Source organism: Patella vulgata, chromosome 2 (assembly GCF_932274485.2).
Source record: "Patella vulgata chromosome 2, xgPatVulg1.2, whole genome shotgun sequence".
NCBI classification, from domain to species: Eukaryota; Metazoa; Mollusca; class Gastropoda; family Patellidae; genus Patella; species Patella vulgata.
The window spans coordinates 24,650,302-24,778,683 of NC_065880.2; the positions used below are offsets into that span (position 1 = coordinate 24,650,302).

The 128,382-nt window shown below is 34.2% G+C and overlaps 3 protein-coding genes and 2 long non-coding RNA genes across 5 annotated transcripts in view; 2 read left to right on the forward strand and 3 right to left on the reverse strand.

The window, feature by feature from the left end:
- LOC126811827 (26S proteasome non-ATPase regulatory subunit 12) overlaps positions 1 to 3,256 on the reverse strand; it is a 9,646-nt gene extending 6,390 nt beyond the window's left edge. Inside the window, exons 1-4 of the mRNA XM_050537756.2 lie at positions 3,100 to 3,256; positions 1,199 to 1,258; positions 503 to 631; positions 79 to 186 (exon numbers count right to left, since the gene is read on the reverse strand). Coding sequence (XP_050393713.1) covers positions 79 to 186; positions 503 to 631; positions 1,199 to 1,258; positions 3,100 to 3,195 — 393 coding nt within the window. The 5' untranslated portion in view covers positions 3,196 to 3,256. The remainder of the gene's footprint in view (positions 1 to 78; positions 187 to 502; positions 632 to 1,198; positions 1,259 to 3,099) is intronic.
- A 2,795-nt stretch (positions 3,257 to 6,051) lies between these two features.
- Positions 6,052 to 37,129, forward strand: LOC126811829 (cytoplasmic phosphatidylinositol transfer protein 1). The gene is made up of 10 exons (XM_050537758.2): positions 6,052 to 6,208; positions 10,213 to 10,361; positions 11,300 to 11,388; positions 12,264 to 12,271; positions 13,686 to 13,757; positions 20,589 to 20,687; positions 20,881 to 20,940; positions 27,592 to 27,687; positions 28,376 to 28,439; positions 29,126 to 37,129. Exons 1-10 carry the CDS (start codon positions 6,161 to 6,163, stop codon positions 29,224 to 29,226), a joined length of 786 nt encoding a protein of 261 aa, XP_050393715.2. The 5' UTR covers positions 6,052 to 6,160; the 3' UTR covers positions 29,227 to 37,129.
- A 1,400-nt stretch (positions 37,130 to 38,529) lies between these two features.
- Positions 38,530 to 84,122, reverse strand: LOC126811823 (cholesterol transporter ABCA5). Its single transcript, XM_050537748.2, has 33 exons — positions 83,815 to 84,122; positions 80,943 to 81,073; positions 80,371 to 80,758; positions 79,475 to 79,596; positions 78,774 to 79,000; positions 76,525 to 76,882; positions 75,792 to 75,939; positions 75,387 to 75,573; positions 74,659 to 74,723; positions 72,788 to 72,921; positions 71,789 to 71,941; positions 70,970 to 71,089; positions 70,440 to 70,578; positions 69,319 to 69,409; positions 68,235 to 68,374; positions 67,749 to 67,865; positions 67,063 to 67,259; positions 66,144 to 66,336; positions 64,588 to 64,727; positions 63,227 to 63,466; positions 62,697 to 62,828; positions 61,318 to 61,470; positions 59,620 to 59,760; positions 58,735 to 58,824; positions 58,341 to 58,547; positions 55,764 to 55,994; positions 54,432 to 54,604; positions 53,782 to 53,857; positions 47,500 to 47,594; positions 47,162 to 47,281; positions 46,008 to 46,240; positions 45,680 to 45,735; positions 38,530 to 43,936 (listed from the first exon to the last, which is right to left on the reverse strand). Exons 1-33 carry the CDS (start codon positions 83,858 to 83,860, stop codon positions 43,841 to 43,843), a joined length of 5,139 nt encoding a protein of 1,712 aa, XP_050393705.1. The 5' UTR covers positions 83,861 to 84,122; the 3' UTR covers positions 38,530 to 43,840.
- A 7,703-nt stretch (positions 84,123 to 91,825) lies between these two features.
- LOC130010718 (uncharacterized) lies at positions 91,826 to 96,587 on the reverse strand. Its single transcript, XR_008786007.1, has 5 exons — positions 96,501 to 96,587; positions 96,154 to 96,357; positions 95,758 to 95,830; positions 93,458 to 93,720; positions 91,826 to 92,669 (listed from the first exon to the last, which is right to left on the reverse strand). It is a non-coding gene; the product is annotated as an uncharacterized LOC130010718 (long non-coding RNA).
- Positions 96,588 to 109,478: 12,891 nt separating this feature from the next.
- On the forward strand, positions 109,479 to 111,388 carry LOC130010719 (uncharacterized). The gene is made up of 3 exons (XR_008786008.1): positions 109,479 to 109,575; positions 110,266 to 110,329; positions 111,016 to 111,388. It is a non-coding gene; the product is annotated as an uncharacterized LOC130010719 (long non-coding RNA).
- Positions 111,389 to 128,382: the final 16,994 nt, after the last annotated feature.

The window sequence follows — 128,382 nt, forward strand, 5'->3', positions numbered from 1 at the left end:
CAATGGGATCAAACATAGGACCCCAAGATTAGTACATTAGCGTTACCCGCCGAGTGAATAAAAACAAAGGACACTTACTTTTCCAGCCGTAACAGTCCTCAATGTATCAATCACCTTCAATTTAATATCCAGATTAGGTGTTTTCTCTACATAAGTACATGCTTCTTGGATCATTTTTGTGACCGACTAAAAGTATAAAAGTATGGCAATTTTGGTATATATGGACACCCATTCAGTAATACCAAAAAATGTTTTCAATCTACTGCAAAGAATTTGTTGGACTACAGAGTTAAATACAGTGTTTAAATCTAAGAGGGCTAACAAAATTTGATGACAGATTTGATCTTCCAAGAGAACAGTTTCAGTACTTTGTAAACAGAATATGAAAGTTTATGAAGATTATTAGTGTTGACCTATGATACGCAATAGTAACATACATTAAAAACATACAGTTGGTACATCTAGTGGAATTCATGTAGTTAAAAGGTTCATTACAACTTACTTGTTTAATTTGTCCTCTCTTTTTTGTAAGCAAAACAATGTTTTCATTTAAAGCTTCCCAGTTCTTGGCCTCAAAACATAGTTTTATAATAGCAACCAAAATTCGACCAGTTGAATGTGTATCAGAACTCTGAAAAAAATATTTCAAAAATTTACTTCTTTCTGGATTTGTTTTAGTACATGTATATGCCACTGTTAAATATTGCTGATATCTAATTGGTATCTTGCACTTACCTACGCAAGGAAATACAATTACATGTAAAATTGCTGTTTTTACATGTATTCTCTCACATAAACTTCAAATAAAATGAAATGAAATGAAATGAAATGGGGTTTAACGTCCTACTGTTTGCTCCTAACCTGGGCTAATGAAGACGGGCATACGCCATACAGTGTGCTATGAGGGAAATTTTGCCCGGGCAGCGGCGCTACGGCCTACTCTTACATCGAATTCCAACTGCCAAGGGATCTTTTACGTGCATGCCAATGTGTACACGGGACCTCGGTTTTTTGTCCCATCACTCCCATCCGAACGACTAGTCAGCTGTGCTTGTCAGGCCCTCCGTCCTGCATCACTGACAAGGGGAAACCACGTCGGAAAAAAACTTCAAATAAGCTACCATAACATAACTTTATTATATAAGAGAAGTAAAATATATTAAACTGAGAAAAATCTCCTAAAATAAATTATACTTACTGTTCTGGTCTGTTTCTCTAATGATAACAGCGTATCTATGGCATCAGACAGCTTCCCTTGCTAAAATAAAATTATTGAAGGAAATAATGTCTCTGAATCTGATTATTTTGGTGATAATTAGCGTACTATAACATAAAACAGAAAATGTATCTGCCATAAAATTAATCATGAGAGCTTTCCTAATTAAAAGCTCTATTCCATCCTTGGCGATGTATTTTATCGTTTTGAGAAAGATTACAGTTGATTTGTATTTAATGTATTAATCCAAATTAAATGATATAAAACTGTGTGATAGGTTTACCGGTGGAAAACAAAGGATTCCAATCGGTTACACATGCATTCTTCAATCGAAAATGGCGGAAGGCGAAAAATGTGTATCATCTGAAGGACCCACATGATCATGTGTCACACTAGCTACAAGAACTTGGCCAAAAACGTTGAGATATACTGATGTGCTTGTTTTTAGCTACTATTGGATGCCTTTAGTTTCACCAGGCAAACTTAATTTCTGTATTAATGCATGTAACATCTTAAAAATAAGTTCGTTATATGCAATTAGGACTTGTTAAACATACTCAACCCAATGTAGTGATACAACTTTCGTTTATCTTTAAACAGTTTCTAACAGAATTGACAAGGCTATTCTTGTGACCTATAAAGGTTATCCTACTGTACTTTTCGCAAATTTTGATTGGCCGTTGTACATGACATATTATTAGCCCCGTCTGCATGGCGTAAAGATGTCAAATTTGAAATGCTGGGAAAAGCCAACTATTATCACTCCGTTTTAAAAGAGATGATTTGTATCTGTGTCAGCAGGTAAGATTATATGTTTAATTGTAGTTGGATGTGGCAGAAATGTTATAAATAACAAGAATCAATCATTGTTTTGAAGAAAAAATTGACAGTCTTGATGTTTGAAGCCCAATGTGATTCGCACTGGGGTTTTGCCAGGTAAAACTATACAGTACCATCTCATATCTTGCAACAAGGAGGGTTGAGAGATGAGGGATCTTATCTAGTAGTGTCACACAGTTCCTGTTTGTTTCAGACACTGGTCCTACCCCAGCATATATATAATATATTGATGTAATATGAATGTATACAAACTGATTTACATTCAATTTTTATATACTTGCGTATTATGTCATCACCCTAAGGCCTTTCCGTCGGTTGGTAGGTCCGTCTGCGTCAACAATTTGCTTATTTCAATTTGTGAATGCATTATGAATCATAGACATGATAGAGGCTACAGTTTTTGGCAGATTCTTTTAAAATTTGGTGTGAAGCATTGTGGTCATGAGAAGACGAACTCTATTGATATTCAGCATTTCGTGACTTTGTTTGCATAATTCTTCTGGTTTGTTCTTAACATGTCATGTAGCTTTATTGTTTTGACTATCCGCTGTAATCACTGATAGGATAAGGATAGGTGGGTGATGATGTAGTTCAGCTCTGGGCACTGAAAAGTTTTCGACAAGGAGTCAATTGGCCTGTTCTCGAACATACAGGGCAAGTGCAATGAGAGCATACGTTTAGGTCAGAGCTGAACCAGTGATGATTATGTTATTACTATTTATTAGTTCAATCATTCTGTCAATTGAAGTAGCCCCCTTTACGGTTTACTCTCATCAGTATTTTTTGTTTGTAGTGTAGTCTATAAATATTTTTTTCTCGGCAACCACTTAACAGATTTATATTTTCAAATCTATTAGCAATTGGAAGGCATTATGGTCTTGAAATCAACATAGTATAGCATCGAGAATGACAATGACATTGCTGAAATGAAACTTTTCGGTGTTGTGTACCGGCATAGGCTTGGGGATTACCACACTCTTGGGAATATAACAAATTGAGGGCTTTAAGGCTTTCGGAAAATAAAAATACATGGATGTGTGTACCTTTGCAAGCTTTTCACATTTAGGTAATTTCTCATCTACAGTGGAACTGTAATCCACTTCCATTTTTTGGAGTTTTCCATCGCCTCCGTCCGACATCTTGATGCTTTAATTCACGAAACTTCTCGCTGCCTACGAGATTTCCCAGGTCATAGTACTGATTACCCAGACTCTTCAATATTTTTCAGAAGATCCGAACTGCTCCTCGTAGATATCTGCACACGACATCTGATCATCCGATAATGTATTCTCAACATTAAATCTGGCTTCTTTGGCTACCTTGATCAAGAAGAGTGAACCCGGTTCTCACTAATAAGGAGGCGTCGGGGGGGGGGGGGCGCTAACAAGAAAAGTGTGCTTAGTCGTTCGGATGGGACACCAAATCTGTGGTCCACGCGTCAGACACATGACATGATGAAGCATAGGCATGAGTTGGAATTGAAGAAGAATAGACGAAAATACAAAATTTGTAAATTCGCATTACACACGCTATGACCATAATGAAAGTCACAAAATGACCAAAGTATTTTGTAGACTAGACGCTACATAATATTAAAATGAATGAAATTATCAAGTAATAATATACTGGTTTGAGTGAATTATGAATATTTTACCGGTAATTTTGTTAATGACATTGCAACACAATGGGCTCATTCCAATGTTGAAAATGGAAGACACATGTGATGTTTATTGTCCACAGGCCAACAATACTTGGTTTCTTGGACCAACAAAATATCCTCGGTAAGAGTGGATATTCTGAAATATTGGGCTTTTTACGTCAAGGATAATTCTCCAATTATTAGTACGTATCACACGATTTTTAAAGCCCCCACCCACACACCACCCACCCCACCCTTTCAAGAGTATAGATCGGATTCCTGGGTTTACGTTCCTGCAAATTTCTAAAAATTAATAACAAAAAAACAGATATAGTATTCCATAGAATTATGTCTTTGTATTTCTAAAAATTAGAAACGTCTGACAATATCTGTATTACGGCCAGTGTTTGATATTGTCCTTACAAACTGGGTCATTGATCCTTTAATTGTTTTGATGGAAGTTATAGCTATAATTGAGGTCTCTGTTATTTTTCCTGTCTGCTTCAAGTCTCTAAAACCGTAACACATTAGATTATGTTACAATATAACGTTATGTTATCAGACAATGATTATACGCCCACCCGCAGCACATTGAATGGTGGCCTTTAAGTTGTCAGGGGCAATAACTGGGAGAATGGGACAATATAAATGTGGGCCATTAACAAAAATAATTAATATTAAATATTATAAGTTAACCGGTTAACATTTATGCTATATTGTATGTCCACCACCGCTTGTGCAGCGAGCGAGAGAGAGGTTGGACTTGTGCAACGAATAAGGGTAGAGTTCGGGTAAGCCTTATAATGGAGGATTGGTATTTAAAAGACAATATTGGTGTCAGTCATTATAAAATATGTGATAGAACTGGTTAAATTCATTCCAAATATTATTTTAACACAGAGATCATTGCTACGGGAGATGTGTAACAAGCACGTGAAGAAACGGGAAGTGACTCCAAACATGACAAACACGAGTTATCCTTCTATATATATCTGATTGAAGTAACGAGCGTAACAGACAGACGATCGAATTTCATTTCACTGATAATTCAGTTGAAGTTGAAAAGTTATTATATGGGATGGTGGGAGGGTATCTCACAATTCAAAAATAGAATTGGCTGTCACTAGTATAACGGAAACGGAGAAAAATAGAAAAAACCGGTGCATTCACCCGTTTTATTCATTCTGTTCTTAATACAAACATGGTAATGCACGGACATTTTTCTAATTTGTTCGTTATCTTTTATCTAATGACAGCCAATTCTTTTTTTGAATTGTCAGATATCCTCTCACCGTCTCATATAATAACTTTTCATCTTCAACTGAATTATCAGTGAAATGAAATTCGATCGCGTGTCTGTTATCGCTCGTTACTTCATTCAGTTATGTAGTAGGATAACTCGTTTGTCATGTTTGTCGCCACTTCCCGTTTCTTCACGTGCTTGTTACACATCTCCCGTAGCATTGATCTCTGTGTTAAAATTATATTTGGAATGTATTTAAACAGTTCTATCATTCTTCAAATATATTGGACATCGAAAATACTCGACGAAACCTATAAAACCTATGAAGGAGCTTCTAATTTGTACTCCCAGTGATATGTAAGTGAAAAGCAATTTCAGATGAGAGCCCATACCTTGGTAGGCTATAGTTCTGGTTCGTATAGAATATACGTACTGTTCATTTCCCCCCGCGTGTCACAGTTCAAGTTGATTTCAAACACAATCTGATTAAAATACCGATCTAAATTTAGTTTCGTTTTTTTTATACATTCAATGGGCTACACTACATTAAGATCTGACAAGTTGTATCCGAAGGTCGTGTCAGGGGTCGTACGAGCGGCTTTTGACCCAATGACGTCAGACATTGATAATCAGCGTTGAAGCCTACAGTTCCGTGCATAACACGCCACGACGTCGCCATAACAGACGGCCGTTTCATTAGCTTATCCCTCACTTCAACAAAAACGCCGGTAATATAACAACTCTTCCAGGTCCTAGTGTAGTAAAGAAAAGTAAAACGAAATTTTGAACCATAAAAACGAAACGAAATAGGATCTGTGTTTTAATCAGGGTTGTTTCAAACATTCACTTCAAAAAATTAAAGATAAAAATTAACAATGAAATTAAAACCCAACCAAAATAAAAAATATTCGATTAGGACGTCGATGGTTAGTTCATGATAAAATATGTTGTGGGGCTCTACCCATGACCTTTATATTTCCAGGCAATTTTATGCATTCTCCGACTTGCGTTCTCGTAGCTATTTATAAATCGATTACTATTTTTAACTGTGTATCGCGAAGTCTTTTAAGTACAGTTCGCAGCGCCACCTATGGGATTTTTGATACACTAAACATATGTATACATCAATGTCATCTTGATCTATCAAATTTTCAAGTGATTGCTGTCAGCTAATTTAGATGGGAATATAACATCAACGAATAGTCAACATAAAGTTTCTAGTATGCTCATAAAAGAATACCGAATATGTATGCCACTGTCAGTTGACGAGGTAAATATAAAACCCAGCATTTTTCATCTAAAACCCAATTGTATATTGTTATTATTGATTTACGGTTTCTTTTTCTTTCCCCTGTCTTGTAGATAAATTTAGGTTTTTCGGTATATGCAATATAGTTTATACCAATGACTATGATGTCAGTTAGTCCAATCATGTTTTAAGCTTTTATAAACTATATCCATTTTCATGGATTTTTTATAGATAAACCTACTTATCTTGATCTAATTAATATTTTGATTTGTTATGTAAAGAGAAAGGTGTGGACTAGGCTAGCCCAAGACATGGTTATAGATTCAATTAATGGATTGGTTATCTATATTCGAAGGACCATTAAGCTGTTGTCAGTGTGCCATATCATTGTTTGTAAATCATTTTAACACAAGGAAATAAACCAATCTCCAGAATGTATGATCTGTCATAGCTTTCTACAGGAAATTATCAACAGTCAACACTCCGCATTTTATGAATAAATTAAACATGTCTTCTTACTATTATTGACATTGTTATACAGCTTGAATTTTTAAATTTTATAAAAAATAGAGTTCACTGATGCTTGAAACTAAAGCAATCAACATTATTTATTTAGATGATTTATACTCCTGATTTAGAATTTCAGCTCAGCTTAATAATGTTGTAAACAATTTTTATTTTGCATAAGCGTTGGTGCATAGCAGTTTAGTTTAATAGCGACCAAATTAATTTTAAAGCACTTGTCTGGTACAGGTACTTGTATGCAAAAGGCATAGTTGATATTAAGATGTTAATATATGCATGTAGGTAGGCCTACTTCCACGATTAATTTAGTTTCGTGTGGAATGTGTTTGGATTTTTGATAATAACATGAGTTGAACTACTAAGGGTTTTAATTGAATAGTTCTTGTGCCCAATTGAAAGTATAGGCCTTCATGTACATCAAAGAATTTTGTGTTGGGATGGGTGTGTGGAGAAGAGAACAGTATTTTTTAAAGGAAATATCTTCATGTAAAAATTAAGGGTCACATGCTTAAAAAGATACCTTTCCTTGTGCAAACTGTTTGATTTGATGATATATTTGGCCTAAAAACATATTCAAACTAATTAATCCATCAAAGTTTTGCTTCAAATCCTTCTCAAAACATTGTATTCATGGGGAAATACCTTATTAAAAAAGTAGTCATGTTTATGACACGTGACTTGGCTGTCGCTGTACTTAGCAATGAATGTGAACTGCGAAGCCAGAGGAGAATTCATTGCATATTAAAGACGATGTTTTCTCTAATCACTGTCCATTTATCATAAATATCGAAGCTTAATTATCCACTGCCCACGTCTTTTTCCATGGTTATTATCTCAGAAACTGTTGTACGTTTAAATCTCTTACTTTTTTCTAGTCTACTCACCATCACGTTTATAAAAAATCAAGCACTCTCTGACACTGAGAGATCAGACAATCTTTGCGTGCAACCTTTGACATCACTTGAGCAAACAGCCCTTAATCGTCAGACTGCCAATTAGTGACACCCTCTCATTTTTGTCCTGTGCGTGCTCCATGGGTGCTTTTCAAGGAATCCAATCCAGTATTTTTCTAGAAAGTTTGGGTATCTCCACTTTCCATATACCAAAATTGCCATACCATCCGATAGATACTTTTGTGGGAAAGTATTTTTAACTCATTGAGATGAGAGCTTCAACTTTTCACCACTGCAGTGTTCTATCATCCAGCTCAATGAGATGGGTAGATCAGCTGCATTTGGCATGGTCGCAGTAAGATTAAGAAGGATTAATCTGATAATAAAATGCTTCATTATTCACTCTTCTTATATGATTACTGAGGGGGTGGGGCGCTAGAGAACACTGTATTTTGCCATAGAGCATGTTGCCGCTCTTGAAAGCTCTGTATATCAATGAGTATTCTATTTTCATCAGCCAGTCATATTTTAGCCATAATAAAGCAATCATATTTCATAGCAAAATTAAGTCCTTCATATCAATACAGGTAGTTCACGTTTTAATCTGGACACCGGATTCAGAGAAAATATGTCAGATGCCAAAAGTAGCACATCAAAAATAATAAGATTGTAATCAGATTGAAAAATTTATTATGAATGATTTTCAGTTACATGAAATGTTTATAATGAAATTAATGCACATATATACTAAGATAGAGCTTTTTTATGTCAGCTTTTAAATTCCATGTCACGGATAATATGCTTGTCAATAAATGACAACATCATTCATTTTTCCATTAACTTTATCGATCAATCATGTCCTTATAAAGATACCTATTATATGTACCATTTGATTAGCTTCTAGCGTACTCATACTGGCACACCCATGAATTATTAATTAAGCTTACGTGTGACCATATGCTTAGTTTGTTATAATTGACTCTTTTGTAAGTATTTATGGCACACACACATACATTACGCAGATCTCTGATGTTGGACTAATGAAGTCGTTTGTTGTATTGATAATGTTTATCTTACTACTGGGTGTACAAAATACCTGTTTTTACGGTTACCAGAACAACCCTATATTGTTATTCAACTCTTACTTATTTCTTTCAATTCCCAGGCCTTATAACTCAATCCTGGTGTGATTTTCTATATAGACGAGTTCCAACACTGAAATTTCGGTATTATTTTCAAATACTGTAGGCCTACTCAGTTATTACAGTAAGCTTGAAATACTTGGAATAATACAAACCCCACGATAAATGATATAAAAAATTGGAAAGATTTTCAGACCAACTGACCCTATTATTTATGCCCAAGTAGCATAAACACAGGTATATTTATTTTCGGCCTTATATTAAATTGTCATTTGATATTTTCTAAATGCAAGAATGAACACCTGCCTAACCTCATACATGTAATTTTGCCTGATTCTTCAATTTTTTCTCAATTCTAAAGAATAATCTGCACTTAAAAGAAATGATTGAAACAAAGAAATTTACATAATTAGTTCCAATAATTACAAAGTTGAACTCGGTTTCTCTTCTATTTTTAATTTCGCCAACGAAATTAATTTGATGAAAGAACAAATAATTTTGTGTAAGCTTGCATACTTTATTAGATCTATGGCCTTTCTGCCAATGGGAAACTTAATCATAGTAATAATTTTTTGTAATTAAGTTTTTCCATTTTATATCCTCTTCAAAACCATTCTTTATTTTACAATGTTTACATATTATTTGTAAGATGTTGACATCTTAAGGACCCCTGGTCATGTTTTATTTATTTAAAAGTATGTTGTTTCTTAGATTTGTATGTGAGCATTAATCAGCTTAATACATTTACATACCGATGCTGATGACAGAGGGCTAATACAGACATTTTTCTTATTAGAATTTAACAAGGTGATGCTATCTTGATTTTGATGTTCATGGATAGAAACAAGTTATTCTTTCATATTAAAAATGCCATTTACAACTCCTGTAGTGACTGACATTTTAGCAGATTTCAGGCTTGTCTATATTTGCTTTTAGTTTGTGCCTTTAAGAACCAATCCTTTTATTGTTGTTATCGTTAGGCCTCAATCAAAAAATGTAGTCTGTAATTCTCTTCAACAATCTATTGTTCAATTTCTCTTACAAACTCTTTAAGTGATGTATAAATCTGTTTTTCTTCTGCTTTTAAAAACTAGGCCCATTGAAAAATATGTCTGTTGGTGAAACTAAAAGTAATCACATGATTAGAAGGGATTGCACTATTAATTTGAGTAATTAATAGAAATGTCATTAATTTGCAGAGGTGATGTTTCAATATATTTTGATATTGCATCGCATGATATTAATTATATTTAAAAAAATGAAACAAGCTTTGTAGAAAATATATGATTTAATTTTAGTGTTCTTTCTGAAGGACTTCATGCTTAAGGGTCTAATTATTTAGGAACAATTTTAGAATCAGTTCACCTTGTCGGATCTCTAACCTTTTTTAACTGCATCATAGCTAATATGAGAGATTGACAGATTTTTGTATACTTGTAGTCAAGAAACGCTCTTTTTTTTTCAGTATAAAATTGGCCAGTTGTATATGGTAGCGAAACACAGCAGTGAACAAAGTCAGAAAGGAGAGGGGGTGGAGGTGGTGAGAAATGAAGCATGTGAACATGAACAGCATGGAAAAGGACAATATACAGAAAAACGGGTTCACTTATCTAGGTGAGTTATTTGGTCTTTCTTTGATGCTAGGTTAAAACAAATATGGTCATAAAGTTAGAGATTCGAATTAAAATCTGGAAAGTTATATTCCTGATCCATTTTGGGGGTATTAAACAGTGCTGATACCCAAACTATAGAGAATGTATCTATTTGTTTGGATGGTATGAATAATCCAAGTTACTTATGTAGATTGGAGTTAATGGAATAAGTAACAATCATGCTTCTGGTCTATTTTGGTACACCAGTGATTGTACTGATATATCATGTTAGTTTAGTTGTTATGTTAATATATCCGGTGAAATAAAACTTAGTTAACCTTTCTTCCTTTAAAAAAAAACCCTATCTACATGTAATATCATTAGATGGCCAATAAACATCATTCAAATGATGAACTGTGAACAATGAAATGAAAATTTCAGTATTTGTACTTTCACACCCAGTTGTTACGTAGACCATATTTGAACTAGAAACAGACAGGAGAATTGTTATTTAAACACTGGAGAAGATACCTGCTCACGAGAATAAATTAAATACATGTGGGCGCTATATTTAATCTGATAAAGAGATGGGAGTTAGAAGCCCTTCATTGAAGACTAGATAAAATCTGAAATCCGATAAATGTGAATAAATATTAAAGATAGCCACACAAAGCTTGGAAATATGCCCACACAACAGCTGTCTCAAAAAAATGATAGGCATAGACAGAAGCTTATCCGAATGAAAAACTTTGGTGTTGACCCAAAAAATTATCTGATCTTTATTCTGTTCACAAGCTGGAAAATCCCCTTAAAAAGTGTAGCTTCTATTGACAAGCCAATCGTTGACTGACTTATGGACTGACAGACATGGGTGATCACATAATATGGCCACACTGAAATATGGGCCTATAAAAATTAAATGGTACTATAATTCTTGGGGTTTTTTTTTCGTTTTTTTAGTCGATTGCCTACATGGCTTCAGTCTTTCATTCCGAAAATATTTTATGTAACAGAAAAAGCATGGAACTACTATCCCTACACAATAACAGGTAAATATTATTGTATTTTAAAGATATATTTCCTCAATTTTATAAATATATATGTTTCAAGATTATTCATGGAAATATTTTTAATAATCTACAAATTTTAGCATAGCCACATACCGTTTATGTATATCACTTGTAAGAATAAGAAATGATGAGCGCTGGTGTAACCTAGGAATGTGTAAAAAATGCATGGATTCACTGAAATTTCAGCAATTGGCCTTGATCCTTGATGATCTGTAATGATTAATGTATTAAATTTATTGTGAGGTTATCAGAGAATTGGAGTCAATGATTTAATTGTTCCTGTTTATTACAAATTAGTTTGAATATTTGACCCAATTATGCTTTAGAGAACAAATCTTTAAGAAAAATTAATATGAATCTGATGTAGACCGAAATTACTGCTAGCAGATTCAAGCTACATTATAGGCCATTCACAAAATAAATCTTGTTTCCTGTAAAAAACCCAATCTGGCTTGAATCTATTATTATAATTATATTACTAGACACTAGTGTTTGATGTGCTGTGGATTTAACGCTTTATAAAGTCACATTATTATTTTGTTTAAGTGTTTTGTTGGTGGTGGCTTGTTCTTCTTTTTTTGTGTCATGTTTTCATATACAACCACCTATACAATTGCATACGTCAAACAAAGATATATATTTTGTGAATGCTTTATTTACATTTACATGTAGTTAGAAACCACAAGATTAAAAATCCCCAAAACATCTGCATTTGCTACATGTATGAATAATCAATTAAATGATATAAATAATGTGACTTTCTAATTTACACAATAAGAATTTTTCAAGTGATTTTTCTATGACTTATTTTTTTCATTTTTTTTTTTTTCATTCATCTTGGGATTGTTCTAAAGAATATACAGTAAGTACTTGTTTTCTATATACATACTTCAGTTCAGTGTTGTTCAACACACACACGTACAATGTACGTTTATATTTCAAGAAAATTTAAGTTTGTATAAGTCGTCTTGAATGTTTAAAGTAATAACATCATGTATGTGTAAAGGAGTCACTGTGACTCGTTGACTATGGTGCTGACTCGTAACTATTGTCGATCCTAATGTTGACTGAGTAAAATACTCAGGATGGTACCAAAAAAACCCTGAGCTCCCATGTATACCATGAGTACCATGTGCATGTTAAAGATCCACTGCCAGTTGGAAATAGAAATAAGAGTAGGTTATATCACCACTGTCATAACATTTCATATGTCCATCTTCATTAGTTCAGTTGGTGCACCACATTTCTTGTCATTTCTGATATACTGATGTCTGGAATTACACATTGTACAATATTTATAAATAATAGCCTTGATCAAAATATTTATTATCAAGTTAAAGATACATTCCCGGGTACAAACTGGGTAATTTGATGATATATTTGGACTAAAAACACATTCCAACTAATTAATTTATCATAATTTTGCTTAAAATCCTTCTCAAAACATTGCAATTGTCAGGGAATACCTGGCTATAAAAAATCGATCAAAAGAGGTCATGTTTGTGTCACGTGACACAACGGGTGTGAAGTCGGAGGAGAATTCATTGCACCACATTTCTTGTCATTTCTGATATACTGATGTCTGGAATTACACATTGTACAATATTTATAAATAATAGCCTTGATCAAAATATTTATTATCAAGTTAAAGATACATTCCCGGGTACAAACTGGGTAATTTGATGATATATTTGGACTAAAAACACATTCCAACTAATTAATTTATCATAATTTTGCTTAAAATCCTTCTCAAAACATTGCAATTGTCAGGGAATACCTGGCTATAAAAAATCGATCAAAAGAGGTCATGTTTGTGTCACGTGACACAACGGGTGTGAAGTCGGAGGAGAATTCATTGCATACACAAGACGATGTTGCCTTTATCGCTGACTATTACAAATATCGAAGCCTAATTAAATTGTTGGATTATCCACTGCCGTCGCCTTTTCCCGTGATTTTTATCTCAGAAAGTGTTGTACGTCTAACTCTTCATAAAATTTATCAACATGTACATCCAGCGCTCAATCTCCGCGTGCAACCTTCGACGCCACGTGTGCAGACACACCTAATCGTCGAGCTGTCGATTAGGGAAACCCGTACATTTTTGTCCTGTATAAGCTCCATGAGTGTTTTTCAAGGAATCCAGTATTTTTCTAGTAAGATTGGATATTTCTACTTTCCATATATACCAAAATTGACTTTTATTGGAAATAACCACCCGATAAATACTTTTCTGGGAACGTAGCTTTAACACTGCATATTTTGTTTATTTTCAGTGTTCCTTTATACCAAAATTCAGTGTGTGTATTGAAACTAGGTATGAAGATAACAATGGCTCTTCTGACAATGTGAGTTAACTTTTTAAAACTAATTTTTTTTGAAGTTCAATTTAGATCACAAATGAAAAATAACCAAGTTGATTAAAAAAGCTATGGGCAGTTGTATGATAATTGCTTTTGACAGAATATTAGTCCAGTTTCAATGTTTTTAGGAACAGAATTGCAGCTGTAATATCACTAGGGACCGGGTATTATTCAGATTTGATGAAAAAAGGAAAGAAACTGAGCTTGCCATCTAGAATCTAATACTCGTATTCAGTTAATAGATTGCCATCTAGAAAGTGTTAACTGCCGTCGTCAAGATTCATCAAAAAACGTCCAGTTTGTGCTACGTGTAGTTTAAGAAACACTGTTTAGTTTTGACATAGGTCGTCTAGTTTATGAAACTAATATCAAAACTAAACTAAATAGTCATAAACTAGACAACCAATGTCAAAACTAAACAGTGTTTCTTAAACTACATGGTAGCAGAAACTGGGCATTTTTTGATGAATCTTGATGGCATTTAATACTTTCTGGATGGCAATCTATTGGATACATGTATTAGATTCTACATGGTAAGCTCAGTTTCTTTCCTTTTTTCATCAAATGTGAATGATACCCGGTCCCTAGTGTATATTGACCTGTATTGATGTAACAAACATGATTTAATAATATGATCATTTACAGTGTATGTTAAATAGCATTATTTAACGCCCACTTCCACCATATTGATATCGTCGCCGACAACCATAAATTATTACATGATGATAATATATTATAGGCTTACTTATCATTGAATATACACTTAATAGACTATTAGGCCACAGTTAATTAATTGTTTGTTTATCATGACCACCTGCGTGTCTTGTCATCCATAATAATTACATTCTTCTATAATGATTTGGTCAAATTGACATGTAGTGGGGACACAAATTTATCCTATAAATTATAAAGGATTGCCTTCCAACATGAAAAATGACAATAAACAATTGATTAATACAGCCTTACAGATGTTAATTATTTGCCATTAACTGTACCTGTTAATTATTCAGAAAGCAGATGTTCTTTTAGAATATATACATTAAGGTAATTGATATATGAGGACAGAAATCCGTTGTTGATGTGTTAGATATGAAATTGATATGATCTTTCCCTGAATAAGCAGATGTGTGGACATATTTATTGTGTAACTTCTTTGAGCAGCATTTAGCAATTGGTATACCCAATAAACACAATAACATATAATGGAACACAATCACTTTTAATTTAAAGCGATGTTTCATGAAAGGTCCTCTTAACGTTTAAGCGCCATTTCTTTGTGCGTCCTCTTATCATTAGTTTTATAACCTTGAGAGTAGGGTTCGGCGATCATGAAAGAAATATAGTGATAATTTATCATATATCACATTAAACAATATTATCGTGATAATTTAAATACATGTGTGTCTTAAGATGTCAAATTTTGAATACTTGGGCAGAAAATCATTGCTTAATGTCAAATTATTGTTGCTAACGTCGGTAAGATGCCATGATGGATATTTTACCCCGTACCAGCTGGCTGGTGTAATGCTATTTTTACAGATGAATTTAATTCTATCAATAGAATGTCATACAAGTTAGTCAAAATAAAATATTAATAACGATAACATGTAAACATAATTGGCAGGGTTCTAAAATCTGATTTCAAATATTTACAAAACAGTGACAGATGCGACTGGGGTAAATATTGTCCAACCTTGACTTTGCCAAACAAGTATTCCTATATTACGAGTCCTTGCATCAATCGTGACCTCTCGCATTACCATTTCGTCTTCGTACCATGCACTACAGCATCACTTGTCTTGAGAAGGTGATAATATAGCATATGTATTATCATCAATACTGGGACACGATAATTATCATATCACGATAATTTTGGTTGTCACGGTAAACCAGTTTTTTATAGACAAGTTCGATATGATAAAATCGCTGATGATTTTATCACGATAAACCTAGAAACCGGTATATCGCCCAACCCTACTTGAGAAGAAGCTCAGTGAAACATCACTTTAAATTAAGATAGTAATTGTGTTCCAGTTTATGTTATTTTTTCTATTTTTTGTTGTGTAATTAATGGACACACATTACATTAATTCAAAGAGAAGTTTATTTTATATCAGTGTTAAAACTATATTATGTCAATTATAGAAGAAAATGTCTATAATTAGAAGAATACCTGTAAAACTATATAACGTCAATATAGAAGAATATCTATAAGAATATCTGTACAACTATATAGTTAATATAGCAGAAAACCTGTAAAATCAATTAATAAATCTTCCTGAATAAGTAAAAGATAATATCTATATTATTAGCTTGTCAAGTTATCAGCATGATCTATGATATTTATTGAGCGCATCTGCTTTGTAACAAGTATAATTGAAGGTGAATAATTAAAGATGCCTTCCCACGTTAAAGCTGTGTGATTTGATATATTTGTACTAAAAACATATTCAAACTGATTGATCCATCAAATGTTGGCTTCAACTCACCCTCAAAACATTTCAATCGCAAGCAACTACCCCAAACAGCCTTATTTAGCGAAGTATTCATTTTCGGATTGTATTTTTTTTTACTCACTGTCCAGTTACCAAAGTATTCATTTTCGGATTGTATTTTTTATTACTCACTGTCCAGTTACCATAAATATTAAAGGCAAAGTAAATTCTGTGATTAGCCTCTGCCAACTTCTTTTTCCACCTTTAATTCCAGAGTACTATTATGTACGTTTATCTCTCACTGTTCTCACAAGTGTTAGCCATTCGATCAACAAAACCAAGCACACCCTATATCATTTTGAAAACATACCCTTACATTTTTGTCCTGTGGTTGTCCCATGTGTTGTAGTACCATGGGTCTTTTGTCAGACGTGGAAAGCGGACAAGCACTAAAATCTGTCGCCACATCCTACGTATGACCCATCCCATGCATTCTTTTTTTACTATATATCTTAATAGCCTCGTGATCATGTAGTATTTTCAATTGTCTTCTTTGACTGCCCTTTCACGTTGTGTGTTTTCTTCTTACTATCTCCGCCGTTAAGACGTTTATTTTCTCAGTAGTTAAGACATTTGTCTTACCAGGAATAACAATGCAACAGTTCAATTCTACATTTTATATAAAGCACTGAGTTACGTAGATTACAAGCATAAAAGATTACATTAGCATACTTAAAATTAAAATCTTTCTCTCAACCCCAACTCCTGTAAAAGTCTAACAAGCATGGCTAGACTCGGGAAACGGTTACATCATATGGTTGTCTAAGGAACCTTCTCTGAGAATTCAGAGGCAGTCTCTAGGAACTCAGATGGTATCTGTCTGGAACTCAATGATATCTGAACTTGCAGGATCTTTTTTCTAGAACCCATGTGGACATCAAGCACAGACCAGGCTATTCATGACCCTGAATCTGTGCAATTACTGATATGATTGGTTACTTAAGTCAAATGATGCAATTAGTAAATTCCCATGAAACCAGCTATGTTTACCAAATTATAACTCTTTTTATGTGTAAATCCAGTATTTTTCTAGTAAGATTAGTTGTTTCTACTTTCGATATAATACCAAATTTTCCATAATTTTATTGGAAATAATTATCCTATAAATACATTTGTGGAAATGCATCTTGAACAGGTGTAATTAGCAGTGAATAATTAACAGTAGTAATAATAATGTGGGCAGTTTCCTGTGGGCAAGAGTCATTCTCATAGCAATCAAAAGCACATTTCACATATTATACAAAAATAAAAATGTGACCTTATCCTTTGATGTTGGTATATTGTTATTTCAAATAATTGATGAAATATTGGACTTGTGTGACGATTTCGTTGAAGTACACGTGCGGGATAGTGTCTTTATTTTAAGTTGTTTAATGTTCTCGAGCAAGACATCGCATAATACAGGTATATTGAAACTAACATCTTCGTGCTTTATCAATATCTTACCTAATGTCTCGCTCTCGACCATTAAACCATACATACCCCTGTGTTTGGAAAATGGAAAATGAATAGATTAGCATCTTTGTGAAACATTTTGTGTTTTATTGTAAAATTGAACAGCAAAAACCCTGCAACAAACTATCAATTAGTTATTTGATCTAATTTAACTGTTCCAGTCATAAAACATGCATGAATTTGACTCTTCTTTTTCTAATTTTGTTTTCTATTGTACATTTGTTTAAAATGTTTACACTTTTGGAATTTATTGAATTTATTGTATTTGTTATAATACAAATTAGTTTTTGTTTAGCAGATGGTGTTTTTTAAAAATAACATTTTGCATTGCGAAACCACTTATTCTAAACACTGGTCACTGATTAAAATTAAATGATGTATGAACCAGTTGTCCCCAGTTTGCTACCCAACACTATAAACACATAGCTGAGCTTAACCAGAACTACGGTTGTCTCTGTAAATTGTGAGTTTGTTTCAGTGAGACTAACAGGTAGTTAAAATAACATGATTGTCAATAAACATTACCAATGTACATTACCGAAATGCCTGACTATTTCCCTAACCATTTTTATGGCTATTTTGATAGCTGGCAGGCATGAGAGTATGAATGATAGGTCACTGCTTTTGTTAGTCAGGAATTTTTTTGACAATTTCCACAAATAATCCTCTTACAAAAGCTATCCATTATATAAGCCTACATTGATCGAAGGCTTAATTATTCATCTTTACTCATATATAGATGAATCTCTGATCTTTCTATGACTTATAGATGGAAGTTGTGTCGATATTGCATTGTTTTGCGAAAAAATTGTATAATGTAAACTACATGTGGTTTATAAATGGATTCTGTGTGATACCTATCAACAAAGTTCATTCTGACGGGGGTCTACTTTTTCTGACTCTGCCCTTATTATGGACAGCGTTCTTTTAAACATTAAGAGCCTCTATTAAGGAACCAACTGCCAGAAAATAACAGAAATGCCAAAACTTCCTTTAAAAACTCACATTTTTGCCAGCTTTGACTGCATTTTTGAAGACTTATTTGTTATTTTTGTGTTCTGTATATGAGATCTCATGGTTTTTGTGATCAAAAAAGCTTTTGAAAGATGATCCTTACTGAATTAGCTTTATTTGTCTCTACTCAGATCACCGTACATAGTAACACTCAAACGTTAGATTTTATTTACAGATCAACTGAAAGAATTTGGTTAAAAAATAATTTAATTAGTTGTGTAAGCGTAGGACCCTTTGTTGACAATCATTTAGCAGATGACACTTTAGTTTGGCTCAGGCAGACCCTTGATAATTTACCTACCAGTATTTCCATTATTCATGAGTCTCTCTAATGATAAGGCTGGGTTTGGTTCAATAAAACTAATGAATGACATTTCAAACAAACATCAATTTTGCTCTCTTTGGTGTTTCAGGTCGAAAACTAATTGAGTGGAGCTAGATAGTATGATGACAATGTACTAGTTAGTTTTCAAGTAGAATATTAATTTAAGTAAAATATTCTGACCAAACACTAGTTTCTGTATTAGACAGACGATATTGTGATAACAAAGATTCAAAGAATATTTTTAGTTGGGTAATCTCTTGACTTTGATGTAAGCAGATACATGTGAAAAACTAACCAGTGAGCAGATATTCTGCCGTGTATCTGTTATCACTCATCACATCAGTCAGTTATATAGAGGGATTACTCGTGTTGTCCTTTGGCGTTCGTCACTTCCGATTAATGAAACCTGTATTACTCAGCTATCGTAGCAATGATCTCTGTGTTAAAATTATATTTGGAATGTGTTTAACCAGCTCTATCACATATGTGATAATGACTGGCACCAAAATTGTCCTTTAAGTTACTCTTTTCAAGGGAGTGTTGTCGTTCCTCTTCTTGTATCTAATTGAAAATAATATAAAGTTTGAATTAGCTTTTAACCGAGAACTTGATCATTTGTTTTTGAGAATAAAATCATAAAACAACATAATTTACAGGGTTTTTTTACTATGAAAATTACAAAAAAATTTCACATCATTATGACCAACCTCTTAACTCTGCCTCAAAATCATAAATATTTATGCACCAAAACTTCTCAGAAAATATGAATTCAAACTCTCTTCTTTAATTCTAGACTAAAAACTACCATGCAAAAAGGGTGGGGGGGGGAGGGAGAGAGAGAGACTATAGACCACAGCGTAAACCATATGTAAATAATTGGATGTAATTTATCTCCATTTCTTTCTTTGTAAACATAAACCGTCTTACCCTGCAAAAACAAAGTTACAGTCTTCATAAAGAGCTAATATGTTGTTGGTCCGTCTGTATCTTCGCGGGGGGGGGGGGGGGGGTGTTGGATGGCTGAATAGTTAGCTAGCGGTGTGCGCGTTGTATCATAAGGTCTGTCATTGAGTCAACTGGTGTTGTTTCCATTCCCAGGTTGTATGTGACAAGGAGTAGGGTCGCCTGTCCAACCTCGTGGGTTTTCTCCGGTTTCCTCCCACTGCTAAAGATCAGGCAAATTATTGAAATAAAATTGAACCATATGTTAGTCCCGAAATGACCTAGCTGGTTTATGTCGAGTGGACATTAAACTCTCTCTCTCTCTCTCTCTCTCTCTCTCTCTCCCCCCACCCCCCAGTTCTTCTAAACACTCTTTTCTAAATCTTGCTGGAATTGGTCTGCCAGTAGTCTTACAAAAACAGGTGTTTTGGAAATGCAGTTATTGCTCCTTATGAATTGTATCCTAATTTTGTGATGTTTTGCACCTCTTTATATACAAATCTGTTGGCAGATGTATAATCTTTGCCTGTCAACACTAAGTTCTAGTATTAATATGAATTTTTGAATGATTCAAATGTGTTTCAGTGTTTGAGTATGTCGGTAGAAAGTCTTGCACAAAGAACAGTTGATATAGTGGATATTGTTAATGATCCTGTTCCTGAAAAACATTTTAAGGAAGAAGAGGTATACATATTTCATTAGAAGAAAGTTTTCTGATATAGATCATTTTAAGATTGTTTGGCAAAAGCTTTTTTTTTGTCACTTTTTAATCCAATTGAATTCAAGCAGGGATGTTATCTACATGTACTATCATTTTTATTTTTGTTTAGTTAATTCGGCTTTAACACATGTCTAAAATCTTTTCTCTTTTTTGTAGGATCTGTCCAAATTCAAATCAAAGAAAACTTCCAGGGGACCGTTTGACAAAAAATGGATGGTAAGTTTTTAAAAATTATTTTATGTAAGGATGTGAAGTTATTTTGTACTGATAAAATATTCATTTTGAGTTGTTAGATGTCCTAGTGCCCTAATGTGCACTTTCGATCATTTTCGTGCATTTTCACCTTTGCTTTCATAGAATTTTACCCATTGGCTCGATCAAGCAGATTTTTATACGCCCACATTTTCCTGTGTATGTATATTATGTTGTCACCCATGCCCATCTGTCTGTTCACAATTGTCTGTGGATAATCTAGAGATCACAATTGTTATCCGATTTTGATGAAACTTAAAATATATGTTTATGTCCGACATATCTGGAATAGGTTTGATTGTAAATATCTGATTGTACAAAGTTTGTCCGATTTAGATGAAGCTTAAAATATATGATCAATAATTTAGGACAATTTGGTGTGACTTAATCGCTAAAAATGATATTTTGTTGCCTGACGGTCGACCATATTGAAAATGGCGCTATCTTTGATTTTTAAATAGCTAATTAGTCTCGGACACCCAGAACCTCCAAGTCTTCAATGTTTGGAGGGTCTGGGTCAGTTGTCCACATTTGACAAAAGTTTACTGGATAATCAACCACATAAAAAAAAACAACTCCCAGTTACACATTCCCCAAGGAGTATTTGGGTCAGTTTTACATTTGAAGGATTTCCCTGTTTTTAATGCAGTTAGCTGCTGTAATATAACATGTGCAATGTAGCTCATAAGGCCTTTACCTATGCAAGTCATGGGTTTCCTCCGAGTACTCCTGTTTCCTCCAACTTCTAAGGATCACTGCATGAAAGCAAATTATTGGAGTAAAACTATACCTTATGTTATTCCCGAATTGATCTAGTTATTGTTGAGTGGATGTTAAACACAATTTCTCTCCCTCTCTCATATACATTGTTATGTATTTCTTAGGCATTTCGATATCATCAGCATATACACTGACAAATTCAAAGCTTTATAAACAACATTAGACATACAAACATATTTAACAGAAATAGAATATCAATTCAAATAGATATTAAAATAAATATTGAATTTTAGTGTACAGATGTGCCATAATTGGCTTGCATTTTAATGATTCTGGATTTAAACCAGTGTTCTTAATCAGCTGTTTTTTGTCGGCTTTAGCCGATTGATGTTTAACCTAGCCGATTGGTAAACCAATGAACCGGCCACTATGGTATCATTAATCAATCTACTATCGGCTAAATTACATCGGGTTAATTATTACATGTTAATTAAGAAGTCAATCAACTTGCTTGTCAGCTACAACAACAGCCATACCTTTTTAAAAAAAAATTCTAGGGACTGCCGAATTCATATTGTTTCAATTAAAAAAAAGGAATGTCATGTAGAAAAACAAATATCTGCTTCTAATATGGTAAATTTCATGAAAATTAAGGCATAAATTAGATTTTTTGGCTGAAAATTATGAAAGAAATTCAAAACTTTTACTGTAGAAATTATCAGAACAGCCCAAACTTTTAGAAGTGTGACTAAAAAATTGATTCTAGGCTCTTGGTTGACATCTTATTATATCAGACTAGTAATTCTCTCCCGATTGCTATAGACACACTACAAATCATGGGGACCGAGATAAGGGAAGTAATTATCCTAGTCTAGTCCTGGTATTAGGAACCAACTCTTTTATTCCTGAATCATGATATACAATATTTTACTATTTACTATGAGTTTTGTTAGAATCTGATGGAAACCTTAAGGACAGTGTTGATTTTTTAGTAATTAATAATCTTTGAAGTTTGAAATTTAAAAATTTTTTTACTGATCTACATTAGCAAGAAAAAAATATACATATGAAAATGTTAGATATCTTATAGGATTATGCCTGTACCCAATATCCAAATTTTCACCAAAATGATCTGTCCAAAGTGTACAAATATACCGTACAATGTACATGTAGTTAAATAGTTAACAGTGCCATTTCAAAAACCTGATGAGATTGTTCATTGGTGATTGACACAAGACATTGCCTAAGGAGAAGAATTCATTTGTTAGATTTACTCTGTAAACTAATCAGAAACCAATTTTGAATATCTGCTTGTTATATAGAGTTTCTGTTGCTATGGCTGAATAATCCTCGATTTTAGATGGTATATTGTTTAAAACAAAAAAAAGATTTTGCTTATAGAAAGTAGGATTGACTCCTACATACAAAGCTTTAACTCACTTGAAATAAAGTGGTCAACAGCATCAAAGAATTCTTTTTTTTTTCTGCCAAAAAATGGAGACTTACAAAAATGGCATGTATTATATGTGGTAGACTAGAACACAACACTACTGCTATTTTTAAATCATTTTATCTCATTATTATATAATAATTACATGTACTCCTAATCTATGGAATTTATGACAATGTCAATGATTTTCTTTCTTAAATTAGAAATAATCTAGAACAAATTATTGCTTAATTATGGTGTCGATTGTCATTGGAATATATTTTTAAATACTCAATGTTAGCCTCCATGACAATATATAGCTATTTCTGTACTGCTGTTTAATCCTATTTGCTTCACATTAAGCTATTGATCATTGGTCAACTAAAATATGTACCATATTGATTAATTTCACTGAGATGGAGTCAAAATTAAATTGGGCTTGAAGGCCAATACCAAAGGCGGAAATTTCATGGCTTTCCAAAGTAAAGATAACGAATGATTTACTGTTATTACTTGCGGTATCAGTTGTGATTAACTATTGTTACTACTAGCTTGTATTTGTCAAATCCTGGTTTGTTAGTCCTGCTCAGTGTAAGACTACAGTACTTAATTATCTTACCAATTGGAGGACAAATAAATCCAAACTTAAAACAGACATAAATAATGAGATGTATTAAATCATGTTGAAAAATATATCATTCCCATCTACATTTCAACATTAGATCAATAACAATAGCATAAATTGTTGTCAAGGAGCTGTTCTTTTAAACAGCTTCTTCTCTTATTCTGACTCTACGTTTAGTTAAAGTCTAGAATTTCTCTTTAAATTGAAAACATTCAGCAACTAATTACAGCAATACCAGGTTGAATAACACCACATGATGAATTCCTTGTTATATTGTCATTAATCTTATGTATTAAACATACATTATGTAGGAGCTAAATCTGCCTATTGCAGGTCTTATTTTAGGCCAGAAATGTTTTCTAAATTATTAATTAGACATTAATTAACTTATCCAGGCCATAATCAACTCTCGATGGCATTGGATTTATCCGATATTAAATAGATTAGAACAGTTCAGCCATATTTTGATTTAAGCTAAAAATGGAGGAGCGAGACTTAGCTTCGAACAACCAGTACAGTGGTTGAAATTATTGCACACCTCTTGTCAAACCTTCAAAGGGTAATATCTTCGCTCGCAATAGAGTAATTTGAATGAAATTTTCAAATTATTCATTTTACATTATCTATTTTCGAACTATTATAGCAAGAATGGCTAGCTCTTTATCTAAATCTTGCATAATGTATCTTTAGATAATTATTTATTAATAAAAACCTTGGCATTCTGTAATACACGTTAATTACAGAGTTTAAGACCATACACAGTTGAAAATACTTTTATTAGAAAACATTTTAGTCGAGAAATTATCCAATTCGATCATTCTAAGCTATAAATGGTTATATAAAGCTTTTTTTTTTTTTCTATTGATTTCACACTGCCACCTTTAAGAAATTTTAACAAACTAAGTAATAATAAGAATGCTATCATTTTCATAAAAGCCAGCATATACTTGAGGAAGTTTATTTTTTATACTAGGATGTGCTTGCTCTACATGATAACAGGCTTTTCATTAGATCTATCTTGGTAAAAGGATATTTGATAATGACGGAACTGTTGTAATAACATGCATGGTGTGATTAGATAGTTCTTTCCTTTATTATATTAATGAAGATATATTTATTATTAAAAACTAACATATGATAATGGTAACCTGACTGAAGGCAAATATAATATTGAAAATGTAGATAATTATAGTGCTATTAGGGGGATTTGATTATAATTCAGGCAATTAGCACTGAAAAATAATCTCTAGAACTTGATGTAGGGAGAGATTAAATCAAATTGACTGTTTCATATTAGACATCAAATAATGTCATGAACTCAGTAATGTTTTAAAGAAATATTTTGTTTTTTTGTCTCTTGAAGGGATATGAAAGTTGGACTTTTAAATATATAGATTAATATTTCAGAGTTTATCAAAATCAGAAAAACAAACACTGATGTTGTGAAAATGTCATTTGATAAAATTACGGTCATTTATTTAATGACAAAATTGCCATGAAGTGACGTTATAAGTGAAAATCCAAAATTAATGAAAAATATGAAAAACATTATTAGCCATCAAATAATGTCATGAGCTCAGTAATGTTTTGAAAATATCATTTTGTCCCTTGAAGGGATACAAACGTTTAAAACCTTTTTGATGTAGATTATTATATTATTATAGATTATAATATACTATTCAAAAAAAGTAGGGGATATTTGATTTTTAAGTGTTATTAAAGTCACCTAATGAAACTGACGAAGAAACAAATGACAAAATGAAATGAAGTTCACATTCATCGATTTATTCCAAATGATCGTTAGACTAAGTAAGGCACAGACTGACCATTATAAGGGTAAAATGATACCCGGGGTCATACAGCAAAGTTACCACAGCATCACAACCAAGTCAGTAACGGGTAAATCCTCCTCTGTTTGCCAAACAAGCATTGATCCGACGTGGCATACTCCTAATGAGACGGCTAAGGTCATTTTGGTCCAGATTGTCCCATTCCTGTTGCAACGCAGCAGCAAGTTCTTGGACATTGGCAGGACGTTGTTGATGTTGACGTAACCTCTGTCCAAGCATGTCCCAGACATGCTCGATGGGAGAGAGGTCGGGACTCAGTGCTGGCCAAGGTAATGTGGTGATGTTCTGTTGTTGGAGGTAACCTGTAACGATCCTGGCCCTGTGACATCTTGCGTTGTCATCCTGGAAGATGAAACGGCGGCCATGACGTCGTGCGAACGGCACAACATGGACTGCCAAGATGTTGTCCCGGTAGTACTGGCCTGTAACACGCCCTGCAACAACATGTAAAGCTGTTCTTCCAGCAACAGTGATGCCTCCCCACACCATAACAGAACCACCCCCAAATCGATCATGTCTGATGACGTTAACGTCTTGGAAGCGCTCGTTTCGACGACGCCACACCCTCCTACGTCTGTCCAAAAAATCAACAGTGAACCTTGACTCATCTGAAAACATCACATTGCTCCAGCGTCGATTATCCCAGTGTTGACGATCCCTACACCAACGACGTCTTGCCTGAATGTGATGATCTCTCAAACAAGGGATCACGCGAGGACGTCGGGCGCGAAGGTGACCCCTATGCAGTCGATTCCGAATCGTCTGGCCACTCACTCTCACACCAGTGTCTGTTTGAAGACGAGCGCTGATCTGATTTGCTGTGATGACACGATTTCTCAAGGCCAAGGTACGGATAAATCGCTCCTGGGCTTGAGTTGTCGCCCTTGGTCGACCTGAGCGTGGTCTGTCCTGTACAGATTGTGTATCACGGTATCTGGACCATAGCCTGCTTATGACAGACTGAGAAACATTCATCGTCCACGCCACAACCGCCTGTGTTGTGCCGATCTGTAGCATGCCAAGGGCACGTAACCTTTCATTTTGGGTAAGCCGACGCATATCAAAATTTGTTTTCTGTTCACTAAAACAATTAAACTGATCTTTCCACCCTGGAATTCAATGCCACAATGACTGTAACATTCAAAGTCAGAGTCGTGCAAATCTTGGGTTGGACCCCCATGATGATCCCAAGCATCACCTGCATTCCATGCGGTAGCTATTGGTGCGTTTGGGCGTCACATGTAACTGGAAATGTTTCTTCTGTTAGGTTCTATAGTGACTTTTTTCGTAGTCATTTGCATATTTTAGTATTATGCCCCCAAAATCAAATATCCCCTACTTTTTTTGAATAGTATAGTATGCCAACATCAAAGGGTGATCACATCTGTACTTTAATACTAGTTGTATATAAAGTTACAACAAGCCAGATATTTTAAATATATCTCAAAACTCCAAAATATATATTATTTTATAATAAAGACTGGTGTTATTATGTAATATGTAAGCACATTGAGTATAAAAGTCCCTTCACAAAGTAAGGTCTAGGTGTTTCACTTTATTCATCTAACACACATCAGTTTGAACCCAATAGAAACCAACGTGAACTTTAAATGGCCCAATCTAGACACGTTCAAGTTAGACTATATGTCACATTTGATGTAGATCTAACCATTTTAACTTGTGATTTATGGTGTAACAAACCATCAAGAAAACTGAAAGTAGGTCATGATTATATTTTCAATAACGAGGAGACTATTTGATATATGATATTGATAATTTGATATTACCCCCCTTGAAACTAATGGGTGATATGTTTCTAGTGTAGATATGTTTGATTGATTTCTGTACACTATTTATCATTCTGTTCAATAGTTCATCAAATTACTGTAGCCTTAAATCAAACTGTTATTATGAATGGTGTGGAATATTTATGTGGGTATATAGTTTCTGTCTTACAAACTCATATTATATGTTTTTCTTTTCTTTAACAGGAGGCAACTGAACCAATAATGTGCTCATATAAACTGGTGAAAGTAAAATTTGAAGTTTGGGGTCTGCAGACAAAAGTTGAATCCTTTACGCAAAAGGTGAGAACTATGCTAATAGTATTTTGTTCGGCATTAAAGCAGTTGTCTGAAACGTGGATTTAAAGATATTTTTATTCAAGCATAATTAGGGTGTCTGTTTGTTCAACTCATAAAACCAAATTTATGTCTGAAAGTATGAGATATACAAATATTTTGACCAGCAAAAAAAATATCCAATATCCTTATCAACATTATCTTAGCAGTTGTCTGAAATCTGGATATAGAAATATGTTCATTCAAGCATAATTAGGTTGTCTGTCTGTTCGTCCTACAAAATCTATTTTTGTGTGAAAGTATGAGATATAATGACCAGCAAAAATAAAATTATAAAATTCAGTTGAATGATAAGCCCACAATAAATTATACAAGTTAAATATTAAAGAAAGTAAACCGCTATATGTAAGATGGCAACAATATGTCTTATATCTTTCCTGAAAAAATGGTTCATCTGATTGACTATAATATTTGGGGTTTTAATTTGTAACAAGGCCAAACCAATAACTTTCAATTCTTCAGGGCCTTAATAAATAAATAGCTATTTGAATCACTAGAAAGTTATTTAGTTTAAAATTTGGGACTAAAAGCTTTATAATACGTTGTATAGTGGAACCAAGTACTTTTGGTTTTTAAATTAGTCTTTTTCCCGAAGAACAGAAAGTCAAATTGATTAATTTTACGTATATTTCAGTCTATTAGAGATATCTTACTCTTGGGACACAAACAAGCTTTTGCATGGATTGATGAATGGATTGGTAATTATATATATATTTTTTTTGATTAAAAAGATTACATTGCAGTTCAGGTCTTAAAACTTGATTAGCCCAGTTGGTGCAGAAAGTAATATTTTGAACTCAAAATGTGAATTAATGCTAAAAATGTGAAAATTACTAGGATCACAACAATGGGGTTGTTGACTTGTTGTCGAACCAAAATGGCAGAGCTGTTTGTTATAACCTGTGACACAGAGCCCATTACTGACAGACCCATCTGGGAAAGTTTGAAAATCGATAAAGAAAACCCGGCAAATTTGCACAGTGCTATGAATCAAGAATTGTAAATGACTCATGGCTGCATTAATTATATAGCACAACTACATCTTACCTGCACATTTTGGGGGCCATTATTGGTTCATAGAGTATAGTGCATGCATATTAACCAATAGATCCCAGGTTGGATCCCTCTGTTGGCCAACAAACCTCTTCCTGATTTTCCAGCCCGGTTTCCTCAATAGTGAAAGATGGAAGATCTGGCTGCCAGCATGTCAAAATCTGACATGTTGAAGAAATTGAAATAACAGTAGACCATAGCACCACTGTTCGAGGAAACATTTGCCTGGTAGCACACTGCATGGCATGTGCTCATCTTCATTAGTTTGGTTGGGGCTAAAAAATATTATGTTTAAACTCCATTTCATTGATCTTATTGAATTACTTTTCAGGAATGACAGAAGAAGATGTTAGAGAGTATGAAAAACAGATGCAGGAAGAGACAAATAAACGGGTCTTAGGCTCACGCTCAGGTTCAACATCATCACATTAAACTAAGTGATATACTCTCTCTCTATTTGACACACTGTCTCCACCTACAATCAAAAACTCAAATATAATAACTCAATCTTCCTTACGTTAGAATGACTAAACCTCTTTGATTTGGTCAAAAATAAATTTTTTAATTTCATAAGATTTGATGGTGATTTTTTTTATTCGGAATGGCAATCTGTCTTCATTGAAAATTTTACATCAAAAGATAAAGTCAGCTTTTATTTTAAGACAGAAAACAGATTTTATGTTGGAATGTCAACATATAAGTCAAAAATGAGTAAATAGTCTAACTTTCCCTTTTTTTTTTGCTAACTAATTGTAATAGGACATCAGATCAACAGAACAAACTTTATTTTATACTAAATCAAAGAGTTTTAACTATTTAAAACTTTTAAACATAAACCATTAAAGCATTTATCATGATTGTTAAGAATAGTTTTTAAAAACTTTTTGTCCAAATACATTTTCAGAGAATAACATATTTTTGAAGATTGTTACATTACAATTGTGATAATGAAATTTGGCCATCGAGAGAAACGTTGTTTCACAATTTGTTGAATTGTTTCAAAGGCATTTAAACTATTTTAGATGGTTTTTTTTATTCTTTAATGGTTGACCATCTTGTCATCTGACATAACACAAACTTTTAATCTTCAATGACTCCAATTTTATTTGCATTTGATGACATTAAGGTACACATATATGTATTTGTTAGTCCGTATTCTGTGTATCACAACCTCTAAAGATCAGAAAGTAGCACCATTTCTTAACATAAATGTACGTCAGCATTATGTGTAGTGTGTAGAGAATTGTCAATTTTAGAGATTTTGCTGTTGCAATGTTTTGAATAGTTTTAGATAAGTAATTTTTTTTTCCTATAAAAGGTATGTAGAAAGTTGATTCTTCTGAAAGAGACTTAATGTAATTCAACATTTCATTGTTTGAAAGACATTTTCAAAAATTAAGTGTTGATTAATACAGATCTCAGGCCTAAAAATTGGACGGTTTCTGCTGCAAGAATCGACTAGGATTCTCCTTCAACAGTTTAAAAGCATCAGAGACATCCTTAAGATTACTAGTAAAATTTTGTTTTATATTATAATAACTAGGCTTATTCGCTAAGTATTGCAATAATTTAATGTCTAACAGTAACAAAAATGATTTTGCATTTTTGAAACCTTGGCATATTTGAATCTTAAATTTTTAGGCCAGGGATATTGAGGGATCAAAAATGAAAATGATGGTAATGTTTTATGTGATATTTATCATGGTATCAATCACATCAACATCAGACTTGATTGTTTTGAAAATTGGCCTCAAGGTATGTCTTTGATATTGAGAGTTACTACTTGTTAAAATTTTGAATTGTAATATTGTTATTAGAATCTTGTTAGGGTCTTGTTTTGGTTACATTATCAGAAACTTTCCCAACATTTGCAAACTTCATGGCACATTCCTTCCTTGTTGACAAGTAATGAGATGATTGTAAATATATAATTATTGTGATAATAGTATTATAACACTCAGTGTTCATCATACAGTATACTGTGGTCTAGCTTACACTCTGGTCTAGCTTACACTGTGTTCCAATTTTACTCCGAAGTCTAATTTTACTCCGAAGTCTAATTTGACTGTGAAGTTTAATTTGACTGTGAAGTCTAATTTTACACTGAAGTCTGATTTGACTCTGAAGTCTAATTTGGTGCCGAAGTCTAGCTAAATAATCAGATCTCTTTGTGTTTCATCATTGAAAAGGATCTAAATGACCAACAAACGTAATTTTGTTTCAAAAATCTGTTTAAAAAAAAAAAGAATCAACGTCCAATATCTTTATCCAGATCAGATTCCTTGTATTGAGGTTAAACAAGAACACAGTCAGACCACTGACCTAACTCTGAAATGCAGTGTAAACCTGCCGAAGATAAAAATAGTCCCAACATGAACAAATTATCTTATTATAGTTGGTAATGAAAAGTTCAAGTTTTATATTATATAATATTTGACTTTAAGGATGATATGTTCAAAAAAATAAAACCTTTCTTTTTTTGTTAAATAGAAAAAAATATTCAGATAGAACTTCAAAATATCTTGGGAATACTGAAAATATATTGTGATTAATCTTAAAGTGTTTCTTAAGTAAGTGAAAAAGCTAAGGTGATTGGAATTCCACGTCTTCATTAACTTAACATATTTTAGTCTTATGAACAATACATTTTTAATTTTTTAGTTTGTAATACCTGTTCTGTCCTAGGCCCCTGTTTAGTAGTAGATGAGAGGGAAAATTCACTACATTTCTCCACTTTCTCAGTAGTGATGTTGGGTGGCAGAAGGATCTATGGCGTGCACTTTAGATCATAACGTCTCTGAGTCATGTGACATGGTTGCGATTCTCAGGTTGTACATGAGAAGCAGTAGCGTCGCAGGCCAGACCTCATGTTTTTTCGTTGGGTACTCTTGTTTCCTTCCACTGCTACAGATTCCTACTCGCAACCGAATTATTGAAATGTCCTATCAAATAAAGATTTTGAGAGGGATGAATTTTGCTCCAAAGGGGAGCAGGAGAATAGGAGGAAAGAGATTCTGACAAAAATTTATCCAGGGGCCCTGAGCAGGAGAGGAGGGCCAAAGAGATTCTGACAAAAATTTATCCAGGGGCCCTGAGCAGATCCGATATTTCAGACTATTCTTGTTATATTGATGTTTTAGGAGTCAGTGATATCAATGTTCTATCAATGTTTTTGTATATTTGAATGTTGTCTGTGATAAGGTTTATAAATATGTTAATAATGAGTAGTTGTCATGATCTACAAATAATGAAAACAATAAAAAAAAACCATTCATTGAAAATATTATGTTGAATATCAGACACTTCTACCAATTAATCTATCTTACATTTACCCTTAATTGAAATATTCTTATGCTAGACCCAAAACCCTTTATATCTATATACCATGATCTATTTATTATAGGTATATATCCTGACAATTGAGAGTCTAAATACGTAACCATTCATTGAAAAATATATTCAAACTCTTTTTTTTCCAGTCGTAAGAAATATAGTTTTCAGGTTGCAATCGATGACATAATTAATGTTGAGGGAATATATATCTTTAATACATTCTTTACTTTTTAGATCCCCCCATATAAAAAATAAAATACAAAAAAAATATATATCTCCCTGTCCTGATTTGTTATTAGAAATGTTATTCACGAGATGAATATTTTGTGGTATATATATATATGTATGTATAGTTGTCTTTTTGAATCAATTGTACCAACATGTCAATAAATAGGCCATAAACTAGCTCAATTAAATGGTAGATCTATTTTGTAAACTTATGTGTTTAATATATAAGTAATAAGTACAGGAGGGATGTATAGATGGAATGTTGTGACAAGATATTTGACAACGATTCTGATGATTGACAATGATTGATGTGCGTCCATGCAAGTGACAATAGTATAATAAATATATGGTTGTTATCCTCTGTATTGTCAAGTATTATAATCATGTTATATTATTAAATGTCGTACATAGAAAAGTGTTAATATACCTTTATCCACTGGCAAGTTGTGAGAAAATGAATATAAGGGCATAGTAGTGGCGTGCGGAGGTATGTTTGTGCTTTGTTGCGACGTTAAATTCTGCAACTCCCTTAGTTAAACGGGGAAAGAATCTGTGAGCAAAAATATAACAGGGCAATGTTTATTGCTCCCTGGCGAAATGTCAAATTTTGCACCTCCCTTCTCGAATTTAGTCCGGTGAAGGACAAATTTATCAAGGTAGCCAATATGAATTTTGGACTTCCTGTGGGCTGTGCCCGAAGTTGTCACCTACCCTATCTCTACTCCTCTGTACGCTACTGGTTTATAGGGTTGTATTTTAATATTTTGTTGAGGTTATACAACTTGCAAGTGGAAGAAGGTGGTGTTATATTTTTAAATCTTTTATTCTAGAATATATTATCTCGTATATATATTATTGTTGTTTTTTTTAAATTTGTGTCAAGTGTTTTGTGTAGAGAAATGTATGTAATGTCTATATATTCTGATAGAAAATAATTATGACATGTATTTTTCTTGCCATACATTATTATGCCATGCATATTGCTAGCACTAACAGCATGTAATATATATTTATAGCTTATGTATCATTAGTCATGCTTAAAGAGGCAATGGGCCAATCACAGGAGATTTGACCTAAAAAATTTATCAGTGAGCTTCAGATAATTACGTTCGAAAAATTTATCAGAGCTTCAGATGATTACATTCAGTAAATTTATCAGAGCTTCAGATGATTACATTCGAAAAAATTTATCAGAGCTTCACATAATTACAGTCTGAAAAATTTATCAGAGCTTCAAATTTGAGTTATTGACGAAATCTCATTGCCTCTAAATAAAATCGTTATTAAATTATTTGTATTGCTACTTATTTATACATGTATTTTAAAAGTCCCATGAACTCACTCATAAAAATGAGGAGTGCATTTTGTCCGAATTTAAATAACTTGGTACCACAGGTGCTTTTAAAAGTGAGTTTTCATATGTGTTATTTGCCCCTGAAATGGATTATCTCCCATATATGAATATAAAGATAAAAGACTTGAGGCATAATATTAAAGTCAACTGTATGTTAATTTGAAAGAGGTTTTCCATTTTACAAGCACCTGTGCTTACCAGTAATTTATAATACCCCAAATTTTCATTCATATCATTTTAAACATGAATTAAGAGGGAAGTACAGATCTTTAATTAACAAAATAAGCTGGAAATAGAATTATGTATGAAAATTGCAAAACTATTATTGAGTAAACATTAGATAACTACACCTCTTTACTGAGGTCAAAATTAAATAAGATGAATATATTAATATTATTTACATAATTGGAAATAGATTTTGAGATATGTTATAAAATATGAATTATAAATCAAGATGCCTGTGAACAAAACATACAGAAACCAGATTGGATATCAGTCGTACTTGGAGGAGATCTCTAATGACTAGTTAGTTATGTGTAATAGACAGTGCAACTCGGTAACACAAGCCTGGTTGGTGCAGAAAAGTCCCATTTCATTTGTAACAAACAACAGCACACAATCCAAAATGTCAAAATTAGTGGCCAAGCCCTTCACAACAACATACCAGTAAATAAAACAATTCATGGATTTTTGTAAGAAACCGAATGTCAAAATGAATACAATAATTGAACAACAACCTTCCATGTTACATGTTCTGAAGAGAGATTCTTCCTTTATCTCAGTATGTAATAAACTTTCAGACATGAAATACGTTACATTATTAATTTGGACTTAATAATAATTTCATTTGGTGCATAATAGTTTATCGACAATAGAAGATTGGAAGGCAGAAAATAATTGCTCATGTGATAAATTTGATCTCAATAATTTGTGGATGTGACTGAAAAATATATTGGGAGTTTATTACACACTGATATGAAGTATATGTACAATATGATACTAGATATTTAACTTTGTGATAGTTGTGGAAATTGTGATCTCTTTTTTCACTAGTTTTTCAAATTTTACGCAGGGCTCTTGTTTCTAAATATTTACCGTCCTCATTAGCCCAGTTGGTGAAGAACAGTAACATGTAAATTTAGATTGAGATATTTTCTAAACTTTTCATTTTATTCCTAATTAGGCAATTTAGAAGATTAAGAAGACTAAGATTCAATATTGTTTGATCACGTTCTGCTGTCTGAATTGGGGAAGTTGTATTTCTAATTGGAACAATATTAATTGTATTATAGCTCGACCACCTTGGTTTTTTTTTTAAATCTCGGATTAAATAGTCCTTCTATAGTTATTTTTTTCGGACATACTACATATTGTATACAGATTCGGTATGATTGTTAAATATGACAGGAACAAGAGCCCTGATAAATGTTGTTCTAGTTTAGAGAAGGTATTTATTGACATATAATATAAGCCATATTATTAAGTGTATAGATATATTGTACTGTTTTAAGACCATTGTGTGTTTTATATCCCTAGTTATTTCCTGCACATAGCTAGATAGACACTGATTATCCACGAGAGAACAAAATGATATTAAACAGTATTTATTTCTGTTATATATTACCTAAATATTATTTATTCAAATCAGAAAACCCTCCTGTTGCTCTGATGGAATTTTACATAATATGTTGCTGGTATCATTGATTAAAGAGCCATTGTCAATTACACTAAATCGCGTGAATTTTGACTTCATATTAATACAATTAAAAAGTTCACTAAAAAAAGTCTTGGTTTTGTTTTTAATCCTATGGATTTTTTGTACTGGTATTTGTAAATTATTCTGATGATTGGTCAAATTATTCTGATGATTGGTCAATTTATGTTCATGACCATTTATGTAGTTTAAAGTAGTAAATAAATGTGTAGAAAATAGAAGAAAATGAATTAATGGAATAGTTGCAATGTTTCAGGGTGATGGTAATTATTTTGGAGATCAAAGTGTGCAATATTTGACTACATTTATAATTGTCCTTTGATGATTCTTATCTGAGTATCAGAAGGGTTTTGTAATCTGATGTTCATTTTAGATTTCTATTTATTTATATTTTAAGATGTGACATCTTTAATTTATAATAGTTATATATCCTCACTATATTTCAGTTCGCTATAATACAGGTTCAGCATGACTTTCAACTGAGCTATGTGTATGTATAGAACATGAAGAAGTGGTTACAAGCATTATCAGCTCATTAACCATTGCTACATTTACTATGATATAACAGTGGGATCATCATCAGTGTTAAAGTGAAACTCATGTATTTAGAGACAATATAATGCATTATGTGATATAACATCTATTATTTTAATTATATAAATAATTTAACATGATTAATAAACAATATATATTAGCGGGTTGGGCATTAATGATATATTTTCTTGACAGTGATAATCCTAAATACATAAACATCAATTGAAAAACATATCTAAACTAGTAGAAACATATCAAGACAAAATTATTTGACACATTAGAAATTGAAATGCAGGTGCCATTTTAATATGTTCAGCCAATAGTAGATGTTTGAGCACTTATAAGTGTCAGTTTGCAGAAATGAAAATTTCATAACGCATTATATGCAGTGAAATCAATATTTGCTTTAAACATGAGGGACCAGTCCTTAATCAGTGTATTTGTTCGAGTTTTTTAATGGTTAAATACTGTTATCAACAAAAATTGATTTTTGAAGTAAAAGTCTACTATTTTAAGATCATAGACAACTGTATCTTCGATTTCAATACAAAATGTTTTCGCTAAATGACTCGAAAAGAAACCAACAATTAAAGAGACATTAGATGACTTGATGATCAAGAATATCTCAATTAATGAAATATGGGAATGTCATGATCTATTGCAGTGGACAGAAAGTGGGATGCTATCTATCTTAATTATCTTTCTTGGGCCCTCCAAAAAGTATTACCTGACAATTCGAAAGTAATTTATTTCATAGACCAAACTCCCTCCCCAGGGAAGTCCTGGCTGTGCTACTTAATGTAGTCCTGATCATGCAATAGGGTAGGGCTGCCGACTTTGTTCTGGCTAATTTTTTAATTTTTCAAGTGGAAGTGGTTCATATTGTAGATTAAAATATGTAAATTGGCAAACGTTTGTGAACTTGGATTCTATTGTCTCTTTAACATTTAAAATAATGTCTTCATTATTTAATGTAAACTAAGAACTAGTCATTTGTAGGGTAAATAATCATAATATCTTACATAGATTTATGCACAAATTTTCATGTATCTTATTATGCACACTATCTTTTATTCGTTACATCATAGGGATTGTTTATTGTTACATGTACTTAGATTAATTCAATACAATTAATTTATGTTAAATGTATGGTTATAAAATGTTTAAAAACATCTTGTTTTGTTTTATTTGTGGTATTCATTCAAATATGTTATCGCCATAAAAGATGTTCAGCATCTGTTAGAGATGGGGATATAGTTTATAGTTTGTGAGCTACCATGGCTTAGTGTGTGTGGTGCTGGTTCATGAATCAAGAAGTCCCGAGTTTGATCCCGTTTTTGGCAAGGAAAAGTGTCTAGTCATTCAGATGGGAAGAAAAGTGAAGTCCTGTGTATACCATTTGTAGCATGTCAATAATATTTCTCATTTAAAGGCAGCTTTAGAAGGAGTGTAATCTTCCTGGGTCAGAGCCTCGTCTAAGGATTTGGTCGTGCGCGGCAAAGTCGGTCGAAGCCCGACTCGCGATCACTGCAGGTGAGAGCCCGCGATGGGGGTCTGTGGGGCCCTCCCCCAGAAAATTTTGAAAATTGACTCCCTTAGACTCTATTTCTGAGCACTTAAAAAATAGTTTCGGAGATTTGATACACTATTAGTTTTGGCATCTTGTTAAACCATGGATTGATTAATACCCTGTAAAATTGAGATCAAAACACTGCTGCGTCTGACCCGCAGACAGAAATATACCCATAAAACAATCAGAAAGACTATTTTGTAAACCTACGCACCATGATATAGTATTGGCACATGGGAAAAACCTTGTCAGCGATTTTCAAAACGGATGTATGTTGCCGCCCAGTCTTCAACTTTTGGGCTCAGTAGGCGGCACAGTTTGACCAGTGCGGGACGGCTCTGTCCTGGGTCGTAGTTCAGGGTATGGACAATGTTTATTAGAGATATTTAATGATACAATAAAGTAAACTGAATTTGGGATCTTCAGTTCACCTCATTAATCTTATTGTGGTTGAACAGAATTAACAAAAAGGCTTATGGCTTATAGTATGAACATACTAGCTCAGTTATTGTGTCTCAAAATGTGTGACAAACAAATTGACAAAAGGTTGGGGACAACAAGTAGGAGGAGGGAGTTTTTTTTATCAAACTTATTTCGTAGTGGTATATCATGATGGTCTATCCACGGTAGCTTCTGTGCAATGTTTGGTAGGCAACTATTGAAATCATAGTGACATATTCATCTGCACTTCATTGAATTCCAACTGTCATGCACACAATTCCTGTGACCAGATCAGCCTTACTACAGGAACTACCTCTAACAAGTGTGAACCTGGAAGCAATTCTTTCTTTAGCTCTTTAACCACTAACTCACCAGGGTTAATTAGACAGGAATCCAAGAGTATTTAGCTATATGGTTATGGTCACAGTACTGGTACAGAGTCTACTGTACTGTGGCCTTAACCATATGGCAGTTGGTAAAAAAAACAAACTTAATAGACTTCTAATGTCTGTAAATAGACTGTCAGATTTTCTGCTGAATTTAACAGAAAAACACCAGGTATTTAATAAAGATTTTTATTAAAGAATATTGGTGAATCAAATATTACAATAGATTTCTGGTAAATGAATATAAATAACTTGTGCTTCTTTTTAAAAATAAAAGTTAAATAATTGGAAACATAAAAATAACAATAAAGATAATATATGTAAAATCTATTATTATGTGGATTACATTAACATTTTAAAACATACAGAAAGACATTTTTACATTTCATGTTAAAATGCTTTCTTCAAACTTAACCATATACACAATATGTATTAAGGTATGTTAAATAATGCTAAATCATTTAGGCCAGTGGTTCTCAACCTCTTTTTGTCAACAGCACACCTTGGAACACATGAAAAAAAAATAGCGGCACACCTGGCTAAATATATATGAAAAATATTAAAATTTTGCAAAATAAAAACATGGCAAGTCATATACCGGATACAGCTGTAGACACAGACTAGTCATAGACACACAGAATGACTCAAACTAAATAAAGAAAAACACAGCTATGAACTTACTTTATTGCAGTGTTTCGAATTTCATCAGTCAAATAGCTGGCTTCTTTAGTGAGAAATTTTCTTAGTGTGCCGTTCAAAATTTTGTGGCACACTTAGGAAGACCTCAAGGGCACACAGGTATGCCGAGGCACACTGGTTGAGAATCACTGATTTAGGCACTGAACAAGTAGGATATACTAATTTGCAGTGTTTTATTTGATTAGACCTAATTGCCAGAGAGAGATTTCTTGGGCCCTTGCTACAGGAAAAGGACAAGGGCTGTAGCATTGACATCTACTTTCAACAAAGCGTTTGAATATATGACAACAACATTATTTCTTTACAATTTAAATACATCTGTACCATAATTACATTTCAAATCAACAAAGGAATTTAGCTTTAACTTACTTTGAAGTGTTCAAACAAGAACAAGTAAGAAAATACCCCCAAAAGCCCTGCAAGAGACATTAATGTTTGTAAACAGATTTATTTACATTAGCTTTGACCAAGGTGATATTGCAGACAATTTAATCAGTCTTTGCTCTGACTGAACATTAATGGTAACAAAAATTCTTGTGGAATGAATCTTTAATAAAATTCTTATATTATACCTGTCCTTGTCTCCCACCTTCCAGATGAAGTAGGAGAATATTGAATAGTCAACTGTCTATTTGTCACACAATAACTCCTTCTAATTGATGTCAAAAGTGAGGTAGATGCCCATTACAAGAATGATTAACTGTTTGGTGACGACAGAGGTGACAATAATATTGATGAGAAATATGAGACAATATCTATAGTATTTATACCAGAGTGATGTAAATAAACCATACATAAATTAACAACACATATAACCAATAAGGTTCATTGAAGTCCCATGCATAAGGAACTGAGTTAAACTATGGGGAAATATAATGATACTCTTAGCATTAAAAAATATATTCTTGATTGCTGCATTGGTTTCACTTTGGCAGTCCTATGGATCAACATAGAAATATGGGTAGAGAGAGAGAAATGGGGTTTAACGTCCACTCGACACAAACTAGGTCATTTCTGGACTAACACATGGTTCAATTTTATTTCAATAATTTGCTTGCACATAGGAGGTCTTTAGCATTAGGAGGATACCGGAGGACCAAGAAAAAACCCACGAGATTGGAAAGGCAACCCTACTCCTTGTCATGTACAACCTGGGAATCGAAACTCTGCCAGTTGACTCAATGACAGACCGTATGATACAGCGCGCAAATGCTAACCATTTGGCCATCCAACCCCCCAATATGGGTAGACATATACAGAAAATAAAATATATAATTATTGTATTGGTGCTTTTTTATAATTTATTAATTAAATTACAAAAATAGAAACTATTATAAATATATCTATAACAAATAATAATACAGAAATAATGGATTTATATACAGTACACATTGTACAGAAATCATACACGGCAAGACGGAAAACATTAAACCTGTCTTCCATAGTGAACTTTGGGTGATTTCAAGTTTTGGCATAAGTTAGTGCTGAACACCAGGGTAATTAATTTTAGAAACATGCTAAAGATCTGTACAACCGCACCTGTAACTAACTGAACACCATGGCAACTTGACCTTAACTAAACATTGCTCAAAGCTAGACCTATTGTAAAGAAACTGTACAAGGTAATAACTATGCAATATTATAAGTATTGTAAATCAACAAATTGGAATGGAATGTAACAAAAAATCTCAACAACACAATACTTTTGTCATGTTAAAGAGTCAAATTGACAAACTGGGGCTAACATATGGTTAATTCTTTTCTCTGGACACATTTGCAAGGCTGGGGGGAGGTGGGTAGGGGAATTTTGCTTGGATGGCGGCATTTACATATTTTCTTCATCAAATTTCAATCAACTGTCAAGACTTCTTTAACATGCATGCCAATGTGTACACATGTGGACCTCAGTGTTCGTACCTCAGTGTATGTCAGCCCTGCAGTGGCCAACACAAAGATTCGAACTTAAGGCATCCTAGCCAAGAGTCCAGTTCCCTGACCGCTTGTCCATCACAGCTGCCTTAACAAATTGTGTTCATGGATGTGTTTTAATCACTATAAAGAATATTACACAATAACTAGATAATTATACAATAACAAACAAGATTAGGCATACAGATTATACAAATATATTATGCAATCACAGATAAATTATTATTATAAACAATAAAAATGTTAATCAAAATATGAATATTACTGATCACATTCTACCACAGACTTTTTATTTTTAAAAAGGCACATGTTGATTTAATTTGGTTGTATTAACGTCCCAATTGTTGTTCAAATCACTTTCAGCTAAATTGGATTAGCATTTATTAATGGCAATATTGATGTATCTATGAAAGGGAAAAACCCATAATAAGTATACCTCTCATAATAAGTGGACCTTATCTTTAAAGCGACGACTTTCTACAGTAAAAAGGAAATTAAGAATTTCAGTTCATGCAAATCAGTCCAATTATGATTAAAATCGATCAATTTTATTGAAAATTATAGCTATTATTGATTTCATCACACCCTCTTTACTGTCACTTGTAGCTATCCATTATCATCGAGATAAAGGCGACATCAAATTCAGGATTTTCTTTTAATTATCTATATTACTATCTAAAGAACATATTTCAGTCCATATTTTTGTTAAATTTAATTAAACATACATTATGCAAGAGCTAAATCTGCCTATTGCAGGTCTTTCTTTAGGCCTGAACTGTTATCTAAATTATTAATTAGACATTAATTAACTTATCCAGACCATAATCAACCCTCGATGTCAACGCTAGCCTGTGATGTTTACTGGATTGGGATACCATTTGCTGCTCCACTTTCATTCTTGATTTACTCATGAAATGGATAATCGAGACTGTTTTTTATGGTACCTACTTTAATAATGATGATCGAGGCTAGGACGAAAATTCAATCGCTAAAATCTTGGTTTAGAGTGGATCAATTTTTACTGAAATTTTCAGCAAATCCCCTTTACATTATCTAGTTTTTAACTATACTCTTCAAAAAAAGTAGGGGATACTGAAATGCAAATACCTATGCCGGTTGTGATATGATAAATAGTCATGGACACTTGACATGCTTTGAGTGTATGTTCACAGATGAAGAACTTATCGCCCCAACAGAACCACTGAGCTGCACATGCGACACGCAATAGCGCCATACATGTGGGAGGGGTTCATTGTTAAATTTGACACTTCAAAGAAGGGTTGATGAAAACTGCCGCGTATCTTTGCTTTAGTGTGTTACGTTTAATTTGATCGGGAGACATGTTCGTCGACGTCAACGGACAAAACTGCAAGAATTGGCCATGACACTGCAAGAGGAGTGGGTCAGATTGCTCCAAATTGTGATTGGACGGCTGATTAGGAGCATGCCACGACGAATTGCTGAATATCTGAGGATTGGTGGAGCAATTACTCATCATTAAGACAAAAATCAAAAACATCCATTTTCACTTTTGACGGCGTATCTCTTTGCAAGTGAAATGGGGCCGTCAGATAAGCCGCCCATATTAACTGTTTATGTTCATGTGTAGGCAATTGGCCTGTTACTAACATACACTGGTTACCTCTAATAAAAACAGCAGTCCATTTCCGCAGTTTTGTATTGTTTTTGAATATCCCCTACTTTTTTTTGAAGAGTATATTATAGTGAGAACTGCCGGCTCTTTATCTAATCTCCCATAATGTATCTTTAAGGAAAATAACTATTGGCCTTCTGGCATTTAGATGCTTTAATGTACTTGTGTCTTTTTTGTACTATGTCTAAAATACAGGATTTTATTAAATACAGTAAAATTGCATAGAGGTTTGTTACAATATCTCTGTGGCAAACTTAATCATAAATATAATTTATAAATGAACACCTTTTAATTAATAAATAGAAAACATTGGTTAGATAAATAACATATAATATATAAGTCCAGCGGCTAAGTCGCAATATATGGCAGAATATTTATATAACAATATAATAAATACTTGTAGGGGTGGGGGCCTCAGCTACATTATAGACTAACAGGTCAGATATAGATATAATATTAGTTATATATTATCTTTGTTAGAAACAAGTTCTTAGTTTACATGATTCATCAGGTCTAATTCATGAAATATATACAATTAGCTTTTCTAAAAATCGCTACAATTGGCATAACACAAAGTTTTTTTCCTGTACCAGAGCCCCAAACTTTTGATGATAATATGATGTATTTGAAATAAAGTAATAAAAATATTTAATAACATGTAATATATTGATAATAAAATAACAATAATTATATAGATATATTAACTTCTAGTGTATTAACATAACTTAAACTGTATATGTGTTTTAAAACCTTATATGTTGATAAACTAGAAGTATACCATATAACTATGCAACACTTTATGTAATTTCTACTTGTATATATATGTTCTACAAATAAAAGGTAATTTATGACAATACATTGGATCATAACAAATATAAAATGTTAATATAATAGATAACAAAGGAAAACTGCACAACAGACAAAACTACATACTGTAGCATACCAACTGTGCCTAAAGCCGTCAAATTTTGAAATGAGAACATGGCAGTCTAAAAAGCAGGTACTGTGAAAATATAATTTAATAAAATCACATGGTAAGAAGTTATCTGTAAGTCAAGGCTTTGATTTTCTATCTTCACAAGAGTGTTCAATTTCTATATTCAATTTGGTTTTTTGAATATAATAAATCATTATAATTCAACGATTATAATAATTTACATGTGGTCATGAATAAAATGGGATTTTACATTCCAGGTTAAAATCATTATAGAACCTTTGAATTTACTCTTCTTTTGGGAGACCTTATAACACCATTCTCATCACCCTCCTCTAACTGCTTTTTGGCAAATTCCAAAAACACCTGAAAATTAAAAAATAAGGTTGACTTCAGGTTATAAGTAAATCACTGAGTCATACAACAACCACAGTCAAACTGATTCATAGATTAAGTTTTTAGTTGGTTACTTTTTTTCCTTTCTGACGAGGATTGGCTGACTGAGAAATCAGTCAATTAGCATTGAAGCTTATTAGGAAATTCAAATATTTTCTTAAAGATACATTATGGGAGATTAGATAAAGAGCTGGCAGTACTCACTATAATAGTTAAAAACTAGAAAATGTAAAGGGAATTTGCTGAAAATTTCAGTCAAATTGATCCACTCTGAACAGAGAAATTAGCGATTGAATTTTAGGCCTAGCCTTGATCATCATTACTAAAGTCGGTAAACTGATGGTCTGCCAGGAAGGTCTATTTTACTTCCTATTAAACAAGCCAACAGTGAGGCTGATGTCCCCTATCGCAATCCCAAAATAAATAGAAGACACATATTAATTAATTGCGTATTTATCTTTTTGAAAGTACCTGGTAGTGAAACTATACACTAAGTTTCATCACTCTCCATCAGTTAGAATCACAGTTATCTTGTCCCAAAGCATCGGTCAATGGAATTGCTTATCTCTGCTTAGCTTTAGCAGAAAATGTTAATCATTGAACTCAGTCAAGACATTCACCTAATGAACATCTACACCAAGTTTAAACATTCTACCTCAATTAAAAACAGAGTTGTCATGTTCTAAAGTCTAGACCAATCACAACTTAGCCTAAGCAGAAAATTCTCATCATCGAACTTAGCAAGGTATTGCTTATCACAACTTAGCCTAAGCAGAAAATTCTCATCATCGAACTTAGCAAGGTATTGCTTACCACAACTTAGCCTAAGCAGAAAATTCTCACCATCGAACTTAGTAATGGTATTAATAATGAATCTGTACTTTGGGTTTCATCACTCTCACCCAATTAGAACCAAAGTTATTGTGTTCCTAAGTCTGAACCAATCAAATTGCTTATCACTGTTTAGTCTTCGTGGAAAGCGCACATGGTCGAACTCCATCAAGGCATTTACCTAATAAACACCTACACCAAGTCTGAACATTCTACCTTAATTAGAAGGAGAGTTATTGTGTTTCAAAGTCTCGACCAATCAGAATGAAGTATCTACTTAGCCTTAGCAGAAAATGCTCATCATCGAACTTAGTCAAGGTATTGATGTAATGAAACTATACACAAAATTTCACAACTCTCACTCAATTGGAATCAAAGTTACCAAGCTCCAAATTCTTGACCAAACAAATTGCTTATCGCTCTGTTTACCCTGAGCAGAAAATGGTCATTGTCAAACTTAGTCACAGTATTGATGTAATGAAACTATACACCAAGTTTCATCACTGTCACTTAATTCGAACCATATATGGTGTCCCAAAGCATCTACCAATCAAATTACTCATCTCTGCTTAGCCTAAGCAGAAAATGCTCATCTTCGAACTCCATCAAGGCATTCACCTAATAAACACCTACACCAAGTTTGAACATTCTAGCTCAATTAGAAGGAGGAGAGATTTTGTGTCCCAGAAAGTGTGACAGATAGACAGATCCATTTTAAAAAACAAAAAAATATGTTATTGCTCTTCTAAAAAGCTCTTAGTTTCAAATTTTTAAGTTTTGAAGTTTTAAACTATACACTGTTCGCAAGGGTCAAGTGGCTATTTATTAGCAAGACCCCAAAGAACTAAACCACAGTAAATGATATTACTCAATATATATTACCTGTTCTAAAGTAGATTGACTGAAACTATATTCTTCTACTCCCATATTCTGTTTGGCTACAAGAAAACAAACACACCAACAAATTATATCAATAAAGTAGCTAAGTCTTTAACTCAACATTATCCAATTATTATCTGTCCTGCATCAATGACAAAGGGAAACTAGACCAGATTGCAAAATCCTGAGGAACATTTTTCGGCCAACACCAGGAATCTGGGAACTTCTAGTTAGTGAGTAGCATCTTACTCACTAATTCACTGTGGCTCCTCTATAAAACATTATCTGCATGGTGTATGTAAAAGTATATGTATTGTAAAACAATAATTACCATTTTCAAGTGAAGCAAAAGCTTGAGCTAACGATGTGACATCTTCTCTAGGTATCTTATATTGACCTCTATCACCAAATCTTTCAGCACATATATAATGCGGAAACATATGTTTTATCTCCTCTTCTAGTTCATCCATTTTCTCTTCTACATTAGCAACTTGTTTTATTTTTATTTCCAATAAATAACCACTGCCATATTTATCTTTCAAATGTTGACTGGGTCCTAGACATCTGTTTAAATTAATTTGAAAAACATGTTTAAAGATTAAAGATCTTTAACTGATTTTTCACTGCATAATTGACACAAACATTTACTTAAACATACATTATGCAAGAGCTAAATCTGCCTATTGCAAGTCTTTACTAACGTTTCAGATGTTATAGAAATTATTAATTAGACCTTTATTTACATGACAAGCTCAAAATCAATTCTGTAGACCCTCGGTTGGCTTGGATACAGCTTGGATTTAAACAGCTCAAAATCAACCCTGTAGACCCTCGGATGGCTTGGATACAGCTTGGATTTAAACAGTCGTCCATTTAAAATTAAATCAAGAAATGGCCGACCACCGGAAACCGGTTTTCAAAGGCCTACCAAGCGAGGGTACCATAGCCACTGAGAATGTTACTTGATAATTGAGAATATGTGGGTGGAATTATCATCTGTCAATCAAACGATCGACAATTCTCGTAGACATTGTGGACACAGTTGATGCCCATTTCTAGTCCAAACTTTCAACAATGACAACTCCGTTCAAAATAAAGTAATTGGACTGAAATTTTCAATGTTTTCTTTTTTTATCATCTATTTTTGAATTCTTAAACTCTTAACTAATGTATCTTTAAGAAAACAAAATCAATCGCAGATATTCTTTCAGCATGATTTTTTTAGACTGATATCCCATTTAAAGATTGAACTTTGAGAATATTTTAGATTGCAGGGGATTCAAAATCTCTCAAATGATGATCATGTCGTTATGGTAAACTAAATATCTCAGAGATAACACTCCATACTTTTATTTATTCTCAATACAATCCCGCTCACATCTTCGTCTTTAATTTTTAAATAAACTTCTAAACTTGTAAACTGTCTGTTTATTGTACATGAAAGTAAATATTTAGCATTCATAATATATATATTTAAAAACTTACTCTAATTTTCCATTGACCATAATGGCTAATCTATTACAAAGTGCATCTGCTTCTTCCATATAATGAGTGGTCAATATAGCTCCCTTTTCTGTAGATGAGAAACTTGCAGAAATCGTATCCCTGATATGGACAAAAATGATTTAAATTAAAACAAAAGCAAAAAAGTTATTGCTAGAAAGAATGTATTAAAATCTGAAAGCAACTGATCACAAAATGATCTGATCTAGCAAAATGTTGATACAATTTAGAAAGATATATTAGAGTTGTCAATCACTTTGGGTGAAGGATATAACAAAACCATAACTTTGTTCTAATTTAGAGGTTGTTAGGCGACTTACCACAAAAATCGTTTAGATTGTGGATCCATACCAGTTGATGGTTCATCCAATAATACGACTTCTGGACTTCCTAACATACTTACAGCATAACACAGCTAGAAAATATATAAACATACAATTATTCTAGATATGATTTACTTGTAGCACAACACAGCTAGAAAATACATAGACATATAAGAACTCTAGATATTGTAACTTTCTGTATTATAAATGACTGTTAAAACTGTATCCAAATAAAAATAAGGGAAATTTTACATATTGGGTAATATACTGTTTAAAATGAATGAATGAATGAATGAATGAAATATGGTTTTATGGCACGTCAGCTCCAACCGGGCTATATTGCGCCAAACATATGGTGAATCTGAGACAAATTAAAACAATATCACATAAATGAATTTATATATGTAAATAAAAACAAATATCACAGAAAATATATTAATTAAAAATAAATATAACAAATCTTTTACATATATAAATATTTAAAACGATATACATGATTAAATATATACAATTAAAATTGATTATAAAAGTTTGTCTCTTTTAAAAATGTTAGCACTTTGTCATATAGCTCCGGTTGAGCAAATAGCTGACGTACTGACTGGCAACGGTAATATTTAGATCTAATGTTCTTGAGATGTTTGCACTTAATCAAGATGTGTTTCACTGTCAAAGGAACATGACAGTGAACACATTCCGGTTGAGGCTCTCGCTTCAAAATGAAAATATGAGTTAAAAAAGTATGACCAATGCGAGAGCGACACAAAACAACTTCATCCCTCCTGTTGGTTCTATAGGAGTTGGGCCAATCTCCTAGGAGAGGCTTAATGTGATGAAGTTTATTTGTGCCTGCCAAATCCCAAGACCGTTGCCAGCGGTCATAAATAAAATGATTTATACACGAATTAAAATCTTTATATGGTATTAAAAAGGGTGATTGGGGAAGATCTAAAGCAGCTTTGGCAGCAAAATCTGCTTGATCATTCCCCCTTATATCTACGTGACTGGGGAGCCAGCAAAAGACGACGTCTTTACTGTTGAACTCGTATGATAATAGCAGATGATAAACATCTGCTACTAATGGGTGTTCAAGCTGTTTGTTGTTAATTGCTTGAAGCGAGGACAGAGAATCAGTAAAGATGATATACTTTAAAGATGAAGAGGATTGTATGAACTCCAAGGCCTGAAGAATGGCCTGGAGCTCAGCTGTAAATATTGAAGCAGCAGGTGGAAGACACACAGAAATGGTCTCAGATGGCGTCACGGTAGCCGAGGCTACCCGATCACCATCTTTAGAACCATCTGTGTAAATAGGAGCATAATCACCATACTTAGACCTTAACTCTCTAAAGAGAGATTGGAACACCGTAGAGCTAGTATCTCTCTTTTTATGTTGAGTTAGATCGAAATCGATCTTTGGGGGAGATATAGCCCACGGTGGAGTCCAAAAGACAGGGGTATTCGCAATACTGTCAAGGCTGATACCAGCCTCAGACAAAAGGGTTTGTATGCGAATGCCGAATGATGGAATAACATTAGTCTTCACCAGATACAAATGCTCATAAAGAGGTCTAAATATGGTGTTAAATGAAATGTGATTCGGAAGTGATGCTATTTTCGTAGCATACTGCAGGGCCAGTTTATCACGTCTGTTGTGCAATGAGGGCTCATGCGCCTCGACGTATAAACTGTCCACTGGAGATGTACGAAATGCTCCTAAACTGATTCTAAGTCCCTGGTTGTGTATGGTGTCGAGCTCTTTGAGATAAGACTCGCGGGCAGACCCATACACAATACACCCATAATCGAGTTTTGATCTTATTAAAGCTCGATATAATCGGAGCAAGACCTTACGGTCTGCTCCCCAGTCAGTATTTGATAAGACTCTCAATATGTTGAGGGCTTTCAGACATTTCTTTTTTAGGCTTTTAATGTGGGGGATAAATGATAATTTCTTATCAAATATCAGCCCCAGAAATTTGGTTTCATCCACAACTGGAAGGCGGTTGCCATCCAAATAAAGTTCTGGATCTGGATGCAAACCTCGTTTCTGACAGAAATGCATGCAGACAGTCTTGGATTTCGAAAAACGAAATCCATTTTCGGTTGCCCATTGTTGAAGTGAATTCAAATAAAGCTGCAACTTACGTTCGATTATCCGCATGTCTGTAGAACCATAGCACATCTGAAAGTCATCAACATAAAGAGCGCCGTTTGTACCTGGTTTAAGGCACGCTGGGATAGTATTAATTTTAATTGCAAACAATGTTGGAGATAAAATACTTCCCTGTGGAACTCCCATTTCCTGAGGAAATGGGTCAGAGAATATTGATCCCAGTCGTACCTTAAATGACCTATCTTCCAGGAAATTTTTAATGAAGATAGGTAAGCGACCTCGTAGGCCGAGGTTATGGAGGTCGCGCATGATACCGTGTTTCCACGTTGTATCATATGCTTTCTCCAGATCAAAAAATATTGCAACTAAATGTTGCTTCTGGATGAAAGCATCCCTGACGAACGTTTCAAATCGAACGAGATGATCAAGAGTGCTCCTTTGGGACCTAAATCCACATTGGAGGTCAGTAATGAGGTTGTTGGACTCTAGGTACCAAACAAGCCTTCGATTGATCAATCTCTCCATGGTTTTGCAAATACAGCTAGTTAAAGCGATCGGACGATAGTTGGTAGGATTCGTATGATCTTTACCGGGTTTAGGGATGGGAATTATTGTGGCTTCATGCCACGAAGGGGGGAATTTCCCATCAACCCAAATCCGGTTAAAAAGATCCAGTAAAATTAAGAGAGTGGAAAAAGGTAAATGTTTAAGAATTTGGTAGTGTATTTCATCTGGCCCAGTTGCAGTATCTCGAACTCGCTTTAGCGAATCCCGAAGCTCTGCATTGGAAAAGGTATCATTATAGCATTCATCATTGCGGGACTTGAAATTAAGTCGCCTTTTCTCCTGTTGTTGTCTAATGCCTCGAAAGGCATCGGAGGAGAAATTGGATGATGAATTAAATGAAAAAGTACTGGCCAGAGAATTAGCAATATCAGGAAATGTTGTTAAGGTGGTATTATCAACATTTAAATGATTACTGATAATGCACTACTTTTACCTTTAATCCTACGAATCCTATCCCATACCGACTTAGATGTGGTACGGGAATTAATCCTTGAGACGTAACCTTGCCATGAAGATTTCTTTGCTTGACGTATGGTTCTACGAGCCTTCGCCCGGACCATCTGGTATGCCGCAATATTCTCCATGGAAGGATGGTTCTTTAATCGCCTCAGGATGCGATCACGCTCTTTAAGAGCGGATTTGCAGTCATCGTTGTACCATGGTTTATTGAAACGTTTTGGTGTAGTCGTGGTTTTTGGAATCGCCTGCTCAGCCACATCTTGAAGAATTGAAGTGAATAAGGCCATGGGCTCATCTGCATCTTCTAACTCCTTTGTATCAAAAGAGAAGAGACACAGAGATTCAAATAGAGCCCAGTCAGCCTTATGCAACTTCCACCTCTGAGGTCTTTCGACCGGAGAGGGACCATTGTTTTCAATTACAATAGGAAAATGGTCGCTACCACACAGATCTTCATTTACCCTCCATGTAAAATCCTGAAACAGGACCGGAGAGCAAATGGTGAGATCTAAGGAAGAAAAAGAAGCTGTGGCAGGATGTAGATAAGTAGGCGAGTCATCATTTAATAAACACAAATTATTAATATTAATGAAGTCCGCTATTTGTTTACCTCTGTTGTTATCATCTGGACTACCCCAGAGTGAATGATGACCATTGAAATCTCCTGTAATAATAAAAGGGAGAGGGAGTTGTGCAACAAGGTCAACAAGATCTCTGGGATTAAGATGTAAACTTGGTGGAAGATAAATAGAACAGAGTGTAATAGGAATATGCAAAGTCACCCTTACCGCAACTGCCTGTAAAGGCGAGATGAGGGTGACTTGACTCTGAGGGATATCTCCATTAAGAATAATAGAAACACCCCCATGAGCTCTACCATCACCAACTGCATGATGATGGTAACCAACAAAGTGTCTAAAAGACAAAGTGTCAGAATTCCTCAAGAATGTTTCCTGTAAACAAATAGCTAAAGGGTTGTAATTTTGAATTAAAAGTTGAACTTCATTAAAATTTGGTTTTAAACCACGACAATTCCATTGAATAATGGAATTGACCATTGTCAGGGATAGTTAATTTTTGGCGGCTTACTGACGGGGTCCTTATGGACATCCGCTACAGTAATGCCGTCCATCAGATCATCCCCATATCTATTATAGAGAGCAATAGGGTTTTGTGAACCCTTTTTCTCTCTATCACGCATCTTTGCCAATTTCTTTTCTTTCTTAGAAAGAACTTCTTGTGTAGGTGGAATACCCTTTGGCTGCGAACTTGACCCAGCAGAATTGGAATCAAGAGTAACAACTTCAGGGGGCAAGGGAGCGGGCTCCTTGCCGTTCTGGTTAGAAGTGTTGGGAATGGTCCCAACATCTTCAGTTTGAGGCAAGGAAGATGAGTCCTTGCCAGACAAAGATTTAATAATTTTATCCGAGCTCTCACTCGTTTGAGAAGAGCTGGATACCCCTTTATTATGATCTGATGTTAAAAGTTTAGGCATTTTCTCTTTTCTGGGCCAGGTTAGGTCAGTCTGAACAGAAATTGATTTTGTAGAAACTTTTGCAGCACTTGCGAAAGATTTCCCTTGTTGTGCAATGGGAAAAATTGCTGTAAGCTCTACTTGCTTTCTAGCATCAAAATATGGTATTTTCCGTTCAGACATAATCTGTTGGATTCGTTTCTCTTTCTGCCAAATGGGACATTCGCGAGAGTAAGCAAAGTGCTTACCCTTGCAGTTAACACAACAAAAATCCGCCTGGCAGGTAGCACTCTCGTGGCCATCAAGACCACAACGAGCGCAGGTGTCTTTACCTCTGCAGACGGTTTTGCTGTGTCCAAACTTTTGGCATTTGTAACAGCGAAGAGGGTTGGAAATGTACGAATCAACAGGTATGTTAAGATAACCTGCCTTGAGAGTCTTTGGTATTTCGGGACGATTGAAAGTGAGGATATAGGTGCTTGTAGCAATCACCTTATCTCCCCGGCGTACGCTAATCCTTTTTACATGCGAGACGCCTTGAGAAGAAAGGTATTCCACCATTTCATCCTCACTGCTGCCTTCAAGATCCCGACAGCGAATAACTCCTCTACTTGAATTTAATGACCTATGCGGCGACACCTTGATAGGAATGTCTGCTAAGGATGTGGATTTAAGCAGCATGGTTGCATGCTGTTCCTTAGCACATTCTATCAGGAGTGTCCCGTTTTTTAGTTTTTTGATAGCCTTGGGCTCACCAGCCAAGCCAGCTATGCCCTTGGTTATCAAAAAGGGTGAAATTTTTGAGAGGTCGGTAGAGGGACTCTCAATTAAGAGAAACCTCGGCCATGCCTTCATAATTTTTTGGGGGGTATTAAATAAATTCGAAACGTCCTCTGTATTAGGACGTTTCTGTTTTTTATTTCTTTCTTTAATTGATGTGGGGGGGATTGGGGAATCCATAAATATGTTTTTTTAAATTCACCCCTCGTCGTCCCCCAGGTTACTTCCCTGCCTACCAGGGGGAGGACTAGCACGGATATCCGGTGCATGGCCTCAGGGCTCGACGAGGGGTATACTCAAGCCAGAAAGTATAAATACTTAGCCAACCTGATTGACCCAAGCCGCCGCTCTGTAGAATGTACTCAGGACACAAAGGTAAATTTGCTGAGTGAAAACAACAAAGCAATGGAATTGGAAAAAACGTACATTCTACAGAGCTAAAAACGACCAAAGCCGATTGATCAGAGTGGGCCACTCTAACCTCCCGTCTAGGTGAACCATGGGCCAAAGTAATGTGTTGCAGAGAAAGGGCTCGCAAACCAAATCCCCACTCAATTACCAGGATTCCACTCTCCACCGACACGGGTCGCAACGCACGGCAAACACGTTGCCCCATTACGGGATCCTTTTAGTCGCCTTTTACGACACGCAGGACATACGAAGGGTATATTCTTATCACCCCCTACACCCCAGGGGGGATACTGTTTAAAAACCATGTGACAAAATATAAACCTGCATTTCATAAGCAAGGTCATTTGCAACCAACATTTGATTTTTAACAACTACTTCCACTTGTTCAGGAAAGTAGATGGTGTCAACTAGGTTTATTATTAAAAAAAACTTTTACAAATGGTACATAAACAAAAAAGAAAAGTATGTTAATTACCTTTCTTTTAGTTCCACCTGAACATTTTTTTGTATGTTTATCAGCGTGTTCTTGAACCTTTAAATTTTCTATATAGCTAGAAACAGAACCAAAAAAAAACAAACCTGAACTTTTAACAATAATTTAAAATCACCTCCACTTTTAGAATTTTTACAATCAATATATATTAAGACATTATTCCCGAAGGACATCATTAAATATAATTTATCCAACCTATTATATATATTATGTACCAGTCATCAAATATAATTTATCCAACCTATTACATATATTAGGCACCATACTGTATAATCCCTGAAGGACGTCATTAAATATAATTTGTCCAACATAAATATTTATACTAAATTGTATAATATAATTTGTTCAACTTATTTATAATGTCATTCAATATAATTTATCCAACCTATTTATACTATATTTTATAATCTTGAAGGATGTCATTCAAAATAATTTGTCCAAAATATTTATATTTATAACATTTTGTATAATCCCTGAAGGACGGCATTCTATATAATTTGTCCAACCTATACTGATTTATACGATATTTCATTATTCTAACGGATGTCATTCAGCATAATTTGTCCAAATATATCTATACAATATTATACAATCCTAAAGGACATCATTCAATATAATCGTTTAAAACTTACAAATTTGCTATTCTATCAATCTGTGATTCAGGAACACCTCTAATAGCAGCAAACAACTGTAAATGTTCTTTAAGGGTAATAGTTTCCAATAATGGGTCATGTTGTGGACAGTAACCAAGAGCTTGAAAAGCTTCTGACATGTTGGATCTAATATCATGACCATTTACATCCACCTGTGAATATAAATGAGGTTTAACGTCCTATATTTCTGCACTGACTGGGTTAATGAAGACGGGCATACATCATACAGTATGCTATGAGCGAAATTCTGCATTATGCCATACTCTTATTTTGAACTCCAACTGTCAAGTAGGGCCTTAACGATTCATCAATGAAATCGATGAACCGAATTGTTTTAAAAATCCACAAAGCACAAGACAATAATATTACTGCATAGAAATGCCGATTGGTGCATACTGCATACATTGATCAGCACAATTAACTTTTCTATATTTTCAATGAATATCAATATTTGACATTAAAAATTTTGTACGTTATTTTCTAAGCCGTTCTGTAATCTACAACTGACCTTTAAACGAGCCAGCCATATTGATTGGGAAGCTGAATTTTTTCATAATGAATTCACCAAATTCAAGTCGCCCGGTGGACAAAAGCAATCTTGAGATCAAAAATCCCCATATCAAGTACAAGTCTCAAGGCCTTCGAATTTTCACAGTGAAAGACTGGAACTTTGTTATTGAATAAATGAAAGTAGAGTGGATTTCTAAACTGTTGTTTACTTATGTGCCAAAGTTAATAATTAGCATTATTATAATAATCATTGATATGTAATGCAAGTATGTGATAAAGGGTATATCACACACATTTAAAAGTATACAAACCTTTGAAAAAGTTCATAATATTATGTTTAAAGTAAAAAAAACCAAAGATTTTTTAAATTTAACAGCATTTCTAAAATTTATTTCCTATAAATTAATTATATTGTGGGGTATAAATCGTGAAGCACATCGTATTGTGGCCTGGCGTATTGTTGCAGCCCTACTTTCAAGGGTTCTTTAATATGCACGCCAATGTTTTTTTTGTTCCATCAAACGACTTGAGACTGTTCCGTGGGTCTTTAACTGTGGGAGGAAACTGGAGGACCCAGAGAAAACCCACGAGGAAGGACAGGCGATTCCACTACTATGCACATAAAAGCGTGGCCATGTAATCCTAGCCATTTGACTCAATGACAGAATTTAAGATGTAAAGTGCAAACTTGAGGACTATCCGGCCACCTCCCATACCCCCCAAATTTCCAAATTTAATATAAAAATATCAGCCATAAAGAGCAGAACAACAATAAAATCTAAGATAAAAATATCAACTAACCTTTCCTCGAGTAGGACCAACTTCAGCTATAATCATATTCATTAATGTTGTTTTACCAGCTCCATTGGGACCCAGCAAACCGAAAACTTCTCCAGAGTTAACAGACAATGTAGCATTTCTTACTGCTACTTTTATTTTATCATCATGTTCAACCTTTGTACAACCCTTGTATTCTGTTTTACCTCGTTTTGTAAATTCTTTTCTCAGATTACTTACATATGCAACATAATCCTATAAATAATAAAACAAAATAAACATTAAAAGGGTATTGTCACTCACATAATCCTATTTATCTATACTAATATTTGTGACTGTCGTTTGTCTGTCTGTTTGTCTTTCTGTCTGTTCGGGGTTGGCGGCTACACTAGGTCTGCCCCGAGTCTGAAATTTGGGGTATAGGGGCAGCTTGGACCGGGGAGTAACATAGGCCAGGTGGCGTTAGTCTACCACTTCCGGTTTCGGAGGGTTATGACCCCCGAGCGAAGCCGGGCATTCTTCTAGTAAATAATAAAACAAAATAAACATTAAAAGGGTATTGTCACTCACATAATCCTATAAATAATAAAACAAAATAAACATTAAAAGGGTATTGTCACTCACATAATCCTATAAATAATAAAACAAAATAAACATTAAAAGGGTATTGTCACTCACATAATCCTATAAATAATAAAGTAAAATAAACATTAAAAGGGATCACTCACATCGAGAAACAAGCGGTTGCCATGCAAGATACGCCCACATTTTGCAAGAGATGGACAGAGAACAAGCTCAAAAAAAGAAGTGATTTTTTCGTACAGTCAAGGGCCATAATTCAGGAAGTTATGATCCAATATGTGCGAATATCGAAAGGAACCAAGATCTTTGGGTTATAAATATGTATTTCAAGTTTCATCAAAATCGGATCAAAATTGTGACCTCTATAGACTCCACAACCTTGATATACCAATTTTTTACGCTATTTGAGAACGAACGGCGGCCATTTTGTCTGTCAATTTTGGGCCAATTTTCACGAAATTCGAATTCCGTCGTCCTTAGGGTGTAATGGTGACATAATAATAGGTTTTTTTAAATCTGATAAAAATTATGACCTATAGGGTCCACAAGCTAAAAACGCGATTTTTCCTACAATCAGGGACCATAATTCAGGAAGTTACGGTCCGATATGCGCGAATATCGAAAGGAACCAAGATCTTTGGGTTATAAACTTACATTTCAAGTTCCAACAAAATCGGATAAAAATTGTGACCTCTTTAGAGTCTACAACCTTGATATACCATATTGTTACGCTATTTGAGAACGAACGGCGGCCATTTTGTCTGTCAATTTGGGCCGATTTTCACGAAATTCGAACTCAGTCGTCCTTAGGGTGTAACGGTGATATAATAATACAGGTTTTTAAATCGGATAAAAATTATGACTTCTACAGGGTACACAAGCTAAAAACGCGATTTTTCGTACAATCAGGGGCCATAATTCAGGAAGTTACAGTCCGATATGTGCGAATATCGAAAGGAACCGAGATCTTTGGGTTATAAACTTATATTTCAAGTTTCAACAAAATCGGATAAAAATTGTGACCTCTATAGGGTCCACAACCTTGATATACCATATTTTTCCGCTATTTGAGAACGAACGGCGGCCATTTTGTCTGTCAATTTTAGGCCGATTTTCACGAAATTCGAACTCAGTCGAAAGGAACTGAGATCTTTGGGTTATAAACTTACATTTCAAGTTTCAACAAAATCCGATAAAAATTGTGACCTGTAGAGAGTCCACAAACAAATTGTGGACGGAAGGACGTCCGGACGGACAGGGGCGTATAAAATGAAATAGTATCATTTCTTTTCACTGGAAGAGGGAATTGTCTCGATTCTCAAGGTATGTGGTTAAACAGACAAGGATAATGATGCCTGATTGAGCGAGACTTTTCAAACCTGCACACGTGATAATAACACTGTAAAATCCAATAATCTTTAAGAGGCATTTAGTAACTGGATAGAGCTGTTTTTCCATAAGTATGTGTATAGTTTATTGTAAAATCCAATGTTGGATATAAAAATAAAATGATATATTTGCCAATTTCTCAACTGGCACAAGTGGTTTATATAGGATTATTCTCTAACATTTTAGGACTGTGTGCAGAGATGCCATGTATTTTTAGGCTTTATTTTAACATATTTTAAACATATGATGTAAAAAATATGTAATTATCGCTTTAAACTTGAAAACCACACCCAAATTAGTAGTACACATAAATTGTTAAAATATCTGTACCTGAGTGATTGCTTTACGTTTTGATGACAAATGATTGATACAATCTATTTTGAACATTCCTAAAGTAACTATTGTTCAGTCAATTCAAATCAAACTTAAAATTATTGACAATAAATGGTTAATGCTTTTTTAATATTAGTGTTTTACAAATAAACTTCTAAAAGAAGAATTTAACAAGAAACTTAATTTGGATAATAATGTTCAAGGGAAGCAATAGAATAATCAAATATTGTCTGGCTGGCAATGTTTTGAAGTAGAAGCCCTGCATTCTATTGCAATTATAAGACATAAGTTACTTACATGTCCACTCTGGTGTTGTAAGTTAGCAACTTTTTGTCTTTCTTCTTTTACATCTTCATCTTCATTTTCAATTAAATCTAAGTTATCATCTGGTACAACTTGATTACTATGACTACTTGACTTAAACAACTCCTTTATATTTCCACCATTACTCTTAATATCCAGTATTCTTAACAATATATACAACAATGCAGCATGGAATACAGGCTGAAAATTAAATATTATTAACATTTAGTATGGAACGCAATACTTAATCTAGTGTGGCGTTTGAACAGGGGCGTCTATAATGGTTTCAAAAGTTGATTCTGGTAGCTGTCAAATCCATCTGTTGAGAAATAAGTGGGTCATCTCCTTAATCATCCGTGATAAAAAAAACATAGAGCTTAGTACATACCATAATTAGAGGAAGAAGAATGGGAGCTTCCATATAATCTGAAAATATTATACTGTCTGTTTGCTGCATATAACTTTTTATTCTATAAACCTATAATAAACAGAATTTAATATTAGCATTTGATTTATCAATTTACATGTGATAAATTTAAAAGCATCAAAGTTCAACATTTTACTGGCCTTGACAGATCACAGGTGATTTTAATCTTTCAAAAATAAATCTATTTACTTATTTTTTTAATAAATTGCTTTATGTGCATCCTAAACACTGCAATGTTTCTCTGGAAAATCAATAATTTAAAACACCATTACTGGTTATAAAAATTATTGGCGATAAGACACAAATTTGGAAAGCACAAACATGATTCAAGTCAGACACAAGAAAATTACAGGGTATAAGTTGACTTGGAGTATAATTTTGATTGTGTTTTTTACAGTTTTTACAATGATAATCAATGGTTCAGTCGAAGTGGGGTATAAGTCAATATTTCATTGCGTTACATGAATGTTATCCTAGTCTAATACTGTGTTGATGTATGTCAATAACGGCCTATGTGAATTTATTAGCTGCTAAATGTAGGATTACCATGAGTAATATTCTAAATTTTGTTCTTGGTTCATTTAAGCTAGTTTTTACTTCAAAATGTCTAATAATTACACTCTTTCTCTTCATACATGGAAAAAAATTGTGACATTCTGGTCCTTTAAACTTAAGGTACAATTCTCTCAAGAAATTACGAGAGATTAAAATGTGTTTATTTTTACTAGACCAATGCCAGAAAAAAGATTTCATCTTCATGGCCTGAATTCTACAGAAAAAGGTATTGACTTATAGCCTGAAAAATACTGTAATAGAAACATTGACATATAAAACTGATATACATACCCGGTCAATATAATAAAAACCTCCAAATATTGAATAAGGTGGAATAAGTAAAGTGCAGATGTAATGAACTATTACAGGTACATTCCCTTCTCTTATTAGCATATCCATTAATGATACAGCTAAATATGGTATCAAGGATCCCTAGAACAAAAATATATCTATTATACTTGTAAGTTGGACATTACATCCAGGGCTGCCGACAACCAGTATCGCAGCGCAATTTGCGATACATATTTTGTCCGTTGCTAACCAAAAATTAAAATCTAACGTTTTTGATTCGCAGTTACTGCGAATCATCAATATGCCTGTCATTTTGGATATTGACACAAGAATAATCCACATTTTGAAGACTAGAAGGCTTACTCAACACTTTCAACGTGTATAAAATTTTGAATAAAATTTTATAAACAAAACTGAATTCTCCGTGTGACATTTTCTTCTCGAACTACCCAGACACAATACTATATAACACATAACTCTATGAATAGGGACTATTAAACCGGAAATAGGGAATCAAGTAGTACCACTCACGTTGCGAGACATCAAGTAATTATATCATATTTATTTTGAAAGAAATAAATCCAATGTATCCCCCACGTATTGTAAATAAAATATAAAAAAATAAATACATGTTAACGTATTGTAAAATGATAAATCAAAGTAAAAATTCCCGTAAAATATTATTGTTTATATCGTGTGTGTCTAGTTAATCGAGGTGTGTCCGATTGAAGAAAAATAGTAATACACGATAAAAAGCAGACGAAATTGTTTTCTAACGAAGATTTCTAACGTAACAAAAAAATAACAATTAAAATGAGTGGAGCTTCGGAAGTCACTGTCAAGAATTGGCTTCAGACATAAGACCTAACTAAATTTCTACATCACATTCACAAACTGTCACAAGTACTTGTGGCAGTGCTAAAAAATCTAAGAATAGTCAGAATGGAATCTAATCATATTTGTTATGAATTAAAGTAATATCTTGTTATTTAGGTGTTTTACATTGAAACTGAAAAACTGCTAATCAATTTTTAAATTTGCTTATCAAATTTGGCGAAATTGGACTTTTTGATTAGCAGTGCTGCTAATCAACTGTGAAAAATTACCGACAGCCCTGATTACATCACGGCCTATTCTAAAACACTGGAGACAACATCTGCCTTATGTTAAAAGCTTAACTATAGGGCTATTGGGAAACAGCTTAGTTAGTTTATTCTTATGGTCAATATGAACTACAATAATGTATGGTTCTAAAGTAGTATGATTTTGATAAATGCCATCATCAGATAGCATTGTGAATCTTACTGTTTTCATGTCTTGTAAATGTAGGTTTGTACATTTTAACATGAAGTCATAAATTTTGAGGACCTTCATAATGACCAAATCGTGGAAATAACCCACATGTCACTGACAGTGTCCGCCATAAAATCAGGTTTGTCAGGTACAAATCCTCTGGTACCTGTCAGTTTCATCTGAGTCAGATTTGTCTTTTTTCTATATTTTTTATTAAAATCATTTGTAAACTCTGACAAAAAGATATAAATGCAAAGTACAACTTCAAGTTTAATAGTGCCTGACATTAAATTGTTCCCCATCTGCTAAAGGTCAAGTCAAACTTGATCAACAAGACAGATATCCACGTTTTAATCCACGTTTAGTATTTTTTGTTAAAAATAAGAAATCTAACATTTTACTTACATATAAAAAGACATTGGGTAGAACTGCAATACATGTCTCAAATTTATCAAAAGCATACGTAAAACAGTATGCTAATAAAATGTTTGCAGGAATAAAGGTGATGAAAAGAACAATAACACAAAAGATAGCTCCACCTGGTGTCAATGATGGTAACTGTAACAAATAGAAATGAAAAGAAACAAATATTTAACAGATAGTAGACTCCATCTTCTAAACTATACACATAACTATGAACGTAAAGAATACACCACTTACATTAGAATGTTAAAGCGAACGACATAACAAAGAGAAAATTATCAAGACTGATAAAAACTTCTTAAAAGATACATTATGTAACAATCTGATTAAAACACAGATCTTATTTCGTTTCGTTTTTTATGGTTCAAAATTTCGTTTTCTTTGCCTTCACTACATTAGGATCTGGAAGAGTTGTTATATAACAGGCGTTTTCGATGGAGTGAGGGATTAGCCAATGAAACCATACAGCGACTTCTTGGAACTGTGGGTAAACCACTAGAAACGTCAAAGCTGATTGATTAATCAATGTGTGACATCATAGGGTCAAAAACCGCTCGTACGGCCCCTGACGCAACCTTCCAATACAACTGGTCAGATCAAAAACAAACAAAACATAGATCTGTATTATAATCAGATTGCATTATGTAAGAGATAAATCTGCTTATTGTATGTTTTCCTTCTGGCTTCAAATGTTATATAAATTATTATTTAGACATTTATTCACATGAACTCTCTAGAACATCAGATGACTAAGATATCAAGCGATTTAGATAATATCCCCCATAATATCTTCGTTAAACAATAATCTTGAATTCGGTTATCAGGTAACATTGCTACGATAATAAACAAAGTCTTAGTTTTCAAGATTCATGAAAACTAAGACTTTGTTTATTGTCGTAGCAATGTTACCTGACAACCAAGCACTATTTCTTTTCAAAACTTCAAACATTCATAACTTTGCTCAGAATATGAAGTAATTTGACTGACATGCTCAACATATGCCCTTTCCATTATCTATTTTTAAACTATTACAGCAAGAACGGTCAGCTCTTTATCTAAATCTTAAATAAAGTTATTTTAAGCTAGAACAGAAGACAAGACAAGACAAATATCAAATCAAATATATATGTTAGTCATCCTATGATAAAAAATAGATTACAGTCAAATAAAATAGGAAAGGCAAGACCATTTATATGGAATACAATCACTGGGTTTATTCCCTGTATAAATATAGTGCCATGTTCTCTTATTGTTTCCAAGCACATATAGTTTATGTATGAGAGGGTGGGTGCTTGTTTTAAGCTGGTGGTTAATTTGTCAAATACAGTAAGTATTAGATAATTGTAAATAATCCTACATACCTGTACAGCTAAAACTATTATAATACACACTATAGCTGGTATTAAATACAGACCAAGATCAAAGAGAAAATTAACTCCCCAATAAATGTTAAATGTTATTCCTGATACACGAAGTTGACTTTTAAATTTTATCTGGAAAAAAAAACAGAAAAATAATTCTTTATAAATACTATATACAAAAATGAAGCATTTTTTTTTTTCTTTCAGTAACTGGATGCAAACTTTTCATGGTCAGCCCCTAAAACTAAAGTTCAAATTGGTGTAGCTTTATATTTTATTTCCCTGGTTTTTAGAAAATGTCTGAGTCGATGTAGAAAAGTAGGACATTAATACTCATTCCATTTCATTTCTGTTAAAAAAATGCACAAACAAATCAACCATCACCTAATGTTTAAGAGAACCCCAGGCATTACCAAATAAACACATCACAACTCAGTTCAAATCAAATCTGAGAAATAATAAGGGATATTTATTTTTTTTTTTTTTTTGGGGGGGGGGGGGCGAAAGTGAACAATATAAAAATGCATTACCTCTTTAATCTTTACATGATTTGCAGCAAAACCAGCAATCGTGAAAACAAAAGCCATTCCTAATATCATTATAGATGAGAAGGTGGTACCATCGTAAGATCTTTTGTTTGTCAGAGCTGGCCACGGCAGATTAAAAGTATTGATTGAATTGACTCCAAGTAAAATATTAGACATAATATTGACAATAACTGGTAATGATAATAGAGCTGTATCATTGTATAATGATGTGTATGCCAGAGACTGGAAAAAAAACAAAACAACAGAATTCTGTTAAACTTCATGTATAAAAGCATCTAATGAAAGATTTAATTCTTTTTCATAACCTTGCAGTTTAAACAGACATTTTGCAAGAGCTAAATATGTCTGTTGCAGGTCTTTAGGCATGAAATGTTATGTAAACCATTAATTATACATCTATTAACATGAGAAGACCATAATCAACTCTTGATGCCATCGGTTATTTCCGATATTAAGTAGATTAGAACCGTTCAGCCATATTTTGATGTAATTTAAAAATGAAGAGCCGATGCTTGGCTTCGAACAACCAGTATGGTGGTTGCAATTAATATCTTCCCTCACAGTAGAGTAATTTGAATGAAATTTCCAATATACTGAATTTACATTATCTTTTTTCAAACTATTATAGCAAGAATGGCTAGCTCTTTATTTAAATCTTACATAATGTATCTTTGAATATCTCATTAGCAAGTGAGATATAATGGAATGTGATTCATTAGATGCAATAAAGTTTAGCTTTGAGTTAAATGCTTTACAAATGTCATTATTGTTATCATTTTTCACTAGCTTAGTTAGTTACCCAGCACTGCACAGGTGAAAAATCTTAATACTTCTAAAATCCGCAATAATCATTAATTGTCAATTTCATCATTAAATATTGCACCAAACACAGGTTACTATGAAGTTATTTTAAATTTCATAAGCTAAACAGTTATACAGATGATGGTATAGGCTATTACATTTGAATTCATTATATTGATTTACAGATGGATACTGTCAACAGTTACACAAGGTAAATATGCTATGTTTTGATTACTTTTATTGTCGGTGTACACTATTACTATTGGTTTAGATTACTATTGAAGAATCCGTAGAACAATGCTTGTTAACCTGGATCTTGATGATACAGTTGGGGCAGCGCAGGAAAAATATCCTTGAAATTCCCTGAGCAAAAAACTGTGTCTAGATAGAATGGTTTAATCCAGGATGTGTTTTGGGCGATAGCCCTTCTTCAACATGCCCTGGATCAATCCACTCTATCTACACACAGTCTTGTAAAGTTTGTTGATCGGGGAAGGGTTATCTTTACTTATTAAATATTAGCTGGATTATATCCTACTTACTGTTCCAGTAACCATTGTTTGTAGATTAACACCAATATTATGAGGTGCTATCGACATCAGATCAACTGATGCATTCTTAATATCATCAACTTGCATATAAGTTTTTAACTGTGTAACAACTGCTTGTGATGTAGCATCATCTACAACATATATAATACTAATGTATATAAACTTACAATCTTGCATATAGAAATGGTTTATAAATTATATCTGACAAAGAGAAATGGGGTAATTGGGTAATTTCAGGAATAATATAAGGTTTATGTATTTTCTAATTTCAAAAATTTGCTTGCAAGAAGGGTTTTCAGCAGTGAGAGGAAAATGGAGAACTCAGAAAAATACATGAGGTGAGACAGGCAACTCTACATTCATACAATGAAATGAAATGGGGTTTAACGTCTACTGTTCTGCACCGAACTGGTCTAATGATGAGGGGCATACGCCATACTGTGTGCGATGAGGGAAATTTTGCCTGGACAGCAGCACTACAACCTACTCTTATATATCGAATTATAACTGTCAAGGGATCTTTTACGTGCACGCCAATGTGTTAACAGGACCTCAGTTTTTCATAGTAACCAAACAACTAGACAGCTGTCCTTGTCAGGTCTCCTCCGTCCTGCATCACTGACAAGGGGTAGCACACTGGAAAATCTGGATGAACTTTCTCAGCCAATCCAGGGATCGAACACCCGGCCTTCAGGCTAGCGAGCCAGCGTCTTACCCACTTAGCCACCGTGACCCCCTAAATTCATACAAGATTTGGAATGAAACCATTTCTTTATACCTTTATGTATGATAAAGTTTAGGCCATATAAAAAATATTCTGGTTCTCAGATATCACTGCATTTTAATATGTCACCTGTTTTCGATTGCAAAAATAAAACATCCTTGTTAATTACTAATGTAGTAATAGAAGATACACACTTCTGCCATTATATAAATTTACATTTCTTTTATTCAAAGAAATATCAATCAGTCTAAATAAAAACCAGCGCCTGCCAGGCAGGATACGCCCACATTTTGCTATCAGGGGCCATAATTCAGGAAGTTACGTTCCGATATGTGCGAATATTGAAAGGAACCGAGATCTTTGGGTTATAAACTTACATTTCAAGTTTCATCAAAATCAGAAATAAATTGTGACCTCAACCACAACCTTGATATATCATATTTTTACACTATTTGAGTACGAGGGGTGGCGATTTTATCTGTCAGTTTTGGTCCAATTTTTACGAAATTCAAACTCAATCCATCTTTAGGGTGTAACGGTGATATATTCAAACGTTTTTTTTAAATCGTATAAAAATTATGACCTCTATAGGGTCCACAAACTAAAAACGTGATTTTTCGTACAATCAGGAGCCATAATTCATGAAGTTTCGGTCCGATACATACCAATATCGAAAGCAACTGAGATCTTTTGGAGATAAACCTATATTTCGAGTTTCGTCAAAATCAGATAAGGGGCGACGGCAATATATGTCCACATGAAAATGTGGGCGTATAAAAAAGATAGAAAGACTTGTAACTTGTATTAATATATTATTACTTACTCATAGAATCAACAAACAAGAAATCTGAACTGGCATATTGATCTGGTTTTAAAGACATAGAAATTACATTATTTGTATTGTTAACTTTTGCTCCAAATTTATTGAGAAGAAGTCCAGTTGTGACCAAGATTATCGGCAAAAAAATTTGAAAAATCAACGCAAGTTTCTCTCGTATTTGAAGCAAAAATCTTATCTGAAATAAATAACAATAAACAATGATGTTTGTATTTTGATTTAGATTCGATAAATGAACACTAACATATATGTATATATTTAAAGCGATAATTTCATATTTTCTAAGAAAGTCAAAACATAATTATTTCTGTCTTGTCAACTCACTATTATACGATCATAGGTATTATTCTCCCACTTAAAAATCCTTTGACCCCGGAAATACTAACACAATTACCTCCCTTGTTTTTCTATTCCCCTCCCCCCCCCCCATGAAATAGCTGTCTTCAAACGTTTGAATTTGAAGTTGAAAATGATATTTTTGTCAATTTCTCAACTGGCAATAATGAATTATAGGATTAATAGGAGTATTCTTTAACAAGGTAGGACTGTTTATAGATACCATCTATTTTAAGGCTTTATTTTAATAAATTTTAAAAATATAACTTAAAAATATGAAATTGCAACTTTAACTAGATATGCAAGCAGAATTGAAAAGGCTTTCAGAGGAGAAAAATCATTCCGATTTTTTATCAGGATTTTCTGGTCACAAATGTAGTGACTGGACCATGACTTGTTTATACTTAGCATCTTCTTGTGACACGGGTTAACATACATCGTTCTGAGTATAAGTCAAAATTTTCTGTCATCCGGGTAACTAAAGATAGTTAAGGGTTTCACTTTCTGTTTGTTGTTCCTTTATTGTATAATTTTGTTCAAAGACTGAATTCCATTTCCATTAACATACCTTTAAAAATGCTTTCAGTCTTTGTTTCATTAATGCACTACCTTTATTCAAATTAAGTAAATTCTTTGAATTAAAAAGATTGTTGGCGTCCTCTTGAGTACCATTCTTGTTTATATTGACAGAAACATCATTTACATTAATCATGTTAGTACCATTGGCTGATTTATCATTGGTATCCTCAGATTCTTCATCATTTCCTTTAAAATAAAACAATCATTATAAAATTACTGTATAAAACAAGCAAAAAATAAATTAATGTGGAAGTAACAAAGACTTAATATCAATATAGCACTGAAATTTATATAATTAGCCATATTTTTCCTTTCTTATTTCGAAAACGACCATTGTGGCAATGGAAGTATATTTTTGCTTAATGTAAATCATCATAGACTAGATTACAGAGAAAGAGTAATAGGATTCAACGTCCACTGGACACAAATTAGGTCATTTTGGGACTAAAGTATGATTTCAATTTTATTTCAATAATTCGATTGCGCGGAGGACCCTGTGAAAACCCTTGAGGTTGGACAGGCGACCCTATTCCTTGTCACGTACAACCGTGGAATCGAACCACGCCAATTGACAAAATGACAGACCTTATGATACAACGCGCACATGCTAACCATTCGGCCATCCAACCCGCCATTAGATTACAGAAAAACAATTTAACCGAATTATTTAAATACCTAATTTCAAAAATACTTCCTCTAATGACGTCATGGAAACACCATAACTCTTTATTCCCATTTTTTCTGCTTTAGTTACACCATCAGATCCTTTTTCCTCCAGAGAATTAAACATTGCTAATAACAAATAAAAACACACAAAAAATAATATACAAAAAATAAACAGGGTTGTTATTTTACTCTATTTTTACAGATTGATAATATTTAAATTAGTTGTCCTGCAAAATTATGTTAATGTTGCAGAAATCAGCTTGCAAAAACTTGATGCCACCGAATCCAAATTTGAACAACTTTTCATATTTTCTCATGAATTATTATATAACGAATCAAGATTAATATATGAGTTCATGAAAGAGACTTATTGTGCTTTTAGATTCTTCATTTCTCTCAAAGTTTCCCCCCACTTCTACCTAAATTTTCAGGAAGGAGAGAGGACTTCTTTCTAAAGTCTGAATTGATCTTGAAGTACAGATTGTCATATTTTACCTGCAAATTTGTCCACTTCATTTAATGGTACTGTGTATGCTAATTCTTTACCATGTGATCTTCTATGCTCTACACCATTTATTTTTTCTTTAAGAAGTTTCGTCACATCGTCAGCATCACAAGATGGTTCACTTATCATACTATATAACAAACAAATAATATTTCAACATTAACTATTTACAGAAATATGTATTTACTGATTTTCAGGTGAAATTTGGTAAAAAAAACCCAAAAAAACTTAACCACAGTTGGCCTTCTTTCTTATTGACATCATATCTATATTAATATATTCCATTCTAATGGTCAATCTTATACAAAACAATTGGGAAAATGTCCTTTATCATACTATATTTTTTATTGTTAAAATTAGGCTCGACCAGAGTTCTTAACCCATTTTGAAACGAACCGGTCAGAAGTGGGTCAAATGAGGTCCTGGTAGGAACTGGGTTTTAAAATTTTAAGCTTCCATTCCCTTTAATATAACCAGACTTCAACAAAAATAATTCTTGGTAATTTGTTATGAGGAATATCATATTCTACTGTATGTTATTAGCATAAAAATAACGACAAATAGGTACACCGTTTAGAAAATTTCAATATTTAATTCACGTACCGGCTTGAAATTCATGTCAGTAATATTCCTGAAAAAATTACTGTATTCGTTTTTTTTGGTTTTTTTCGATGGATATAAGCTGATACGGCACCATGGTATTTCTTCATAACACACAATTTGTAGTTTTTTTTCTATTATGTAACTTGCAAATGTTTTTATTCATTCGTCAATGATAGACACATGGCACAGTGATCATGTGACAACCATAATTGAAATGGCTTTAAAATTAAATTCCATACGACTGTGCCATAAAGCTTTCAATAAAAATAATAACGACAATATTTTTAAAAGGTAAGCCTCTGTCAGCATGTGTATAAAATTTAAAATCATAATGATAAACGTTATTTAATTAAAGCTAAAACTAGCATCGCTGGTTTACTGACAACAATACACTCAAACATGAAATAGTGGCATATAAACATAAATCATTTCTGTAAATATACAATTTAGGTCAAATTAATTACTACTTACTTCAGATGGTAGCCTATACCAAATTTACTCTTTAGAAATAAAGATGAACCACAACATCGAAGTTTACCTTTACTGATAATTGCCTTACGATCTGAAAATAATCAATTCAGTTTTAATCATGAAAGTTCTGGTGCAGAAACAAACCCAAGTCAGTTTTTACTATTAGCAAACTACAGTAAGTAGAAATATTATATGCAAATACCGATTTTGAAATTGCTCTTTTATGAAACTATAGTTATAAGTTATCAAAGTTATTGCATGTAGAACTATAGATTAACATGTACGGTAAGCAAATTATAAGTACCAACAAAATACACAATATAACTCAGTGCTCACATTGAATTTTGATTTTGAACATTTAATTTAAATAAAAATTCAAATTTTTAGTTCATTTTCATATTTCTAGAAATATTGCATTTTTTAAATCAACACATTTTCCTTTATTTGCATATCTATTTACTGACTTATCTGAATTACTGACCAAACTGACATTAGTTCCTTTAGGAACTGACTCTGATTGGACGATGTCCGCTGACAGTTCCTTTCCATCCCTATATAGCTGCAATACGAAAATACAGTAAAATACCGCTCTGGTCTACACCACCTCTATTCTCAGGCTATTTTGGAACCTTAACTTTCTATTTTTCAGCGTGATTCTTTATTTTTCGCCAAAAGAAATCATTTCTCACCATATATGACACAAATTTATAATAATTCAACAATATTAACTAGTAGAATTTAGCGATTAAATAAACATGCGGTATACACATGTTCCAGTCTCGTAATGGCTAATAAGTTCAAACGTATTTTGTGTACGTTTTTATTCGCGAATTCTCCTTGAAAATATCTTTGAATTATTATAAATGTGTGTCAGCTGTGGCAAAAACTGATTCCTTTGGCGAACAAAGAATAATCACGGTGAAAAATAGTTGGTAAGGATTCCAAAATAGCCTTAGAACAGAGGTGGGGAAGAGTGTTATTTTTATTCTGCAGATATATAGGGACGGATTATAAGAACTGTCAGCTGACATCATCCAATCAGAGACAGTTCCTAAAGGAACTAAACTGACATCAAATAAAGAAATTATCCAAATTTAAATATTTTGAGAGCATTAATATACCTGCAAGTATATCTGCTTCATCCATAAAATGAGTGGTAAGTACTATAACTTTTCCTGCTTTCTGTTTCTTGAGGAGGGACCAAAGATGACGCCTGGAGTGAGGATCCATACCAGCAGTTGGTTCATCCAGAAATATTATCTATTTAAATAATCCATATTTAATATTCAAAATAGCAGTAATCTACATGACACTAAACCTCGTGTAACAGTATGATGTTATGATAATCTTAATTATTAAAACAAATTAACCCCAATATATTTTTGTTCTGGAAACAATCTTCGTATAGTTAGCACGCTTCAGTTCCTGAAAGTCAAGTGTCAACTATTGTTGCAGGCAGTGACAGGTGTCAAGAACTCCACAAGTTTATTCTAAAGCTGATACCATTTTTTAATACGTTTTGTGCCTTATCTAACAACAACCTGCTATGTATCTTATTCAGCCAGAGTGGTTCACATTACATCAATCAATATTCAATGAACAAAAATTCATAATCTATGTATTATTGTATATAATCTATACTATAAAATACCTTGGGGTCACCAATCAGTGCTATAGCTACTGATAATTTACGTTTTTGACCACCACTGAGATCTTTAGCAAACACATCACCTTGATCCAATAAATCAACATCAGTTAATGACTGCTTTATCTATAATTAAAAACATTAATTTAAAAAATAACAACGGTTTACAATCAATTACAATGCACCAGATAAGAACTCCATAAGGGCACATAGGTATATAGTTTTGTTTTCCTGTTAAAAATATGAATCTCCAGTTGAAACGGAAGTGGATATTAATACTGAATTTCAAACTGTGATGCCAGAGGACGAGAATAATTTAAACAGACGGGTAGGAGAATGGAAAACTATCCAAAAATAATGATGTAAAACAACAACTATTGACCATGTATTTCAGCATAAAACCAAGCCAATAGCAAGGCTGATATCTTCTGCCTTAATCCCAATATAAATAGATGATACATGTTACAAGTACTTGCACATTTATCTTTATCTGTCTATAAACCATTAACTCTGCTTAACCTAATTAAAATGTTCATTATTGAACTTAGTCATGGTATTGAGGTACTGAAACTATAGACCAAATTACAAAATTCAAAGTAAATTAGAATCAAAGTTATCACATTCCAATGAATAGACCAACCAAGTTGCACATCTTACCTTAGCCTAGGCAGAAAATACTCATCCACACCAATTAAGTTTAAACATTCTAACTCAATTAGAGGAAAGTTATTGTGTTCCTAAAGATCTGAGAGACAGACAGACAGATGGACAAGCCGATTTTAAAAGAAGTATTTAAAGTTGAATGAATTGTTTTAATCTACATACCACTGACTCTACATTATTGGAAGGTACACCCTTAATACCCGCAAATACACGCAGATGTTCTTTGCATGATAACTCATCATACAATATATTATGTTGAGGACAAATACCACACATAGTTCTTATCTTCTCCATATCACTGCTATCAGATACATCCTATAATATGCATAGATGAAATATAAAAATGTTTACTTTCTGCAGTTCTTAAATAGGGACACAGTAAGATGAAATTGGGTTGAATATCTCTTTGACAAATAAATTAATTATTTTAAGAATAACATATTTATGTATATTTGTGTAAGTAGGATAATTATGCCAGCACGGTTGAATCTGAACCATTAGACACAGTTTCTTTGTCCGTCTTCTAGTTTGGCCCATTAGTGGGAATCAGCAATATTTATATTTTCAAAAAATTAAAGTACACATGAGAATATTTAAAGGATTGAATAACTTGCTGAGATGAAATATTGACAATTCATATATTACAATATGAACAATGTATTAAATATCTTGCCATTGGAATTCAATGAAAAGAAGGCGTAAACACCATTGTCTGGGCAGGATTTCCTCATACCACACTGTATGGCTCATGCCCATCTTCATTAGACTGGACAGTACAGAAAAGTAGGATTTTTATTTTCATTTAGAATTTGGTCAAATAAATAGCAGAGATTACCGGTTCAATATACCATTTAATATGTAGTAAGAGAGAGGGAGAGAAATGGAGTTTAACGTTCACTCGACACAAAATAGATCATTTTGGGACTAACATATGGTTCAATCTTATTTTAATAATCTGCTTGCACATAAGGGTTTGCTTGCTAGCAGTGGGAGGAAACCCGGAGAACACAGAGAAAATCTATGAGGTTGGTCAGGTGACCCTACTCCTTGTCATGTATAACTATGTCACATGACTCAATGACAGGCTTTATGATCTAAAGTGCACAGGTTAGACCATTCAACCACCCAAACAACCTTAATATATAGTAAGAAGATACTTACTAAATTATTGATAATAGCACCACCACTAGTAGTAGGAATTAAACCATACAACATATTTAATAAGGTTGTTTTACCAGCACCATTATGACCCAATAATCCAGTTATTTGACCCTCATATATATCTAATGATATTCCTGCAAAAAAATAGTTAATATGCTAATTTTCTATTAGCTACTTATTGCATTCCATTGATCTTATACTACAATTAGTTAGTTAAAATGGACAACATGCCACAAGGCAAATAACAACTTTTCTTTATTTAAATTTATCCAAAATATGCAGAATATTAAAGTAGCTAAGTCTCTAACTCAATATCATCCAAAGTCTTCAACATTGAAAACACGAATTATTTGGGGGCTTATGTAAATAAGTCTGGTTTATGCACTGACACAAACTCGTTCACATGTCATGACCTATGCCACGTGACCTCATCTGCCTCTTTTTCGAATCTGCCTCTTTCTAGATTACAGCGCGTAGACCGAGTCATGCTATATGTATTCGGCAAGAAATATTTCAAGCCCACCTCCCCATCTCCTGCCTTCCTGTTTGCTAAGCCAACAGGGACTAGTTACTTGTTATGCATTTTCACAGCTAGTTTAACCATAAACTAGCTATTCTACCCCAAAGTATGGGGTTACCTATTTGGTTTGAAGTCAGTATTGAATATTATTGTTCAATTTATATACATGTATATATGTTTATGTATTAAATGGAATCTATTTCAGGTACAGTTCAAGATTGGTCTGGGAGCTTCACTCCTCAATCTTACAATCGGAGCTTCGCTCATCCATCAGTACGAACACTCGAGCTTCGCTCACTTCACTGTGATTAGGAGCTTCGCTCCTTTATCAGTACTAACACTCGAGCTTCGCTCACTTTATTCACTCACACTGAGAGCGGCAGCCTTAAGCTGTCTGCCAATTGAGTCATCTATCAAGAATGGGGTTTTCACAATACATCAATTCCCATGTATTGGACATTCAGCCATGTCAAACATGTTTGGAGTGGAAGATTGTGAAAACCAGTCATTCACTTTAGTATTCAACATTTTAATATTTCATTTAATGTATATAGAGTAATGCCAAGATATACATGCTGTAGTCCCCATATGCCAAATAAAGTTTTATTGTTTAATGTCAATCCGAGTTTGTGTTTTGTTGCATAAATGTCAATTTAAATCAACATTGATGTTCTGATCTTACCGGGGGAAAGATGGGCTTCTGATATTCAATATTTAAGACAAAATAAACATTTTACCATTGGTACAAGAATCGTTTAGCATAATGCGTTTCAGTGCCATTTGTAACACAGGACTCGAAAAACAAGGCTAAACATATTCCACAAGTCATGTCAAACGATGACGTCATATTCTTATCTGGTGAGCATGCGCATTAAATACTATCAGCGTAGACTGAAATAACCAGACGCTAGAGATTGCCATTCGATTGAGACTTCTGGTGAATTTCCCCAAACATAATTGATTTGAAATTAGGGTAAAAACGGAAACGATTGAATGTAAATCAGTTTATATACATTCATATTACATTATCATATGCGTTGCGACCCATTTGTGTCAATTTCTAGATCCCAAATGTTATCGACTTAGTTCCTTTAAAGCTAGCAATTTAACAAAAATATGGGCTGAAAATGTTATTTAGGTAGTAATCTACATGTGGAAGATAAAGCCTAGAAATGCAGGTTAGATAACATCTTGGTCTTGATTTTAGTAGCTATAAATCCTGATATAAGAGGTATGCAAAATCAACAGAAACCGAAAGTCTGAAATATCCAGATGTTGAAATACAATGTGAAATATAAAATAATAATATTTTAAGCATATATGAAAGTCTTAATTAATATAACCAACTTACCATTTACAGCATCTATTGTTTCACCCTTTTCTTTACCAGGAAATGTTTTACCTATATTATACAACCTGAAACAAATATATCAATAATACAGCCATTCATTCATATATATAAATAATACAACCATCTGTATAATTATTTTTGGATTGGCCTGGTGACAGAACTTTTTAAATGAATGAAATGGGGGTTTACGTGTATATCCTACTTTTCTGCATCTGGTTAATGAAGATGATGGGGATATGCCATACAGTGTGCTATGAGGGAAATTTTGCTGAGAAAACAATAGAATTCCAAAAGTCAAGGGTTCCTTTAATGCATACCAATGTGTACATCCGACCTCTCTTTTTTGTCTGACACTCTGCCTGAAAAGGGAGAACCAAAAAGGAAAATCTTTAGGAACTTTCGGGACCAACACAGAGAAAAAACCCTAGACCTCCAAGTTAGTGAGCCAGCACTATGATGGAGTAGATGATTCTAATAGCAACTAAATATTATTATAATATTGAAGACTACTCAATATAGAATTTGGCATAATAAAGTTCCAGAGTTGAATACCCACAAACTTGGGGTTGGAGCATGAGAAGGCCCTCTGAAATATTTTTGGTCTGGGAACATTTTCATTGTAAGGGAGGCCATGTTTTTCCACACATGACTAATTACAAAACAAATTTGATAACATGAACCTGTGAGGAGATCAGAATATGTGAACCATAGTACTGCTAACTTCTTACCTAATAGAAGCCTTTTCTTCCATTTCTCGAGGAACATCTTCTACATCTTCGCCATGTGTCATATCACTATGATGCGTTATATGCTGATTGTCTATTAAGGACTGTATATCATAGTTGCTCTTTTTACTCTGACACCAATAGGATGGTAATAAACAATACCATGGTTTATACCGTACACCATACTCTCCTACACAAAATATAAACAATACCATGGTTTATACCATACACAATACTCTCTTACACAAAATATAAGAATACCATGGTTTATATAATACTCTCTTACACAAAATATAAACAATACCATGCATATGGTTTATAGCATACTCTCTTACACAAAATATAAACAATACCATGGTTTATAGCATATTCTCTTACACAAAATATAAACAATGCCATGCAACTTACCTGGAATAACATGATCTAAATAAAATGCCAGCAATCCATACAGTATAAAATCAACAAATAACATCAATATGGGTATATAGAGGGGAAATTCACCTAATGTTGCAGTTTCAAATGTCATACCACCTTTTGCAACATCCAAGAAAAGTCCCTAAAAAAATTAAGTCACATTTAAGTACAAATAAGAAAGTACGTCTGATTCTAATATCACATGCTCTCATTTTGATTTTTGCTTGAAAAACTATGTGCATACAATGAATTTGTGTGAAAATAAAAGACACCAAATTTTGCATGTCTAGTTTGTCCATATGATACACATCTCATGTTTGGCAGATCATTTACCAACCATTTTAAGATCATCTGTGAACAGTTTAGTCCATAACAGTCCTTCTAAAGTAATACACAATAACTCACTTTAAACCTACATGTACATATGCTGTGTTTTAATATTAATTTGGAGATTTATGGCCAACCCTATATGGAAACTGAAAGTTTGTATTTCTTCGGAAATGTATCACAGAGATTTCAATAGTTGCACAGCAACAGGATAATGGTTTGCAAAGGTCTTTCATCGCTAATTAACTACTTTTATTCATAGAAAGAACCCTAAGTTTAATTTGTACAACATGAACAAATATTTTCACTTGAGGCCATATGTTTCAATAATAACAATACATATTTACAAAATTATCCTACTTTCATGATAAAAAATAATTATGATTTAAACCCAGATTACCTGATCCACAGCTAGAGCAAGCGCAACAGGAGAAAGAAAGCACAATGCTACTTGACCGCCAGCTCCAACAGAATACGAATATCCATCCACAGTTTGAGTTCTTGTCAAACTCACAGCAAAATACAAGCAACTGATGATAACAGTAGAAAATCCTGCAACAATTCCTGCCACTTTAGCTTTCTTAAAGAATGGCGTTAGTAAGAAAGCGAGGTTTATAATTGAGAGTCCGTATAAAAATAACATGAGGAAAAGCAGAAAAATGTTACTATGTGGTAAAAAATTTGAAGCGTAAGCTATAATTATGACTATTATTGTGACAAAAAGTATAAGAATGGCATATATCAATGACCATGATAACCTGAAATACAAATAAAACACACAATTATAAATTAATCACAGTTTTAAAGTATGGACAGATATTGTATTAATAAATTGAAATTAACAATGGATGGTTAATAGTATTAAAAACAAGAGCAACGCTACAGCTGCAATATACGTCCACATTCCTGCTTTGATTGATATGGTATTCTTAAAAATGAAGAGAATGAAATATGAAAGGCTGCAACAACTTTAATATGACAATAGGCAAAGAAGGCTTGTTGTGCAGTTTGTTTTGCAAAAATTTACAGACTAATTATTAACAAAAAAGGGGTGTGACACTGCCTCAAGGGGTCGGGGCATGCACCAAAATAAATAGTTTCTGTCTTTAAGATACAAGGAATAAATATGTCAAGTTCCAAGATAATCCAATCAGAATTGCAGCCTGTATAGGATAAACACAAACATTAGGCATGGCTCTACCACTAGGGGTCAGAACATGCACCAAATTCAATAGTTGCCGTCCTCAGGCTATAAGGAATACATATGCCAAGTTCCAAGACGATCCATTAAGAATTGTGGCCTGTAAGCTTGTAGGCGAAACACAAGACACCCAGGGGGTCGGGCATGCACCCAAAAAAATAGAGGTCAGCCTTAGGGTATAAGGAATAAGTATACAAAAAGTTTTCAAAACGATTGATTAAGCATTGCGGGCAATAAGTGACACACAGACACACAGGAAGAAAATGGGCGTGGCTCCGCCTCTAGGGGTTGGGCATTCACCACAAACAATAGGGATGTTCCTTAGGATAGAAGGGATAAGTATGCAGTTTCAAGGTGTTACATTAAGAAATGTGGTCTGTAGATGACAAACAAATAAATATTCACCAAAAACAATATGGATCATCCTTAGGGTATAAGGAATAGGTATGCAAAGTTTCAAAAGGATCTATTAAGACACAAACAAAAATTGGGCGTGGCTCTGTCCCACTCCAAGGGGTCAGACATGCACCAAAAATTAAAAAAAGTCATCCCTAGGGTATAAGCAATATAGAAAAGTTTTTAAGACGATTCATTAAAATAGCGGCCTGTAGATGACACACAGACATACAAAGAGAAAATGGGTGTCGGACATTCACCAAAAACAATAGGGATCATCCTTAGGAAAGAGAAATGGGGTTTAACGTCCACTCGACACAAACTAGGGCATTTCGGGACTAATCTATGGTTTAATTTTATTTCAATAATCGCTTGCACATAGGGGTCTTTAGCAGTGGGAGGAAACCGGAGGACCCGGAGAAGACCCACGAGGTTGGACAGGTGACCCTACTCCTTGTCACGTACAACCGGGGATTCAAAACCACACCAGTTGACTCAATGACAGGCCTTATGATACAGCACGCACGTGCTAACCATTTGGCCATCCAACCCCCCCCACGATCATCCTTAGGGTATAAGGAATAAGTATGCAAAGTTTCAAAAGGATCTGTTAAGAAATGCGGTCTGTAGACGATGGGCGTGGCTCTGCCCCTGGGTGTCAGCATGCACCAAAATAATAGAGATCATCTTTAATGGTATAAAGAATATGTTTGTAAAGTTTCACGATGATCAGTAAAGAATTGTGGTCTGTAGGCGACACACAGACACACATAAAGTGGCAACAGCAATATAAGTCCACATTATGAATGTGGACGTATTAAAATCAATTAAGAACAACAGACGGTTATTATAATCAGTTTAACAATTTATCTTCACAATACATTGTATTTTTGAAGTTCTTCAACTTTGATTAACCTGCATAGATCGCATGAAATGCCAAATGAAAAATAAAGCAAATCATCTACAGTAATAACCAGTGAACTACCACCTGGTAGATATACTGCTGCATTTTACATTTAAACTATTGATTTATTCTTGAATACTTTTCTTACCAAAATACAATATCTCTGAGACCCATCATTTTCATTCCTTCTCGTATCTTTTTCTCTTTTTCAGCCACGATGTTAGTCGTCAGGAAATTGATGAAAAGAGAGTACGCGAACACAAAGTAGATAGATGCAAGGGTTTGCATTATAGAAATATCTGAAGTGAATGGACCTTTAGGCATAAGTTGGACTGAAACATCAGGCATTTCAACAGATGAATTGCTTTTGTGCACCTGGAAATAAGATGGCAAACTCATTACTTTTTTAAATAGATATACACACTGATCATAAATAGATATATGTACACACTAATCATAAAAAGATATACACATTGATGATAATAGATATACACACTGATCATAAATAGATATACACACTGATCATAAACATATATACCTACATGTACTGATCATAAATAGATATTCACACTGATCATAAACAGAAGTTGTTGGTAGTCATTGAATGTCTTCAACGCATGAACAGACACCCTGTGCATAAAGTCAATTAGCCTCTAGAGCATCCACAAGCAATTGTGAATGGCTAGGCAGACTGGGTGACGATGATTTACAACCACATTGAAATGTGAAAGTATAAAAATAAAATAAAAAATAACTATATCTGTGACACACTCCTATTTTGTTTGACAGCTACTCTTCCAAATAATCTTGGATTGAAGTTGTAGCAAATGATATAAATATGAAACTGACCCTTATTAATGCTGTGTCTATTGCGTTCTGTAACCATATAAATCCTGATGTTAAAAAATTATTTACTTGACACTGTGATCCACCCATTGTACCATTCAATTGATAACTATTTCTACAGCCAGCTTCAATAAAACATAAATATACAATCATAATAACTTCTTTTTCTATGAAACTTTTGTTAATTTAAACAATAATTTCAGTGCAGACTGGTTGGTATTTACTATTGGTTTCCAAAATGGTGGTATTGCAGGCAACTTTAACTTCCTTTGACAGGATGTTCCCAGATATGTCATACATACACCATACAAGGGAGTTCCCCATGATAAAGTCAGAAGGTAGTATATTTGAGAAAACACAGGACTGAACAATCTACATGTACACATCTCCAGATATATGTACAATCACAAAACACACCACATATTCACATATGCTACATTTTCCACCTCCTTCAGTTTGTTCCTTGGTTGCAGCTATAACCTATTCCAAATTACATCTTGGAGGGTTTTTTGGGAATGAAGAAGTACTTCCACACCTGAAAACTCCCCTGAAATTCCCCTGGGCCAAGTCAGAAGAAGACAACACAGGACAAAGCAATGTAGGCGTCCTAAGATAAACGAACAATCGCACACCACACCACACCCCACCACATATTTACATCCCTTCTACATGCAGAAAAGAACAGTGTTTTCACTTGCTTGCTTCTAATCATCTTATCAGAAACTGTCAGTATGAGGTTGACCATCCATAAGCTTCTTTATTTCAACGATACAGAAAACCATATTGTAGTCTCTGTTGTGCTTACAAGAATTATGGACAACAGGTGGACAGATTAAAGCACAATTTACATGTACATTACCAATATTCTTGCCCAATAAAAAAATTCTTTCCTTACTTACCAGTTGATAATGCTAACCAGTTTCCATCTGTAGATGCATCACTATAATCCATTCTTATAGCATAGTCCATTACATTACCACCCTGATAATTAAAAACAATTCCTGCCCCAATCTCCTTAGAGTTGTTTCTGTAGATATCTTCAATTGTTTTCATATCACCATACATCTCATACTGTACAGAACCCAAGAGATTTGAAACATGTGTCATGATGGTTTCGATATTTGTTGTATTTGGAGAAACAAGAATTTTTTTTGTAACATTGAAATGGAATGTGGAATCATTCAATGAATTCACAGGAAACCCATTAATGGCTGGTTTTGTAGAAGGTTTTGATAAAGCCTTTATCATAGCCAATATGGCAACAAAGTAGATTGGAAAAAATATTTCCTGAAATAAAACAAGAAAAAAATGAAAGGTATTAAATTTTTATTGTTACCCTGGTTATTTTAGCCGCTTAATTCTAAGCTCTTCATCTGTTACCAATAACAGAAAACCCGTCACTCAAGAGTCAAGATTCTTTCAGCAGTCCTAGTTGAGCAATTGCCATTCTGGTACATGTAGTAATATTTACCTGGATAAGCTGTTTTTTGTTCCTTTTCTTCAGTAAAATGTTCCTCTGCATCAGAGCCTTCAGTTGTTGAAAAAATGAGGCCATTTTGTTGTCTAATATCACTGACTGTTGTGTTATCAATTCACATTCATCTAAAAATATTTAAATATCAATCTAGATAAAATGGAATTTGAGAAGAATTATACGAAACGATTGTTGGGGTATTGTTACATTTTCCCCCTTTCTATTCTATGCTATTCTTAGCTACTCTAATTTATAATTTGTGTTAAAGGGACTATCCCAATTTGAACAGAGTCTAAAAAATACAGGTCCTAGTACGTATGAAATTTAAACACCTGTAATGAGTGAAATGAGACCTACGTTCAGAGCTAAACTACTGATAGATAAGAAACCTCATCTCTCAACAGTATATCTCAACGTTTTTAGATACGTTCTCCTAGCTAGGTTGGTTCCTGATTGTGTCACTCATATCAGGTGCATGTGCATCAGTTGATCCCTTTTTTGCTAAACACCCCTGCGCAGTACGTTGATCCGGCTACTTAGGGTTAGGGTTAGTAGTGGAAGTCAAAAGTAGCCGGGTCAACGTACTAGGCCAACACCCCCCACCCGACCCCAAACAAAATCGTTATGTACGCCCCTGTGTTCACACACAGACCTGTCATGAAATGAGCACTCAACAGTAGCCTACATTTTATCAATCTGTTTCACAGAGATTTTTTAATATCTCTGTTACAGATGACTGTTTCGACACGTGACGTCACATCACGCGGCGTCCATCATTGGCTCAATAGCGCGTGCATTGTTTTGATAAGACGTCACGGATTCGGGCTAAATGGTGAATTTTACTTATTTTAATACCCATTTACACTAAATAGGAAATGATTTTTACCTACAAACAATTCAAACGACTTTATTTATTTTTCTAATAAATGAAAACGAGAGCATCGCTATCGCTGCAATATACGTCCACATTCCTGCTTTGATTCATATGGTACTTTTTAAAATAAAAGGCTAGGCGTTGGATTTGTTTTGCCAAATTTACAGACCTAATTTAACAAAACGTCAGTGTGACACAGCCCCTGGGGGTCGAGACATGCACCAAAATAAATGGTTGCTATTCTTACGGTATAAGGAATAAATATGTTCCAAGATGATCCATTCATATTCAGAATTCCAGCCTATAGACAAAAAACGCTAAAATTGGGCGTGGCTCTGCCCCTGGGAGTTGAATATGGACCAATATAAATGGACACAACCCTATGATGGATCATACTGAATTGGATCCAAATATGTTAATAATTGCAACCTGTAGATTATTTACAGACCAAATATGAACAGAACGTGGGTGTGGCACCGCCCGGTGGGGGTGGGGGCATGTACCATGTAACAAAATCAATAGTAACCGTCCTTGGGCCAAGCGGGCGGACCATGTACCAAAATCAATAGTTGCCGTACTTGGGGTATAAGGAATAAGTAGGCTATACTAAATTCCAAGATAATCCATTCACAACTGTGACCTTTAGACGCTAAACACAAAAACTGGGCATGGCCGCCTTTAGACTATAAGGAATACATATGCCAAATTTGAAGTTGAGTCATTCATAATTGTGGCCAGTATACGATAAACACAAAAATTGGGCGTGGCTCTGTCCCTAGGAATCGGGGCATGCACTAAAATCAGTAGTTGCTATCTTTAGGCTATAAGGAATAGTTATATCAAGTTCCAAGACGAATTGTGGCCGTAGGCAACACGCACACACACACACACACACACACAAAGGAAAATGGGTGTGGCTCAGCAAAAACAATAGGTTCATCCTTAAGGTATAAGGAATAGGTATACAAAGTTTCAAAAGGATCAGTAAGGAATTGCGGCCTATAGACGACAAAAGACACACACAAAAATTGGGCGTGGCTCTGTCCCAGGGGGTCGGGTATCCACCAAACAAAATAAAGTCATCCTTGGGGTATAAGGAATAAGTATACCAAGTTTGAAGAAAATCCAGTAAGAATTGCGCCCTGTAGGCGACACAAAGACACACGAAAAGAAAATGGGAAATGGGCGTGGCTCTGCCCCTGGGGGTTGGGCATGTACCCCAAACGATAGGGATGTTCCTTAGGGTACAAAGAATGTGTATGCAAGATTATAAGTTAAGAAATGTGGCCTGTAGACGACAAACAAACAAATACTAGAAATGGGCGTGGCTCTGCCCCTGGGGGTCGGGCATGCACCAAAAACAATAGGGATCTTCCTTGGGGTATAAGGAATAAGTATACCAAGTTTGAAGAAAATCCAGTAAGAATTGCGCCCTGTAGGCGACACAAAGACACACGAAAAGAAAATGGGCGTGGCTCTGCCCCTGGGGGTTGGGCATGCACCCCAAACGATAGGGATGTTCCTTAGGGTACAAAGAATGTGTATGCAAAGTTTCAAGATTATTAGTTAAGAAATGTGGCCTGTAGACGACAAACAAACAAATACTAGAAATGGGCGTGGCTCTGCCCCGGGGGGTCGGGCATGCACCAAAAACAATAGGGATCTTCCTTGGGGTATAAGGAATAAGTATACCAAGTTTGAAGAAAATCCATGAAGAATTGCGCCCTGTAGGCGAACCACAGACACACACACACACACACACACACACACACACACACACACACATACATACATACACACACACACACACACAGACAGGGGCGACGGCATAATACGTTCACATTATGAATGTGGACGTATAAAAATGTTTCAGAATTTAATTTGTCGAAAGAAAAAAGTTAATATTTTGTAGTCATTAAGTCGCATCGATGTCATCCTTATCAGTGATTGTAGCGGCCAAGCGAATATTCACTGCGGATCAGTGTGACATTTTACCTGTATATTTAACTTTAGAATATTTGATCTTCGTTCTTCTTGTCATGAATTCATATGAGGTCTACAACATGAAACTCCCATATTTATATTTTTTGTGGTTGGAGACACATGACAGTGACAAATTCTATTATGGGATAACCATTTCACAAGGTGTTGAGAAATGTTAGTAGTGTCTTTCCTTATGGACACAGCTCACCAAATATTCCTGGGCCGTCGCGAAACAAGGGCCAAAGCTATTTTTAGTCCTTCTCCCCCTTTCTCTTTTTCCCCCTATTGCATGGCGATCTTTGTTGACTTTTTGGTGTAGAATTGAAGAAAAGGGTTTGAATATACATTTTCTGTCAGGTTTTGGTGTGAATATTCATGATTTTGAGGCGGAAGGATACAAGAGTTAAGGCCTAACAATAAACGGCCCCTTGCAACCTTAACCTTCAAAAAAGTGGGAAGGGCCTAAACAACAAAAGGGCGGGGCTTAAATTATACTCGCTTTATAGAATCTATCAAAATCGGCCCTGTTGCATAATATCTAACGCTTACCTTCTGTGGTAGAAAGCGTTCCACCCAACGAAAATTTGGGAAAACATTGGAGTCGGTCTAAATGAAATGAAATGGAGTTTAACGTCCTACTTTTCTGCTCCTAACCTGGGCTAATGAAGACGGGCATACGCCATACAGTGTGCTATGAGGGAAATTTTGCCCGGACAGCGGCACTACGGCCTACTCTTATATCGAATTCCAACTGTCCAGGGATCTTTTACGTGCACGCCAATGTGTACACGGGACCTCGGTTTTTCGTCCCATCCGAACGACTAGACAGCTTTCCATGTCAGCCCCTCCGTCCTTCACCAGGAGTCGGTCTAAGAGACGAGATTTAACATTAAAGTCAATGGCAAATCATTGGTGATCTGTGGCCTTATGTTGCTACTGAACGGTTGTCGTAATTTTTTCACGCGGTGTACAAAATATAAATTATAATATGTATGTAATTCCAAACACAAGCAAATTTGTATTTTTCAAAAGGAGGTTTTATACACGCCATAATTAATTGAGACAGAACAGGTAACGATATTAAAAGGAAGGAGAAAAACAATGAAAAGCTCATTAATGATGATGGGTTAGTTGTATTTTACGTCCGCTTCCACCGAGGTGATATCGCAGACAATGACGTGTTATGTGTACAAGGTGCATTAATTTACAATGTGATTAGTGAGAAATAATAGGATAATTAGGTTTTCATATATATGTACATAGGACAATAAACAACAGTAGGATAACATGTGCCAGTAGACATTTACAAGCATGCGATTTGACGGAACAGACATGGACAAAGACGGACATTTTCACAGACATAGACATATTATGTACATATATATATATATTTTGGGTCGTTTGGGTTGGTCTGGTCGTTCTGTCCGGTAGAATGGCAGGGCGGTGCAACTCTACCTTGGGGCTTTGTTGGTGAGTATGAGTCCTGGTCCATTCTTCCTTCCATTTGGGTATGTTGTCCGGTATGGTGGCGTTGTTACATCTTTATTTATGTTATTCATTCCTTTTATTGTTGGTTCTCTGATATAGGGGAGAGCGGGGGTGGTATTCGGACAGTGGGATGGTCCGGACACCCCCCATAGTTTAATCTTTACAATGCTATCCGTTTTCTGATTGGTTATTTAAACACTAATGATCTCATCTTGTAACATGAAAAACGCATGGCAGAGATAAACATTCAAATGTAGATGCAGATAAGATTTTTCTATTTTTGACAAAGTTGATGTAAAAAATTTCTAATGTTTAATGGTTAAATCAATTCGGTGTTTAACAAGTTTCTTTTTGGGGTACGCTGTCATCTCTTTCTTCCTTCGCTAATTAATAGAAATAGATTGAAAATCTATCATATTTTCATTGTAAATAAACATAATGGCGGCTTACATCAGAATTATGGGTTTGGGGTACATCCGGACATTGTCCGGAATTATCCCACAAGTGTTTGGATCAAACTGTTAAATATTTCCAAGAGTCAGATTTGATAAAAAAAAAAAAAGAATGATGACTGGCAGTTACGGGGTCTATTAGGTTTACTGAAGTTATGGGTACTGCTTTACTTCCATTAAATCAAATTCTGTCAATTCTTCAGAAACCCTTATCCAGTAGCAATAATAAGGTGAGTTATTACTACAAATTTGGCCTGTCATTAGCAGAAATAAACATTCGGTAGCGTAAATTATGGATTGACATCATACCTAGGAGCAAGAAGCTTTAAAGCTTTAGAATTATCAGTTAATTCCTTTTTGAATATGTTCATTTATTTCCATCCAGCTATGTTAAAAAAAATGCCTCGGATAGATGACATTTTGCTTTAAATTTATCACTACTGGTTTAACTTTATTGTTAACGGTATTTTTTGAATGAATACAACTAAACTGTGAAAGAAACCTTTTCAATTTGCTTTTGTTTAATCGTCCTCTACATGTTCAAAGTATCCCCCCAGTGGTGACCGGTGTCTCCCTGCTATGGGGTAAATCCGGACATTTTACTAACCTCCCCAAAAGATGGTAAAACACGAAGACTTTTATAGCTACACAGCTGTATCACTGACTGAATATAGCCAATAAGGTAGAGTCTATTTTCCACTCTTAAGTTCAAAGACAAGTGCATTAGTAATTGCACAAATGTGAAAAAAACCCAAAGTGTCCGAACCATCCCCGCCCTCCCCTACCGGTAATTGTTAAATTACATAGCCTAATTACATATTTTAAATTTGTCACCTAACACAGTAACATTACAAAGCAGATTGACCCGCCCCCTCCCCCCATATAGACCTACGCACGTGCTTATTTTGCTTAATGGTTAATCCAGCCCTGGCTTCACGCGAAAGTTTTCGGGCATTAATCAATTAGCCTATTTAATCATTAAGTTTTCGGGAATCAAAATTTCGTTGACTTTGCCTTCTTGTCGATGAAATAGAGCACGAGAATTCCCTTGACTTTTCTTTTTGGTCTGGAGCTACTATCTGCATTGTGCGATATTTTTCGGCATCGATCATTATTCGTGTCATTTTAATTTTTCGGGAATCGGAATTCCTTAAAATTGACTATGGATACAAATTTGAAATCAGTGTAATAAACTGGAGGGCCTATCTTATATAGTATCTAGCATCAAGCTACAATACTCATTTTAGTTTTTCGGGAAGTGTAATTTTGGTGGCCTGTGAATGCAACGGCACCAATCTGATTTCTTGATTGGCGTTCACATATGTGTTTAGTGGGATTTCGGTTGCAAAACTATAAATAAGGTTTGGACCACTTTCAAGTTGTTGTAAGACATCAAAGGTGCAGAGGCCAGGGGCGGATCCAGGAATTTTTGCAGGGGGGGGGGGGGGTTGCCAGGTTCCTGAGAAAATGTATCTCCCTCCCCCCCCCCCCTCGGCTTGAAATTTTTTGAGAAATAAATGGTCTCTATTGTCATTTTGGCGTATATACATACACATTGAGCTTTTTAAACAGAGAAATCCAACATCCTGTTTGACGTCAATTTTTATTATGAATTAATACGATGACATTGTGATTCAATCTAATTATTGATGCAAAGCATTAATTTTTATATCACATATATCATTATCTCGCACTTTGAGTGCCCATCCTGTCACACCATCTGGTGATAAAGGATAAAGCACAATTATGACACTTTTCTCACAAAAAAAGTTGTTTTACAAAAGGTTGTTTTACAAAAAAAAAATTTATGTAGCTGAGCAGAGGGGGGGGGGGGTGGACCCCCCACCCCTCTGGATCCGCCCCTGAAGGCGCACAGGGCGGGTAGGCAGCCTTGCCCTCATAAATGCAAAAACAAAAGAAAGTGGAAATGTTTGATAATGCTCGAATCCGATGAGATTTCCTGCAAGAGGTATATGTGCCATCCCTTCCGAAAAAGCGACCACTCTTCTGAGTTTGGCAAAAAACTGCATGAGATAACGACGTGGGCTAATATTTGAGAGATTTTCTATTCTACTTCCGGATCCAACATCCAATCCATTTCCACGAAGCGAGGTGTTGACAAACATATCAACCATACTGACATACAAATTGCATTTGTGTGTGTCTGACCGACAATGACCAAGGGCGCCACGCCAACCGATCTGAATTTTTGATACATGCAGATTGCAATATTTGGCATCAATATATGATCACTACGTTTCAAATCACTAGAGTAAAACAAATGCACCAAGAATACCGACTGATTTTATTCAGACATATTATAATACAGCTTAGGACACATGTCTCCATTTCCGGATGGAGAATGTCGGGTTTAAATTGTTTGAAAATGTATCACGTATATTAGAGGATTTTAAGGGCTCTTAACACAAAATTAAGCCGTTTTATCCCCCAAAATATAATCGAGATTGGCCCTTTAAATTACTAGTTTACGAGCATTCCGCTCCATATTGATGTACACAATTTCCATTTTTTCACGTATTTCAACCCGTTATTTGTGATAATTAGACCTATATGCATCGTTGAGAGAATTTCATTAAAACAAAATGGTATAATATACATGTATTCGATTAGTATGTGTTGATCGAATGACAAGCAATTTTTGACATGTAATGACGGTCAATAGCTGTCGAGGTCAGTTAAAATATTGAACAAATACTGGGAAATTAATTTAATTAACGCAATACGCACGCACAGAGATTCCTGAGAAGACGAAAGAAATGAAATGAAATGAGGTTTAACATCATACTTTTCGGCACCCACAGACTAACGTGTACACGGGACCTCGGGGTTTCGTCCCACCCGCACGACTAGACTTATCAGCCATTGCCAGGTCCTCGTCAAACCACGCTGGAAAATCCCGGATAACTTTATCGACCGAATCCCGAACTTCCTAGTTAGTGAGCAAGCATCTTACTCACTGAGCCACACCGACCCCCTAGAAGACGAAAGACACATAAATCAGAATAATATTGTATTTATGTACCCATATATTAATGTATATGTATCCAAGTGCAACGTATTACCGGTAATCTAAACTTTATTAAAGCGCATTATGGACGATTAGTTAAAGAGTTGACAGTTCGCGCTATAATAGTTAAAAAATAGATAATGTAAAAGGGCTATGCTGAAAATTTCAGTCAAATTACTTCACTGTAAGCCGAGAAATCCTCGTTTTAAGAACACTGTAGCCTCTGTTGTCATTGTTACAGTTGTTACGATAATAAACAAAGTCTCGATTATCCACTTTTACGGTTGAACGGCAGATCAGATTCAAATATATGGAATAACGGGAATCATCAGGTGTCATTGAGATTTGATTATGGCCTTGTCATGTTAATAAAAGCCTAATTAATAGTTTACGCATGTATAACATTTCAGGCCTAAAGAAAGACCTGCAATTGGCAGATTTAGCTTTTGAACAATGTATGTTTAATTTTATGCACTTAGTATTTGAATTTGAACAGGAATTTTTTCAAATATTATACTATTGGAATTTGCCCCCCCCCCCCACCTAAGGGCCTCGAACTTTAACGTGCCGTGACGATTTGCATAAAAGATTTCTTACGAAACATTAGGCATTATATGGTGCATTTTAGAAATAACTAGTATCAGTGATCTACATAATTGTATATTATGCCGTTGCCCTGTGTGTGTGTGTCCGTGTGGCGCCTGCAGGTGGCTATTCTTAACGGATTGTTTTGAAACTTTGCATGCTTATTCCTTATACCCTAAGGTTAATCCCTATTGTTTTTAGAGCATGCCCAAGTACATATTTTTCCGTTATAGAATTCCTAGGTGTTTACATAACCACGGAAAAGCGTTGCCTACTTCACGTAGAACAGTCAGTCAACTGCCAGACTTGCTAATTCACAAACGACAAAATAATAATATACACGACAGCAATTTAATGCCGAGCTTAATATCTGAATTTATTTTTCGAGATGCCGCACCCATTCAGACAAGCACATATATCTTCATAGACCTTCGATGTTTGAAATATTTACAGAACAATAAAAACGAACTAGTCCATATAGCAGGGAGTTTGATGAGATAAGATTTAACCAATAAATACACTTCAATAGAAAGTCGATAGCTAACTTCATTTCTATCACTATTCAAACAAATAACCGCTAATGTCTTCAAAGATTTATAAACAGCGTGACCGATTTAGCTATCACCCTTCAACAGATTGTGTTCTGTCCCTCTATCGAGTACAATAATTGTTACCATAAAACTGGAAAACAAATGAGTTTTAGTCTATACATGTATATGGGATACTACCAGTGCCGGATTGAAGCCAAAGGCCTGAAGGTCTAGTGGACCTCCGGTCAAGGTTTTTAATATTTCTGACACTTTCATAAGTCTTTCTTACATTTTCTGTGGTCTTAAATATCCGTCATCATCCTCGGCTTTCTTCAATTGTGTTTAAAACACGCTTCGATCTTTCTTTCTCTAGTCCTGAGGTTGGGGGATTGGGAGGGGCCTCGTACGTGGAATAGGAGGGTCTCTCGTCATTTATATCCGGCCTTTGATGGATTGTGAGCGGTTTGACCTGCCAAGAACATTATGATATTGTGGACGTCTACTCATTCATTTATTGTGAATAAGGCCTCCCCTATACCCGTCAAATGCAACTATCGCTGATACTTTTAAAGAGGCAGTTACTCACAATATTGTCCGATCAACGATCAACCAAATGTATTAATCCTTTCATATTGTTTATTTCTCAGCTAAGATAACGCAAAGCATCGGAAATATATTGATAAACGTATTTAATATACAAGTGCGACTACTCTGGCCAAACGCCACCTACCCCACCCCTCCATAACATTGGACGGAAGTGCAACTGGTTTGACCAAAAGTCACCTACCCCCCTCCCCAACCTCCGTAACATTGGACGCATAACCATAGTAGATAAGTAAATGTCTCTTATAGTAAAGTGACGAAAATATCATAAACCTCAATCCGCTTTGCTTATTTAGATATAAATGACAAGACCTTTTTGATATTGGTCAAAAATGATATTGTCAATTATATGTTGATGTGGTTTGTTGATCGACACTCTTGTCTTCGCTGTAAACTTTAAGTCTATTGATAAAGCCAGTAATGAAGTATAATCAATCGTGTGTTCCACTTTCGACACAGTAAGCCAAAAATAACACTGAAATTAGTAAACAAGTTTGCACTATATCTTTTGATAAAACATTTAATCACATAGAGTTTGCCCTATCACTAATAGAAGTATAAATATAATACATTAAATGAACGCAATCCAATCCAATACTTTGACGTAAATGAAAGAGGGTTTAACCCCGAAATTATAGTTTTAATGAGTAATACGAAACAAATGTATTAACTTTTAATTCATTACAAAATAATTAATTAAATAACATGTCATCATTACAAGAATTCATAAAACTATGGATATAATATACATATTCCATTGGTCACTGTAAATTTGTAAGACGGTTTGGCCCTACGGACACGCACGGGATGCCTAGAAGGTAGACGATTTTAGATTAAGATTCGCAATTTCACTATTATTAGCCTGATCAATTTAGAATGAAGATGTGACATACAGGTTGCATATGAACGTATACTAATATGATGTCCCGATTTGGACTATGGATTATTATTTCCAGACACTGTCCGTCTGCCAGTCAACCCTCCTGTCCTGATGATTACGTCCTTTGCTATTGTCATTATTCGATTTGGTAACACTTGTGAATATCGGCAAATCTATTTATGGAGAACACTGCGAACACTTTAGTGACAATGATTCGTAGTATTAATAATAGTAGTGCCGTAACAGGTGGTAGAAGTAGAGAGAGAGAGAGAAATGGGGTTTAACGTCCACTCGACACAAACTAGGTCATTTCGGGACTAACACATGGTTTAATTTTATTTCAATAATTCGCTTGCGCATAGGAGTCTTTAGCAGTGGGAGGAAACCGGAGGACCCGGAGAAAACCCACGAGGTTGGACAGGCAATGGTAGAAGTAGGTAGTAGTAGTATTAGTAGTTGTAGTAGTAAGCAGCAGTAGTAGTAGTAGCAGATAGCTTAATGTTTGCTTCCATCCAGTGATATGCAGTAAATAAAATTTGTAGGTTTTGCCTTTTAGTTACACGCGACAACCTTTACGGACTGCTCATACAACAGCTTTGGTGTACGTGTGTTTCATTACCCGTCAACCGATCTTTATACTTATAAAAGTATAATTAACATACGATCAACACAAATAATCCGTAAGGTATATATATATTTATCGTTATGTTCCAATATCTTAATACTAGTAAATTTTTAAAAAACTAAAACAAAAAGCCCCAGAACGCCACAGCGTGTTTCAGGCGCCTTCGCGGGCTTATCAAGATGTTTAGATAACACACAGGTACTTCATAATATAACATAATACTTCAAATACACAAATTATTAACAAAGGGTTGATCACATCCTTGAGCGCCATTATCTGTTTTCTTTGCCAAAAGCAGATGTAGTCTGTTCTTAAAGGGAAGTACATAGGACACAGAAAGGTGTAAAGGTACACGAGCAAAATCCCACCCCCTCCCTGTTACACAACTAAAATCGTATCATTTAAACTCCCGGTAGGGAAAATAATTTGGTTTCCGATTAAGTACATGTATTTTATGCACAAAATCTACAAATTTAAATTATCTTTGTTCGTCATTAGTCTTTATTTCTTCTGGACGGAAATCCTGTTTGTCCTTTATAAACAATAACTATTGCTTTCGCTCTCACTACAATAACTGTTGATGGTGACATCAAGAAAAACGACGATGTATATCACAAAACAGCATTATATAAAATAGGTCTCATATCAAGACATAAGATTACGAGTATGTTAAATTCTGAAAATAGATAGAAAGAAAGAAATGATATATAGACACCTTTTTTTATATTCAGATTCTATTTTCACCCAAATAATCAATTCTTTTTATTTTATTGAATTGTTCTAACTTTCTTATTTGTAACGGAAAATTGACTTTTGTAGGCCTACAAATGAATGCTAAAATCCAGTACAATATACATTGGCCAAATATTATTGTTGGGTTGTGTTTTTTTCTTATATTGACAATGTTTTCCGATTTCTGACACCATTTTAAAATGTACTCATCCGACGAGAAATGTCCAGAGCGAAATCTAGCTCAACGAAATATATATACATTTTCTCATACAACAAAATATGTGTATTAACAAGGGCGGATCCAGTGATGGGGGGAGTGGGGGGAGCGGGGCGTCACGGGCGCCGAAGCGACCAACGCTGGTCCGGGAGGCCTTCCCCGAAAAATTGTGGAAGCTAGAAGACCGGAAATGCCATGTCCAATGGTCTCAGTCAAGATTCCGGTTGTAAAGTGGTAGGGGGCGACGGATACGCAACTTTCCCCACTAGATCCGCCCTTGATTACAACGAAAATGGGTAGGAATTAGAAATATTACCTATATAGCAAAGACACAACGATTTAATATTATTTGACAAAATAATTTACTAAACAAAAGTTGCTATTTCGGTGTTGTGTTTAAGTATATGGCAAGGTAAGAAGCGATTTGGAGGTTTATTCCAGATACAAAACAATTCGAAATTTTCTAAGTTAATTTATAATTTTTAAACATAAAATATGTACAGAATAAATCTTACCTAATGTCAAGCTAAAGAACATCTGAGTAATCAAAATCTGATAAAATATCGTTGTATATAAAAACAGTCTTTGATGTATTCTACACACTTTCCCAGGGATTAAATAAACGGGCACCTTCAGTTAGTGGTATTTTACGATGACGACAAGGTAATATATTAGGAAGGGGTTTTCCTATTGTTTCGGGTAATATTAGCGCACTAAAACCAACTGTAATAATAAATCCACCAAAGACAACAAATGGTATTGTATAATGAAACGCATCCTGAAACACAAGAATAAGAATTAGTTGTTCATTTAAAACGATATGTCCTACTTGTCTGCGCCAACCGGACTAATGAGGACGGGCTTATGCCATGCAATGTGCTACGAGTAGTGGCATTTCATCAAATTCCAACTATCAAGGGTTCTTTTACAGGCACGGCAACGTGCACAGAACCTCGGTTTTCGTCCCAGCATAACGACGACTACACTGTCCCTTCAACAATCTGATTAAAATACAGATCCTCCTTCGTTTCGTTTTTTATAGTTCAGAATTTAGTTTTACTTGTCTTTAATACACTAGCATCTGGAAAAGTTGTTATATTACCGGCCAATGAAACGGTCTGTTGTGGCAACTTCTTGGCGTGCCGTGCACGGAACTATGGGGGTCGTACTAAAAACATCAACGTTGATTGGTTAATCAAATGTCTGACGTCATGGGTCAAAGGGCGTTCGTAAAACCCCTGACGCGACATCCCACTACAACTGGTCAGATCTTCATGCTGTAGAGGCAATCGAAAGTATAAAAACGAAAAGAAATATAGATCTGTATTTTAATCAGATTGTCTATTTCAGGGCGGAGCCCCCGTGGCATAAGTGGGTAAGACGCTGGCTCGCTAGCCTGGAGGTAGCGTGTTCGACCCCTGCACTGGTCGAGAAAGTTCATTGGGATTTTCCGACGTGGGTTCCCCTTGTTAGTGATGCAGGACAGCGGACTGATAAGAACAGCTGTATTCATACGGTGGTACGATAAACCGAGGTAACGTGTATACATTGGCGTGGACGTAAAAGATCCCTTGGCAGTTGGAATTCGATATAAGAGTAGGCCATAGTGCCGCTGCCCGGGTAAAATTTCCCGCATAGCACACTGTATGGCGTATTCCCGCCTTCATTATCCCAGTCGTAGCAGAACAGGAGGACGTTAAATCCCATTTTATTTCGCTTTCTGGGCCCTCCGTCCTGCACCAATGGCAAGATTAGGCTAAACCTTGGAATATACCGAGGTTCTTTCTTGGGATCGAACCTTCTGTTTAAGAACGGCTCAGTTAAATAAGACGAGACATGCTGGGTATTGAAAGTGGTAACCATAACCTGCCTCGTGCAGATTGTTAGTTAAGTTCTTTACATTTAATAAAGCGCCGATTACTGCAGTATTAGGCGACACTGTGTAATTAATAAAATATATCATTTATTATATGTATCTATCCCAATGAGTAATTAATTTGGAAAGGTCCTTTGAAAGGGATACATCTTGTGATTTACAATTTTTCGTGCTGTATAGCGTTTAAAAGCTGTGTAAAATGTTTGGATTTAAATAAATCATTCAAATACTGGGGAGCCAGGTTATATAGACACATGTTAATTAGAAACAGTACCAATCATTGGCCTGGTCTGCATAACAGTAGGACGCTAAAACCACATTTCATCCCATATTCTTTCATTTCAGTTATATACGAAGGTCGAGAGGTATCATTTCCAGCGTCTTTTACAAGTCATTCGTTATTTTTTACTGATGTACATATACCAAGTCAAGATACGTAAGTATGTTTAATTAGTGTATAAAATACGTTTATTAATTAACGATAATCAAATGCAATTCCCCAATGCCTTGTACAACTTGAAGATGTAGAATCATTAATAATAATCATGGGTTTTTTTTTAGAAAGAAGTAAAATCAGTATATATAATATAATATAATTGCAGATCATTAACGATCACATGAACGTTGTATGAGTCAAAGGGATATCACAAGGCATACATATCATATTAGTGTTACCAAGATAAAGATTGTTTACCGAAAAGTGTATAATATGTGAATAGTCTTAGGTTTACGCCTGACAGCAATCACGAGATATTTTGTTTTTATCTTTCCCATTATTTCCAGTCTAAATCACTGCTTTCTAACACAATCTTCAATTTCGGTCACTATAGTCACAACCCGTTTAGGAAAAGAAATGAAAAAGCGTTTAACGTCCTACTTATCTTGTTACACATCAACCGTTTCTACTTTTTTTTTACATAACAATGATAACGTAGTTACCAGGAATTTAAACTGTCTAGACAATATTGAACCAGCTGCGGTAAAAGCTACACCTATAGCAGTTCCCATACATCTGAAACAAAGAACATAAGGCCTGTATTGTATCGAGCTGAACCAAATCCAATTTTTTTGACGGACCTGTCGGAAAAAAGTAAAACAAGAAGCCGTCTCGCTGCTACCGTTTTGAATAATTATTCGATCAGATGACATTTGCAAGAGGGGATGAGGCAAGAATCAATACAGCGCCATGAAAAGGGTCTCATAAAATAGGAGACCTAATTACATCGTGAAATAAGCCAATACAGATGTCGGATGACGACTTGGTAAGGATCTTCACAATTTGTAGTGGTGCTATTTGTATGGTTGGTCATCAAAGTGTATTAAATACTTTTATACCTGATAACTGTAGGATACATCTCTATAGCCATTACACTGATGAGAGAAAAAGAAGCCGTCACTCCCAGTTTACCAAACATACATAGTCCCGTTACCATGGTGGGAATAGACTGAAGGTTACCCGTCATATGTAGAATCATCACAGACAATAAAGCAAAACCAGAAGCTACAGCGTAAAGAAACGTACACCATCTTCTACCTAAACTATAATATAATAACAAATAAAAAAACCCCTCAGTATAATCCTAAATAGGAATCAAATATAGGCTGAACAAACGCCAACCAGCATCTTCGGTGCACGTGCAGCTGCGAAAGGTTGTTATAAACCAGTAGTGTCAATAACTCACCACAATTCCTGGAAGTTTATGGCAACACAAATGACAACGGTCCTAGTCACTGGGCAAGGGTTAGTAAAGTAATCAAAGTAATTATCATGGTCATCAAGAAACCGTGCGACCCGACGAAAATCCACGAGCATAGGCAAGCAACCCTACCCTTGATCACTACATGCTTGGGATCGAAACCACGCTATTTGACACAACGGCATATCTTATGATCTAAATGACACGCGTTATACCACTCGATCACCCAGCATCTTAATTTAGAAGCACGAAAATCGCACAGTTCTTGTGTCTGAACAGGCGAAACAAGCTAGTGTACCGAGGATAGCGTAAACTTCTTTGAACTAGCTTCACATGGATGCACTCAACTCTATGTCTACAATATGCATAAGCCTAAATGTCAAGGCGAGTTGAACTACGCGAACATTTTTTATAATAATTACAATTCAGTCATCCCAAAGATCGTCCATGTACCGAGAGGCGGACCAGACCCATTTCTTTTAGGGTCTTACCTAAAATCACCCACACGGAGAGTCAACTGGTTGGAATATTGTAATGTTACAAAGACCCTGAAGGCGGATAAATAACGTTAGAATGTTAGAACGTGGTTTAAACAGAAATCTCTAGGCATACGTTGAGAAATAAATTGATAAGCACAATGTAATGATAATATTGTAAACGGCATTAATCCCAAGAGGCGTCCCGGTGGATCATATTTATTATTCATTGTAATGAGGACATACTACAACAATAAAAGATAAATGCGACTAGAAAAGAGATGATGGACACCTTGTGTATTCGCACCTGCGTAAAGTAAACCATTGTTCTATTATAGGTACGCGCTATTATGTTTTGTATCGACTGGTGTCGTAATATATTTACATGTATTACATGTACACTCCTAGCGTATAATAACAAAACATGTTTCACAATAAAAACATCTTATAGATATGAGCAGTTGACATTTCAAATTATTAGCCAATATATAGGGCCTACGTATTAAACTCCTACACCATGCACATAATCTTTCATTATATATATTTTGCAAGTGTTTTATACCTAATATTTCTCAACTGTCATTAAATTGCGCTGTGTAAGAATAATATAAACTGCCCTACAAAACTACATGTCGCAACTTATATTTGTTATTAAAAGTGGTTATAATTCTAAGTGACATGTATTGCTATTGAATTTATGACATCAAATCATTTATAACTGTTCATCGACTTGACAGTGTCACTCCCGCTATTGTCTACAGACCTGCCAAGCCTTCGCTGAAATACAGATATCTTAATATAAAATTTACTAGCCCTACATGATGATTAGATTGGGTTAGTTTATTTTGAATATGATAATCAAATTAAACACAGAAATAAACAAATTTAATAACAATTTAATAAAATTAAAATAAATTGATTCAAATATTACATAATGTAATAATAAGCTTATTAATTTGATGTAATATCTACAGCAGCTTGTCTAAGCCAGGGTATAAAATATCTTACATTATTTTACTCATATATTTTGATATTGACCAATTTGCTGTTAACCAATTAAATGATTTTGGAACTTTTTCTTGGGGAGATAAATATTCATAAGTAAAACAAGGGTTGTTGAGCACATTACGATTGTATAACTCTTGCCAATTATATATTGATTTTTATAGAAAGGGGTCAATATCGAAATATTAATGGCCTATTGATCCATCGTACAATACTATTTACGAACTTATCAATTATCAGTAAAAGAAAATTTGATCTAAAATTATCTATTTTGATGCAAAAATATGAACATTTACTGATTATTTACATACAGGGAAAAGGTCACCCCAAAACAATCTACATGTATTTGTTATTTAAAAGAGCTAAATCGCTAATATTTAGGACCTATAAATTGACACAAATGGTTCGCAACACAAATAATAATGTAATATGAATGTACATAAACTGATTTAGTATTTATTGCGCATGCTCTCCAGATAGGAATATGACGTAACCGTTTGAGTTACTTGTGGAATATATCTAGCCCCATCCTTCGAGTCCCTTGTTATAAATGGCACTTAAAGGCATTCGTGAACCAATGGTAAAATGTTTATTTTGTCTTACAATCTTATGGAAGCCTATAACTACCATTCATAATTTCTACTTTTCGCCCCTTCAAAACACGAAAGTCGAATATATATATATATATATATATATAATATTTATTTATGGCTAGGGATATGATATCATATCTTTCTTATCTAAATTACATCCTGGTTATATGATATCATATCCCTAGCCATAAATAAATATTTCCGTGTAAATTTCCACATCAAGAACTCGTAGTATTATTCTTAAAATTTCTCGTACAATAGGGGCCACAAGGCAAGAATTTAGGCCCGATATACGCGAACATCAAACCGAGATCTTTGATACATAAACATATAATATTAAGTTTTTTTCAAAACCGGGTACAAATCGTTAGGGGGACCACAGCCTTCGATCCGATTATCACAAAATTCAAACCCAGGGTGTAACGGTGTATATTTAAACGGTTTTTAAAATCGGGTATAAACTGTAATTTTTGGTACACCCAGGGTCCATAATCTAGGAGGTTACGGACCGATGTGTGCGAATATGGAAAGAAACAAAAATCCGTGGAATATAGACATATATTTTAAGTTTGATCAAAATCGGATAAAAAAATTGTGACTTCTACAGTGTCCACAACCTTGGTATTATATACTTTTACACTATTTGCGAACGAGGAGCGGGCAGTTTCAATCCGATTTTCATGAAATTCGAACTCAACCATCATAAGGGTGGAATGGTGATATGTTAGAACAGCTTTTAATATTGGATAAAATGCCAATATCGAAAGGAACCGCGTGTCCACAAATAAATTGTGGGCTGACAGGGGCGACTCAATACACGTCCACTTGAAAATATGGGCGTACAAAAATAGCTCAGCATGATAAAACTTGGTTTTTGGAAGACTAAACAACTGATATCAAAGACTTTATATAAAATGAGATTTTTATTTTAGAAATTAAAATGTTAAGTTATTTGATACTCCCACTGGCCGGTTAATAGTTGTCAACGCTTATGTAATTTATATTAGGGCAATGCTACTCAAGACGGACATGTTGTTTAGATCAGCATACCAAGCAATTAAAATCAGTGAACCGGACCAAACCCAAACATCAAAAATTTAGCACTTTTTCCTAAATAGTCCTAGCACTGTATACCTTATGTTATTCCCGAATTGATCTAGTTATTGTTGAGTGGATGTTAAACACAATTTCTCTCCCTCTCTCATATACATTGTTATGTATTTCTTAGGCATTTCGATATCATCAGCATATACACTGACAAATTCAAAGCTTTATAAACAACATTAGACATACAAACATATTTAACAGAAATAGAATATCAATTCAAATAGATATTAAAATAAATATTGAATTTTAGTGTACAGATGTGCCATAATTGGCTTGCATTTTAATGATTCTGGATTTAAACCAGTGTTCTTAATCAGCTGTTTTTTGTCGGCTTTAGCCGATTGATGTTTAACCTAGCCGATTGGTAAACCAATGAACCGGCCACTAAGGTATCATTAATCAATCTACTATCGGCTAAATTACATCGGGTTAATTATTACATGTTAATTAAGAAGTCAATCAACTTGCTTGTCAGCTACAACAACAGCCATACCTTTTTAAAAAAAATTCTAGGGACTGCCGAATTCATATTGTTTCAATTAAAAAAAAGGAATGTCATGTAGAAAAACAAATATCTGCTTCTAATATGGTAAATTTCATGAAAATTAAGGCATAAATTAGATTTTTTGGCTGAAAATTATGAAAGAAATTCAAAACTTTTACTGTAGAAATTATCAGAACAGCCCAAACTTTTAGAAGTGTGACTAAAAAATTGATTCTAGGCTCTTGGTTGACATCTTATTATATCAGACTAGTAATTCTCTCCCGATTGCTATAGACACACTACAAATCATGGGGACCGAGATAAGGGAAGTAATTATCCTAGTCTAGTCCTGGTATTAGGAACCAACTCTTTTATTCCTGAATCATGATATACAATATTTTACTATTTACTATGAGTTTTGTTAGAATCTGATGGAAACCTTAAGGACAGTGTTGATTTTTTAGTAATTAATAATCTTTGAAGTTTGAAATTTAAAATTTTTTTTACTGATCTACATTAGCAAGAAAAAAATATACATATGAAAATGTTAGATATCTTATAGGATTATGCCTGTACCCAATATCCAAATTTTCACCAAAATGATCTGTCCAAAGTGTACAAATATACCGTACAATGTACATGTAGTTAAATAGTTAACAGTGCCATTTCAAAAACCTGATGAGATTGTTCATTGGTGATTGACACAAGACATTGCCTAAGGAGAAGAATTCATTTGTTAGATTTACTCTGTAAACTAATCAGAAACCAATTTTGAATATCTGCTTGTTATATAGAGTTTCTGTTGCTATGGCTGAATAATCCTCGATTTTAGATGGTATATTGTTTAAAACAAAAAAAAGATTTTGCTTATAGAAAGTAGGATTGACTCCTACATACAAAGCTTTAACTCACTTGAAATAAAGTGGTCAACAGCATCAAAGAATTTTTTTTTTTTCTGCCAAAAAATGGAGACTTACAAAAATGGCATGTATTATATGTGGTAGACTAGAACACAACACTACTGCTATTTTTAAATCATTTTATCTCATTATTATATAATAATTACTCCTAATCTATGGAATTTATGACAATGTCAATGATTTTCTTTCTTAAATTAGATATAATCTAGAACAAATTATTGCTTAATTATGGTGTCGATTGTCATTGGAATATATTTTTAAATACTCAATGTTAGCCTCCATGACAATATATAGCTATTTCTGTACTGCTGTTTAATCCTATTTGCTTCACATTAAGCTATTGATCATTGGTCAACTAAAATATGTACCATATTGATTAATTTCACTGAGATGGAGTCAAAATTAAATTGGGCTTGAAGGCCAATACCAAAGGCGGAAATTTCATGGCTTTCCAAAGTAAAGATAACGAATGATTTACTGTTATTACTTTCGGTATCAGTTGTGATTAACTATTGTTACTACTAGCTTGTATTTGTCAAATCCTGGTTTGTTAGTCCTGCTCAGTGTAAGACTACAGTACTTAATTATCTTACCAATTGGAGGACAAATAAATCCAAACTTAAAACAGACATAAATAATGAGATGTATTAAATCATGTTGAAAAATATATCATTCCCATCTACATTTCAACATTAGATCAATAACAATAGCATAAATTGTTGTCAAGGAGCTGTTCTTTTAAACAGCTTCTTCTCTTATTCTGACTCTACGTTTAGTTAAAGTCTAGAATTTCTCTTTAAATTGAAAACATTCAGCAACTAATTACAGCAATACCAGGTTGAATAACACCACATGATGAATTCCTTGTTATATTGTCATTAATCTTATGTATTAAACATACATTATGCAGGAGCTAAATCTGCCTATTGCAGGTCTTATTTTAGGCCAGAAATGTTTTCTAAATTATTAATTAGACATTAATTAACTTATCCAGGCCATAATCAACTCTCGATGGCATTGGATTTATCCGATATTAAATAGATTAGAACAGTTCAGCCATATTTTGATTTAAGCTATAAATGGAGGAGCGAGACTTAGCTTCGAACAACCAGTACAGTGGTTGAAATTATTGCACACCTCTTGTCAAACCTTCAAAGGGTAATATCTTCAAATTATTCATTTTACATTATCTATTTTCGAACTATTATAGCAAGAATGGCTAGCTCTTTATCTAAATCTTACATAATGTATCTTTAGATAATTATTTATTAATAAAAACCTTGGCATTCTGTAATACACGTTAATTACAGAGTTTAAGACCATACACAGTTGAAAATACTTTTATTAGAAAACATTTTAGTCGAGAAATTATCCAATTCGATCATTCTAAGCTATAAATGGTTATATAAAGCTTATTTTTTTTTTCTATTGATTTCACACTGCCACCTTTAAGAAATTTTAACAAACTAAGTAATAATAAGAATGCTATCATTTTCATAAAAGCCAGAAATTGAGTTTATTAATATAGATAGTATCAATTAATGTGGAATTTTGTGGCCGCGGTCTATCTTCATGAGGTTTGAGGGTAAAATGTATAAGATTATCTAGGTTTAACCATAGTATAACCAGAGTACCCAAATTGTAGAAAATGTTCATGAATTCTCACTGGTTAAACCAAGTTAAGAAATGAACCAAATCTCTACGACCTCTTCAGAGAATATAGAATTCCGCCGACATAATAATTTGAAGAAAAGAATAAAATAATAATAACAGCTACAAATTGAACATTAAAATAACAGCATAAATACTAATGACCAACAATACTAATGATGAAAAAATAATGAACATAACCAATCAGGAATCAAACAGGAACATAACCAATTAAGCTTTCATAACCATTAAACATACCAAGCCTGAAAAGAGAAAAATAAAACCCGACAAAGTATCGCAAGGCAAAAAGAGGGCGGGATTTGGGCGGGAAAATTGATGAGTTAAATCAAGCAAAAATTTGACTGGGTCTTCTTAAAAACGATAACAGTGAAAGTGGGGCTGGGCAGACGTCGTCTGTATTACGTCACAGTCAACGTGTGAGCTACGTCATTTATTTTCCAAATACGGTCATGTCACGTAACGTGCTATTGCCCAAACATAGTCAATTTACCTCCGGTATGATCACGTGATCGATCACATGACCAAACGGGATCCCGTTCCTAAAATAAACACAACTATGGGGTAAACCATAGTTGATATTATTTAAAGAGAACGAGATCTATTCAAATCACAAGTCTTAATGATATGACAGAAATTGAGTTTATTAATATAGATAGTATCAATTAATGTGGAATTTTGTGGCCGCGGTCTATCTTCATGAGGTTTGAGGGTAAAATGTATAAGATTATCTAGGTTTAACCATAGTATAACCAGAGTACCCAAATTGTAGAAAATGTTCATGAATTCTCACTGGTTAAACCAAGTTAAGAAATGAACCAAATCTCTACGACCTCTTCAGAGAATATAGAATTCCGCCACAAGCAAATTAACCACAGTGAATTTGTCCCCCAATTCTATCGAAATTCGTGCGACCCACCACGGGCATGAAACCGTGAACACACCATACCACGTGCTCAAATATACGAACTAAAAGTTCATAAAGCCCACCGTACCACGGGCATGAAACCGTGAGCACGCCATACCACGTGCTAAACAATACGAACTAAAAGTTCAAAAAGCCCGCCGCGGGCATAACACTGTGTGCACACCGTATCACGAGCACACCGCTTGGTTAAAACATAGCCCACCGTACCACGGGCATGAAAACCGAGAGCACACCATACCACGTGCTCAACTATACGAACTTAACGTTCATAAAGCCCACCGAACCACGGGCATAACACAGAGTGCACACCGTACCACGTGCACACAGCTTAGTTAAAACATAGCCCACCGAACCACGGGCATAAAAACGTGAGCACACCATACCACGTGCTCAACAATACGTACATAAAGCCCACCAAACCACGGGCATAACACCGTGCGTGCGCACCGTACCACGAGCACGCAGCGTATGAACATAAGTTTAAGACAGCCCACCGTACCACGGACATAGCAAACCTAAACGTCAACACGATTTAAAATTACCAACCTGCTGTTTAATCTTCTTTGAGATCGACAGCGGCATCAAATTTTACAGAGGTGGGGTGGACTGTAAAAGCATTTATAGCCTGTATGAAACTTGCAATCAAGCGATCCTTGCCAGAATTCGTCAAGTGAACACCATCGCCTCGAAAAAAAATGTGGAGTGAAACGTGTGATACTGTGAGATATAATATTATGACCAGGGGGATTATTAACTACGACCCTACGGCCTTCACGATTAATCCTCTTTCGTTTAATGTCCAAAGCTCTAAGAGCATGATTTACCTCTCCCTCACTTAAATTACAAGTTTTATCGTTAACTCCCCGCCACGTGAAACGAGGGAGTATATCCGACCATATTAAAGAAGTTTGAGGGAATATCTCCCTCAAGTAAGCCACATCCTTTGCTATTGACTTGGTCAAATCAAAAATAGACTTATCAGTTAAGTCGTTCCCTCCTAAATGTAATATAAGCATATCACGAGGTCGCTTAGCTTGTAGCATCAAAAACTGTATGTTTGGTAATAACCCAGCCCAGACCCCACCTCTTTCTCCCTTCATCTGCCATGTTTCCTGCAGCACACCAGTAGCTTCAGCTCTGTGTTTAGCCCAGAAAATAATGGAACTTCCCACAAACCAAACAGTGTTACATGTATCTACAATTAGAAATATGGCGTGTTATACCTACACTATAGAGTACAATTACAAGCGAATATAATTTTTATACGCGCTGGATTTCCACCTGCCCATTCTCATGATATCCTCCTCCTTGTAACCGCGGCTAGCAAGGTCCGTTGCCCTACCTATCCTGAATGAAGATCCAAAGATTTAGTTGCTTTGAATAGAATTGCACAAAATTGACTTCTTGTTAATGGTTTCTGATCAGCATGAGAAAAGTAATATTGAGCGTCTTGGGGTCTCATTAGATCAAAAGAGATGATAGCTCTAACGGGGCACGTAGAGTGATTCAACGCTGGTATACGTAAAGTAGTCGGTGGCCCTGACTGATTGGTTGTTGATGATGTTATTCTGATCAGCAAACTACGTTCTCTACCAATTCCCTCGATAGTGACATCGCCTTGACGAAGAGGGCGATCAGCATATGTCGGATCAGAATACACCAACTCACCAATATGCATCAAACCATAATAAGCCAACTTAAATTTGATAATCCGCATGTCGAGTCGATCAATCTCCGACAAAATGGACGGCCAGGGACAATTACTCGACACACAAAATTAAGCGAGCCTATCAACGACTGTACCTGTTTAAGAGTGCACTTGTTACACCTTAGCATTGATTCGATTTTGTCCAAAATATCCTGAATCTTATCATGTGGAATGCTTAGTGTCATATTAAGCGTATCAATATGAATGCCCAAAAAAGTTAAAGCTGTTACCGGACCAACAGTTTTTTCCTCGGCAATCGGAACACCTAAGCTTGTTAGACAATCCTTGAAAGTGTTCATCAATAATGTGCATTCATTAGAATGTGGAGAACCCCCAAACATAAAGTCGTCAAGATAATGTAGCAATTGATCACTGCCAGCTTCCGAACGAACACAATATTCTAAAAATCTAGCAAATTTTTCAAATGTTGAACAACTTATAGAACAACCAAATGGCATACATTTGTCAAAATAATACAAATTGTTGAAAGTAAAACCTAGCTGATCAAAATCTTGCCTACGAACTGGAAGTAGTCTAAATGCACTTTTAATGTCAGATTTACCCAAAAGACAACCCTTCCCTAATGATTGCACCATGCCTAGTGCTGTATCGAAAGGCGTATATTGTACAGAAGCCATTTCCGGGCTAATAAAATCATTAACTGACTGACCAGCTGGATACGAAAGATGGTGAATCAGACGAAATTGACCAGCTTCCTTTTTTTGGGACTAATCCAATGGGCGATAATCTTAAAGTAGGAATAGGTCGCCCACTAAAAGGCCCTTCGATTCTCCCGGCAGCTAACTCAGCTTTTATTTTCTCCTGAACCACTTCAGAATTTTTTAAAGCTGATTTCAAAGTCTTAACATCTGAAGGTTCACGTGGCCCAGTATAATGGAGCGGAAAACCATCAGAAAACCCCTGCAATATTTCCTCCGCCTCTAGCCTATTCGGATAATTATTCAACTTAAACCGCAGATGATCAATGTTGATTGGAGACTTAGCAAGTGAAAAAGAAAACCAACTGGAATTATCTAACGAATCAACAGAACTTTGAAACACATTATAGCAAGAACTTGAACGAACGAAACCACCAGAAGAACTAATATTTGGACGACTTTCCCCTACGAAATGAACCCCGCTGAAAACCCCTATTTGCTGTTTGATTGAATTGTTTATTTGTTGACCTGGGATCCTGAAAATCAGATCCAGTTCCACGATTATCAACAGCTGTGGTTTGCTTCAAGCAACTGCTCTTACCATGACCATGGGACCCGCAATTCCCACAAGAATGCTGATATTTACATGGATTATATGAACAATAACCTTGTTTATTGAAATCAAAACAGAGAAAAGGTTTAATGCCTTCTTTCTGTTTATAGCTAATTTGTGCACCGTACTCCGAATGATTCTTTGGCCTAGTTACCATGAGGCGCATCCAGAGATCTGGGTTTACTCTTGCCCAAGACTCACAAGTATGCCTCTGTTGCCTCAATCGAAATTGCTCATCATACGAGCGCCACGCCGCAACAGGATACCTCGTGGAAGCTTCTCTTATTACGGACATATACTGCAATAAATCCCCTATTCTTTCAGGAAATTTCTCCCAATATATTCTGGCAATAATTATGAACGCATTTGTCCATCGATCGATGTCCAAAATCTTCTCCGTAGGCTTCGGCTTAGTTACGATGGCTCCTTTTTCCAAATGTAGGACCGTTGTCAAGTTATCTTGATACTCAGTACCCACCTTAAGTAAATGTGCTAAATTTATGTATTGACACGACCAAATTTTATTTCTTATTGCAATGGGTACGTGTAAATAGGCCTAGAGCGAATCGTCCGCCGCAGATATTACACGTGGCGGCTCTTCCAAATCATAGGCGTTAAACTCTGTGCCAACTACGTTAGCCTGCTCTGACTTGGCTACTAGCCTATTGGACAGTCATTAGACAAATCAATAGTCCTAGGATTATTAGGCCTAGCAACATAATGATAAGTGTCATTGTTTAAAACTGTAAGGCCCTGTTTTTGAGTTGGAGCAAGATTTGACTGATTCTGGGCCTGGTAATTAGGCCTAGGCCCATTTGGGTTTGAAGCTACAGTACTCGCAGTAGCGCGTTGATTTTGAAAGAAATTTGTTGATCTTAATGCCTGCTCAAAATCTACAAAACCGTACTCACCCGGAGTATGCGTCTCATTGTTTGTAAGCCTGCCTCCGGTGGCTTGATATCCAGAACAGGATGGCAATTCTTGTGACACGTCCATATCTGTAGGCCTATCACCGGACTCTAAGGCATCTTCGGGGAGCGGAGGGCATAATTGTACATATTCAATAGGCCTATCTGAAGCAGTTTCAGGCCTCGGTATAGTTGTCGATGATGCTTTAACTCTTGATGACTTGGCCTTAGACGGTCTGCCGACAGGCCTTTTCCCTTTCTTCGATAGGCCTAAAACATCCGAATTTTTTCCAACTTTTCCCGATCGGCCTATTTAGCTGAACATCTCGCAAAGTAGGTCTCTTCGACATCTTGAAATACAGATTTCTGTCGGATGATTTTAATCAATCGATGATTAAATTACAATGAAAAATTGATGAGTTAAATCAAGCAAAAATTTGACTGGGTCTTCTTAAAAACGATAACAGTGAAAGTGGGGCTGGGCAGACGTCGTCTGTATTACGTCACAGTCAACGTGTGAACTACGTCATTTATTTTCCAAATACGGTCATGTCACGTAACGTGCTATTGCCCAAACATAGTCAATTTACCTCCGGTATGATCACGTGATCGATCACATGACCAAACGGGATCCCGTTCCTAAAATAAACACAACTATGGGGTAAACCATAGTTGATATTATTATATTAATGAAGATATATTTATTATTAAAAACTAACATATGATAATGGTAACCTGACTGAAGGCAAATATAATATTGAAAATGTAGATAATTATAGTGCTACTAGGGGGATTTGATTATAATTCAGGCAATTAGCACTGAAAAATAATCTCTAGAACTTGATGTAGGGAGAGATTAAATCAAATTGACTATTTCATATTAGACATCAAATAATGTCATGAACTCAGTAATGTTTTAAAGAAATATTTTGGTTTTTTGTCTCTTGAAGGGATATGAAAGTTGGACTTTTAAATATATAGATTAATATTTCAGAGTTTATCAAAATCAGAAAAACAAACACTGATGTTGTGAAAATGTCATTTGATAAAATTACGGTCATTTATTTAATGACAAAATTGCCATGAAGTGACGTTATAAGTGAAAATCCAAAATTAATGAAAAATATGAAAAACATTATTAGCCATCAAATAATGTCATGAGCTCAGTAATGTTTTGAAAATATCATTTTGTCCCTTGAAGGGATACAAACATTTAAAACCTTTTTGATGTAGATTATTATATTATTATAGATTATAATAGTATGCCATCATCAAAGGGTGATCACATCTGTACTTTAATACTAGTAGTATATAAAGTTACAACAAGCCAGATATTTTAAATATATCTCAAAACTCCAAAATATATATTATTTTATAATAAAGACTGGTGTTATTATGTAATATGTAAGCACATTGAGTATAAAAGTCCCTTCACAAAGTAAGGTCTAGGTGTTTCACTTTATTCATCTAACACACATCAGTTTGAACCCAATAGAAACCAACGTGAACTTTAAATGGCCCAATCTAGACACGTTCAAGTTAGACAATATGTCACATTTGATGTAGATCTAACCATTTTAACTTGTTATTTATGGTGTAACAAACCATCAAGAAAACTGAAAGTAGGTCATGATTATATTTTCAATAACGAGGAGACTATTTGATATATGATATTGATAATTTGATATTACCCCCCTTGAAACTAATGGGTGATATGTTTCTAGTGTAGATATGTTTGATTGATTTCTGTACACTATTTATCATTCTGTTCAATAGTTCATCAAATTACTGTAGCCTTAAATCAAACTGTTATTATGAATGGTGTGGAATATTTATGTGGGTATATAGTTTCTGTCTTACAAACTCATATTATATGTTTTTCTTTTCTTTAACAGGAGGCAACTGAACCAATAATGTGCTCATATAAACTGGTGAAAGTAAAATTTGAAGTTTGGGGTCTGCAGACAAAAGTTGAATCCTTTACGCAAAAGGTGAGAACTATGCTAATAGTATTTTGTTCGGCATTAAAGCAGTTGTCTGAAACGTGGATTTAAAGATATTTTTATTCAAGCATAATTAGGGTGTCTGTTTGTTCAACTCATAAAACCAAATTTATGTCTGAAAGTATGAGATATACAAATATTTTGACCAGCAAAAAAAATATCCAATATCCTTATCAACATTATCTTAGCAGTTGTCTGAAATCTGGATATAGAAATATGTTCATTCAAGCATAATTAGGTTGTCTGTTTGTTCGTCCTACAAAATCTATTTTTGTGTGAAAGTATGAGATATAATGACCAGCAAAAATAAAATTATAAAATTCAGTTGAATGATAAGCCCACAATAAATTATACATGTTAAATATTAAAGAACGTAAACCGCTATATGTAAGATGGCAACAATATGTCTTATATCTTTCCTGAAAAAATGGTTCATCTGATTGACTATAATATTTGGGGTTTTAATTTGTAACAAGGCCAAACCAATATAATTTTCAGTTCTTCAGGGCCTTAATAAATAAATAGCTATTTGAATCACTAGAAAGTTATTTAGTTCAAAATTTGGGACTAAAAGCTTTATAATACGTCGTATAGTGGAACCAAGTACTTTTGGTTTTTAAATTAGTCTTTTTCCCGAAGAACAGAAAGTCAAATTGATTAATTTTACGTATATTTCAGTCTATTAGAGATATCTTACTCTTGGGACACAAACAAGCTTTTGCATGGATTGATGAATGGATTGGTAATTATATAAAAAAAATTTTTGATTAAAAAGATTACATTGCAGTTCAGGTCTTAAAACTTGATTAGCCCAGTTGGTGCAGAAAGTAATATTTTGAACTCAAAATGTGAATTAATGCTAAAAATGTGAAAATTACTAGGATCACAACAATGGGGTTGTTGACTTGTTGTCGAACCAAAATGGCAGAGCTGTTTGTTATAACCTGTGACACAGAGCCCATTACTGACAGACCCATCTGGGAAAGTTTGAAAATCGATAAAGAAAACCCGGCAAATTTGCACAGTGCTATGAATCAAGAATTGTAAATGACTCATGGCTGCATTAATTATATAGCACAACTACATCTTACCTGCACATTTTGGGGGCCATTATTGGTTCATAGAGTATAGTGCATGCATATTAACCAATAGATCCCAGGTTGGATCCCTCTGTTGGCCAACAAATTTCTTCCTGATTTTCCAGCCCGGTTTCCTCAACAGTGAAAGATGGAAGATCTGGCTGCCAGCATGTCAAAATCTGACATGTTGAAGAAATTGAAATAACAGTAGACCATAGCACCACTGTTCGAGGAAACATTTGCCTGGTAGCACACTGCATGGCATGTGCTCATCTTCATTAGTTTGGTTGGGGCTAAAAAATATTATGTTTAAACTCCATTTCATTGATCTTATTGAATTACTTTTCAGGAATGACAGAAGAAGATGTTAGAGAGTATGAAAAACAGATGCAGGAAGAGACAAATAAACGGGTCTTAGGCTCACGCTCAGGTTCAACATCATCACATTAAACTAAGTGATATACTCTCTCTCTATTTGACACACTGTCTCCACCTACAATCAAAAACTCAAATATAATAACTCAATCTTCCTTACGTTAAAATGACTAAACCTCTTTGATTTGGTCAAAAATAAATTTTTTAATTTCATAAGATTTGATGGTGATTTTTTTATTCGGAATGGCAATCTGTCTTCATTGAAAATTTTACATCAAAAGATAAAGTCAGCTTTTATTTTAAGACAGAAAACCGATTTTATGTTGGACTGTCAACATATAAGTCAAAAATGAGTAAATAGTCTAACTTTCCCTCTTTTTTTTGCTAACTAATTGTAATAGGACATCAGATCAACAGAACAAACTTTATTTTATACTAAATCAAAGAGTTTTAACTATTTAAAACTTTTAAACATAAACCATTAAAGCATTTATCATGATTGTTAAGAATAGTTTTTAAAAACTTTTTGTCCAAAATACATTTTCAGAGAATAACATATTTTTGAAGATTGTTACATTACAATTGTGATAATGAAATTTGGCCATCGAGAGAAACGTTGTTTCACAATTTGTTGAATTGTTTCAAAGGCATTTAAACTATTTTAGATGTTTTTTTTTATTCTTTAATGGTTGACCATCTTGTCATCTGACATAACACAAACTTTTAATCTTCAATGACTCAAATTTTATTTGCATTTGATGACATTAAGGTACACATATATGTATTTGTTAGTCCGTATTCTGTGTATCACAACCTCTAAAGATCAGAAAGTAGCACCATTTCTTAACATAAATGTACGTCAGCATTATGTGTAGTGTGTAGAGAATTGTCAATTTTAGAGATTTTGCTGTTGCAATGTTTTGAATAGTTTTAGATAAGTAATTTTTTTTCCTATAAAAGGTACGTAGAAAGTTGATTCTTCTGAAAGAGACTTAATGTAATTCAACATTTCATTGTTTGAAAGACATTTTCAAAAATTAAGTGTTGATTAATACAGATCTCAGGCCTAAAAATTGGACGGTTTCTGCTGCAAGAATCGACTAGGATTCTCCTTCAACAGTTTAAAAGCATCAGAGACATCCTTAAGATTACTAGTAAAATTTTGTTTTATATTATAATAACTAGGCTTATTCGCTAAGTATTGCAATAATTTAATGTCTAACAGTAACAAAAATGATTTTGCATTTTTGAAACCTTGGCATAATTGAATCTTAAATTTTTAGGCCAGGGATATTGAGGGATCAAAAATGAAAATGATGGTAATGTTTTATGTGATATTTATCATGGTATTGATTAACAGTTAGAAAAAATCAATCACATCAGACTTGATTGTTTTGAAAATTGGCCTCAAGGTATGTCTTTGATATTGAGAGTTACTACTTGTTAAAATTTTGAATTGTAATATTGTTATTAGAATCTTGTTAGGGTCTTGTTTTGGTTACATTATCAGAAACTTTCCTAACATTTGCAAACTTCATGGCACATTCCTTCCTTGTTGACAAGTAATGAGATGATTGTAAATATATAATTATTGTGATAATAGTATTATAACACTCAGTGTTCATCATACAGTATACTGTGGTCTAGCTTACACTCTGGTCTAGCTTACACTGTGTTCCAATTTTACTCCGAAGTCTAATTTTACTCCGAAGTCTAATTTGACTGTGAAGTTTAATTTGACTGTGAAGTCTAATTTTACACTGAAGTCTGATTTGACTCTGAAGTCTGATTTGACTCTGAAGTCTAATTTGGTGCCGAAGTCTAGCTAAATAATCAGATCTCTTTGTGTTTCATCATTGAAAAGGATCTAAATGACCAACAAACGTAATTTTCTGTTTCAAAAATCTGTTTTAAAAAAAAAATCAACGTCCAATATCTTTATCCAGATCAGATTCCTTGTATTGAGGTTAAACGAGAACACAGTCAGACCACTGACCTAACTCTGAAATGCAGTGTAAACCTGCCGAAGATAAAAATAGTCCCAACATGAACAAATTATCTTATTATAGTTGGTAATGTAAAGTTCAAGTTTTATATATAATATTTGACTTTAAGGATGATATGTTCAAAAAAATAAAACCTTTCTTTTTTTGTTAAATAGAAAAAAATATTCAGATAGAACTTCAAAATATCTTGGGAATACTGAAAATATATTGTGATTAAAGTAAGTGAAAAAGCTAAGGTGATTGGAATTCCACGTCTTCATTAACTTAACATATTTTAGTCTTATGAACAATACATTTTTAATTTTTTAGTTTGTAATACCTGTTCTGTCCTAGGCCCCTGTTTAGTAGTAGATGAGAGGGAAAATTCACTACATTTCTCCACTTTCTCAGTAGTGATGTTGGGTGGCAGAAGGATCTATGGCGTGCACTTTAGATCATAACGTCTCTGAGTCATGTGACATGGTTGCGATTCTCAGGTTGTACATGAGAAGCAGTAGCGTCGCAGGCCAGACCTCATGGGTTTTCGTTGGGTACTCTTGTTTCCTTCCACTGCTACAGATTCCTACTCGCAACCGAATTATTGAAATGTCCTATCAAATAAAGATTTTGAGAGGGATTAATTTTGCTCCAAAGGAGAGCAGGAGAATAGGAGGAAAGAGATTCTGACAAAAATTTATCCAGGGGCCCTGAGCAGGAGAGGAGGGCCAAAGAGATTCTGACAAAAATTTATCCAGGGGCCCTGAGCAGATCCGATATTTCAGACTATTCTTGTTATATTGATGTTTTAGGAGTCAGTGATATCAATGTTCTATCAATGTTTTTGTATATTTGAATGTTGTCTGTGATAAGGTTTATAAATATGTTAATAATGAGTAGTTGTCATGATCTACAAATAATGAAAACAATAAAAAAAAAAACCATTCATTAAAAATATTATGTTGAATATCAGACACTTCTACCAATTAATCTATCTTACATTTACCCTTAATTGAAATATTCTTATGCTAGACCCAAAACCCTTTATATCTATATACCATGATCTATTTATTATAGGTATATATCCTGACAATTGAGAGTCTAAATACGTAACCATTCATTGAAAAATATATTCAAACTCTTTTTTTTCCAGTCGTAAGAAATATAGTTTTCAGGTTGCAATCGATGACATAATTAATGTTGAGGGAATATATATCTTTAATACATTCTTTACTTTTTAGATCCCCCCATATAAAAAATAAAATACAAAAAAAATATATATCTCCCTGTCCTGATTTGTTATTAGGAATGTTATTAACGAGATGAATATTTTGTGGTATATATATATATATGTATGTATAGTTGTCTTTTTGAATCAATTGTACCAACATGTCAATAAATAGGCCATAAACTAGCTCAATTAAATGGTAGATCTATTTTGTAAACTTATGTGTTTAATATATAAGTAATAAGTACAGGAGGGATGTATAGATGGAATGTTGTGACAAGATATTTGACAACGATTCTGATGATTGACAATGATTGATGTGCGTCCATGCAAGTGACAATAGTATAATAAATATATGGTTGTTATCCTCTGTATTGTCAAGTATTATAATCATGTTATATTATTAAATGTCGTACATAGAAAAGTGTTAATATACCTTTATCCACTGGCAAGTTGTGAGAAAATGAATATAAGGGCATAGTAGTGGCGTGCGGAGGTATGTTTGTGCTTTGTTGCGACGTTTAATTCTGCAACTCCCTTAGTTAAACGGGGAAAGAATCTGTGAGCAAAAATATAACAGGGCAATGTTTATTGCTCCCTGGCGAAATGTCAAATTTTGCACCTCCCTTCTCGAATTTAGTCCGGTGAAGGACAAATTTATCAAGGTAGCCAATATGAATTTTGGACTTCCTGTGGGCTGTGCCCGAAGTTGTCACCTACCCTATCTCTACTCCTCTGTACGCTACTGGTTTATAGGGTTGTATTTTAATATTTTGTTGAGGTTATACAACTTGCAAGTGGAAGAAGGTGGTGTTATATTTTTAAATCTTTTATTCTAGAATATATTATCTCGTATATATATTATTGTTGTTTTTTTTAAATTTGTGTCAAGTGTATTGTGTAGAGAAATGTATGTAATGTCTATATATTCTGATAGAAAATAATTATGACATGTATTTTTCTTGCCATACATTATTATGCCATGCATATTGCTAGCACTAACAGCATGTAATATATATTTATAGCTTATGTATCATTAGTCATGCTTAAAGAGGCAATGGGCCAATCACAGGAGATTTGACTTAAAAAATTTATCAGTGAGCTTCAGATAATTACGTTCGAAAAATTTATCAGAGCTTCAGATGATTACATTCAGTAAATTTATCAGAGCTTCAGATGATTACATTCGAAAAAATTTATCAGAGCTTCACATAATTACAGTCTGAAAAATTTATCAGAGCTTCAAATTTGAGTTATTGACGAAATCTCATTGCCTCTAAATAAAATCGTTATTAAATTATTTGTATTGCTACTTATTTATACATGTATTTTAAAAGTCCCATGAACTCACTCATAAAAATGAGGAGTGCATTTTGTCCGAATTTAAATAACTTGGTACCACAGGTGCTTTTAAAAGTGAGTTTTCAGATGTGTTATTTGCCCCTGAAATGGATTATCTCCCATATATGAATATAAAGATAAAAGACTTGAGGCATAATATTAAAGTCAACTGTATGTTAATTTGAAAGAGGTTTTCCATTTTACAAGCACCTGTGCTTACCAGTAATTTATAATACCCCAAATTTTCATTCATATCATTTTAAACATGAATTAAGAGGGAAGTACAGATCTTTAATTAACAAAATAAGCTGGAAATAGAATTATGTATGAAAATTGCAAAACTATTATTGAGTAAACATTAGATAACTACACCTCTTTACTGAGGTCAAAATTAAATAAGATGAATATATTAATATTATTTACATAATTGGAAATAGATTTTGAGATATGTTATAAAATATGAATTATAAATCAAGATGCCTGTGAACAAAACATACAGAAACCAGATTGGATATCAGTCGTACTTGGAGGAGATCTCTAATGACTAGTTAGTTATGTGTAATAGACAGTGCAACTCGGTAACACAAGCCTGGTTGGTGCAGAAAAGTCCCATTTCATTTGTAACAAACAACAGCACACAATCCAAAATGTCAAAATTAGTGGCCAAGCCCTTCACAACAACATACCAGTAAATAAAACAATTCATGGAGTTTTATAAGAAACCGAATGTCAAAATGAATACAATAATTGAACAACAACCTTCCATGTTACATGTTCTGAAGAGAGATTCTTCCTTTATCTCAGTATGTAATAAACTTTCAGACATGAAATACGTTACATTATTAATTTGGACTTAATAATAATTTCATTTGGTGCATGATAGTTTATCGACAATAGAAGATTGGAAGGCAGAAAATAATTGCTCATGTGATAAATTTGATCTCAATAATTTGTGGATGTGACTGAAAAATATATTGGGAGTTTATTACACACTGATATGAAGTATATGTACAATATGATACTAGATATTTAACTTTGTGATAGTTGTGGAAATTGTGATCTCTTTTTTCACTAGTTTTTAAAATTTTACGCAGGGCTCTTGTTTCTAAATATTTACCGTCCTCATTAGCCCAGTTGGTGAAGAACAGTAACATGTAAATTTAGATTGAGATATTTTCTAAACTTTTCATTTTATTCCTAATTAGGCAATTTAGAAGATTAAGAAGACTAAGATTCAATATTGTTTGATCACGTTCTGCTGTCTGAATTGGGGAAGTTGTATTTCTAATTGGAACAATATTAATTGTATTATAGCTCGACCACCTTGGTGGGTTTTTTTAAATCTCGGATTAAATAGTCCTTCTATAGTTATTTTTTTCGGACATACTACATATTGTATACAGATTCGGTATGATTGTTAAATATGACAGGAACAAGAGCCCTGATAAATGTTGTTCTAGTTTAGAGAAGGTATTTATTGACATATAATATAAGCCATATTATTAAGTGTATAGATATATTGTACTGTTTTAAGACCATTGTGTGTTTTATATCCCTAGTTATTTCCTGCACATAGCTAGATAGACACTGATTATCCACGAGAGAACAAAATGATATTAAACAGTATTTATTTCTGTTATATATTACCTAAATATTATTTATTCAAATCAGAAAACCCTCCTGTTGCTCTGATGGAATTTTACATAATATGTTGCTGGTATCATTGATTAAAGAGCCATTGTCAATTACACTAAATCGCGTGAATTTTGACTTCATATTAATACAATTAAAAAGTTCACTAAAAAAAGTCTTGGTTTTGTTTTTAATCCTATGGATTTTTTGTACTGGTATTTGTAAATTATTCTGATGATTGGTCAAATTATTCTGATGATTGGTCAATTTATGTTCATGACCATTTATGTAGTTTAAAGTAGTAAATAAATGTGTAGAAAATAGAAGAAAATGAATTAATGGAATAGTTGCAATGTTTCAGGGTGATGGTAATTATTTTGGAGATCAAAGTGTGCAATATTTGACTACATTTATAATTGTCCTTTGATGATTCTTATCTGAGTATCAGAAGGGTTTTGTAATCTGATGTTCATTTTAGATTTCTATTTATTTATATTTTAAGATGTGACATCTTTAATTTATAATAGTTATATATCCTCACTATATTTCAGTTCGCTATAATACAGGTTCAGCATGACTTTCAACTGAGCTATGTGTATGTATAGAACATGAAGAAGTGGTTACAAGCATTATCAGCTCATTAACCATTGCTACATTTACTATGATATAACAGTGGGATCATCATCAGTGTTAAAGTGAAACTCATGTATTTAGAGACAATATAATGCATTATGTGATATAACATCTATTATTTTAATTATATAAATAATTTAACATGATTAATAAACAATATATATTAGCGGGTTGGGCATTAATGATATATTTTCTTGACAGTGATAATCCTAAATACATAAACATCAATTGAAAAACATATCTAAACTAGTAGAAACATATCAAGACAAAATTATTTGACACATTAGAAATTGAAATGCAGGTGCCATTTTTATATGTTCAGCCAATAGTAGATGTTTGAGCACTTATAAGTGTCAGTTTGCAGAAATGAAAATTTCATAACGCATTATATGCAGTGAAATCAATATTTGCTTTAAACATGAGGGACCAGTCCTTAATCAGTGTATTTGTTCGAGTTTTTTAATGGTTAAATACTGTTATCAACAAAAATTGATTTTTGAAGTAAAAGTCTACTATTTTAAGATCATAGACAACTGTATCTTCGATTTCAATACAAAATGTTTTCGCTAAATGACTCGAAAAGAAACCAACAATTAAAGAGACATTAGATGACTTGATGATCAAGAATATCTCAATTAATGAAATATGGGAATGTCATGATCTATTGCAGTGGACAGAAAGTGGGATGCTATCTATCTTAATTATCTTTCTTGGGCCCTCCAAAAAGTATTACCTGACAATTCGAAAGTAATTTATTTCATAGACCAAACTCCCTCCCCAGGGAAGTCCTGGCTGTGCTACTTATAATGTAGTCCTGATCATGCAATAGGGTAGGGCTGCCGACTTTGTTCTGGCTAATTTTTTTAATTTTTCAAGTGGAAGTGGTTCATATTGTAGATTAAAATATGTAAATTGGCAAACGTTTGTGAACTTGGATTCTATTGTCTCTTTAACATTTAAAATAATGTCTTCATTATTTAATGTAAACTAAGAACTAGTCATTTGTAGGGTAAATAATCATAATATCTTACATAGATTTATGCACAAATTTTCATGTATCTTATTATGCACACTATCTTTTATTCGTTACATCATAGGGATTGTTTATTGTTACATGTACTTAGATTAATTCAATACAATTAATTTATGTTAAATGTATGGTTATAAAATGTTTAAAAACATCTTGTTTTGTTTTATTTGTGGTATTCATTCAAATATGTTATCGCCATAAAAGATGTTCAGCATCTGTTAGAGATGGGGATATAGTTTATAGTTTGTGAGCTACCATGGCTTAGTGTGTGTGGTGCTGGTTCATGAATCAAGAAGTCCCGAGTTTGATCCCGTTTTTGGCAAGGAAAAGTGTCTAGTCATTCAGATGGGAAGAAAAGTGAAGTCCTGTGTATACCATTTGTAGCATGTCAATAATATTTCTCATTTAAAAGGCAGCTTTAGAAGGAGTGTAATCTTCCTGGGTCAGAGCCTCGTCTAAGGATTTGGTCGTGCGCGGCAAAGTCGGGGCAGGTGAGAGCCCACGATGGGGGTCTGTGGGGCCCTCCCCCAGTAAATTTTGAAAATTGACTCCCTTAGACTCTATTTCTGAGCACTTAAAAAATAGTTTCGGAGATTTGATACACTATTAGTTTTGGCATCTTGTTAAACCATGGATTGATTAATACCCTGTAAAATCGAGATCAAAACACTGCTGCATCTGACCCGCAGACAGAAATATACCCATAAAACAATCAGAAAGACTATTTTGTAAACCTACGCACCATGATATAGTATTGGCACATGGGAAAAACCTTGTCAGCGATTTTCAAAACGTATGTATGTTGCCGCCCAGTCTTCAACTTTTGGGCTCAGTAGGCGGCACAGTTTGACCAGTGCGGGACGGCTCTGTCCTGGGTCGTAGTTCAGGGTATGGACAATGTTTATTAGAGATATTTAATGATACAATAAAGTAAACTGAATTTGGGATCTTCAGTTCACCTCATTAATCTTATTATGGTTGAACAGAATTAACAATAAGGCTTATGGCTTATAGTATGAACATACTAGCTCAGTTATTGTGTCTCAAAATGTGTGACAAACAAATTGACAAAAGGTTGGGGACAACAAGTAGGGGGAGGGAGTTTTTTTTTATCAAACTTATTTCGTAGTGGTATATCATGATGGTCTATTCACAGTAGCTTCTGTGCAATGTTTGGTAGGCAACTATTGAAATCATAGTGACATATTCATATGCACTTCATTGAATTCCAACTGTCATGCACACAATTCCTGTGACCAGATCAGCCTTACTACAGGAACAACCTCTAACAAGTGTGAACCTGGAAGCAATTCTTTCTTTAGCTCTTTAACCATTTAGGCACAAGGGTTAATTAGACAGGAAGGAAAGAGTATTTAGCTATATGGTTATGGTCACAGTACTGGTACAGAGTCTACTGTACTGTGGCCTTAACCATATGGCAGTTGGTAAAAAAAACAAACTTAATTGACTTCTAATGTCTGTAAATAGACTGTCAGTTTTTCTGCTGAATTTAACAGAAAAACACCAGGTATTTAATAAAGATTTTTATTAAAGAATATTGGTGAATCAAATATTACAATAGATTTCTGGTAAATGAATATAAATAACTAGTGCTTCTTTTTAAAAATAAAAGTTAAATAATTGGAAACATAAAAATAACAATACAGATAATATATGTAAAATCTATTATTATGTGGATTACATTAACATTTTAAAACATACAGAAAGACATTTTTACATTTCATGTTAAAATGCTTTCTTCAAACTTAACCATATACACAATATGTATTAAGGTATGTTAAATAATGCTAAATCATTTAGGCCAGTGGTTCTCAACCTCTTTTTGCCAACAGCACACCTTGGAACACATGAAAAAAAAAATAGCGGCACACCTGGCTAAATATATATGAAAAATATTAAAATTTTGCAAAATAAAAACATGGCAAGTCATATACCGGATACAGCTGTAGACACAGACTAGTCATAGACACACAGAATGACTCAAACTAAATAAAGAAAAACACAGCTATGAACTTACTTTATTGCAGTGTTTCGAATTTCATCAGTCAAATAGCTGGCTTCTTTAGTGAGAAATTTTCTTAGTGTGCCGTTCAAAATTTTGTGGCACACTAAGGAAGATCTCAAGGGCACACAGGTATGCCGAGGCACACTGGTTGAGAATCACTGATTTAGGCACTGAACAAGTAGGATATACTAATTTGCAGTGTTTTATTTGATTAGACCTAATTGCCAGAGAGAGATTTCTTGGGCCCTTGCTACAGGAAAAAGACAAGGGCTGTAGCATTGACATCTACTTTCAACAAAGCGTTTGAATATATGACAACAACATTATTTCTTTACAATTTAAATACATCTGTACCATAATTACATTTCAAATCAACAAAGGAATTTAGCTTTAACTTACTTTGAAGTGTTCAAACAAGAACAAGTAAGAAAATACCCCAAAAAGCCCTGCAAGAGACATTAATGTTTGTAAACAGATTTATTTACATTAGCTTTGACCAAGGTGATATTGCAGACAATTTAATCAGTCTTTGCTCTGACTGAACATTAATGGTAACAAAATTCTTGTGGAATGAATCTTTAATAAAATTCTTATATTATACCTGTCCTGGTTCAATTTTATTTCAATAATTTGCTTGCACATAGGAGGTCTTTAGCATTAGGAGGATACCGGAGGACCAAGAAAAAAACCACGAGATTGGACAGGCAACCCTACTCCTTGTCATGTACAACCGGGGAATCGAAACTCTGCCAGTTGACTCAATGACAGACAGTATGATACAGCGCGCAAATGCTAACCATTCGGCCATCTAACCCCCCAATATGGGTAGACATATACAGAAAATAAAATATATAATTATTGTATTGGTGCTTTTTTATAATTCATTAATTAAATTACAAAAATAGAAACTATTATAAATATATCTATAACAAATAATAATTCAGAAATAATGGATTTATATACAGTACACATTGTACAGAAATCATACACGGCAAGACGGAAAACATTAAACCTGTCTTCCATAGTGAACTTTGGGTGATTTCAAGTTTTGGCTTAAGTTAGTGTAGGGTAATTAATTTTAGAAACATGCTAAAGATCTGTACAACCGCACCTGTAACTAACTGAACACCATGGCAACTTGACGTTAACTCAACATTGCTCAAAGCTAGACCTATTGTAAAGAAACTGTACAAGGTAATAACTATGCAATATTATAAGTATTGTAAATCAACAGATTGGAATGGAATGTAACAAAAAATCTCAACAACACAATACTTTTGTCATGTTAAAGAGTCAAATTGACAAACTGGGGCTAACATATGGTTAATTCTTTTCTCTGGACACATTTGCAAGGCTGGGGGGAGGTGGGTAGGGGAATTTTGCTCGGATGGCGGCATTTACATATTTTCTTCATCAAATTTCAATCAACTGTCAAGACTTCTTTAACATGCATGCCAATGTGTACACATGTGGACCTCAGTGTATGTCAGCCCTGCAGTGGCCAACACAAAGATTCGAACTCAAGGCATCCTAGCCAAGAGTCCAGTTCCCTGACCGCTTGTCCATCACAGCTGCCTTAACAAATTGTGTTCATGGATGTGTTTTAATCACTATAAAGAATATTACACAATAACTAGATAATTATACAATAACAAACAAGATTAGGCATACAGATTATACAAATATATTATGCAATCACAGATAAATTATTATTATAAACAATAAAAATGTTAATCAAAATATGAATATTACTGATCACATTCTACCACAGACTTTTTATTTTTAAAAAGGCACATGTTGATTTAATTTGGTTGTATTAACCTCCCAATTGTTGTTCAAATCACTTTCAGCTAAATTGGATTAGCATTTATTAATGGCAATATTGATGTATCTATGAAAGGGAAAAACCCATAATAAGTATACCTCTCATAATAAGTGGACCTTATCTTTAAAGCGACGACTTTCTACAGTAAAAAGGAAATTAAGAATTTCAGTTCATGCAAATCAGTCCAATTATGATTAAAATCGATCAATTTTATTGAAAAATTATAGCTATTATTGATTTCATCACACCCTCTTTACTGTCACCTGTAGCTATCCATTATCATCGAGATAAAGGCGACATCAAATTCAGGATTTTCTTTTAATTATCTATATTACTATCTAAAGAACATATTTCAGTCCATATTTTTGTTAAATTTAATTAAACATACATTATGCAAGAGCTAAATCTGCCTATTGCAGGTCTTTCTTTAGGCCTGAACTGTTATCTAAATTATTAATTAGACATTAATTAACTTATCTCTGTGGCAAACTTAATCATAACTATAATTTATAAATGAACACCTTTTAATTAATAAATAGAAAACATTGGTTAGATAAATAACATATAATATATAAGTCCAGTGGCTAAGTCGCAATATATGGCAGAATATTTATATAACAATATAATAAATACTTGTAGGGGTGGGGGCCTCAGCTACATTATAGACTAACAGGTCAGATATAGATATAATATTAGTTTTATATTATCTTTGTTAGAAACAAGTTCTTAGTTTACATGATTCATCAGGTCTAATTCATGAAATATATACAATTAGCTTTTCTAAAAATCGCTACAATTGGCATAACACAAAGTTTTTTTCCTGTACCAGAGCCCCAAACTTTTGATGATAATATGATGTATTTGAAATAAAGTAATAAAAATATTTAATAACATGTAATATATTGATAATAAAATAATAATTATATAGATATATTAACTTCTAGTGTATTAACATAACTTAAACTGTATATGTGTTTTAAAACCTTATATGTTGATAAACTAGAAGTATACCATATAACTGTGCAACACTTTATGTAATTTCTACTTGTATATATATGTTCTACAAATAAAAGGTAATTTATGACAATACATTGGATCATAACAAATATAAAATGTTAATATAATAGATAACAAAGGAAAACTGCACAACAGACAAAACTACATACTGTAGCATACCAACTGTGCCTAAAGCCGTCAGATTTTGAAATTATACTGTGAGAACATAGCAGTCTAAAAAGCAGGTACTGGGAAAATATAATTTAATAAAATCACATGGTTTTTAAGAAGTTATCTGTAAGTCAAGGCTTTGATTTTCTATCTTCACAAGATCAAGTTGATAAGTATAATACCCTACGGAGTGTTCAATTTCTATATTCAATTTGGTTTTTTGAATATAATAAATCATTATAATTCAAAGATTATAATAATTTACATGTGTTCATGAATAAAATGGGATTTTACATTCCAGGTTAAAATCATTATATAACCTTTGAATTTACTCTTCTTTTGGGAGACCTTATAACACCATTCTCATCACCCTCCTCTAACTGCTTTTTGGCAAATTTCAAAAACACCTGAAAATTAAAAAATAAGGTTGACTTCAGGTTATAAGTAAATCACTGAGTCATACAACAACCACAGTCAAACTGATTCATAGATTAAGTTTTTAGTTGGTTACTATTTTCCTTTCTGACGAGGATTGGCTGACTGAGAAATCAGTCAATTAGCATTGAAGCTTATTAGGAAATTCAAATATTTACTTAAAGATACATTATGGGAGATTAGATAAAGAGCTGGCAGTACTCACTATAATAGTTAAAAACTAGAAAATGTAAAGGGAATTTGCTGAAAATTTCAGTCAAATTGATCCACTCTGAAGAGAGAAATTAGAGATTGAATTGTAGGCCTAGCCTTGATCATCATTACTAAAGTCGGTAAACTGATGGTCTGCCAGGAAGGTCTATTTTACTTCCTATTAAACAAGCCAACAGTGAGGCTGATGTCCCCTATCGCAATCCCAAAATAAATAGAAGACACATATTAATTAATTGCGTATTTATCTTTTTGAAAGTACCTGGTAGTGAAACTATACACTAAGTTTCATCACTCTCCATCAGTTCGAATCAAAGTTATCTTGTCCCAAAGCATCGGTCAATGGAATTGCTTATCACTGCTTAGCTTTAGCAGAAAATGTTAATCATTGAACTCAGTCAAGACATTCACCTAATGAACATCTACACCAAGTTTAAACATTCTACCTCAATTAAAAACAGAGTTGTTATGTTCTAAAGTCTAGACCAATCACAACTTAACCTAAGCAGAAAATTCTCATCATCGAACTTAGCAAGGTATTGCTTATCACAACTTAGCCTAAGCAGAAAATTCTCACCATCGAACTTAGTAAAGGTATTAATAATGAATCTGTACTTTGGGTTTCATCACTCTCACCCAATTAGAACCAAAGTTATTGTGTTCCTAAGTCTGAACCAATCAAATTGCTTATCACTGTTTAGTCTTAGTGGAAAGCGCACATGGTCGAACTCCATCAAGGCATTTACCTAATAAACACCTACACCAAGTCTGAACATTCTACCTCAATTAGAAGGAGAGTTATTTTGTTTCAAAGTCTCGACCAATCAGAATGAAGTATCTACTTAGCCTTAGCAGAAAATGCTCATCATCGAACTTAGTCAAGGTATTTATGTAATGAAATTATACACAAAGTTTCACAACTCTCACTCAATTGGAATCAAAGTTACCAAGCTCCAAATTCTTGACCAAACAAATTGCTTATCGCTCTGTTTACCCTGAGCAGAAAATGGTCAATGTCAAACTTAGTCACGGTATTGATGTTATGAAACTATACACCAAGTTTCATCACTGTCACTTAATTCGAACCATATATGGTGTCCCAAAGCATCTAACAATCAAATTACTCATCTCTGCTTAGCCTAAGCAGAAAATGCTCATCTTCGAACTCCATCAAGGCATTCACCTAATAAAAAACCTACACCAAGTTTGAACATTCTTGCTCAATTAGAAGGAGGAGAGTTTTTGTGTCCCAGAAAGTGTGAAAGACAGACAGATCCATTTTAAAAAACAAAAAAATATGTTATTGCTCTTCTAAAAAGCTCTTAGTTTCAAATTTTTAAGTTTTGAAGTTTTAAACTATACACTGTTTGCGAGGTTCGAGTGGCTATTTATTATCAAGACCCCAAAGAACTAAGCCATAGTAAATGGTATTACTCAATATATATACTATTCAAAAAAAGTAGGGGATATTTGATTTTTAAGTGTTATTAAAGTCACCTAATGAAACTGACGAAGAAACAAATGACAAAATGAAATGAAGTTCACATTCATCGATTTATTCCAAATGATCGTTAGACTAAGTAAGGCACAGACTGACCATTATAAGGGTAAAATGATACCCGGGGTCAAACAGCAAAGTTACCACAGCATCACAACCAAGTCAGTAACGGGTAAATCCTCCTCTGTTTGCCAAACAAGCATTGATCCGACGTGGCATACTCCTAATGAGACGTCTAAGGTCATTTTGGTCCAGATTGTCCCATTCCTGTTGCAACGCAGCAGCAAGTTCTTGGACATTGGCAGGACGTTGTTGACGTTGACGTAACCTCTGTCCAAGCATGTCCCAGACATGCTCGATGAGGGAGAGGTCGGGACTCAGTGCTGGCCAAGGTAATGTGGTGATGTTCTGTTGTTGGAGGTAACCTGTAACGATCCTGGCCCTGTGACATCTTGCGTTGTCATCCTGGAAGATGAAACGGCGGCCATGACGTCGTGCGAACGGCACAACATGGACTGCCAAGATGTTGTCCCGGTAGTACTGGCCTGTAACACGCCCTGCAACAACATGTAAAGCCGTTCTTCCAGCAACAGTGATGCCTCCCCACACCATAACAGAACCACCCCCAAATCGATCATGTCTGATGACGTTAACGTCTTGGAAGCGCTCGTTTCGACGACGCCACACCCTCCTACGTCTGTCCAAAAAATCAACAGTGAACCTTGACTCATCTGAAAACATCACATTGCTCCAGCGTCGATTATCCCAGTGTTGACGATCCCTACACCAACGACGTCTTGCCTGAATGTGATGATCTCTCAAACAAGGGATCACGCGAGGACGTCAGGCGCGAAGGTGACCCCTATGCAGTCGATTCCGAATCGTCTGGCCACTCACTCTCACACCAGTGTCTGTTTGAAGACGAGCGCTGATCTGATTTGCTGTGATGACACGATTTCTCAAGGCCAAGGTACGGATAAATCGATCCTGGGCTTGAGTTGTCGCCCTTGGTCGACCTGAGCGTGGTCTGTCCTGTACAGATTGTGTATCACGGTATCTGGACCATAGCCTGCTTATGACAGACTGAGAAACATTCATCGTCCGCGCCACAACCGCCTGTGTTGTGCCGATCTGTAGCATGCCAAGGGCACGTAACCTTTCATTTTGGGTAAGCCGACGCATATCAAAATTTGTTTTCTGGTCACTAAAACAATTAAACTGATGTTTCCACCCTGGAATTCAATGCCACAATGACTGTAACATTCAAAGTCAGAGTCGTGCAAATCTTGGGTTGGACCCCCATGATGATCCCAAGCATCACCTGCATTCCATGCGGTAGCTATTGGTGCGTTTGGGCGTCACATGTAACTGGAAATGTTTCTTCTGTTAGGTTCTATAGTGACTTTTTTCGTAGTCATTTGCATATTTTAGTATTATGCCCCCAAAATCAAATATCCCCTACTTTTTTGAATAGTATATTACCTGTTCTAAAGTAGATTGACTGAAACTATATTCTTCTACTCCCATATTCTGTTTGGCTACAAGAAAACAAACACACCAACAAATTATATCAATAAAGTAGCTAAGTCTTTAACTCAACATTATCCAATTATTATCTGTCCTGCACCAATGACAAAGGGAAACTAGACCAGATTGCAAAATCCTGAGGAACATTTTTCGGCCAACACCAGGAATCTGGGAACTTCTAGTTAGTGAGTAGCATCTTACTCACTAATTCACTGTGGCTCCTCTATAAAACATTATCTGCATGGTGTATGTAAAAGTATATGTATTGTAAAACAATAATTACCATTTTCAAGTGAAGCAAAAGCTTGAGCTAACGATGTGACATCTTCTCTAGGTATCTTATATTGACCTCTATCACCAAATCTTTCAGCACATATATAATGCGGAAACATATGTTTTATCTCCTCTTCTAGTTCATCCATTTTCTCTTCTACATTAGCAACTTGTTTTATTTTTATTTCCAATAAATAACCACTGCCATATTTATCTTTCAAATGTTGACTGGGTCCTAGACATCTGTTTAAATTAATTTGAAAAACATGTTTAAAGATTAAAGATCTTTAACTGATTTTTCACTGCATAATTGACACAAACATTTACTTAAACATACATTATGCAAGAGCTAAATCTGCCTATTGCAAGTCTTTACTAACGTTTCAGATGTTATAGAAATTATTAATTAGACCTTTATTTACATGACAAGCTCAAAATCAATTCTGTAGACCCTCGGTTGGCTTGGATACAGCTTGGATTTAAACAGCTCAAAATCAACCCTGTAGACCCTCGGATGGCTTGGATACAGCTTGG

Excerpts from the sequence above, each read along its gene's own strand:
- LOC126811823 (XM_050537748.2), bottom strand. The coding sequence starts at position 83,860 with ATGACAAGAAGAACGAAGATCAAATATTCTAAAGTTAAATATACAG. Across the intron at positions 64,728-66,143 it reads CTTGTTTGTTGATTCTATGA|ATGATGCTACATCACAAGCA; the intron begins GTAAGTAATAAT and ends TATATGTTGTAG. Across the intron at positions 61,471-62,696 it reads TAATAGTTTTAGCTGTACAG|TTACCATCATTGACACCAGG; the intron begins GTATGTAGGATT and ends TATTTGTTACAG.
- LOC126811829 (XM_050537758.2), top strand. The coding sequence starts at position 6,161 with ATGCTCATAAAAGAATACCGAATATGTATGCCACTGTCAGTTGACGAG. Across the intron at positions 6,209-10,212 it reads TGCCACTGTCAGTTGACGAG|TATAAAATTGGCCAGTTGTA; the intron begins GTAAATATAAAA and ends TTTTTTTTTCAG. Across the intron at positions 27,688-28,375 it reads TTGAATCCTTTACGCAAAAG|TCTATTAGAGATATCTTACT; the intron begins GTGAGAACTATG and ends CGTATATTTCAG.